At 41.5% G+C, this 138,121-nt stretch overlaps 5 protein-coding genes across 8 annotated transcripts; 3 read left to right on the forward strand and 2 right to left on the reverse strand.

The window, feature by feature from the left end:
- Positions 1-47,600: 47,600 nt before the first annotated feature.
- On the forward strand, positions 47,601-67,032 carry LOC143140959 (CMP-N-acetylneuraminate-beta-galactosamide-alpha-2,3-sialyltransferase 1-like). The gene is made up of 7 exons (XM_076302133.1): positions 47,601-47,873; positions 60,011-61,004; positions 61,905-62,098; positions 63,289-63,468; positions 64,670-64,715; positions 64,964-65,083; positions 65,231-67,032. The coding sequence occupies exons 2-7, from the start codon at positions 60,714-60,716 to the stop codon at positions 65,402-65,404; spliced, it is 1,005 nt and encodes a 334-aa protein (XP_076158248.1). The 5' UTR covers positions 47,601-47,873; positions 60,011-60,713; the 3' UTR covers positions 65,405-67,032.
- Positions 67,033-76,582: 9,550 nt separating this feature from the next.
- Positions 76,583-79,696, forward strand: LOC143140960 (XK-related protein 8-like). The gene is made up of 3 exons (XM_076302135.1): positions 76,583-77,154; positions 77,613-77,800; positions 78,238-79,696. The coding sequence occupies exons 1-3, from the start codon at positions 76,832-76,834 to the stop codon at positions 78,981-78,983; spliced, it is 1,257 nt and encodes a 418-aa protein (XP_076158250.1). The 5' UTR covers positions 76,583-76,831; the 3' UTR covers positions 78,984-79,696.
- Positions 79,697-80,117: 421 nt separating this feature from the next.
- On the forward strand, positions 80,118-84,665 carry LOC143140963 (XK-related protein 8-like). 2 transcript variants are annotated; one of them, XM_076302136.1, is made up of 3 exons: positions 80,118-80,688; positions 81,193-81,389; positions 83,353-84,665. In XM_076302136.1, the coding sequence occupies exons 1-3, from the start codon at positions 80,363-80,365 to the stop codon at positions 84,192-84,194; spliced, it is 1,365 nt and encodes a 454-aa protein (XP_076158251.1). In that variant the 5' UTR covers positions 80,118-80,362; the 3' UTR covers positions 84,195-84,665. The 2 variants fall into 2 exon arrangements, with proteins under 2 accessions (XP_076158251.1, XP_076158252.1); XM_076302137.1 differs by having other exon boundaries at positions 80,118-80,416.
- A 1,969-nt stretch (positions 84,666-86,634) lies between these two features.
- On the reverse strand, positions 86,635-106,436 carry eya3 (EYA transcriptional coactivator and phosphatase 3). Of its 2 annotated transcripts, XM_076302138.1 has the most exons (19): positions 106,356-106,436; positions 101,050-101,176; positions 100,904-100,950; positions 100,226-100,338; positions 99,688-99,771; positions 99,500-99,569; positions 98,986-99,092; positions 97,981-98,118; positions 97,580-97,671; positions 96,863-97,049; positions 96,372-96,505; positions 94,642-94,725; positions 94,093-94,182; positions 93,937-93,995; positions 92,544-92,704; positions 91,493-91,607; positions 90,509-90,630; positions 89,601-89,701; positions 86,635-88,561 (listed from the first exon to the last, which is right to left on the reverse strand). In XM_076302138.1, the coding sequence occupies exons 2-19, from the start codon at positions 101,080-101,082 to the stop codon at positions 88,481-88,483; spliced, it is 1,818 nt and encodes a 605-aa protein (XP_076158253.1). In that variant the 5' UTR covers positions 101,083-101,176; positions 106,356-106,436; the 3' UTR covers positions 86,635-88,480. The 2 variants fall into 2 exon arrangements, with proteins under 2 accessions (XP_076158253.1, XP_076158255.1); XM_076302140.1 differs by lacking the exon at positions 97,981-98,118.
- A 1,748-nt stretch (positions 106,437-108,184) lies between these two features.
- Positions 108,185-121,225, reverse strand: LOC143140965 (serine/threonine-protein kinase Sgk1). Of its 2 annotated transcripts, none has more exons than XM_076302142.1 (13): positions 120,957-121,225; positions 114,010-114,085; positions 112,839-112,914; positions 112,682-112,725; positions 112,511-112,568; positions 112,317-112,400; positions 111,903-112,034; positions 111,659-111,771; positions 111,376-111,499; positions 111,171-111,266; positions 110,858-111,013; positions 110,643-110,732; positions 108,185-110,324 (listed from the first exon to the last, which is right to left on the reverse strand). In XM_076302142.1, the coding sequence occupies exons 1-13, from the start codon at positions 120,988-120,990 to the stop codon at positions 110,160-110,162; spliced, it is 1,248 nt and encodes a 415-aa protein (XP_076158257.1). In that variant the 5' UTR covers positions 120,991-121,225; the 3' UTR covers positions 108,185-110,159. The 2 variants fall into 2 exon arrangements, with proteins under 2 accessions (XP_076158257.1, XP_076158256.1); XM_076302141.1 differs by lacking the exon at positions 120,957-121,225 and adding an exon at positions 114,667-114,883.
- Between the last annotated feature and the right edge of the window lie 16,896 nt (positions 121,226-138,121).

Raw genomic sequence — 138,121 nt, forward strand, 5'->3', positions numbered from 1 at the left:
CAATGTTTGTTTTATACCTCTCAAGCAGATTGAAGGATCCTCATTAAACCCAACACAGTTAATTAAGCCTAAATTAACTAATAAGGCATTAAAGATCATGGGGTCACAAGTAGAGGTTAAAGGTCATGAGGCTATAGCTGGCTGAGGCATAGAATCAACTATCTGAATTGACATTAAAAAACAGTTGTTTCAACCTCCACATCTTATTTTAGTATTGTAGTAGTAGCCTCTCTGAAACCAGGGGAAATCTAAATAATTTGCTGTTTTAAAAATGCTAACATCTGTGTGAATACCTGTTTTAAAAGAACTGTTTCAGTTCAGAGTTTTAGATTAAATCCAAACCATTTCTGTCAAACATCTGATAAACATTGTCATCTACAGCTATTTCCTTCAAATTAAATTATAACGCCAGACAATTGATGTAAATGTCTATGTTGATAGAATACTGTTAGAAATTAAAACTACCCTTGCATCGCATTGCAATAGTTATACTTTGTTCCCTGAAGTTGGTAGTAGGCATATAAGCAACAGCAGCAGCGGACTGATATTACCTAGGACTCTACTAGGTATTATGGTGGGTTTTCAGGATTTGAGGGGATGTAATCATGGGTTTCATAAAGTACTGGGGGTACCAGGATGAGAGGATCTCCTCCTTACATGGTTAAGGGAGAGGGGGTGTTATCAAGCTGGTGAGGACTGGACAGGACAGGGATGAGGAGGCCACTGTGCCTTACAAGTTAGGGCCTGTCTAGCTAGGAAGATAATAATATAAGGCCTTATTTCACCAAACTGGAAGGAAACAGAAAAACTTAGGGATACACTATTTTACATATGTTACCTATGCATTACATAGGTTTGCATATAGTTTTATGCATGATGGGAAGATGATTTCCACCAATGTAAGCGACCCTGCTTGGTACTGATTGGTGAAGGGTGTTGATGGAGATGGCGTGAGAGGGTGGCACTTCTCAAGGGCTGAGGAGTATAAAATATAGTGTACAGTATAGCCATCCGTAGGGGAGATCTTGTCGGGGGCCCCAGCTGATGACATCTCCTCCCTATTGCTTTGATGGTTGGTCTGGACTTTGGTTGGGCTGTACTATCATCGCAATACGGTGAATAAAGATCAACAGTCTTCGGAAAATCTTCTATCTACATTGTCTCCTTTGGACGCCTTGTTCCAGAGTGCTAAATTACTAAATAGTCAAGTGGTAATTGTTAATTGGACAATTGGATTTGGAATTTCTAGCCTGGAAAATCCAGACCCTGGTAATCTAGAAAGATTAAGGGTCCCTCCACGAACAATGTAATGGCCCAACTCGAGGGGCGGCACCAAGCATGCATTTGAAAATCTCACTGCACGCAATTGGATAACACTAGACCAATGTTTACTCCACTCACATCCATCTTATGGATGACACATGACTGCAAAGCCAACAGTAGTCTTACCTCCATCATCAAGTTTGCAGATGACACAGTGATCTTGGGCCTGATTAGTAACAACAATGAACAGCTCTACTTGGATCAGGTTGATGAGGTGGCACAGTGGTGTCAATCTAACAGCTTGACACTGAATGTCAATAAAACCAAGGAAATGGTAGTGGATTACAGAAGGCAGCAGTAGAACTACAGTTACACCCCACTAATGATCAGCGGGCAACCTGTAGAGAGAGTCACAAGTTTTAAATACCTTGGTGTCCACATTACTGAAGACTTAACATGGACTGTTAACACTTAATATGTTCTGAAGAAGTCCAGACAACGACTCTACTTCCTTCGTCAGCTAAGGAAATTCAAAGTTTCTACATCCATCATGAAGGCCTTCTACACTTCAACGGTTGAGAGTGTTCTAACTGGTAGCATCATCACCTGGTATGGGAACTCCACAGTTAGAGATTGTAGTACTCTGCAGAGAGTAGTGCGCTCAGCTGAACGTACTATAAGAACTCAACTCCCTGCTCTACAAGATATCTATTCCAGAAGAGTACTCCTAAGAGCTCAAAAGATTCTGAAGGACTCTTCTCATCCTAACAATGGATTATTCCTACCGCTGAAATCAAGAAGACGCCTATGTAGTCACAAAGCCAGAACTGAGACTCAGAAGAAGTTTTTTTATCCCCAGGCCATCCGAACTCTGAACTCACACTATACTGACTTTGCACACATTCACTCCTCAGCACTCTCAGACATTTCCCAACTCTGAACTCACACTTACTGACTTTGCACTCATTCACTCCTCAGCACTCATGACCCCCCCCCCCCCCCACACACACACACCTACATGACTTTTAGCACTTTTACATCCCTCTCCCTATGCTACAGACCTTTTATTTATTTTCTTATTTCATCACACGTCAAAACACACACACACACACACACACACACACACACACACACACACACACATATCTGACTTTCTCCAACTTTTGCACATCTCCATAGAACTTTTTATTTATTATTTTTGATTTCATCCTCCATCTATCTACCCATGTCCTTGATTGCCTAGCCTTTCTGCCCCCCCCCAACCCCAACACACACACACAAAAAACACACACACTTACATCATCACTGTCATCACCTCACATACATACAGCACACTGCTTAATACAGTAAGCCTCCTCTACATACTTGCTGCACACTGCCCCCCCCCCCCCTACATACACAGCACATTGTCTTCAGGATCTTCTCCAACACACATCTCCAACATACTTACAGCACACTGCCCCCCCCCCCCCCCCCCCCCCCCCAATACACAGTACATTGTCTCATGAGGAAGCTTCTCCAACACACATATTGCACACTGCCTTCTCCCCACATACACAGCACACTATCCCATCTCCCTTGTCATCCCCCCAACACACACACCAAGACCCCTGGCAGTTGGGTTAGCCCCTTGAGCCGTGGATCTGCCCAAGGTTTCTTCCTTGGTAAGGGAGTTTTTCCTTGTCCCTGTTGCTCTTGGGTGCACCTTGTTGGTGCCCCCCCCAATCCCAATCCTCCCCCACCTTCTTATGCAGCCCTTGCCACTTAATCTACTAAACCCCTCTTCTACTGCACTTTTTACCCCCCCCCCCCAAATGCACAAATAGGCTGACACCAGACATAATTTCACTGCATTTCTTACTTCCAGTAACTATATGCATGTGACAATAAACTTCCTTGTATCCTTGTATCTGGGATCGCTTCCGTTGAGAGTGATTTCGGCACCAGATTTTATGGTAGAGCCAATCAGGACGCAGGGCGGGAGTTTCATAGATGCGACGTAGCGTAGAAGTGACTGTGAGACTGTTCTCAGCGTCACGGGTTGGCTTCAATGTGAGTGGTTGAAGTAGCATGTTAATAGAGGACGGACAAGTGGCTTGATCCCAGATGGATCGATCCCAGATGGATTAGTGGAGCTAGGCGGAACGAAATTCATCTGACGAGAGTCTTTATATATTGAATAATATAATATTGAAAGAGATATTGGTCAGGTCATGACTATGCTAGTGGAAGTATTTCACTTATGTAACTGCTAAGCACATTTGCCTACAGTAATTGCAATCAGATACTTGATTCTTATATACAAAGGAGGGGTATTAAACTCATTGTGCTGTAGATAGGGACTCCCCATGTCAAAAACAACCAAGTCTATGTTGTGCAACATAAAAAAGTTCACTATATTTACAGTAATTGAATTGAACATGGCATGTTGATTAGCATGTCTCCACCGTCTATAACCTTGTATGTCAGGGGATGAAACTGACCTTAACCTTTGACCCCATGGCCCTGAGTCCCTAAGTTCATCTAACTTGTATAGACAATAAATGTACTAGAGTTAATGAAGATCCATCAGTCAGCTTTGGAGATATGAACCAAATACTGCATATGAGTTATTTGTGTGACCCCTTGTAACCTTGACCTTTGACCTCAAGACCTAAATTGTCTTGCCAGCTCTTTGACAACTTGTAGTGGGGAAGTAGACCAAGTTTGATGAATATCTTTCAATTGGCTTAAGAGATATCAGCTAATATCAAGATGTACTAACATACGTTTTTGGCCCAAAAATCATTGTGCCATGCTCCATTCAAAGCCCTATATATTTTTTTCGGTACAAATCTGCAAATTCTTAATCTACAGAAAATTACGATTCAAATGATACCAAATATGCTTTTGCTGTATTTACTTCCACCTTTGACCCTTTTCTAGGCTAATTCGCTCAGGCTAAATGAGCAGCAGGAACAAATTGAACCCACGTAAACGACAATATAGGCTATAGGCCCGCTATCCGTCAGTTATGCTTAAACCTCATTTTTTAATGCTGCCTAACAGAACATCCAGCTGAACTATAGTTATGAACAGTACTTTAATCATTTCCATATTTAATTTTACGCACATATTTAATTTGCGGGAGTGCAGTGAATCATCGGTTTGTCCCGCACCCGCGAACGCACCTCTCTCATCCCGCCCGCTCCCGCAAAAAGCTTTCAAAAGTTGTCCCGCACCGCACTCTTTTGCGTCGGGACCCGCGGGGCTAGCGCGGGAGTGCAAACCTCTAGTACAGGGTACCCATATCTGGGAAAGTATATGATGTGATCATGCTTAATGCTTAATAATATACAATACAAAACACTAAAAGATTTCTATAGTTATTTTTTTGTATGGGGTTACTCATAAGTGAAGTGAAACCTGACTAAGAGAACACTGACTAGACTTGCACAATAATCCTGTAAGTGGATGTGAAAGTTGCAGAATACCATGGAATTATAAAAATAGATGTACAGATTGAGAAATTACACACTGCCTTTTCTCTCCGCCCTTCTTCTCCTGTAGCATTTGATCAGTGCTCTTTTTAAGTTGAACTAGGGTAGTGCTTAACTATAGCTACTACAAACTACTGTTAACTTATGTGATCATTCAATAATCAAACAATCATCAAACAATATTCAAACTTAAAAAATTGCACTCTAGACTAAGCTATGACCCTTTTTAACCAGATAAGTCATATATTAGTTCTTTGAGGCCTAGGCTTTTTTCAGTGTAATTTTACTATTAAGCTATTTGGTCATTGTAAGGGTAATCTATTATGCTATATATATGTTTTCAAGACAGTATAGGCTACCCATATCTGTGAAAGTATACTTATGGCAGCCTATATGTCAAGGAAACTTACTGTAGTCTCATGATTGTTACATTCATGTCACCTGAAGCCATGGGCGGATTATGAACTTCCGGGCCCCTGGGCCCAGATGTCTTAAGGGCTCCACACTAATTGTTGCATATGTGGGAGGGGGGTTTGAGGGTCCTCCCCCAGAACATTCTTAATTTGTTTGATGTGATTTCCAGTATTCTGGTGCATTTTGGGTATGGCCAATACTTTAATTCAATCAGATTCATAGCCTACATCCTGATTTGTTGATATTGAGGCAATGATTCCATGCAAAGGCTTGGGCTTCAGGGCCCCCTGACCCCTTGGGCCCCTGGGCCTGGGCCCGGTAGGCCCGTGCAGTAATCCATCCCTGCCTGAAGCATGATGGTATAAATATCTCAAAGCTCAGTTGACCTGTGCATGTCATGATCAACTTTTGATTCTTTGATATGGAAACCAAGTTTCTTATTTTGGGCTATAACATTAGAATTTCAAAGTTGTAGAAATTTGCTGCAATTGGAAAACTCGGGAGCGGCTTACTGTACAGAATAATGCTTCATATTGTCGTGTCCGGTAAGGTCTGCTGTTTATTGGCATGGTTTACCCTGTATTGAGTGACGCGTTCGTGAGATATACCATCGAGAGTAATGGGTGGAGATGGTGGAAGCGCATTGTGCAGAATGGAAATATGCTGAAATTGAATGTGTCCAACGTTAATTTTGGTGTATCCCGTTTATCATAGCCTAGCCGCTGATATCATTGGAAAGCTCCAATTCCGCTCTTTCATGTGACATCTGTGTGATTTATGTGAGATAAGTATTCCGTGAGCAACTCAACAGAGAATAATGGATGTGAATTTTGACGTATATTATTACTATATATTTTTAGGGGGGCTTTTGATCATCTTAGGGTGGCTTCAGCGCCCCCAAAATAGGCCTAACAAAGTCCCTGGTAGCCTAAGAGATCGCACAGGGGTGGATAATGAGCGTTGTTTAAGATTAAATTACAATGCCAGGCACCTTCAGATATGAGAGCCCCTCAGATTTTTGACTATGCCAGTCCTCACTCTAAAGGGGGTTCGGCTCCCTCTGGCTCCTACGTAATTCAAGCACTGCAAAACACTAAAAGATTTCTGTAGTTATTTTTTTGTAAGGGGTTACTCATAAGTGAAGTGAAACCTGACTAAGAGAACACTGACTAGACTTGCACAATAATCCTCTCTTGAGCCATCGCTGACTGGATGTGAAAGTTGCAGAATACCATGGATGATAACGCCGTGTCGTCAAGACCATGCCGGATTCCAGAGGCAATGTTTGGAGCGTGCAAGTTCAGTCGAAGAGCAGTGTCCTGGAAAGACCTGTGACCAAGTTGTGTTTGTTACAGGAAGCAGTGTAATGAACATGAAGGACTCCATGCTAGATTGATATTCTAGAGCTAAGAAATGCTAATTTCAGTTAAAATTAAGATTAAGATTGTATATTGTAATCTTTAAATAAGGAAGAATGGCTCTATTTGATTTAAATAATTGATGTAGCTCCCCCTACCTACACAATTAGGGGGCGGGAATGTCAGAGCCATAATAACAATGTGTAAAATTATTTAGTTTGTAATGTCTGTATTATTATGACCGCCGCTTCGCTGCGCGGCGGTCATATAGGTTTAGTCAGATTTTTTTTTTTTTTTTTTTTTTTTTTCTTTTTCGCATGTCCAAATTTCTGTCAATGATTCCCGGGACACTGAAAGACCGGGGTAGACGAAACTTGGTGGGCATGTAACCCCATATGTATAGCATGGAACCATCGTTTTTCGTTTTGATCTGTAGCCCCCCCGCTGGACTGCACCCCCCGAAAGGAGGGTAGGGCAGACACAGTTTTCTGTGAATATCTCGAGAACCGTAAGGTTTAGGAGGACCATTTTTTTTTTGTATGTTGATCTCAAGGGGCCATGTCAACCCATTCCATAACCACTCATTTCATGTATAGCGCCACCTAGTTAAACACAAAAAAGTAAAAATGAGGTGTTGTAATCGCAGGTATCTGTGACCTAACATAGTCAAAACTGCACGAAATTGGAAGTGTAGGATCATTATGACACCCTCTGAATGCACGCCAAGTTTCGTGGAATTCCGTTCATGGGGGGCCACACAATAAATTCATTTATGTTACTATACACCAACTGGCCTGTAGGTGGCCGGAGACAGTTTTCTGTGAATATCTCGAGAACCGTAGGGCCTAGGAGGTCCACCTTTTTTTTGTATGTTGATCTCAAGGGGCCATGTCAACCCATCCCATTACCACTTATTTCATGTATAGCGCCACCTAGTTAAAAATTAAAAAGCAAAAAATTAGGTGTTTTCATCACAATATCTCTGGCTGACATGGTCAAAACTGCACGAAATTGAAAGTGTAGGATCATTATGACACCCTCCGAATGCATGCCAAGTTTTGTGTACTTTCGTTCATGGGGGGCCTTACAATAAAACAATTTATGTGTACATTTAGTGACGTACACCAACAAGGATTCCCGGGACACTGAAAGACCGGGGTACACAAAACTTGGTGGGCATGTACCCCCACATGGATAGCATGGAACTGTCATTTTTCGTTTTGATCTGTAGCCCCCCCGCTGGACTGGACCCCCCGAAAGGAGGGTAGGCCAGACACAGTTCTCTGTGAATATCTTGAGAACTGTAGGGCCTAGGATGACCATTTTTTCCCTATATTTGCCTCCAGGGGTCATGTTAGCCCAGTTCATGTGCACACATGTGCACAAACAGATACACACACACACACACATTCACAGTAATCATGACACATACTCACACAGTAGACATATGTACGCTTCCATGCACAGGCACATACGCAGGCACGCACACACACACACACACACACACACACACACACACACACACACACACACTCACACACACACACACACCCACACACATAACATAAACATAACACAAACAATCAAGAATTTCTCATAATTATGAACAGGCAAGATGGAGGTGGGGTTGTATAAAATGAATTTTACATGTGAAATCTATGAACTAATCATGTTTTGGTACTTGTTGTCTAGCAGATACCAGTGAGAATTGAGTGTGGATAATGCAATTTAGTGAGACAGTTCATCATATAGGCCTTTCAGCGTGATTTCTTTTTGTGGAAAAAATGTGCTGGACTGGGCGGCGGTCATATTTTGTACCGCTCTCCGGTACATCTAGTTATTTAAGTTTTAGTTATGAATGGCTGTTGTGTGTTTTGTAAAATTGCAATGTTTAGTTTCCATATTTGTTATTGGATATCATATTATATCATATTTAGACTTTTTGGGTTTGGTGCAAAGGGTTAAAAATAAAGCATTTTGGACATTGGTTCAGCTTGGTACCCAATTTAATCTTAAAATAGACAATTGAACGATAAAGAAACTAGATGTACCGCAGAGCGGTACAAAATATGACCGCCGCCCAGTCCAGCACATTTTTTCCACAAAAAGAAATCACGCTGAAAGGCCTATATGATTCTAACTGTCTCACTAAATTGCATTATCCACACTCAATTCTCACTGGTATCTGCTAGACAACAAGTACCAAAACATGATTAGTTCATAGATTTCACATGTAAAATTCATTTTATACAACCCCACCTCCATCTTGCCTGTTTATAATTCTGAGAAATTCTTGATTGTTTGTGTTATGTTTATGTTATGTGTGTGTGTGTGTGTGTGAGTGTGTGTGTGTGTGTGTGTGTGCGTGCGTGCTTGTGTTTGTGCCTGCGTATGTGCCTGTGCATGCAAGCGTACATATGTCTACTGTGTGAGTATGTGTCATACGTATGATTACTGTGAATGTATGTGTGTGTGTGTGTGTATCTGTGCACATGTGTGCACATGAAATGGGTTAACATGACCCCTGGAGGCAAACATACAGAAAAAAATGGTCATCCTAGGCCCTACAGTTCTCAAGATATTCACAGAGAACTGTGTCTGCCCTACCCTCCTTTCGGGGGGTCCAGTCCAGCGGGGGGGCTACAGATCGATCAAAACGAAAAATGACGGTTCCATGCTATCCATGTAGGGGTACATGCCCACCAAGTTTTGTGTACCCCGGTCTTTCAGTGTCCCGGGAATCCTTGTTGGTGTACGTCACTAAATGTACACATAAATTATTTTATTGTAAGGCCCCCCATGAACGAAAGTACACAAAACTTGGCATGCATTCGGAGGGTGTCATAATGATCCTACACTTTTAATTTCGTGCAGTTTTGACCTTGTCAGCCAGAGATATTGTGATGAAAACACCTAATTTTTTGCTTTTTCATTTTTAACTAGGTGGCGCTATACATAAAATAAGTGGTAATGGGATGGGTTGACATGCCCCCTTAAGACCAACATACATAAAAAAGGTGGACCTCCTAGGCCCTACGGTTATCGAGATATTCACAGAAAACTGTCTCCGGCCACCTACAGGCCAGTTGGTGTATAGTAACATAAATGAATTTATTGTGTGGCCCCCCATGAACGGAATTCCACGAAACTTGGCGTGCATACAGAGGGTGTCATAATGATCCTACACTTCCAATTTTGTACAGTTTTGACTTTGTTAGGTCACAGATACCTTCAATTACAACACCTCATTTTTACTTTTTTGTGTTTAACTAGGTGGCGCTATACATGAAATGAGTGGTTATGGAATGGGTTGACATGGCCCCTTGAGATCAACATACAAAAAAAAAAAGGTCCTCCTAAACCCTACGGTTTTCGAGATATTCACAGAAAACTGTGTCTGCCCTACCCTCCTTTCGGGGGGTCCAGTCCAGCGGGGGGGCTACAGATCAAAACGAAAAACGATGGTTCCATGCTATCCATGTGGGGTTACATGCCCACCAAGTTTCATGTACCCCGGTCTTTCAGTGTCCCGGGAATCATTGACAGAAATTTGGGCATGCGAAAAAGAAAAAAAAAATATATATATATGAAAAAAAAACCTATATGACCGCCGCTTCGCTGCGCGGCGGTCATAATAACAGGTTGTGGAAAAAAAATTGTGTGCTTGAAAAAACGAAAAAATAGTTGATCCTCTACACATCTTTAGCCATTTTTTGCTATTTTTGTCCAGAAATAGGGTCAATATGTTGTCAAATGTCAAAATTAACCATTCCATTACATTCAGAATTGTATGGGAAAATGTGTTCATTTGTCTCTGTATGTTGTTTACTTCAAATGTTATGCCACTTTCTATATCGTATTTTGATTTTTTGGGATCCGGTCGGGTGCAGCAAAGGGTTAAAAATGAAGCCTTTGGGACATTATTTCAGTTTTGTACCTGGCAGATTCTGAAAATAGACATTTTAAGGATTTTAAAAAAATCAGGTGGCATAAAAAAAGCCGGGGGGTGTGCGTGGACCCCTATTTCCATCTAGACTACCAAGAATGTAACAATTGTAACAATCTTACTCATAATAGTGTTCTACCTGGGATAGCATGGCACTATAGACAGAAATACTGGAAATGTTTGTGAAAATAAAAACTTGAATTAAAGGCGTATATACTGTACATGCAAGTTCTAACATGTTTTGCAAGCTTATTTATGCCTATAGGGCCCCATTGTAAAAATTCCGCTGAAAATTTCTAGTGGTGCAGGATGTCTGTTATGGGCTAGTGACACTAGAGAGTTTACTGAAATGTCAAACAATTCATTTCCATGAGATGACAAAGGTTTCTAGTACTTGTAAATTGTACTCAGTGATACCTGTTGACTTACTTTTCAAAACTACATGCATTTATAGGGATCTGGTATGTTGTTTTTTAAACATTTATTTCATTTCCGCCTATATTCTAGTCATGTTTATGGGTATGTATTTTAGAAATGGGCAATGAGATAGTGTATTGATGTAGAGAGTATTGTCATAAGTCACAAGAACTACAGTATAGCATTCTTTCACCAGAAGCATACAGAACAGAAGGCATAGAGAACTACTCTGGTGGTGTTATTCTGGTATTTGCTTTGATGACGTTTTTTTCCCCTCTAATGAGATCATATGAAAAATGCCCAGGCAACAGGCGGTGTGTAATCTTTCAGATATGAGAATCATTTATGATGGACATGCAACCAATAAATATGTATAGAAACGAGTCCTACATAGTTAATCCAAAATTAATCCTCTCTTTTAATCTTAATCTCTTTGTGCCCTCTCTCTCTCTCTCACTTTTCACACAGATACACATACTCACATCAACAAACAAAAGTGGTCTGTAGAAATACAATGATAAGCCATGTGTGGTATCTCAGTAAAAAGGTTGGTTCGAGGTTGGCGCCTGTGCCTTACGTTGAGCTCTGTGTAAGGGAAGGTGTTTCGCCAGGTGCCTTAGAGTCCAACAGATGAAGGAAATGGAAAGAAGGAAATCACAATCAGAGACTGATACCCCAATAGTGTTATATGAAAAATAAAATGAAAAAAATCTACAAGGCTTTAGAAGGACAAGAGTGGAGTATAGTCACCTGGAGTATAGTCTCGAAAATGTGTCTACATATACTCCAGTCTTGTAGGCTTTTTTGGCTTATTTTTAATACAACATCTCAGTAGAAAAGGAAAATGGACAGAAGTATGAGGCCACCTGAACATCACAATGACTGTGAGTGTTGTGAACATCTGAGCTTGATCCATGACCCTTCATATGGAGTTGATCCCCCACCATATTTACTCTGGACCACCTGGTGGTAGTGGGGTGGAGGTGGAAACGTCGAGGTCGGTGGCAGAGGCAGAGGTCTTAAAATGTGTCTGAACTTTGTATGGGATAAGGAATGGCATGGATGGATGCCATACTACAGGCAGTATGATTTCCTTGTAGGATTTTACTTTAAGCTATGATTGGTTTCATTTGGCTAGCAATGAATGAAATATGTGGCTATGAGTCGTCCTGGTAGAGCTTTGTTAAAAGTGTAATTTCTCCCACACCACTCCATGTCTTTATGGACCAGGCGTTTTAGGCACTGGAGAACTACTATGCTGAATTATGCAAATGGTCTTCATCAAACTGGATTCTCAAAGTTTAAAGGTATCCAATGCTATGGGGCTTCCCCTACAGTGTACAGAGTATAAATACCACTTATGGTTTGGGGGTAGGAATTTCACGGCGGCCACGATGGCGTTGCGTTGGCCGTGATGCCCCTTTGAAAATCAGAGGTTTACAGGCCACGGTGGCCTTTTCCTATTCAGCCTATGGCCTGTCAAAAGAATCTAAGCATTTACAGTGCAAATTAATTCTGTCTTTTACGCAGTGGAGAAAGTGACAGCGCAAGAAAGAAAGTGCTTCCAAATTCACCCATTCTTCTCACTTGAACTACTCGCGAGTCGCGACTACTCTACTCATCACACAGACATCACAAGTATCACATGAAAGAGCTTTTTCTCAGCTTTTAAACGATGTTAGCCACTGATTGCTGTGGTGAACGGTTCGCGAGAAAAGTAAATAATATAATTCAATTTAATCATAAATTCTACTGAAGGTTTTGCGTCCATCTCCCTATCCATTCATCTCGGTGGAATACTTCACGAACCCTTCGTTTAACACACGACAACTGTATCAGAATAAACAGAAGACCTTACCGAACACAAAGGTGTAAAGCAGTCCCCTGTAGGCCTACAGTTAGCCGTTCCAGAGTAATCCAGTTTTGAATTTGCAGTACATTTCGACATGAATGGATGTCTCCAAATTTGGGCTTTAAGTTTTACAATGTGTTTAAATTGTTCCACATGATTTCATAACGGGCCAAATACAAAATAAATATTAAATATAGCCTAGATATCTGTAAATATTAGATGATCAGATGATTTACAGTTTTATGTAATACATCATGTTTCATGTTTTTGTAATGTTTCATACAGTGATGCAGGTTTACTGCAGTGAATAGGCTAAATACAACTTTGATCATTTTTATAGCCTACTACTGTATAGTTAACTTTGGCCTTGGTGCCCTGACATGTGGCCTTTGTGCCCCCCACCAAATATGCCCAACTGAAGGCCAAGTGGCCTTGCCCCCAGAATGGTGAAATTTCAAGCCTGGTTTGCACCCATGCGCGGTTCTACGGGGAGGCAAAGGGTGGCAGCTGCCACCCCTGGGACACAGTCTTGCCACCCCTGTTGCCACCCCATTTATAAACAGTGTTGGGGAGTAACGGAATACATGTACCGGCGTTACGTATTCAGAATACAAATTATGAGTAACTGTATTCCGATACAGTTACAAGTTAAATAGTTGGTATTTAGAATACAGTTACATTGTTGAAATCAATGGATTACATGACGATACTTATCTGTTTCATAAGTTTGTTCACTCTCTAAATAAATTAAGGCAACTCCATTTCCCAGAAGCTCCTGAAAGCTATGATGAAATTGTTTGCATGTTTAAATCCAAGCCCTGCCGTCTTGCACTAGCCTCAAAATGCAGCCAGCGCGCATTATGGAAGTGTCATTGGAGACCCTGAAATGACTGTTTGCACAGCAAATTGAGTAAAGTAAATTGAGTAAACTCTTGTTCCTCACTGATCGTGGTTCCTGATGTCTGTTCAAAGGATATTTTCCCAAGTATTAATAGCTCAGGCTACTTCGGCCAATCGGTTACACTGCTAAGCAATAAGCAAAGCCTAGTTCACGTGTTGTTTGACCTAATAAAACCAATCTCTATAATAGGCACTGCATTCTAAGTTTTTTATTCTAACTTAAAATAGCTTTATAGATTATTATTTTTTTTAGATCTACATTTACATTTTAAAATGTATTATATGGTGCAGCCTCTGAAGAATTATTCTTGCGAGTAGGCCTAGCATATTTTAACGTGCGGTTTTTGATTGTCATTACGCGATAGTTCATTTTGAAAGCACTGATATACAGTAGCCTAGCCCATAGTGTTTACATTTACAGGTCATTTGCGTTCCACCTGTCATATGCGCCCCTCACTTGTAGCCTACTGGGTTGATGCCACCGAAAAATCTCACAGGCACACCTTAATTAGGGTAGACTGAGTACAGTTGAGACATGTGTACAGTTGAGACACCTTAAATATCTTGCTTGCCCAAGCAATTTGAACTACACAAGTATCTCCCATCCAAGGATATCGGCAAATGTTTTTTTTCCAAAGTAAGAATTTCACTTCACCATGCACCTTTGACAATGAATAGCTCATTACACTTATGTTACTGTTAAACATAACTGGTATCATTACAAACATTATTCTGTGTCCTAAAAACTGGCATATTTTATTGCATTGTGTCATGTAAGGTCGTTGCAAAATCTAGAGAAATGTGTGAGGTGGTCAGCGGGGGACAATTGAGACACACATTGGATCGATCGATAATTTCTGGCTACGCCCTTAAAGTAGCCTATTTATTTGTTTATTTTAAGTAGCCTAGTCGCCTGCTGTAGTTTTAATGGTCACCTTGCTATTTTAAAGTTGTATCAGGTAGTTTAGTTGACTTTACATTCTCCTATGTGAGCCCTTGTGAGCCCTATGTGAACACTTCAGCCATTTGGAACAGAAGAACACACCAGAATAGGCCTGTTTAGGCTAGTAGGCCTAAGCAGGATTTGATGGCCGCATTCCTACACTTATAAAATGCAATTCAATGCAGAAGTAATCTAAGTATTCAGAATACGTTACTCAGATTGAGTAACGTAACGGAATACGTTACAGATTACATTTTTGGGCTTGTATTCTGTATTCTGTAACGGAATACGTTTTGAAAGTAACCCTCCCAACACTGTTTATAAATCAGATAATATTTTTGTTAAGTACATTTTATGTTCATACATGTGGGTCTGTGAACTGTGAGAAGGAAATCGCCGATTTAATCACCCGTCCCCTCACAATGGTTTCACCCATCACCATCAGCGCAGTGACCCCCGCGAAATTTCACCATTGGCAGCAGGTTGCACAGTGCATGCAACTAGGTTTCAACTGTCTGTACAACGAAGTGGTAAGTTTGACCACCAAGTCGAAAAAGTCATAATCAGACCCATAGTCAGTTAACCCGGCAACAACCTCACTGTTACTCTACGTTATTTACATTCCCAAGTCCAGGGGCGCAGGAGATATTTTGAAAGTGAGGGGGACCAAATTGTGAACACAAACCCATAGTGAGATCAGATTTCCAGATATCGGATCGCCACCTCTGGCCCACTTTCGGCCATCATATTTTAAACTTGCCAGAATATAAAGATAATACCATTGATTGTTTTCAAAACATTTTTTGATAAAAATGGTCAAAACTATGAGATGAGCACAACGCCAGATCTGCCCTCAGACCAGCTTCTTGCTATGTGCAATTCTACTTTTATTTATTTATTTTAGATTTATTTCACACTATTTGGGCCAATGGTAGAATAGGCCTACTCTAAAATCAACATGGGATGTTGATATTTTATGAAGCCATGAATGAATCATCATGCTTATGATCCAAACATAGACTACTACATGATCAAATAGCGTAGTTAGGCCTATACTTAAATTGTCTGGTATAAACCAAATCAACTCTCCACTATGTGTTTGCAGTTAATATTTATGCAACGTTAGAACATGTTGGCTTAACAAGTTACCAGTCCAGAACACACAGAAAATTGCAACAGAAACTTTATAATCAACTATTTGTTCCAACAGCATACTGTTACTGTAGTAACTGTAGGCTACCACATTATTCCAAGCTTCAAAGAGCTCCCCACAGGCAGACGTGACACCGCTAAATTCTCAGCTTGTTTATACCCCACACTGAACGCGTAAGAACGCTATAGGCCCATCAGGGTGTGGTAGCCTGCTCTCTGGGATGTATGCACCAAGGTAACGGACGTATCCAATTTGTGTCTTGAAATTATGTTTGAAATAAATGTCTTAGAACAAAAACGTTGGGTATAGACTTGTATTTTATAGTTAGGCTACTAGTGAAAACGAGTTGATCAGTAGGCTAGTTGAGTTTGTTATCAATAAACATAACAGCTAATGTCATGTTGAGCAGGAGAGTAGGCTACCATAAATCCTGAAATTATGCCCGGGATTGATTCTATTTATAGCCGGACAAATAAAGGCACGTTCCTATATACAAGACGGGGTAACAATTGCCTATACCAACAATTGCCATCAGTCCACAGCACTAGACATTGTTTCGATTTAAGTCAATGAAATAACACCTCTTCTTAATATTTTATTACATTGTTGGTTGGATTAGTGAAAGAAAAGTCGTTTTCCTACCATGGGTCTCCAACACCAACACACGTTCTCAAGCTCACTCTCTTGCCGCCCCTTTCGAGGTAATTGCCAGGCTGAAGCCTAGGCTACTACATTTAAACACAATTGTTGCGCGGGCATTCCAGCCTACGAATTTAATAAAAAAGTACTAAATCATACAATAACTCAATTTAGGCTACTGGCTACGCAAAAAGGTTTCTAACAGCACAACCCCTATTCAATGAACGGCTGCCTTGTCTCGCAATAAACAGCGGCACTTGTTTTACTTCAATGTCACAATCCCGACACTTTTTCAACTGCATGAAACATAACAGTGAACCATCAAATATCTCCCAGATTTCAGTGCCCATCAGTCTCAACATTTAGCAATATAATCAAACAGTCCAAAAGTAAATCCCAAACCAAACCGAAAATTTTATTCTTCTGATAGCCTACCGGTATGCCGCTCCAAACGAAACGCATGTCTAAATGCAGGTTAGAAATGTAAAAAGCCTGCCTCGAATAGCCTACCAGCTTGCCTCAAATAAAGATGCTGTGCTTTGCAAAAGACCCCAGCCATAATTTGAGGATTTACACTAAGCAAGTAGCCTGGATTATTTTATGATGGTTGCAAGGGCGTAGGTTTGGTCTCAGCTTTGGTGGGGACACATCCACAACTCCTGTTGTCACGATACCAACATTATTGTTTCAATACTAATAGCAAGTGAAGAATCTCGTTCAAATTTTGGAATTCATATAAACTATATATTTATATTGATAATTATTTATAGTATTTTATGATCTGCATGATTACTAATAGCTAAACATATTTAGTAATTTGATTACATCATATTGATATTTAAATTATTAGGCTACACTTCTATATCATCACATTTGGTGTGTAAATCTAATTGAGTGCCTGTCACTTTAAGAGGAATGTGAATGCTGAAAAATAGTTTAGCAAGTGCAAGGATATGTGGATTCAATCATGTTTGCTATGTCATTAGATAAAATAAATGTTAAAAAAAACTAACTAGTCAAAGAAAGTCTTTCTGGGATGAGATCATAGAAGAGATAAGTGTCTCGCAATGTTAATTTCTATCAGTATGGAAATGCACCAGTTTGTCTTTTATTTCTTTGCATTGTGCAGGCTACAGAATATAGGAACAGGAAAATGCAAACAAATAGCCTACAGTAGCTTGTGCTTTGACACTCTCCGTGCGTGTAGGCCCTCAAACTTGTCATGAATCCACTTTCCCAGCATCTATGACTATCCAATTTTGGTCGACATGCCAAATCAAACTAGGATATCTAATCAGTGTCAAGCTGGTGATAGGGGCTGCGTTTTTCTTTTTCCTTTCTTTTTACAGTAGCCTATGGTGTGAATCAATCTAGTAAAAGTACAGTTACATGACTGATATTCTACTCAATCACAATAAGTAAAAGTACTATTTTCAAACAAACCTTACTCAGAGTAGGCTACTAGACTAGACGTTTGATGATGTCAAAGCACATCACATGAAGCTTAGTGCTTAGATTCCAGTTAAATCTTCCAGTTTCATTGGGTGGTAGATTTCAATCATTTGCTGGTAGATCAACCAACAAGCTGAGGCCAGCACAGGAGTTTGTGCCCTCAAGAAATGAACATGTTGCTTGTTCACTCGTGTTTGAGGTTGTTTCTAATAGGAGATTTATAAAAGTACTTTAATACAGTAACTATACATGTACTTCATTATCCACTTTGTGAGTGAGTGATTAGCCTAGATTGTGAATGGCAAAACATAATTTGGCACTAAAGATCAGGGACTGAAACAGAATGATTTTCATTTAGGTTCGTTCTGAGCAAAAACATTATTTGATGTCATAATATTATAATACCTAATATTAGGTCTTAAAAATGCTTAGCCTAACTTCAGGCACAGAAAGTGTCCTTGCTTTAAGCCTTGCAATAGCCTAACATAATGGTGCTACCAACTGCATGACAGGCCTAAAATAATTGCCTAGTGTCTCTGTTAGCCTGTCTTATTTCACAAATTGTTTCAGTAATTTAGACTACATACTTGGAAAAGGCAGTTAGATAGTGTTGGATATTCTTTTTTATTAACTAGTAGTTCTAGCCAATTATAGGTACAGGGGAGATACCGATTCATAACATCTGACTAAATTCATCTTATAAGGGGTCTGGGGAACACTGTGTGGGCAGGTGGCTTTCCAAGCCTATGGAGTTTTGAATTATAATTATAATTATAATAAAGGTAATCGGAATGATAAATACCGTTATTAACCTACGTTTTCACTCCGGAACAAGTGAAATTGGTTACGTCCATCTAAAAACATATTCGTTTCCGGTTTTCATTTTCATTCTTTGAACCTTTTCTAATCCCTGCTAAAGATATTTGGCCTTTAATTGTAGTGGGGGTTGAAGTAAAAACCTCCCAAAGAATTAAATAATTGAATTAGATACCCATACCCGGTACTTAGTTATTGTGTGTGTGTTTGCATGTTTATTAGTGAGGTGGTAGATTAATAATTATATTCTTGTTGTGTACATTTTAAATTGTTGTATTTAGGGTTGGGCACCGAAACACGGTTCTAATATGGCACTGGTGCCGACGCAAACGGTAGTAACTACATCGAATAACAACATGGATTTCGGTGCCTCATTTTTGCCACTTAAATCTCAAGTTTTTTTTTTTTTTTAAATACTAGGCATCACTACACGTCATGCACCATCTCTAACGTCTTGCTCTGATATCCAGATACAGTTAGCTAACATAAACACTAGATGTATAAGCTTAAAGCAGAGGGGTGCACCAGGCTAGTGGACAGTGTTTGACAGCTTGCATGACCGACCCATGCCAAGTAGGCTAGCCAATATCACGAGCTCCTGTCAAAATCTAGCAGTAGGGGCCTAGGCCTAACTACACACAAGCAAAAGGCTATGAAACAACATCAACAGCAAGGCCGTAGTCATGATGTCAACATTGGGGGGGACCAAATCTGTGGTGGGGTCTGAGGGACCCCCAAACAGAATGCGCCCACTACCCGTGAAATGAGAAGGGTGGAGAAGAAGCAACTGGTCCATCCCTGGACCCGTGACTCCATTTGTGTTCAAAATGTATACTTTAAAAGAAATTACAAACTAGAGTATCTTTTGATAACCTCTACATAACACAGAATGTGGTTCTTTGACTTATTACTTACACCTGAAGATTTTTTTTAAACTAAGGCTTAGACTCATGTTTGGAGCCTAATAAGATTTTGTCTTTTAATTTAGATTTTATTATGCTGGCGGCTAATCACACAATTTTAACATAGTTTGAAAGGGACAGGATTCAGGAAAAGGCTACTGAGACAGGCCCCTCTTCTGTCTGACTCACCTCATGTACCCCTGTATGCATTATAGACTGGCTTCTGACAGAAATGACGTTTTTGTGCCAACATGTAGAAACACTAGGCCTACTACAGCCTTTAATTGGTGAATGGAGGTGCAAATTCATTCCTTTGGTTATTTCCGCGATTCACATTAACTGCTATCACGTATTGTCGCCACATTTGATCACGTTTTGCCTGCATGGATGCGCGATTGAGTGCGCATCTAAATATAATATGCAAGATGCAACAATCATTTCTAAGAGGCCTACACACGGTAATTTCTGGCATTACTACTAGCATGTGAATGCATTATTTATGTTGAAAGACGTGAAAGAAATGACACAGGCTTGCACAAATTCATCATTTAAAATAAAACGTTTCACTTTCGCTATCATTGCGAGAATAGGCTACAATATGGAAAATGTTCCCTTTCAGTCTGATCGGCTCCAAACATGTATGGGATTTCCTTAGCCTGTGCTACACCTTTCCAAGAAGTTTTGTGAAAATTGTTCCGGTAGCTTTTGCGATATTGTTGACAGCCCTACCTCACCGCAGTAGGGTGCAGTAAATGGAAGCTTTTGATAGCGAACGCCACTAACGAAAAACGGAAAATCACCAGGACAAACCACTCAGGGGTGTAGACTACTCTGGAACCATAGGTCACTAATTTGTGCGTTATTTACGTTTGATTACATTTCAGATACGTGTTGGTTTCCTGTAGGCCTAGTATAGCGCTTTATTCTTTCTTTATTTTTCTATGTCCGAATATTGGGGGGGACATTTTGGTCATATTTGAATATTGGGGGGGACACGTCCCCCTCAATGTCTATGGTGACTACGGCCCTGATCAACAGTATACTTTACACAATAATCTTGCTAACTGGCATTTATTTGAAATGTTATCAGCAAAGTTGTAATGTGAAAACTTGAACATCCGGAACCTGTCTCCAACGCACTTCTCCTCTGTGGTCGCCTCTGGTCTACCTCCACTCAACACCTTCTCCTCTCTGGAGGTTAATGAGGCCACAGACTCGCTCTGCTCCACATTGACCTCGTGTCTAGACGAGCTGTGCCCTCTTACCACAAGGCCAACTCGATCCAAACACTCTCATCCATGGCTAAATGATACCCTCCGATCGCAGCGCACCAAACTCAGAGCCGCGGAGAGGAAATGCCACAAATCCAAACTAACTGATGACCTCAAAAACTACCAGACACTCCTGACCTCCTTCTCAGCCAGCATCACTGCTGCTAAGACGGCTTTCTACAATGACAAAATCAACAGCGCTACAGACACTCGAAGACTTTTCTCAACCTTCAAATCGCTACTCAACCCTCAGCTGCCTCCTCCTCCATCCAGCCTTACTGCAGATACCCTCGCCTCATTTTTTACAAACAAAGTGGCGGCAATCAGCAGTCAATTCTCTACATGCCCACACAACACATCTGACTCAGATACCGCACTCCTACAACCTCTAGGGACTGCTGGAACATCTTTTTCAGCATTCACGCCTCTCTCTGAGAGTGAAGTATCTAGACTCCTGACATGCAGCCGTCCTACCACATGCTCGCTGGACCCTATACCTACGAGCCTACTTCAGTCCATCAGCCCGACCATCGCTCCAGCTATCACACATGTGATCAATGCCTCGCTAACCTCCGGCACATTTCCAACAGCGTTCAAAATGGCCCGGGTAACACCGTTACTTAAGAAAGCTTCTCTCAACCCTGCTCAAGTCGAGAACTACCGCCCTGTCTCACTCCTGCCTTTCCTATCCAAAGGCATTGAACGAGCAGTCTCCAAACAGCTCTCTGACTTCCTTTCACAGAACAACCTTCTGGACCCAAATCAGTCTGGGTTCAAAAGCGGCCACTCTACCGAAACGGCTCTGCTGTCTGTAACAGAGGCCTTAAAAGAAGCCAGGGCAACCGCTCGGTCATCAGTACTCATTCTGCTTGACTTATCGGCTGCCTTTGACACGGTTAATCACCGCATCCTTCTCTCTATACTCGCTAACATGGGAATCTCCGGTTCTGCTCTCTCCTGGTTTGAATCCTACCTCACAGGACGCTCGTTTAACGTATCATGGCTTGGTCAGCTATCTGCACCTCACCATCTCACCACAGGGGTCCCCCAGGGCTCAGTGCTGGGCCCCCTTCTCTTTGCTATCTACACCACCTCCTTCGGACAGATTATCCGTTCGCATGGCTTCTCATACCACTGCTATGCAGACGACACACAGCTCTATCTGTCCTTTCCACCTGATGACCCCTTAGTTTCAGCACGGATCTCGGATTGCCTCTCAGACATAGCTACATGGATGAAGGCACACCACCTCCAGCTGAACCTCTCAAAGACTGAACTGCTGGTCCTCCCAGCTAAACCTACCATACACCACGACATCAACATCAAATTTGACTCCCTGTCTGTTTCACCTACCAGGACTGCAAGAAATCTAGGAGTTGTTCTCGACAACCAACTAAACTTCTCAGATCATGTTGCCTCAGTCGCCCGGTCATGCCGTTTCGCACTCTACAACATACAGAAAATCAGGACTTACTTGACTCGAGATGCTACCCAACTTCTGGTTCAGGCAGTAGTCATCTCACGACTCGACTACTGCAATGCCCTCCTGACAGGTCTCCCAGCCTGCGCAGTGAAACCACTTCAGATGATCCAGAACGCGGCGGCGCGCCTGGTCTACAACCAACCCAAAAGGGCACATGTTACCCCACTGCTCATCCAGCTACACTGGCTACCTATGGCGGCCCGCATCAAATTCAAGGCTCTAACGCTTGCCTACAAAGTAGTCTCCGGTTATGCTCCCACCTACTTGAATGCCCTCATACAGACATACGCTACCTCCAGACCGCTGCGCTTCTCAGACGAACGACGCCTAGCTCTACCACCGGTACGCTCAAACCAATCCAAACTTTTCTCATCTGTTGTTCCTCGTTGGTGGAACACACTGCCAGTTCCTACAAGGGCAGGGACATCCTTCTCCATTTTCAAAAAACTCCTGAAGACCCAGCTCTTTAGAGAACATCTCCTCTCATAGCAACACTTACAACAAGTCTTACTGATCCTAGCACTCACCAGCCGTCTTAAACTGACAAGTAACTGTTAAAAACAGCACTCACTGATGCACTTATTCTTACTGTACTCTAATGTTTTTTAAATTGTCCTAAAATTGTTGAGAATTACTCTAAAACTTAAACTGTTTACCATGTTGTAAGTCACTTTGGCTAAAAATGCGTCAGCCAAATGTAATGTAATGTAATGTAATGTAAAAACTTTATTTCACGGTGTGTTCCGAACAACATAATGACATGACACTAATCTTTCATGTGCATGAGGCCCATAGCATCACAATGAATATGAAGATCATGCTAAAAGTTAGCTTGCAAAAACACAAATACCGTATGTACTGTAGGTTACATACCTCTGCATTGATATCCCTGAGCTGTCAAAGAGGCTACAGAATCATCTCCGTACGTTATCGCTAATTAAGCTGCTCTGACGGGGTAGCCTGTTGCATAGTTGCTGTTAAAATGCCTAGCGCACTTCAACAACGGCATATTATGTAACATGTTTAAATGTTTAAACATTATTAAATGTCTTGAAGAATTTGGGAACACACTGAATGAACTTGAAAGAAGAGTCCCGGCCTTGACGTTAGATTAGGTTGCTTGCAAATGCCGTTACTAGAAGACATCATTTGAGGGGTCATGTTTGAAAAAAAATGTCTCCAGGGGAGCATACCCCCAAATCACCAGAATCTTGTTTCAATCCAGATACCTAAATCTATCGATGGCTTATTTTATAAATGTGTGCATATTTCCTCAAAACTAACTAGAAGAAATAATTTGAGGGGTCATTTTTTTAAAGAAATTCTCTGGGGGAACATACCTCCAAATCCCCCTAAAATTGCTTTTTGACACTGTACAATTAAAGTACAGACTACACAGACTGTATAGTGATTACACAGAGAAAGAAATGCACATATTAAGACCCACACCATCCAAAACACCAGCTACATCTCCGATTTGCCTCCCACCTCATGTAATAGGTAGTAGTGCAGAGAACAAAACATATTCAATGAAATCTGTAGAATTTTAAGTTTTGAATAATGTCCATGGCCCCCCTCCTGGAACCTCATGCCACCCCTTCGCCACCCCAGGAAAAAATCTCTAGATCCGCCCCTGCCTGTTGCCCTAAATGATTATTATTGGTTTAATGTGTAAAGAGGGAGAGAATAAGATCCAAGTCATGTATGTTACATATGTTAGATATGCTTTTCAACTGATTGTGGCCCAGGGACCACCATTCTAAGCAACCTGAAGACCACCACTAATAAAAAATAGTGATTCCTGAAACTACTTTACTGAATCCATGGTCAGGGACCAACAGCAATGCCTTCACGGAACACTGGTTGAAAATCTCTGTTATTTTATCAGAATCTAAGTGGCTGGCACTACACCTGCAATCAACTACTAGATCATATCATATTACACCAACAGGAGGCAGCACAGACAAGAACCTAAGTATAAGTGTTTATTTTGGTTTTTTTGTTGTGGGGGTTATTGCCATCTTTATTGACTTTTTGTGTATTGCTGTGAAATGTCTCTCCTAGGGCTAAAACTAATAATGAAAATTAAAAGTGTAATAGCTCTCCAAAGTTAGATCTCCAGGAAGCCTCCAGAAAAGATCATATTCTCATATTAACTTTAACATTGTTATTTTTCAGCACACCATAATAAAAAGGCATTTTCTGTTAACAAAGCAAATATTGAACTGAATTGAGAGAGGGGGATGGGAGTGGGAGAGAGTTTGCGATGAAGAGAAGGATGTTTGCACAGGCAAATTCCATTTCCAAAGCAGAGAGAGGTAGCAAAATGTCACATCAGTCGCATATTCTGAACTCCTGCAGCATGCATCTGAACTCACCAGAATGATGGGCTTTTGGTGTTCAACTACAGAAATTGCAAAATCTTGTTCTCGGGAATTTCACATCCACCTCCACGACCCTCGGCTCAGGAATAAATCAGTGCTGTAAAATAACAGACACAGATGCAGGCTGACTTGCTCTCAAAAAGCAAATGGAGTCACTCTGACTTCTTGTTCAATCATACTGATTTATGCATTTTCCCTGAAATGGGTGTCCTCTGCTAGATGTACCCTGATTGAACAAGCTCAGTGTGCAGATGGGAAATAGCTCATCCAACATGTATAAAGCTCTGTCAGATGCCAAGGTACAGTATACGTACAATCCCATACCTCATAATAGATGAAGAGTGTGTGCAATGTATACATTATGTGTATGTTATGTCACACTTATTCTGTGGGCATGTGTTCCACATGCATTATGCAGGAATTACATTATATTGAGTAGTTGTAAAAGTTCGTATGGTCTCTGAAAACATTAATCATAAATGTTTCATTACAGATGGAAAATGTATGAAATGTTCAGCATATAATATTAAAGTTAATTAACATTTATTGCATTCATACATAATTTTGTATTATATTATATGCACCTTTCCTCTTTCATATTCAGAATAAATCAGCTATGCACCATTGTAATATCTGTGTGAATCACTTCGGAGTGCATTCCACCAAATTAATTCTGAGGAATTTCCTTAGATCTACTGCAGATGAACGTTGACCGCCACTGTTGACAATGTTGAAAAATGACCATATGGTGGTAAAACATGGAAACACTGTAAATAAAATAGTACATAATGTTATGCACCAGATTGACTTACCATTTATCATTGTATTGCATTGAAATGAACATGAATACATTCTGTCTACTAAAGAGCAGGCCAACATAAACTTATCAACATGGAGGAAAGATAAGTGCAATAATGAATTATCTATTACCAACCCAAAATTGATTTCTAGTGATTTATATCAAGTCTCTGTGCAACATATTGTGCATCAAGCAGAACAAGGAGTCTGCCATCACCTCACACCAAAGGAGAAGCCTCTCAGAGCACAGATGCTTGTGAGATGGCACATATTTAGTTGAAAGAGAGAGAGAGAGAGAGAATGTTCTTTTTTGTGGAGATGTGATACGCACAGACTGCTGGTTAGCCTTGTAAAAAGGGGCTTCTCCCAAGTGTCGATGTCAAACCTACTTTGATGTTTTCTCCACAGCCGTAATGTTTTAGCTTGACTTACCCCCGGCTCCTTTCTCTCTTATTTTGTCGCACCTTTTTTTTTTGTTCTGTCTTCCTTTTGTGTGAGGAAGAGTGTCTGTCTTAATGAAAGTACATCTCAAATTTCCGGTGGGTGGGATACTGTCTTGAGAGTACCATTTTTTTTTTGAAGGTGTTGAATATTATTAACTTCCATTTGCAGAATGCCTTGTTTCTGGCATCTGCGGGTGGGAGAAGCTTTTCCCAGATGGATGATGGCTACTGATAATTACAGTTCTGAAATGAGCATCAGTAACCAATACAAATGCATTGTACAGACCAGTGAGAAAGAGATCCTTCACCCAGGGTCACTGTAACTGTTAATGATACTTTAAAAAGCTCTGCAGCCAACTAATGTTGTGGTTCAATCAAACATTCTATTGGGTCATAATCAGGGCCTGTACAAGGTAGTGTATAGCCATGTGGGAAATAACAAACTAGTTATTGTCCAGTGTGAACCAGCTTAGAGGCAAATGTGATAGTATTTCATCAAACTGACAACCAATATACAAAATAAACCAGTGTAAACTCCATGTTTCTCTGCCTTGTTTTTCAGTGGCTTTTGGCCATGAATTAAACATTTGGTTTCTCTCTTTTCACATAAGGTAAACTGAGCATAGTGTTCGAGCCACTCCTCTTGTTAATGCAAGAACATGTGTCTATGCCTGTCTGTGAATAACAGAAAAAAAGAGAAAGTGTAGCTGTTTCCCATATAGAACAGTTAGACACCACCTACGCCTAAAAAAGCTGGGATGGGATATGATTTGTGAGATCAGAACTAGAAATTAAGTCAGTTTTTGGATTTAATTTGTTGTTCTGTGGAAACGCTCCATTCTAAATTCCATTTATACAATATAATCTGCAGGCCAGGAAAATGGCCCAGTGAGCATTAAATTAATTTTCAAGTAATCGTTAATCATGTCTCTGGCTTTTATTAAACACATGTGAAGCAATATTTCCATTTGTGATGGTGAAAATTACAGCCAAGTGTTTTATTTACTGTGGGTCCTCTTAAGGTTATCACCTCAGTCCATTAATGGTTTCAGCAATGAATAAACATTTTGAGTCACTCGATAAAAAAAAAAAAAAATATATATATATATCAAGGCCAAATGCCATCTAAATCAAATATTAGAGTTCAATATTCTATCCCTTTGAAATGAAAGGCCATGTTCTGCAAATACCATAATGATCTATAAATATTTTATGAATGCCGCCAGTCTACATTGCTGTCTCCTACCCGCCCTGGTGTGCACCTGAAATGTTGTCATAGAAAAGCCATTCTGATTGCTGCTGTCATTTTCATACCAGACCATTATCATTTTTTCCGACTAAAACAAACACTGTGCTGCAATGCAGCATGAGAACAGCTGTGTGTCAGCTCACCTGTGATGCTAACTGGTTGAAACTAAGCATGTGATGCTACTAAAATAACAAGGGAGCTCATTACAATGTAATAAATTAACAGTTTTGTGTAAAAGTGACTTTTCTCGGCCAGTTTTTCATGTACTGGCCCGAGGGGCCAGTGGAGGGAAAATTTCACGTTGGACTGGACACTGCATAGACTAGAGTCTCCATGGCTCCACGGTTCGACATAGCTTGTCCTCCGTGACAACAAGCCAAAGTTTTAATCAAATGTCAGATCCTAAAATCCAAAGGCTCTGTCTCCTCATTTTTTCTCGCCTTCCCTCAAATGATCACTTCACACAGGCTGCGCATGCTGATTCAGATAAATGGCAGGCTGATGCCTAATGATCACAGGGTCCAGGAGGAGCCCACGACTGATTAGTTGCCATATTGTTCCTCCCCTGACAGCAACTCTGAGGACTCCCTGTCAAATAGACGGGGGAATGATGAGCTCGGGAACTGGGGGGCACTGTGGTCGGCGCAAACCTTTCCAACCTCTTAAAGCGATCTTTTCGGCAGGAGCGACTCGCCCCTGTACCCCATCGAGGGGAGGGGAAAGCCTGGAAAGCTGTGGCACGCTGACAGCATTATCGAGTACTTAAACCACCACCTGTCAAGGAGCTGCCAATTTCAGAAACCCCCCAGGGGGCCCTTTGCAGCTCTATCTAGACTCTAACTGACAGTCAGTGGCACAAGACCTGTTCACAGATCAGTGTGAAGGGCCTCTGCCGAGACGCATTGTGCAGTTTTATGTCCTAGTTTGTATTAGGGATCATTTTGTCCTGTTAATGACTAAACTATAATTGACTGCTACTTCAAATGGGTAGAGTGTCTGATGCAAACAAAAGTAATTTTAACAGTACAGTGAGGCATAGAGACATTTTGAAAAATCTCCCTCCAGACACTAATGAAGCGTTATTGTTGCGTTGCTTGGAAACCCTAGGATAAACAGTGCCAAACAGCTTAGTTTGTTCGAAGCTTCAGATTCAAATCCACTGAGCTATTAAACCCACAACATGATCAATTATCAGAGGAGGTGTAAATGAACAAATAAGGTAAAGATTTTTGTATGATTCACTGATCATGAAATTGTATTAATTGAATTTTATTTTCACTTTTTACTTCGTTTAATAAGAATAGACGGGCAGCAATCATTGAAAGTGACTTAAAAGCAAAAAAAAGGGATCTGAGACTGTCAATAGCAGAGAAGTCATTCACTTTAAACCTGTTATCATATGAACTCATAGACAGAGGCAGACATCGGCTCTCCAGAATTATTCAAGTTTCCAAAAGTTTATGGGGCTGAACTAGGACACCCTTTGGCGTCTGAAGAACTTCAGCTCCTGATTGTATTCATTGTATTCCGTGCATCGCTTTATCAGCATGAGGCGAGGCTCCAGTGTTGGTGGTGGGGGTAGGGGTGGGGGTGGGGGTGGGGTGGGGATTGCCAAGTTCACTCTCATTCATTAGTGGAAGAGTAACGCTTGTTTGTCTCGTCTCTGCATACTCATCAGCTTCGGAGTCAGGAGCAGAGGTCGCTCCAAGGATGTAAGCTTTCCCTCCTTGAATCACAACCACTTTCTCCTGGAAAGAAGAACAATAAACATGCTCATTTGCGCGTTGCTCATTCATTCACAGACTGCTGAGATTTGTTCTGAGATTTTTTTTTTTTCTAAAAAAGTTGCATCCGACTCTAGAAAAAAAAAAAAAAAAAAAAAATTAACTTTTTCATTGACTCAGGCGGTTTGAACAGAGAGCTTATGAGTGTGATTCAAACTGTAACAAGCATTGAAGAGTAACCACAACCACCAAATCTGGCCAATTGTATCATCCCCGTTGGATGTTACAAGCATCCAAAATACTTCGGTCCTTTCACTATACCATTCTTATTCACGGCAAAGTAACTGCTCCTTCTCTCATTAAACAATGCCACAAAAGATTCACATGGGCCGTCTCAGACACAGGTGAGGGAAGCATCCTCAAAATCCCTTTTTCATTTACTGAAATAGCAGGGGCCTAAATGTATTTTGGCTGTAGCGTGTACACGCACAATGGTAGAGCACTTGGCGGCTACTTCAAAGGCAAAATCCAGGGAGAGTCGATCTGAATCCAAGGTTTCTTTTTCTTGTCCCCCCCCCCCCCCAACAACAGCTCTGAATGTCTACCTCGTCATTGTGTACGGTGTTCCCAATTGGACGTGAAGGCTGGTTCTCACTCTTGCTGTTCAGAATGAGTCCCTAGTGAAATGGCCTGGCCCTAACTTGGCTGCCCAGACTCTCATTTCTCCTGTCTTTGGCATTCGGAGGGAAGTGCTGTGTTTAGCTACGATTCGGCACTCCGTTTTCTTCTCTCTGTCTCTCAATCTGTCACTGTCTCTCTCTTCTCTTCTCTCTTTCTGTCCCTCTCTTATTCCCCCTCTCTCTCTTTCCTCTACCTCTCATTTTCTTGCTTTCTCCCACTTGCCTCTGCACTGTCATCTCTGAAAGGAGTCTCTAATTGGACAAAGATTTGATGTAACAGACGGGTCCCGGTGGAGTGATCGTCCTCCTCCTGGCTGCGCTGATTCGATAATCCCATCTTTAAAGTACGTCTGGGGGTCCTCTCTCTCTCTCTCTCTCTCTCACTGTCTTGCATGCATGTATGCCCGAATGAGGGGCTTCTGCTAAATTGGTGGTGTCTTTTTACAGGTCTATAATCCTCACAGCACGTTGATTGTGAACACAAACACAAAGCCGTGACGTGCTCCTAATGCAAGAGGCATGTGAACAAGCGATTAAACGTCGGATTCAGTTTTCCCTTTTCCGGACAATCCGAGGCTGCGGGACCGTGAGGCCGTGATGGGGAAGAGACTGTGGAGGAGGTTTCCGTAGGGACTATCAGAAATAATGAGGGTGTTTTCGGCATGCAGCGAGCCAGAGCTTAGCCTCTGGGGACCGAATCCCAGTAGGTTATTGTGGAAGTAACAAAGCGTGGCCTTCTACCGTTGGCTCACATTCCCACTGAAGGCACCTAAACTGTAGTCATTGCCATGCTGATAGAACAGCAATTTGTCACCAGTCCTTCACAACCAAGGTTTTTTTTTCCTTTTTTTCTTATCTTGTGGGAACATGTGAATTGCGAATTGTCTCACAGCTCCCTAACAACATTGTTTCACCCGCAGATGTCTCACCAGATCTGCCCTGTGTGTCTGACTTGGACCCATAGACATTATCTCCGATTTCATTTTTATCAAATTATTACAGTAGCCCCCTGACCTGGGGCTAAGGACCCCCCCCCCAATCCCCTCTAAGATGGCAGCACAGTTCAAGAGCCAAAAAATAAGCATTTATTGATGTGCTGTTTACGGCTCAGGATTGCATGGAATTTCATCCTGAACAACAAATTTATCAGATGAATTATGTATTACACCAGGCAGTGGGACATGAAATTGTACTGTTCAAGTGTAAACACTACAAGAATGACTCCGAATAGACGGTGCCCTGAGCAGTGTTGTAATGTAACGGAGTACAAATACTTCGTTACTGTACTTAAGTAGAAATTTCACGTATCTGTACTTTACTTCGCTATTTAAATTGTCAACTTCCACTTTTACTCCACTACATTTCCTAGATAAAATGTATACTTTTACTCCGTTATATTTCCACTAAGCATCTTCGTTACTCGTTACTAAAACATAAAATTAGAAAAAATGTGTGCGACTGCAATAAGGGAGGTTTGGCGAATCACTGCTCCTAGATTGCATTACGCACGCTCCGCACGCTGCGCGCTCTATTTCAGCTCTTGTTTGTTGCTTAAGGAGGAGGACGCACAACTGAAACCGCCATGGAAGCACGAGCACCTTCTGGACGACCACCCCGACGATAGTGGTGAACTTGGTGAACAGGGTAGTGGTGAATATAACGTCATACACCCGTGGCCGTATTTGCAAGAAATGTTTCTGTACATCGGCTACCTGCCCTAGCGGCCTGTGAAAGGCTATTTTTCCATAGCATCGCAGGAGTTGTCTTCAGTCCAAGAAGAGTAAAGCGTATGGTACGCTCCCGCGTCTGCGTCACGCGGCACTGGTGAGCGCGTGACGAGAATTGCGTCATTTTTACAGCATGCGTCGCGTCTTTGAGTCGACCGAACTCTAGTTAAGACCGCGCGTCAAAGTGACGCGTAGACTGCGCATGTGTGAAACGGAACTGCTGTAAACACTCCCCTCCAGTAGGTGGACCACATAGAAGAACAACACTTAAACCTACAAACAAACCTAGACAGAAGAAGACTTGTTTGGTTACCATAACGACGATGGAACAGAGAGAGCGCCTGTCCTCAGCTTGCCTGGCTTTGAGTTACGTGTGACACCAGGACATGGAGTCAACTTCGACCGATTAAAGCCACAATTATCCACAGATACATTCTTTAACATTATATTTAACGGTCACTTTATGTTGTTGAACCCAAAGTATTTCAAGACACCACATTTTAGATGAGTTGGGGACGTAATTATCTGCTGGCCGTTCTGTACGTCACCTGATTGTCGAAACAGGGTGGCTGCATATGGCTCATTGTGGCTACTGGCTATTATATTGGCTTGCTTTGGTCATGAGCCCTGGATCATGTAGCACTGAATGAGATGGCAAACAATAAAATAAAACTAATCATAGACTGTAGAAATGCGCTACATAGCACTAAAAACCGAATCGTTTATTTATAGTTTGACTACGGATATTTCACGTCATGTTCAAATAAAAAGTGACAGCCCTACTCCCTGCATAGAGAGCTGACATCGGATTAAATGCATCTTTTAAAAATGAGCGTAGCCTAGCACCTATTACTGAACAATGCTGAAATCAAATCGCGAAACCCAGAGCCATATAAAGCTATCTTCTATCTACAACGCTCAGGCGAAACCCAGTAACACTTGCTTGAGATGCATTCTCGCCTGTTCCGTATATAATGCGTTATCAATAGTGATTATAATAATAAAGGGAATGTAGCCTACCTCTCCCAGGTGCAATCATTATCACCTAGCTCCTGAACAATGCTGAACTCAAATCTCGAAACTCGCCTGTCAACACCGGATATGCATTATCATAATAATAATTGAAGGAATAACCTAGGCTACCTCTCGCTCTAAATACACCCATTATCACAGTGAGACATTATACATTATGAACACAAATACTTCAAAACTTTTATTGACACGTCATATTTACAGGTTTTTGGTTCATACTTTTTGGTATGAGGCAGGTGTGACTCAATACAAATTTAACCGAGACACAACTCGTTCTTACCATGCTGTGTTTAGAAAAATGTCCCAATTATTGCTGCCCTCGCAGCACCGAGTCACTTAGCTATAGGCTGGTAGCCAAAGTAGCCTAATAAGCAAGTAGGCTAAGCTAGTCTCTCAGCTATACCAACAGGTGTGCTGTGTGTGTTCTGGTGGATGATAAATGGAGCGATGCGATGGGCCAGCTTATCAAACTTCCCAGCAGACAGGCGAACGTACTCGTGGTGCTTTTTCCTTCATCAGCTCTTCCTTCGTTGAGTGCTCGCACATCCCACGTTATTCTTTTCTTCATGCGTTTCAGGCTTCTTTGGTGGTTGTGTCCTACTTTCAGGCTCGACATACCGCCCCCAGTTGGTGGGGCAGAGTATCACAGTTAAGCCATAGTGCGCAGGCGCTAACCTTAACGATTTAAAGTGCATTCAGGACAGCAGAATTTGGAGTATGCTTCACGTCCACGGCAAAAATGACGCACGTCTTGGACCCGCGCAAATGTGACGCACGACCATGCCAGGGCCCACTTCCCCGATAACGACGGAGACACGCTCTTAAGAGGGTTTTCTACGATTCATCTTACGATCGTTCGTTTGATTTTTCCGACTGTTTCCCGAACATGCTCGTAGCGTGAACGCGCGTGCACTGCTCTTAAGATGCTCTTAAGGGGAGCTGTCCACGTTAATAGTTCTGAAATATCCTCTGATTTGACGGTGATGTCAGGTGACTGCACGTCACAGCTATAGGCCTACCATTTAAACTTCGGATCTACACATTAATTCACATCAATACGAAAATAAAACACTTTGACATCTGCATGTAAGCATCCCAAGTAGGTTATATACCACACAGAGACATAAATAATTGTAATTATTTTAAGATTAGATTGTTGCACCATGCAATAATTTTTCGCGGTGCCACTTATGAACACGTTTGAAGATAAGAAAGAAGTCGAGTAAGAAAGAGAGGAAATGTGTAGGCTTAGATTTTGATGCAGTAGGCTACAGACTAAACCACATGTTGCTTTCTCTGCTTTTTACCTCATAGGCCTAATAAAATATTCACTTAGCAAAGATAAGGTCAAACTATTCTGGCAACGTCTCGTTTCATAACTTGATTGCATTTTTGTCCGCTTTTCATCACATTATTATGACCATTAAATGTAGGCTATTTTGCACGCTAAAATCTGATTCATCACAGGTAAACACAATAAAGAATGGGAACGTAAATTGGATTATGTATTCTAAGTTGTAATTCCTCTGTATGTCCTGTTGGTGACCTCAGTGAGAAGTACTGTTAAGACGCTCTTAGCCGGTAACGAGTACTCTGGAGCACTCGTAGATCCACGAGTGTTTTCACGATGCTCTTAAGCTACGATGGTTTCGGGAAACAGTCGGCAAATCTTAAGACGTTCGTAAGAGGGACTTTACGACGCTCTTAGGCTTAAGATGCTTTCGGGGAAGTGGGCCCTGCACTGGAAATGTTATGCTGAAATTCAGTGAGAAGCACCTATCTAACCTGCACTGAACCTTAAGTTATATTAATTTTATATAGGATGGATATTTAATGTTGTGATGGATATTATCTAAGCATGGCCCAAACATAACTTGTTAAATTATATTATTGGTTATTTAGACTTGTTGTTTTAAAACACAACACATGAGACAGGAGAATGAGAAATCAGACAGTTGAGGAGAGACACCGTGTCACAAGGTATTCAACATTTCTGGCATTTGAAAAATCCTGGCTACGACCATGACTGGGAGAGGGCAACAGGCTGCACTTGCTGTGATTTCAATCATTCGTTCCCTTACACTAAGCATTCACATGAAGCACATGATATGTCTATTGAAATGTATTCCAGTCAGACAGGGTATGGCTACAGTACTAGGCTCATAATTCAATTTCAAACAGAAAATGTATAGATAGCATCATGTCATGACAGGCTTCCTTTTTCAAAGCAATGAAGGCTGTTTATACCAACTTAGTATTCTGGATACCATTGTTAATATTGTACTATAAATGTGGCACAAACAATGCTAGAGTTTCTTTATCAACCAGTCTATATTTGAATGGAGCTGGCAGAAAGGTCCATGTAGACTCAATGCCCTTGAAGTGACAGTGCACAATTTATACTATTTTCTTAATAAATTCATATTATAAAAAAAAAATACTTTTTTGGGAGGTGTGTGTGTGTGGGGGGGGGGGGGGGGGCACCACAAAGCAGTTAGGTATGGTATGGCTCTGGCTCTGGTATGGTCGTGCGTCACATTTGCGCGTGTCCGCATTTTTGCCGTGGACGTGAAGCATACTCCAATTTCTGCTGTCCTGAATGCGCATTAAATCGTTAAGGTTAGCGCCTGCGTACTACGGATTAACTGTGATACTCTGCCCCACCAACTGGGGGCGGTACATCGAGCCTGAAAGTAGGACACAACCACCAAAGAAGCCTGAAACGCCTGAAGAAAAGAAGAACGTGGGATGTGCGAGCACTGAACGAAGGAAGAGCTGATGAAGGAAAAAGCACCACGAGTATGTTCGCTTGTCTGCTGGGAAGTTTGATAAGCTGGCCCATCGCATCGCTCCATTTATCATCCACCAGAACACACACAGCACACTTGTTGGTATAGCTGAGAGACTAGCTTAGCCTACTTGCTTATTAGGCTACTTAGCCTATAGCTAAGTGACTCGGTGCTGCTAGGGCAGCAATACTGGTGCGATACAAAGTAAAGACATTTACACAGCATGGTAAGAAAGAGTTGTGCGTACAGATGTTCTCAATTAAATTTGTATTAAGTCTTCACACCTGCCTCATACCAAAAAGTATGAACCAAAAACCTGTAAATATGACGTGTCAATAAAAGTTTTGAAGTAGGGGAGACCGGGGACAGTTGCAACACTTTTTGCATTTGGCTCTGTTACTCAGAGACGGTTTGGATTAGACAAACCAATTTTTTATACAATACACTTACATATGTCTGTTAATAGTCTAAACCAGGGATTCCCAAACTGTGGTACGCGTACCCCCGGTGGTACGTGAGCTGCTTCTAGGGGGTACGCGAGATGAAAAGGGCTATGGCGGACAGGTGTAAAATTAAAATTTTAAATCTTTTGTGATTAATTCATGAATAAATACACAATTTCGAATCAGGTCATAATGATATGGAAACATGAAATGAAAGGATATAATTTATAAACTCTGTATGTGTTCATCAAAAAAAGGGCAGCTTATTAAACATGACGCCTGGAATAGCTAATAGAATGCGTTACTTTTGAATTCGTTGGATGGTCCGTGGGGGGAAAGTTTCGTGGATATAACAGGTTTTTGAAAACAACAAAAACAGAAAGGAGGGAAGGAGCAAAGCTAGGAGTTATTTCAGATGGGCAAGAAAGGTAACATTAAGCTAGGCTTTACATTTAACAAACTAAAGGTAGCCTAAGTCAAGCGTTGTTGTAGGACTATTATAAGATATTGTATGTGGATGTAACTTTTTAACTGACCAAATGCACACCCCTAAAACCGGGAAACGGACAAATATTGTCAACGCGGGGCGGGGGGGGTTTATGTGTTTATGTGTCGGATGGTGGGGGTACGCGAGCCGAGTCAGAATGTAGGCGGTGGTACGCGGGGGGAAAAGTTTGGGAACCGCTGGTCTAAACCATTTAAAGATAATTACAGAATCTACATTTTTCACAATTGGCATTTGAATGTGGCCCGGGGACAGTTGCAACATTGTTTGGGGATGGTTGCAACATGTTAAAAATACAATATATTACAATATATGTCAGTGCAGCAAAATGATTATTTTTGTATGTAAATACAAGTTATGTAAGTTATAATAATATTACAGTGTTATTTATTCACCAGCTTTGATTAGATGACAATTATAGATTTGTCTAGATGAGTAGGCCTTATGTGTAGATGTCAAATATTGAAATTGATATAAAATACAGTTGGACTTTAGTGACATAGGAAGAATGGAACAATTTGGGAGGCAATTCACTTTTATTTAGACTATTGTCATGTAAAACATGTTTTTAAAAATATATATTTTATATCATCATATTTATGCATTGTACGGGACTGTATACGGGGACAGTTGCAACAGTTGTTGCAACTGTCCCATTTCCTGTCAGCCATGATAAAACCTCATGTGCTAGCTAAACAAGGGGACCTTGACACATGCTAACCATAGTAGCTTAAAGTTAACATATCACTTATTTAAATCATATAAGTTTGAGTTGATCACAAAAACAGTGACAGCAGTTTAACAGAAACAAAGCTCAAGAAAATAAATACTTTCATACCTAAAACCTACAATAAATCCTGGAGCAGTTCAGGAATCTCCTTGCTTTTTCTCTGCTAGGGGGGGCATCCAACTGAGCATATGCAGTGTGAGTGTCATCACTCTACCTTGTTTCTGATTGGAGAAAATTGACATGTTGCAACCATCCCCTGTTGCAACTGTCCCCGGTCTCCCCTAACTATTTGTGTTCATGTATAATGTCTCACTGTGATAATGGGTGTATTTAAAGCGAGAGGTAGCCTAGGTTATTCCTTCAATTATTATTATGATAATGCATCCGGTGTTGACAGGCGAGTTTCGAGATTTGAGTTCAGCATTGTTCAGGAGTAGGCTAGGTGATAATGATTGCACCTGGGAGAGGTAGCCTAGGCTACATTCCCTTTATTATTATAATCACTATGATAACGCATTATACGGAACAGGCGAGAATGCATCTCGATCAGCAAGTGTTACTGGGTTTCGCCTGAGCGTTGTAGATAGATACCTTCAGAGCCATATAAAGGTAGAGTTGCGACAACTCCATTGACGCTAATGTTCCATTTTTTTTCAACAATGGCGGCTAATGGAAGCCTCAAATAGTTCCTGAAAGTTAACAATTTATAATAGCAGCAGTGCAGTTACAGACTGTTTGTAGCCAACATTTCAGACTCAGATTTACATTATTGGCTCATCCGAATAATAATAATAATAATAACAGTAACAACAGTAATAGTAGTAAAGTAATAGTATTAATAACCTAATTATAATAATAAACTATTTATGTATCGACTATATGACAGCTTTTCTGCTGCTCAGTTTTTTATCAGTTCCTAATCAAATAAATTAAAAGAGACTAAAGCCCAATAAATGTGCCACACATAATAACCTAATATAAGATAAACCTTGCCTATACCATTTCAATTAGGCAACACTAGGCAACACCACGAATGAGCTGTCATTAAGTTTTTGCGTTGTGTTTTTGCGTATAACTTTTATGACGTGACGTGTCTTGGGCATTTAGCTTTACCATCATGTCAACATAGTTGTAACGTTATGCGCAATGCTCATCTAGGCTATGGATTTAAGTGGTTTAATTTTAAAAAGGGCAGCAAAAGTGGGATAAAGTGCAACTGCTTCTCCAAAACAATTCCTCCATGACTGTGGATTTAATCGTTTGATATGTGGATAACTTTCAGTGGACTAAACACATAAAAGGTAAGATTTTGTTATCACAAAGCTAGCTGGTTTATTAAAATGTAATATGGCGAAGCATTACAGCCAACTTTGTACTTGCAACAGTGAAACTGAGTTTGTTGTTAACATTGTTGGTAATGTAAACGTTTCTTCAGTTAGGAGCAGGACTGCTTTTTTTTTTAATTTTGCATTAATTTTCATTGGCAAAAGCTGGCCTAATATGCATGAGAGAACCTAGATTTGAGGGAGCTGCAGCTGTTAGCATCAGCACGGTCATATTAACACAGCAGGCACACATAGCCCAGTGATGGCTAGCCCAGTGATGAAGGATCGTGTAAAATCCCCATCCCCAGAAAGTTTCAAACCAAGCTTGCGCTGATGATCCATGATCACTGATCAAATTGCTATTTTCTGACACGATGCACACCATTCCCAGGTGCTCACCTCACCTGTCTGAATCTCAAACTCTTTAGCCTAGCATCTTAATGCTGTTCGCACGGTGAATGACAAACGATGACAAAATGCTGTTCATGTTTAAGAGTTCATAGCCTGGTTATTTATCGAAGGACTTACATGTCACGTTTTATATTTTATTATGATCACTCGCATTACCATGGGGTTACTTAATAGGTAGGCCTAATGCTACGGTTAACTTAGAATGCCCACCATTACACTGGAGATGTTAAAAAACGTTTAAACTTGTTTTATTCTCCCGCGACGATAGGCTAGGCTTGGCTAGGTAATTCGCTCATTAGCTCAGATCAGTGACTACCAGAGGAAACGCGGGGTAGAAAACTCAAACAAGTAATGTTAGGCTAGCTGTGTTACAGTTTCTCGTTGCAACGAGCTTCACAGGAGCTCCATGCGCTTTTGTAGGCTACACGCAGTCTCAAAAACACTGTTCACTTTCGAGTCACTGTACGAGGTCATTTATTTTATATAGCGATAATTTAGATACGCTTATGGGGTGGGTGCAATTGCGTTTTCTAAAGAATCTCCCGTCTTGATTTTGTACAGAAATTAATATTAAGTGACACGTAAAAGGGCGGAAAAAAGGTCACCTTATATAGCAGGCTAAGATATAAGGTCTGGAATTTAAGTTTAGTTTACACAATAATTACACTGTGTTATAAATATTGTATATCAATGCATTTATTGACTGTCAATTACCCAAAATCGTGGCTCTGTCTATTGACCTCTCCAGAATAAGTCCCGCCTCCGTAACTTCCGTATCCATCCAACTTCCGGGCGTGGATTAGGCGTGTTCGTCTTGTCTGAGTCTGACTTTCGTCTGGCTCTCTACGTAAACGTGATCTTCAGAGGCTAGCCGGCAGGAGCTACAACAGAGGGCAGCTCATCCCGGACAGAAAGGCTACAGTCTGCCTGACGTGACTCGCGGGAGACATCGCGGAATCTTGTTTGCAATAAACACAGCAGAACTTTCATTCTTACTCATTAAAATGAGCATGATGACTGACGAAATAAATTATTATGATGTAGTTTAAATAAACCACTGTTGTCATACAGTTAACAGGCCTGCATTGTAGCACATAAATTCAATATCAAGTGTTTCCCCTATATGTGTGTCTATCTATTTAGCCAACAGCAGAAAATAACAGAATATCCAAACGTTTTCAGTAGGCTAGCCTACCATTGTTGCAGAAATCACGTATAAGAATGTATCCCTTCGATTTCTGTTTATTTTCGCATATTCCAACATAAGGAAGCAGCATGAGCCTCTAGTCATAATCATCATGAGGACATTCCTCCCAAATGGCCCTATCACGTCTTTGAACTGACGTCATGAGGGCGTGTTTCAGCTCGTGCAGCTCGTGGAAGGCAACTGCAAGATCTGTCTGCAGGCTAAGACTCCCGCGATATTTTAAGGCCATGTGACATGGTGTCACGGTGGTAAGTCTCTCCCCGGCTGACAGAAGTCGGACAGAATTTCTAACCAGTATGCATTGCGTCCATCCCAGTATGCATTGTGTTCAACCCAGCATGCATCACGTCAAGTCAGATCTGCACAGATCTGCCGCAAGTCGAACTCCCCTATTGTCTATGAGAAATAACATGGCGTTTCGAAATATCATACCGGTAAAACATCTGTAGGTAGCGAAGTTGAAAAAGCTGGTGGGCAGATTGGCCTACACACTTCTGCCATATAGTTTCCACTGGATTTTTTGATTGTCGGTGCCGTTTAAGTATATACTATAGACTATACTACTTAAACGGCACCGAAAATCAAAAAATCCAGTGGAAACTAGATGAAATCTAGTGGAAATTAAAATGAGCATGATGACTGACGAAATAAATTCTTATGATGTAGTTTAAATAAACCACTGTTGTCATACAGTTAACAGGCCTGCATTGTAGCACATAAATTCAATATCAAGTGTTTCCCCTATATGTGTCTATCTATTTAGCCAACAGCAGAAAATAACAGAATATCCAAACGTTTTCAGTAGGCTAGCCTACCATTGTTGCAGAAATCACGTATAAGAAGGTATCCCTTCGATTTCTGTTTATTTTCGCATATTCCAACATAAGGAAGCAGCATGAGCCTCCAGTCATAATCGTCATGAGGACATTCCTCCCAAATGGCCCTATCACGTCTTTGAACTGACGTCATGAGGGCGTGTTTCAGCTCGTGCAGCTCGTGGAAGGCAACTGCAAGATCTGTCTGCAGGCTAAGACTCCCGGTGTCACGGTGGTAAGTCCCTCCCCGGCTGACAGAAGTCGGACAGAATTTCTAACCAGTATGCATTGCGTCCATCCCAGTATGCATTGTGTTCAACCCAGCATGCATCACATCAAGTCAGATCTGCACAGATCTGCCGCAAGTCGAACTCCCCTAATGTCTAATAAGGGGAGAACCGCCACTCTCGGGAAACTTCCGGTTTCTGAACTGGTTGCAGTTCCTGTTCTGGTTCCACATGAGGGCGCTCACGAATAAGTGCAGAATGAATGGAGGTCTATGGAGCTGTACCCCTCAAATCTACTTTTCTCGGGATATAATTTTTTGGCCAGAAATTGGAATGTTGCATGCTAAAGAGGGGGCAGAGAAAATATACACCGCTGAGTATTATATTTTTTGAGTCACTTATTTGTTCTAAAAAGCCTTTCAAATGCGTCAATGACGTCATTCATTAGCAGCAAGCTAGTGAGTTGTGGGCAACAACGACCCAACCTGTAAGAAATCGAAAGGACGTAAGTACTCGTTCATTCCACTTTTGACCTATAATCCATATTGATCTTGCAAAAACCACAATCCAATCTTCGATTTGTCAACGACAACCAGGTGAAAGAGACACATTTAGCCGTCTAGCTCCATAGACCCCCATTGTTTTTGCACTTATTCGTGATCGCCCCTAGCGGAACTGCAGCAGATTGCAGGTACAATGGAGTTAATAGGGAGTGATCCGGCTCTCCGTAAACGGGCTCTGATAGTAGCCTATTTAATGCATTCTAATCCATTGTCAATCACTTCCGGGAACTAGTTGAGGTTTACACAAACCACGTGACCAACGGAATTTTGAACACCCATTGTCGCAACTCTACCTTTATATGGCTCTGGATACCTTTATATGGCTCTGGGTTTCGCGATTTGATTTCAGCATTGTTCAGTAATAGGTGCTAGGCTACGCTCATTTTTAAAAGATGCATTTAATCCGAAGTCATGTCCGCTCTCTATGCAGGGAGTAGGGCTGTCACTTTTTATTCGAACATGACGTGTAATATCCGTAGTCGAACTATAAATAAACTATTCGGTTTTTAGTGCTGTGTAGCGCATTTCTACAGTCTATGATTAGTTTTATTGTATTGTTTGCTATCTCATTCAGTGCTATATGATCCATGGCTCATGACCAAATCAAGCCAATATAATAGCCAGTAGCCACAATGAGCCCATGCAGCCACCCTGTTTCGACAATCAAAGGTGACGCACAGAACGGCCAGCAGACAGATAATTACGTCCCCAACTCATCTAAAATGTGGTGTCTTGAAATACTTTGGGTTCTACACCATAGATGGTAAAGTAACCGTTAAATATAATGTTAAAGAATGTATCTGTGGATTGTGGCTTTACATCGGTCGAAGTTGACTCCATGTCGTGATGTCTCATGTAACTCAAAGCCAGGCAAGCTGAGGACAGGCACTCTGCTCCATCATCGTTATGGTAACCCATAGATATATACACTAGATGTCGCCTTGACTACTGCTGTTCATTGGAACGAATGCGTCAATCGAGACGCCATCTTGCTTCAGTGATCCACTCCTCTATAATGCATTAGCGTCAATCTGGGCAAAGATCTAGCGAAAATAAAATCACCATAAATCGTCAAAATCTCAAGCAATTATCTAGTTTTTTGGGTTGTTCCAACTGACAGGCATGTATTTATGGTTGAGTCTAGAGAAAACTAAGCTTAAGACGATAATAAAGATACATTTTACCCGTCTAGCCCCATAGACTCCCATTCATTCTGCACTAGCTAGCGGCGGCCCCTAGAGGAACAATGAGTAAACTGCAACCAGGTTCGATACAATGAAAGTAAACAGGCTCTTCTAGACAGGCTCTGGTTGAGGCCACATACCCCTCGTCTCGTTTACTCATGTAAGTTGTTATCTCACCAGAAGTTGCTGTAGATCTGTAGAACATTTACCTCTGCTACTAGGCTACGCCAGTCGTTACTTTTATAATCATGGGTCAGTGCCATGGGCAAACGAGATGTAGCTGAATTCATAAATGACAAAGCCATGAGAAAGGTGATTTTCTTACGTTTCAACAACAAAGAAGCCGATCTGCCATCATTGTGAGAAGTTCCCAAATTTGTCGCTAATCGCTAAAAAGGTTTTCTATTGCTGGGGATGGCCAAACGTCGCTAAATAGGTAACGCTGACAATACAGGAGAACTAGTTTAGCGCTTCAGATCCCTGTACCAAGATGGCGGCGGTGTTGACGCATGCTGAGAAGCAGAAGGCGACATCTAGTGTATATATCTATGATGGTAACCAAACAAGTCTTCTTCTGTCTAAGTTTGTTTCTAGGTGTAAGTGTTGTTCTTCTTTGTGGTCCACCTACTGGAGGGGAGTGTTTACAGCAGTTCCGTTTTACACATGCGCAGTCTACGCGTCACTTTGACGCGCGGTCTTAAATTTCGGTCGACCCAAAGATGCGACGCATGCCTTAAAAATGACACAATTCTCGTCACGTGCTCACCAGTGCCGCGTGCGCGGGACGCAGACGCGGGACCGTACCATAGAAAGCCCTAAAAATGTTCATGCCACATGACCAAAATGTTCTCCCTACAAGCAGGTCGTTTTTTTTGTGAAAGAAATAAGTTATTTATTTTTCATTTCAGAGAATTGTGCCTAAAAAGTCCTAGAAAAGAATGTGATTTGATTTGATGAGTGAGATTAAGAAGATATGGGAAACCTGAATATGCTTACTATAAGAAAGCCAAAATAAAGTTTACAATAAAAGTTCAAAATAAAACCGATTGCTTTTTACTTTTACTTCAAATACTTAAGTACATTAAATATCAGAAAATTACTTTTGATACTTAAGTACAGTATATATCAGATACTTTAAGACTTTTACTTAAGTAATATTCTAAAAGGCAACTTTCACTTCTACCAAAGTCTTTTTCTATACGATACTTGTACTTTTACTCAAGTATTGCTTTCTAGTACTTTATACAACACTGGCCCTGAGACTTGCCAAGTGCAATTCTGTATTTCTTTATGGAACATCAATGTCATTTTGGGATTATTGTGAGATGCTAAACGCATTAAAACGTCAAATCAATTAATCAGCTAAAAAGATGAATTCATGGTGCTCATCTGTTCGATTTAGGTATGATACATCATCACTGTTTAACCCCCAAGATATCGCCATCTGATATCTCTTGAAGTCTTTATCTGGTCAGTTGAGGACCACTTGGGATCTCTGTCAGGAGGGGTCAGTATTGGAAATTGGCTGACACCCTTTTGATAGTCCTCTTCATGTTCCCCCCCTGTTGCGCATGTGAGCCATGTAGCCAGGCTGAACACAAACTGGAAGACCCATCTACCAAAACTCATGGCCATTAATCTCCCAGTATCTCTTTGAAGTTCTTGAGATGCATTTTGATAAAGAAAGGGGGTTTCTTTGGGGAATAATGCTTGCCATAGTAATTTGACAAGCGGTAATCCCTTTGCATGGTGTGGCGGGATGAGTTCGGCGACCTTGGTTCTCAGAGAAGGATATAGCCCGAGGGCTGCTGGCTACATGCTGGGAGACATTGATATTTGATGCACACACACTTTGGCTAGAACCAGGCATGCGCAGAAGAGGCATGTCTCAGGGAGAATTACAGTCGGATCTGTCTCGTTTTGTCTCTCTTTCTGTGTGTCTCTCTCGATCTCTTTGGCTTGCTTGTTTTTCTTTTTCTCCATACTGTTTCTGCCTCTCTCTCTCTCTTTCTCTTTCTCATTCACTCTCTCTCTCTTTACCTTCACTTACAGTCATTATCATTCCACATATGAGCCAGACACCAGGCTTCTGCCACATCCTCTGGGTCTGAAGAAGCTATGCAAACCTGCGGGCAATTTTTGATCATGGAAGAGACAGAGAGAGAGAGAGAGAGAGAGAGAGAGAGAGAGAGAGAGACCTTGATTGATCCACATGCAATGCCCTTGTCTCTGGGAAATCTAAATGCAAACCAATATAGTATTCTAAAATGCTATTACCCTACAGCTATATGGGGCTAGTCTACTGTATCAGCAGTAAGGAGTGGTAGAGGACAGACCTATCCATTTGTTTAATGCTGCTGGTAACAGTATGGCATTCACATATTCACTCATCTTGTAAGAAACATGTGGGGGTAAATTTGCTTGGGTTCTCAATGGACATTCAAAGTCAAGGTTAGAAAGAAAGAGAATGCAGTGAAAAATATCCCAAATGTTGACCAGCTGTGGTCAAGTATAAGTAACAGTTCCAGGGCTGGGTTGACAGGACTGAATGCCTTTCCTGGACAGCGCTCTGTTTGCGAACAAGGCAAGAAGGAGTGATCCTTGTGTATGGTCCAGTTACTGAAAGGCTGTGATAAAAATATGACTCTCAAGAGCCTGTTGAGAGGCTAAGCCGCTGCTTAGAGACAGAGAGGCCAATGTGCGACTGACAGCTATCCATAGCTTCTTGATCCAAGCTGGGACCCAAGGAGGGAAAAGATTTAATGCCGGTGGATTGTAAGATACTGTCTGAGTGTTCTGAGTCCAGTGTCAACCTTTTTTGAGAAGCTAAATCCCTGTCAGGTACGAGGAAGGAGAGCTACAAAGGTATTGAGCAAGGCCGGCCAGCTCATGGGCCTGAGTCAGCTCAACGGCCCGAGATAATTTAGGATTTTCCGATGGAAGTGTTTGACAGGGCTGGATTATGACTCTCATTTACTGGTGAGATAAATTAAATACATGGTCCATAGGATTCTCTTGTCCATGTTTCATATTTTGAGATATTGTAGACCTCAGCTCAACAATGTGTCATTTTCACCGACTGTCATAAACTGTCATGATTTTGTTATGAATTTTTTCATGTCTTGCATGGTCCTAATAGCAGCAATAGAAAATAGATTATTTGTCACTTAAAGCATTCATTCTCCCTTGCTCAAGAGACAAGACAAGGTAAGTACTTGGGTAAAATGTTTTCCCTACTGAGGTAATCACTGTTATTGTCAGCCTGACTGGTTCATACGTATTTATTTTGAGGATTCTAAACACACACACACACTTTAATACCTTTATTTGTGTTCACATTTTACAATAGATTTCATTGAACACAAACAATCTTAGATACCAGCATTGTAGCCTATGCCTCTGGTCTCAGTTCATGGGTACAAAAAAACAGCGCCTTCTCCAGATGTGGCGACTGCCAATTATCACAGAAATTGAGCAGAATTTTGCTAGAGCCTTTGCTCTTGTCTTAGAGAGACCAGCAATCTGCAACCCCCTGACTACTAGTCTGTGGACATTACCTAGGCTTCCAAATATATACACCAACAGCTTACATTTGTACCCAAGCTGTAAAACAATGTCTCTGAGTGGCACACACACACACACACACACACACACACACACACGCACACACACACACACACACACACAAGCACACAGAGAGAGAGAAAGAGACATAGAGAGAGATCTGAATGAGAGAGATGGCTTTAAATGAGAAGAGAAATATATGAGGGTGAGCATTCCCAAATTCCAGGATCTGAATTTAATATATCACACTGCTGTTGAATTCTGACAAGACCTGCAGTGTTTATGCTACCTGGTCAGAAACAGGCAGCAGACAAGAGACATTGTGCTGCTGTAAATGAAAATTAATGCAGATGATTTTTTAGGGTTTCATGCTGATATTAACCAAATGATGTTCTTTGATCTGGTCATTTGTGTACTGCAATGTTGCCCTGCATTAGATCTGACGTAGTATAGGATAGTATAGTCCTCGTGAATAAACTGACTAATCAACTAGGCCTACATAAACTAATTTATGATTCATGAAACATGTCTGCACTGCGTAAGCTAGGCCTGAAGGTGTGCCTATCAATTAATGTATGTATTCAGTGTTTTATGTATAGCAACAGTTCCCTTGGATCATTCAGTTAATTATTCATGTCCATCAGGCATTGCAGTTCAATGCTGTTGCAGATGTATATCATTGCATTATCATGTTATCATGTGTGTGACTCTAATGCATAAAAATGGTCTATTAGTCAAGTCCTCTAACTGTAGTGTATGTCACAGTCAAATCCAAACAACCATTTGAAAATGATCCCTTAGGCCTACCATGGGGTGTTTATGCTATTGGTGACTTGTCTTTGATCAAGGTTGGTCTAGACTACACTGTCATTCATATCTTCAGGATCAGGATACATCTCAGGACAATAGTAGTGAGTAGGCTACCTGTCCTCGGCGCCACCTTCAATAACATGGGTAAAGGGGAGGGGCGGCCACACAGTTCTGCTTAACAAAGAAAGGTCATTGGTGCAAGCTTGCAATTCATGGCCTCTCAAAACAAATATTACGGTGTTGCTGCATTCCAGATATGGACCGCTAGTACTCAACTCTATTCCGTATTATTACCATGTTCGCTCAGGTGTGCAGCGCCGTTCCAAATGATGTTCAGTCAAGGGCATCGCATTACATCAACATTATTTCTTGAAGTGGTGATAGAAATGATTGATTGACGATAGTGCATCAATGAACTCCATCATAGGAAATAGCCTGTCTTATGGTAACGGTATATTTATTTACAGTAGTCATCCACTTTACGAGAAGTGTTGTGTTGATGATAATGAAGATGAAGTAATCATAAAACAATAATCAACAGATTTAGGTGCTAGTAGGCCTACAACATAGCGGTATGATATGGGCTATCCCCTCACAAGAAAGAGAGGGGCGTCACTCCTCTTGTGTCTTTTCGATCCACGTGGCCACGGTGGGACACAGAGGAGCTGGAACCCGTTTGTAGGAGAGCAGTTGACTCCACTGTTTGATGCAGCGCAAAGCTGCTGAACATTGTGAATCTCCCCCGCGGAGCCATCCGTTAGCGCGTTAGGGAAAGAGAGAGAGGGTTTGTTTTGTACCAAGGGCGATTACTGAATCATTGAAATGCAACGGTCAACCTGGTAGTTTTGTCTTAGCTGTTTTTTAAGTGCAGATGACAACATAACATATAAAAGCCAGCACTACCCGCCGCTGCCAGACCGAACCCCCAAGATAACGGTTTTGCGTCCATCTACATGCGCTCGCAGGAGATTTCCCGTAAGTAGCCAGCCCCTTTATAGTAGAAAAGCACGGACATTGCCTTTCGTGTTTTGTCCTCTGCATGTTTTGGGTCAGGCTTGTCCGACCTATCATTATTGTAGAAGCCTGCATGTGTCCAACATTTCAGATTGTCTATTCCATGTTGCAGAATAACTGTTCAAGTTCTGGCTATTTTCAATTTCAACCTACTGTAGCGCGGGGCTTTAATGCGTTGTACAAGCGGGGAAAAAGTATACAACAAGAATAAATGCAGATAAGCTTGCTGTAATTTTGGGAGTTTATTTTATTGAAAGCAGGCTGCACCGAAACTGTTTTCGAAGGTAAAGAACGATGAGACTGGCTTAGGTTTGTAATAAGTTGACAGGAAAGAAAGATTTGCTGCGTAGTTGTGTAGCCTATTTATTGGTGATTTACCACTGTACGACATTGTCATGTTTGGCATGCCTGCAACATTAGCAGTCGAATGTCTTTCTACTCGTCATTAAATATTTCAGTGATTACTTCTGTTTACTGTGAGTTTGGAATTGTCACCGTGGCTTTCTTGACCTGCAGTGGTCTCGCCAGGCAGTAATTTTGCATTATCTTCTGTACAAACCACTGACTGCTGAACATATTCGAGGTGAAAGCCATGTTGCGCAATAAAATCGACTTTGGTTAGGTGGTATCAATACAATAGCCTATGGAATAAAATGGAGGGTTTTTTTGCGCGCACGTCTCTCAGGTCTGATATTGACTTTACACGCAGATAATGTCTCCGTTTATTCATTCCACCTATAGCGCCGTCATTAATACTTCATTTCCCACTTAGGCTGTCCAGACATCTGTTGAGTTCTCTTTGATGCCACAGATGTTGCGAGAGGAATGAAAGAAATCTCACTGTAGAAATATGTGGTTGGTGTTTCAAAGTATGAAAGAACTCTGTAATTAGATCTTTACATTACTGATCTCTCTGTAAGGCACTTGAGAGATTCTGGTCATATGAAAAGTAGTACAGTGCTGCCTGCATGTTTCCATCAAGAGAGGGAATAATTATTGGCTGTACATGGTGAGAAACTGGTGTGGTTTGGTATCTGATCATCCATGAATGAGCTGGAGAAAACTTAACATTGTTTCTCTTGGAACTCCGATATTACTTAGCCAGACAAGTGCATTCTCTTGCTCACTGACTCTTTCTTTATATTACATGGAGGTTGGTCGTGCATTTGCCTGAGGATCAGGAAATTCTTGATTTTCACAGTCCGTCCCCCAGAAAGATCAAAGAATTGGTGAGAAAGAGAAAGAATGTGTGTGTGTGTGTGTGTGTGTGCGTGGGGGGGGGGGGGGGGGGGGTAACATGCATCTCCTATTTCCTGTGTCCTGTGTTGGGTTGGCAAGGAGGACAGGAGCTGTGATGGGGAAATGATGGGTGCTTTTAATTAAAGACTAGCAGTATTGTAGCAGACCGGAGCCCATGTCGCCATGCCTCTGTGGCTGTGGCTGTCTCACCAAAAAAAAACAAAAAAAAACAGAAAGACATGATGGCGTCTGCCAGTGCGATTCAGCGCATGATTACTCTCCGTGCTGAGCATGGCTGTGCTGTCGGGAGACTCACACAGGCCCAGGACTAGAGCTGTGGTCGGCTCCACTGGAGTGTTGAGACGATCCCCAAGGCCAGTGTCTGTCTACACCCCCGCTGCTGAAAGAGAAATATTTGCAGATTTTTTGAAAAATCTATTTCAGGAGGGGGTCCAGGACACATTTTTTAACCCCTCACACCCGAGCCCCTTCTCCCTCTCTTCCTCCCTCACTGACACCCCCCCCCATCTTTCCTTTCAGAATGTGCTTTTAAATTCTGTCTCTTCGCTAGATTCACCCTCTGTTTCCACTTAAAGATTTGGCCGCAGACCAAAAACCTGCAGGACTTCTTTCCAGCCAGCCTGCAAAGTTTTTTTTTTTCAGTGATACCTAGAAAAAAAGGCATGTTGAGAAGGCAAGCTTGGCGTCTCAGGGGCCAAGTCTTAAATTACATGTGTGTATCCATGGCCTTACTCCCTACCTGAGCTGATTCACTACAACCTAATGCTGACTGCTGCTGTTTCAAAAGTTTATTTCAGTGCATTTGTTTTGTAAACAAATTGGGTTGACATTTATCCACAGATAGCTTGTGGTTTGTGTCCATGTTTATGCGTGGGTTTGTGTATGTCTGTGTGTGTGGGGGGGGGGGGGGGGGGGGGGGGGCGTAGCAGCAAGAAAAATGTGGCCCGTGCACAGAACAGTCCGTGGGCCCCTTTCCTGTGGAGGACCCCTCATCTGCTTCCACGTGCAGGCAAATAAAGACCTCCCACCCTCCAGCGGAGGCTTGGGTTACTTGGTTCCACTACGCCGGTTCCCGGACTGCTTACCACCTGACGGCACCTATAGAACCCACCGTATAGGGCTGCATGTGAAACGAACACCTCTTTGTATCACCATCGAGTGTGCAGTTGTTTTAATCTCCCCGGTTAAGTTTTGTCAAAACACTGCTGCACTTCGACTGCCAACAAATCCCCACGTTGATCGTGATAGTCTGCAGCTGGCCGTAGCGGTGGTGGGTGGGGGGTTGTTGTTGCTCAGTCATAAATAAAGAAATAAATTGAAATGTGCATCTCTGCAGCTGGTCTGCATGGAGAAGTGGAATGCATTATGTAAAGAGTGTAAATAGTGGCAGATGTTTCATCCCTTTTTGATGACCATTCAAGGTTCATGTACGCATTTGGTAGATTGCTGTGAATGGAGTGACAGTTTGTTTTCTGGCACTCCCTCCACCAGCACCCCCACTCCCTCCCCATCTCTTCTCTCTCCCAGTAATGGCCAGATGTGATGTCCTTGATACCCACCCACCCACACAGAGACATAGACACACACACACACACTCATACACACACACATACACAGTCTCACAGAAACACACACACACACACACTCTCACAGATGCACACACACACACACACACTTACACACACACACACACACACACACTCACTCTCACAGACACACACACACACTCACGCGCACACACACACACACACAAAGAGGTAGATACACACACAAAAAGAGGCAGACACGACACCTCCGTGTTGTCATCCCCTCCAATGTGTTGAGGCAGGCAGCAGTAGAGCGACGTGGAAGTGCTTTTCCCCTCAGCAGATGCCGTGCGGCAGCTCTCGCGCTCTCCAGCGAGAAGCATTGATTGCCACCACCGTGCGCTGAAGCCCATTGTTGCCTTCCAGGGGCTTTTAGCGTGAGGTGCGAAACATGCTCAAGGCCGCCGATACACCATGAGTGGCATGTTGGTAGTGGCAGAATCCCACTGGGGCCGATGCTGCACAATTAGCCTGCGATTGTTCTGTCATCGTCTCCTTTTTTTTCCCCTTCTTTCTCTCACTCTTCTCATCTCTGTACCATTCCTCGTCCTTATCTGGTGTTCTTTGCAGCAGTGGCTAATTGTCATGCTTTAGCGGTTCATAGAAGCTATAGCTCTGGCACACAGAGCCATCTCCCTTATAGTGAGGCCCAGAAGCTGCGCGCCACCTGCTCTGCGTTTTGAAACTGTCCAGGTGTGTGCTGGCAGGGACCCCAGGACACACGCTGTCAGCCTTATGGGCATGAGTTTACCCTCTGTTATGGTCATGGTTTCTCTCTCTCTCTCTCTCTCTCTCTCTCTCTCTCTCTCTCTCTCTCTCTCTCTTCTAATTATTTATAGGTCTGTCTGTCTGTTTTTCTGTCTATCTGAGTGACTATATCTATTTATATAGACTAGTACCTGTGGCATTTATCTCACTTTTGGTATTTCTCTCTAGTGTTTTGATAAGGCCCAGGTGAATGAAATAAAGCATAACAAACAGCAAACGTCAATAAACAGACTGGTTCCACAATACGCTCCATGACACGTTCGGCTGCAGTGATCTGACACTAGGGTCTAAGCCTTGATGTGGAAAGTTGACACTAATCCTATTATGTTTGGTGCCTTTTGTTTTTAAACAATGCCCATGATGTATGTAAGGGCTTTACCCACCAATCCTTTCAATCATCACAATATTTTTTGTGGAGACATCACACCCTTGTGTTCACACAGTTGTCTGTTTTGTGGCCAAACACAATAGACTTTTCTTATCGAAATCAATGGAATGTCTGTTCAGTTTTTTTTTAGTCCAGATTGGGATCACAGTCTTGGATATGCACGGATTCCTATCTAGTCAATTGTTTCCCTTAAAATAGCAGTAGTTATCATTGACACACAGCGGACGACTAAAATGCACACGTAGACAAATGCATATCAAACACGTATAGTGATCTATAGAAATCGGAAATTCATAGAGTGACTATGACTAGACATTTTATTCTAGCTCCAACATTGTTTGGTGTGTAGTTTATGTTCCTGTTTCTTTGCTGGATATTGCCACAGACACATTGAGAGCGTGCTTATATGCCCACAGAACGTGCTCAAACACACAAAACATACCCATACTATACATACAGTATACCCACACAATGTGCAAACACACACACAGACGATTTTTACAACGGCCAGAAGAACAAACGCCTTACAGACGGCAGTGTAATGGTAAGATCTCTAAAGTCTGGAAAAGATTGAGCCGAGCCCATGCTGTAGGCCCTCTTTAATTTCAAAGCGGTTTACGGCATCATAATCCAGCAAGTCCAATGCAAATGGCCAGGGATTATTATTTGTAAATGAGTAAATAATGCTTCTAGCTGTTCTGCAAGCGCTGTTTAAAAAATGAATCTGACTGTGCAGCACTAGAGGTATGCATGATTAAGCACAGATGTTTAAATGACATGCTCTTGTTTGCAGAAAGGACCTATCTTGTAACTTGTAATTTGTTAGCAATGGACCGCTGAAATCTAGGAATCTTTCTGGTATCAGAACACAAACAACAATTCAAGCTTCAAGCAAAAAGGCTCACTAGAGGAAGTATGTTCTGCGGCTCGTATTTCACCTCGACCTTTGGATCTTGCAGGGTCATGACTCTTGACCTCTGTCAACCTCTATGACTTTTACTATGGGGACACTTGTGAGATCAATAACAACTCACCTCACACAACAGAATAAGAATTTGCCATTTTCTTTAGAAGCAATGAGAAATGGATGCGCATAAGAGTTGAACTCTGCCCACCTGCGCTGGTGTGCAGGGTTGTACAATATTGTCAGAGTAATCAAATGCCGAAAGCGGAGTGCGTCGCACCGGTCTCCGCAACGCTAAACAATGAGTGTGAAAATAGATGACAGGGCAAAGCCTACCATATGTGACTGCCCCTGGGAAAAGCAGGCCTTGCCTCTCAGGTGTGGCTATAATTTGAGTGATGAACAGAGGTCCATTTACCAAAGAGGAAGATAATTACTGTAATTTACAGCAATGAAAAGGTTCAAAATAGCTCTCTTCTAATTGAAATGTATCTTTGCCAAAGCTAGGCTAATTTAAGCTGTTCTATTATTGTTGTTTTCAGAATGTTTTATGGCTGGTTGTAAACAGAAAGAGAGTTTACATTCAGTGCTTGTTAGACACACATTGTCCCACTGCTAGTCTTACACTGAATGTCAAAACTCTACTTTAGACTGCAACGACTTTGTTTTTCAGATTTGTTTAAAGAACATGAGAGAAAAAAATAGTTCTGCAGATTGCAGTGAAAGAACCCTAAGGGTTTCCACTTGGAATCCTTTTGGATGCTTCTGGCAATTGTCGTTTTGGTAACACTCCATAATAAGGTGCCATAATAAATAGCAAACTAGTAATTACCTAACCCTTTGTTAATATTTGTTAATTGTTACTAACATATCTATTTGGCACAAGTTAATAGTTTTTTCCATCATTAATTAAATATTAGTTGTTTGCATAAAATCTGTATGTTAATGTTTTAGCAAATCTATTAACTAATATTGTATTAATATGTGTTAATAGTTAACTAAATGTCTTTTTGGCACTAATTAACAGTTATTTCTTACATCATTTAAAATTGTTAAAGGAGAATTCCGGTGTGAAATTGACCTTAGCTGCACTGAAAGTACAAAGTACTTACATGTGTCCAATAGGCACCTTCGGTCACCCCCTAGTATTCCGAATTGCGCCGATTTTTGCCGAACTTGCATAAGGTTTTCAGCTAGCTGTGGGGGCATAGCGTAACCTATGCAGCTAAATCGCTATTTTTACACCATTAAAAATATTCCAAGTAACATTTAAAACGAGATACTGAGAACTTTGGCAGTGCACAGGAAGTTTATTAAAAAAGACTGTTTATACAAGCAGTACCTTCAGAGAATCTCTCCGCTGGCCGCCATAGTAGTATATAGCTATAAGCGTGGGGCCCCTTATAATAATGTTGGTTAAGCTTAATTAATATATTAGTAATATATAACTATCAGTATGAGGGACCTTATAATAAAGTTGGTAAAGCTTAATTAATATATTAGTAGTATATAGCTATCAGTGTGGAGCCCCTTATAATAGTTGGTTAAGCTTAATTAATATATTAGTAATATATAACTATCAGTATGGGGGACCCTTATAATAAGGTTGGTTAAGCTTTATTAATATATTAGTAATATATAACTATTAGTCAGATGGTGAAGGGACTGAGACCAAAACTGGCTAATCACATGTATTCCTTTAGGAAAAGTTAAAACAAAACATGCCTTCAGGCAATGGCATACATAAAACAGCATCTGCACAAGCAAAATAAAAAGTAGTTGAATGGGCTATATTACATGCATCATTCCTATACCATCACTGTCAGCCCTACTAGCAAGGGAGACATGCGACATGGAATGTTCAGGTGCACAGAATGACAGTTTATTAATATTCTGAGACTCACTAAACACTCACAGACGTAGACCATACGGAGGTAATGCATAAACATAATGCTAAACTAAATGTACATTCATTTCCTGCTAGACTGAATTGCTCTTTCCATGCACACTAAGCTAAACTACACTGAATGCATGGAAAGTTGCTAGTGGAGTTTACAGCTAGTCACGTTAGACCTATGCGTTACGGTACCGATCCACTTGCACGACCCGACATACGCATGGTGTCGCGCTGCCTCCCCTCGTTCAGTCGTGTGTGGGCGTTTCGTTTAAAATGTCAGTTACCAGCTCATATTCAGTTCGTTTTAACGTATCTTAAGTGTTTTTCCACAAATGGACCACAATTTTAGGCATGTACTTAACAGTATACAACACATTAATAGCCTAAACAAACTATGCAAGCCATTTCGAAATCTTGTTTTATTTAAACTACTCAATGCAATCTCAAATCCTCACCAGAAACACCAACAGTCAATATATTCATCCAAATCCTAGTTTCGTTTGTTTTATGGACTATAGGTGGTCGTGGAAGAGATCGTTAAAACACTATTTGTCTGTTAAGCGGAACCAAAGTTTCACAGGCACCGTTGTGGTAGAACAAAGGACCTACAAACTCGTCCTTTCATTGGAGAGTCGCCTCGCGCTCAACGGATTCATTTGCATAAAGCTGGGCATCGGCCAGCTTTTTGACGCGCGACATTATTTCAAATGCAGCGCTGCCTTCCCGGAATGCTTTGCGGGCGCGTTAAAGTCGCTTGACGTCACCCATAGGACTAGAGTGGAATGCAACACGACAAAAAGAAGTGTCGTGCAAGTGGATCTGTACCGTTAGACTCAGTGTGTACAGTATGAACTCGTAGTCATAATGAAAACATTAATAAACGTTCTCTAAGTTGCTAGAATTGCACCCAAATCCTAACAATACATATAAAGTAATACAGGTGGTATATCGAAGTTTTCAACTTAAACAACATTTTACAGTTACAAAATTAAAACAAAGTGGGGAGTGCTTTATACAGTCAACCTACCCAATGCAAAGAATACCGCTTCTGATCGGCTATGGCAACAATACAAGGACAAAACGCAGCAGAGCTGCAGTATACCGTTTCTCCAAAGGGGGCTCCAAAACACCAATCTCAATAAAGCTGCTTAATTACGGCGAAAATCACATACAAACACTAAACTACATTTCTAACTCTGTTACACCCCTCTCCCCTGAATTTCACCAAATTCAAGCAGCAACCAAATAGTACTTCCAAAGGCAAAGAGTACACTACTTTCAAACACTAGACAGAGGGTCACCAATTACAGGACAGCCAACCACAAAGGTATCCAATAAGGATGAAGTGGAAGAAGAGGTGCGCAAACTCTCACACAACCAACCACTTGCAGTAGGGTGCCTTATACACCCCACAAGACCATAAAGCCATACACCATAAATTCCATAAATTTTCCACAAAGCTAATCAGAAAAGCTAGATAAATAATAATATGTCATTACCTTTTATATTAGCATATAGTTTGTAAATAAACATTTAACATTTAAATGATGTAAGAAATAACTGTTAATTAGTGCCAAAAAGACATTTAGTTAACTATTAACAAATATTAATACAATATTAGTTAATAGATTTGTTAAAACATTAACATACAGATTTTATGCAAACAACTAATATTTAATTAATGATGAAAAAACTATTAACTTGTGCCAAATAGATATTTTAGTAACAATTAACAAATATTAACAAAGGGTTAGGTAATTACTAGTTTGCTATTTATTATGGCACCTTATTATGGAGTGTTACCGTAGTGGGTACTATTCTGGGGAAGCATTTTTGCCAACAAGTGGCTCTTTGTTTGGACAAAGTTCCACATTTAACCTTTAGTTTCAGAAAGAATGCCTCAAGGAGTTCTATTGCATCCTCTCTTCAAAGGCCATTTGCTAGCTTTTGTAACAGTAGCCTAAGGATGGATGCCAGGACCCGTGAACAGTAACAGTACCTTGATGGGAGGCTGCTACACACAGCGTCAGCGCTCCCCACCGGCCTGATTTACCTCACCTCCCTCGTCGCGCCCCTGGAATATCTTATTCAGCCTTAAATATTAATGCGACTAAAAAGGCGCCCACGGAATTGAGTTAGGAGGAGGTGTAGAACATGTCAAAACAAAAAAGGCGTTTCAAAGCAGACCGAGCGAAAGACTTTAAACGGCCCAGCTCTCTCTGATGTGTGTGTGTGTGTGTGTGTGTGTGTGTGTGTGTGTGTGTGTGTGATGTGTGATGTGTGATGTGTGTGTGTGTTACTCGGGGTGGGGAAAATGTTGATTGATGGATGAGGAGATGAGAGAAGGGAAAGGAAGCCCTTGCTGTTTTATATTCCACAAGTTGCACCCAGATGAGAGTGCAGAAGAGAAAGAGCGAGACAGCTCAAGAGAGAGAGAGAGAGAGAGAGAGTAAGCAAAAGAAAGAAACCCCAGATCTATATGCACATAATTTTAAGAGCGGCAGGGGGACTACGAAATATTCCAGGGCATCAGAGACGTGTTTATCTTCCTGTTAGCCTACGCCTGCTCTCCTTCTCCATGCCTGTCACAGTGTTTTAAGTGTTCCTTTTCATTAATGAATAATGAAATGGATATTATGCTGTTTTCCCCCTCTACATGCCCAGCTGAGAAGATGGAATCAGAGGCCGGAGGGTTGGTGGGTGGGAGGGATAGTGCACTTGCCCTTGAGCACTTCATTAGATCTTAATTGTGGGAATGTTTCATTTCCACGGCCAGTGGAAGTTTGCATGCTCCTACCCACCAACAGTGCAGTGCCGCTAAGCTGTCCATTATGCTGTGTGTGTGTGTGTGTGTGTGTGTGTGTGTGTGTGTGTGTGTGTGTGTGTGTGTGTGTGTGTGTGTTTTCTCTCTTCCCTCATGCTTGCCCCATTATTTATTGTAGATTACAGTGCTTTAATACGCTTAAAGGGAGGTCCCTGGCTGCTGGGTAAGCTCCACTCTCCATCTGCCTGACCGTCATAACTTTTTTTAAATAGAATCTCATGCCCAGGTTTTGAGCTGATCTTCTGAAGTGAGCAGTACAGAGTGATCTTCTCCTCAATAGCTTCCAGCAGCCCGAGACATTCCGATGTTAACAGTCAGAATCTTAATTGACTGTGCCAGTGTATCTCTCCCTGCTGCAAACATTCCCCTTGACCATCCAAATGGGTAAAGGTCTCGCTTGCTTGACCCCCGCTGTATGTCAAGCGGGCCCCTATCGATTTCCTGTGCTGGTAAACAAACCAGTAGGAGATCAAGAGAATACAACCTTCTTTTTGGCAGTATGAAAGGCTTAATCCTAATGATATAGCACAGTACAGCAGACCACAAGAACAAGCTTGGAACAATGCCCCTGGGATTAGAAGCATTTGAATGCTTGTGTACAAAGGGGGAAATGGACAGGAAATAAGCCTAAAATCTTAATTCAGTGTGTGCAGAAGGCACTCCAGGCTCAGTGCAGGGCTAAAAGGGGTGTATTTTTTTCCTGTTAGCATATCATGCCTTGTGACCTGCATGGTTGTTAGCAACAATGGTGCCAAGAGTTTGATAGCATTCTTCTGTGTAGGGGTCACTCTGAGTTGGTAGGGCTACTGCATGATAATTTGGCAACTAGGAGATGGTTTACACATGGTTGCGGGCGATTTAGTGAAGAGAGTTTGTATCTGAATAAACTGAATCAAATTGTATTGTTGGGTAGGCTGATATATCTTCGTAAAAATTGCAACAGATGGCAAGAATGAAAAGTATTTTTTTTAATTAGGATGGCTAATGCACCTTAAAACTATGAATATGCGATGAGGGTGATTTTCAATTTATTTCCTTAGGTTTTACATTTCTAAAGCCAGCAGAACAGTCAATAGAAATGCCAATATATTGTAATGTCTACCAGAATTGCGAGAACCATGACCATAACTAAATGTGACTGGTAATGAAATCGAATTATGGCATCCCTAAGTGATTCGTACCTCAAGTTTGCAATGCTGAATGTTCAGCAATTTTCAGACCCCTCTGAGTTGGCAGAGTACGAGTCCATTCTTATACTCAATGTGGTGCTTTCATGCAGATCACAGATGTCCCGGTGATTTATTTGGACAGCATGACAGAATGTTCTGGAAACCTTTCACTTGGCCTTGTATGGACTTTTTTTTCAGAGACATTTCCAGTTTTCTGCTGTTGAGGCCCAAAGGCGGGCTTAAAAATTGTTTCCAGTAATCATTACCGCAACAGCTTGGGGCCTCAAACTGCTCACGCGAAGCAGACAGAAGAGACAGACAGCTCTCGCCGAGCAAAAAAAAAAACACAACCAATTCTTCGTGGCCCTCTAAAAAAACCAAACGGCCGATGATTTCGAAATAGGAGCAAAACGCAAAAGGGGAGAGAATGTCACTACTGCTGCCACCTCTTTCTGCCCGTTCTTGACCCTTCTTCCCACCTCTTTCTGCCTGTTCTTGACCCCTCTTCCCTCTGGTTCTCACATCTGACCCTGTTTCCTGTCTTTGTCTTTCCTCCTGTTGCTGTCTGGTTCGGTGCGCACAGGTTTGCACAGACGCTGCGGCACAGATCAGTGGGACTAAACTTTGATCAATGCGTGGCAGGCCGACCCCAGGACAAGGACACCAGCCTGCGCCTTGTCACGCGCACACAGGGACCATCTGTTTTGGGGAAGAATCAGTCTCACTGTCACCTTCCCGCAGTGCAGCATGTCAGTGTGTGTGTGTGTGTGTGCGTGTGTGTGTGTGTGTGGGTGTGTTTTTCAAAATGCCCCCTCTAGCTGGTGCCAGTCTGAACCATGTCTCCTGCATTAGCTTCGCCCTCGGCTACCACAACACCCCCCGCCCACCCACCACACACACACACACACACTCACACACACACACACTCACACACTCCCCTGAGTGCCAAGCAGCCACATGCTCACCATTACTGTAATAAATGCAGATGCCGTGTCACCCCATATAATAAATGGCCCCCGCCTCTTGTCCACTGCTGCGAAAGTGACCTCATCTGTCATTACGCTCCATAGAGAACATGGCCATTTACCTGACAAGCAGACCCAGAGATCTACTGTGGTGACAGCACAAGCTGCCTACCTTCTGTCCAACAGCCTCGGTCAAAGAGCCCTTACTGCGACTCGACTCCTGTCTTTTATAAAATACATGTAGTCTGGTTTTCATTTCTATCAGGTTAGGTAGCAGAGGCTAACTAAAAAAGCATAATGCAGAAATTGGGACTAATGCCACTTGTTTGTTTTCCAGGTGGATGATTGTGAAAGACGGACTTGACCGGTCAGTGACTTCATTAAGTCAACAGACGGAATGCTCGGTGGCACGGTCACTCCTCCACCACTCCTCTGATAAAAGCCTGGTTGGAAGGCTGGCCCTTTGGGAGGGCCCAATAAGACTAGGACTGGAAATGTGGGAGCTGGAATTTTGGCTCATGCACACACTTCCATCAGCTATTTCGGATTGATGATTAATGATGGATTAACAGTCGGCGAATCTCCAAGGCACTGGAAAAGACTCAGCAGGCTTTGCTGAGAGAGAAAGAATTAACACCAGAGGCAGTTTAACTTTTTTTTTTTGCTTGTTTTTAATTCTTTCTGAGGATCCTTACTGCCAACTACAGGTATAAACACAGACTTTATGTGGCAAGGATTTGGTGGATTTATCCTGGAGAGTGCGATGCAGGCTCCAACAGCAGGTTGGCTCTGCAGTGGGATTTTGTCGCAAGCCTGCAGAATGGGGAATATGGACAACCTGGCGTGAAGGCACAATTTGATCTCTCCCTGGTGCTGTCTGTTCCCCATCACTTCCCTCTGTCCTCTGCTACGCTTTCCCTCCCTCCCTCCCTTCCCCAATCCCTCCCTTCATCACCCTCTCCCTCCCTCCATCCGTCTCTCCCTCCATCTCTCCCTCTGGGTCCTGTTGTCTAGAGCGCAGGGCCTTGCTGTGCCTCGCCATGTCTCTGCTCAAGCTGCGAAAATTCCGGGCCCTGACCCTCCTCTTCTGCGTCATTACATTCACCACGGTGCTGTTCAACTACACACTCCGCGATCCGTCCGGCTACTTCCTCAAGTACGCCTTCCGCCTGTCCGACAGCCTCTTTCCCAAGGGCCCATGTGGCTGCAGGCGGTGCCTGGCAGACCTCGAGGATGACCCCTGGTTCGCCGAGAGGTTCAACCAGTCCTTCCACCCGCTGATGTCCAGGAAGGGCAGTTTGCTCACCGACGACACCTATAGATGGTGGCAGGTAAAGGGGCTTTGTTCATCCTCTGTTGTCTTAGACACTGACACCCAGAGTCCATTCTCTCCCTTTTAACGGTTGGTAAAGAAACACATTACTCCTAATTAGAATTGACTCACAAGGCTATTACCCTGCCTCTTCCAAATGTGATCGAGCTTGGCACCTGTCACTTTGGATTTAATTGGAAATATGTCATGGGGGAATGGGTCTTTTAAGAACCGTGTGTGTGTTTTTGTGTGTGTGTGTGTGTGTGTGTGTGTGTGTGTGTGTGTGTATGTTTGTGTGTGTGTGAGAGAGAGAGAGAGAGAAAACTGTAATAGGAGTAACCCAGCTCTGTGTTCTAAACCCCCTAGCTAAAATGCATCAGCTGAGATAATAGCTGTAATTGTTGTCCAGTGTTTATCTGAAGACAGATATTCTGCAATCAGTGTGACAGTATTGTTTTCTGCTTTTGGGGTGACAATCTTTGTCAGTCATAACATCTATTACAATTTGAGTCCCCTTAGGCAAATAGTATTAGCTCTCAGGTGATAGTTTTAAGTTTGAGAAAAGGTTGAATTGTGGTTGGGCCTCTTTCTTGCATGTTTAAACTCATTCCATGTGGTATGATGACCAAACCCTGAGGGCCTATGTCTTGACCTGTTCAAGAGTGGCCCTGGTCTAGAGCAAAATTTATTTCCCCCCTGGGAGTGCATAGCACAGTCCACAACATCTCCTCAAAATTCCAGGCATTCCTGTGGAAAAAGAACATTGCTTTACTTTGGAAGAATTGCCTACTTCACAGATTGTGCCAACTGATATTACTTTTACCTAGCCTTGGCATAACGCACGCCTACATTGCTGTAGTATAATGCATCTTCACATGTATTTCTCTGACAGGGTTGCTTTCTTTGTGTCTCCTAACAGTGGCTGCAGGCTGAGAAGCAGCCAGCCAACTTTAGTGAGGTGGTGGACAAGCTCTTCCAGATCATTCCGGATAAGGAGTTCTACATGGACTCCGGGCCGGACCGCTGCCGGACCTGTTCTGTGGTGGGAAACTCTGGGAACCTCAAGGACTCTCACTACGGTCCTCTCATTGATGCTAGCGATTTTGTCATCAGGTCTCACTCGCTGTTTCTACCTGCTTTCTATGGATCGCTAATTAGGCTAATCGCTGCTCTGGGCAAGGCTATCTGTTGTCCTAGCATAAACCCGCTTTCATCTGTCACGTTAGCCAGCTTTCACACTTTTAAGGGGCTATCACATTGTACACAGTATGCGCTGCGCTCACCGCTAGGTTGCTCTTGGTTGAGGTAACGTCCCAACATTTTTTGTTGTGCTTGCCGCTGGGCTCAGCGCAAAATACCAACGACGCACGCGCAAGGGCGGCAAAGCGGCAAAATGCTGAGCGCAGCGGCAGGCCAGTTCTTGCGCACGCAAGCCATTGACTATAATACTTTTCATAGCGCATGCCGCGTGTAATGTGACAGGCCCTTTAGGAATCATCCCATTCTATTCATTTCCAAGGGCAACAGCACACTGTCTTGCACTTTAAAAAGCACAGTGATGGGTCTTTGCAGCAGGATTGAACTGAAAATGTAAATGTTCATGTTTTTTGGTCATTAAAAGAATACTTGGACCAGCATTTAGAAACGTCTAGAATAATATGTATTCCAAACCTGCATTTTCAAGTTTTTTTTATTTTTTACCTTTCTACATTTGGTTGATGGCCTCTTACAGAAGTTGCCAAGGGTCATTAGGATCGCAGTATGTGTGTGTTCCTTTGGGTAAATTTAAATGCAAGGTCTGTCTTCCACTGTTGTGAGAGGCTGCAGAGCAACGGCTCATGATATTGCCTGTATTCAGTGCTTTGCTTGTGGGAATGGAATTAATCAATTTAAACAACTAATATCCATGCTAATAATCATTTGTGCCAGAAAACTATTTGCACATGTAAAACATTAATTTTCTTTATTTTACATCAGCTATTTAAAATTTTAGCAATTCAAAGGAATGTCACTGACATCCATTTTCATTGCAAATGTACATGTGGTAATTTTGCAGTAGTACTATCTAAAGGTATATTTTTTGTGTGATAACTTACAGTTGTAGCGTTTGCTTTTGTGGATGTAATTACATTCATATGCTGTCATTCTTTCCCACAGTAAATACACCAAAATCCAATATGTTTTCATATTCACACAACCCCAGAGACTTGGGCTATATTAATGTATGTATGTATGCATGTATGTATGTATGTAATGGATGTTTAAGTGATTTGTCTAAAGATTTTCTCACTCTTTCTTCCTAGGATGAACCAGGCTCCTACCGAGGGTTTTGAGGAGGACGTGGGACGCAGGACCACCCATCACCTCATGTACCCTGAGAGTGCCGTGGACCTGGACAACAGGACCTGCCTCATCCTCATCCCATTCAAGACCTTGGACCTAGAGTGGCTCATCAGCGCTCTGACCACTGGCACCATCACGTAGTGAGTGGGAACGGGCATAAGGGTTCTTTGTTGTTATTGTTTTTTAAACTTTAGAACCAGCACCTTTCCTTTTGTCTGTGCTACCACCACATAGTGAGTAAAAAAAGGTAATTCCACCGCGCTTCTGATCGTCAATCTGGTGCTTCACAGGAGTAGTAGTAGTAGTAGTTGTAGTAGAAGTGATAACTATTATTTTCCCTGTGGGGCAGTTGGGTTTGCAGCACAGTCGCAAGGCACTTCATGACAGGACATCATACATATGACACAAACAAATAGTCCATACTGCACATCAAGACACCGACATACTGTATGTACCAATCATGTGAAGAGAGAGAGAGAAATCACCAGAGCGATATTACATCTGCATTCTGATCTTCATCAGAATGCAGATGTAATATTGTCATTTTTATTTGTCACATGCATAGAGATACTGTTGTAAAACATGTAGTGAAATGGCATTTAGCTGTTCAACTTGTTTGTGCAGATGTGTCCTGAGGGATCACCAACTGAGGGATCACCAACAATTAATCTTTTCATCACTAACCACTACTACAAAACACTGGAACACTTTTATCTGTCAAACAAATAAATAACATCCTTTCACTAGTTTTAAGCAGAACCTTTAAAAGTAGTTTTAGGACAAGCTGTATAACTGTTTTTATGGGTGTACTAAGCACTCTGCATACTATTTAGGTCAACAATGTGTTTGCAACGCTGAGAGGATTCATATGCAACAGCACTTCACCGTCTCATCCATGGCAGCTGCTAAATTTACCAAACATGATCCTCTGGCCCCGACACCTACTGTAATTTTTCCAAGCTGTCCAAGAGCTCTTAGCAGCCATTGTGTCTGATTAGATGTCGGAGAAGTGCACCACTGACGGCTGAGTTGGCTCCGGTGGGGGCTGTTCTGAAATCCAGATAAGATCTATTAGCAACACAAAGGCAAACCACACTGAGCTCCAGACAAATGTGGCATTCTGACAAAGCATTTGTGCTTTGTCTTTGCTCAAAGACTGTCAAACAAAGTACCCAATGCAAGGGCAGTGTCACAGAGAATGATCAGTTCTGATAATTAATGACAGGCATCTTTGTGTGTGTGTGTGTGTGTGTGTGTGTGTGTGTGTGTGTGTGTGTGTGTGTGTGTGTGTGTGTGTGTGTGTGTGTGTGTGTGTGTGTGTGTGTGTGTGTTTTCTTTCAGTACATATTTACCTGTCATCGCAAACATAAAGGCCAGCAAGGAAAAGGTAAGACCTCCCCAGATTGTTGGTGGGCAGTTTCATTTTGACATGTTTTTTAATCCTTCTATCCACTGAGTAACATTTGGCATAGATATATGTTTAATGTTTGTGTTCTTTTAGATGATTTGTTTGTAATTCTAAAGGTGACTAGACAAATGGAATACATGAATGTGATATCAAAAACCTGTTTTTTGAAGTTAGAATGAATTCCAGTGATAGTGACATGGGATTTGCTCTGCTGTGAACTCCTGCAGGTGATGGTGTACAGTCCCAGCTTTTTCAAGTATGTCTATGACACATGGCTGGATGGCCATGGCAGATATCCCTCCACGGGGTTTCTCACTCTCATGTTCGCCATTCATGTGTGTGATGAGGTGAGCTCTCTGTGTTTTTTCACTCGTTCTCCTTTCTGTTGTCTGTTTTGTTGTCCCGCTACAGTTGTCACGGTCACATTCAGATGTTTCGGTGTAATAAAGATGTCACAATCAATAAGTTGAGTTGAATTGTTTGCCTATGTGTAGGTGAGCGTGTATGGGTTTGGAGCAGACCAGAATGGAAACTGGCACCATTACTGGGAAGACAACCTCTTGGGAGGCGCTTTCCGCCACACTGGTGTCCATGACGGAGATTATGAGTACAACGTTACTATGCTGTTGGCAGACAAACACAAGATCAAGCTGTTCAAAGGGAGCTGAAATCACACCCAATGGGGGGGGCAAGGAAAACACGCCTGGTTTGATGACTAAGTCACTCGATCGCACAGTTCCTCGCACTGTGACTAGTTACAGGAAGCGCACAAAGAAATGCATTACACATAGAACTGGTGATCCTTCTTGAATTTCCCCTGGGGATCAATAAAGTATCTATCTATCTATCTATCTATCTATCTATCTATCTATCTATCTATCTATCTATCTATCCTGCCAAGAGATCTAATCTTGCCATGATCTTGTTTGCCATTATTTCAAGAAGAAGAACCCCATTCTAATATGTTCTCATGCAAGGTAATATCAGATGAATTGTTTGAGGGCTTGTGAAACCACATGAAACTTGAACTTAGTGAAAACTGGTTGCGTCCTCTTTCTCAAGAGGGGTAAGTCTCTACCCTCCATTTGTTTTTCACTATGATCGTTGATATCAATCAATGGCTGTGTCTCAAACCGTCTACTATGTAGTGCAGATATTGGGACAATACTAACCATCGAAAAGTGGGCATAATGCCAGTTAGCGCACTGACTGAAGTAAGCGATATGAGACACAGCCAATCTGTTTACATGTACCTAGAACTTGTGTTAGTTACAACTGAAACCACAACTGTGAAACAGTGGCATGATAGTATTGGCTTTGGCATCAATAATATGGGACAGCAGTATAAGTATTCCTTCATGACAGTTACAGTGAACCTGGCTTGGCAAATCAGTCAGGTTCCTCCATTTGACAAGACTGGCAGAGGGCCATGTTTCTCATTGGACCTGCTTACAATGACCAGATGGCCGTGAAAATTATGGGTTGGTTGCTGTGTGGGAGTGTGTTGTGTTTGGCATGTCTCTGTATCTTAGTGTTTGTGTTTGTGTGTGTGTGTGTGTGTGTGTGTGTGTGTGTGTGTGTGTGGATCTGAAAGCTTGCATGCCAGCTATCACGCATGACTGTGATCACCATAGTTGGTCCAAGGTGTGAGACGAGAGCCACACTGTGATGGACAGGATGTCAGTTGCTGTGCCCACACAACCTCCAGTCTCACCTGGCCTTCATCCGCTTCCAGTCCAGTCCACAGCTTTTGTGTGCAGTGATAAAATGCAGCCATTGCTCAGCTTTTGACCATTTACCTTACTTGCCTACTATCTACAGTTCCAAGCCTGTGCCAACACATCCAAGGCCGATGTTGACATGTTCTACATTACAGTTATGTAATGTTTTGTCATGTTTTCAGGGCTCTGTCAGAAATTCTCTCTTTTTGTAATGATGTGTGAATGATGGGGACAAATGTACAAGAAACCCATCCAGTAGGCTACACCACTAATGCCTGCCCTTGACTGAAACCTTGAGTGAACAAGGCAATTTTTTGAAGAACCAAAATGTTGTCTTGGAAATAATGGACTGATGAATGCTTCACTAAATGAAGTGCCTTATTTCATTTAGTACTTCTATTTGTTTTGTAGGCAAAGTTGTACGGTGCCTTTAAATGTTATCACCAGTTTTCTATATTTGATAGATGTGTTTTGTCCTCTGAAAATGTTAATGAAGCATCATCAATGACATAATTATATCATGCCTATTTACATAAAATGTTATTTAAAATTGTTTGAAATTATCACTTAAAAATATTAAATAAAATATATTTTCTAACCCCACAATTCATTTTGCTTTATTATGGTTTCCCCTATTTACAGGTTAGAAATGAAGCAATTTATTCTGCATAAAGCGGGGCTTACCCTGCGATTTTGGGTCCGATTTTGGTCCGATTTCCAGTGGTAATTGTAGGGCTCTTTTGATTCTGATCGAATTTCAGCTTTGTGATGCATCGTTGGGTAACGAGACAATTAACCTGGCAGATGAATCTCTGGCATGTGATGGACGAGTAAACAAACTGTCCATGAGCCTAAACCAGTCTACCTATTACTTATGCAACACCGCCCTCTAACGGCCATGTGTGGCAATCAATGTGAATCAATGTAAACGTATTCTAATGTATTTTATTTAAAAGAGATGATAGTTTATCAAAAAATACATGACAATACAAGGCTGCAATCAGCACCTATAAACCTAAGCTAAAATAACTACAGCAAAAGATGTATGGAAATGTTTATAGTTTGTTTTAGGTCATTACAGTTTTTTCTGAATGCTTAAACACAACTGTGATTCTTATAGCACAATTCCTAAAACTATTAATACTTATAGCAAAACCACTCACTGAGTTTGCAAAACTAAAAGCACAAACACTGCTTTGCACACAGTTTGCAATTTTGTAACACACACTTTGCACAACTGTAGGCACAATTCACTGCACAGCACTCTTTTTGTGGAACTGTAAACACAACTCATGCTTTACACTCAATTTCCAAATGATCAACACACTCCTAGCAAATCTATACACATGTATGGCTATTATTTTCACTATTTTGCCAACTCTCTGGCACACTTTCTCATGTGAAAACTGTTTTAGATAATTAGTTCACTTTGCAATCAGCCTAAGCACTATAAATAAGCCACAGGTAATGTACAATGGGTACAATAGAGGGAGCAGGAAGAGTGAGAAAAGTAAGAATTAGAGGAGGCTGAAGAATAGGACGTGGAGGTGAAGAAGTAGGAGGAAGAAGAAGAGGAAGAGGATGCAGAGGTGAAGAAGTGAGAGGGAGGGGATGACAAGGACAAGGAGGTGAAGTTAGAGGAAGAGGACAAGAAGGAGCAAGAGGAGGATGGGGAGGGGGAAGAGGAAATTACGGTAAGAAGAGAAAGAAATAGCCCTTTTACAGGCAAAAAAATCAGTCTACATGTGGGGTTATTGTCATGTCAGGCCTGGATACGGCATTCCAGAATATATTTCCCCTGGTGCCTTGGACTAGGACATTGCATTTGATGTAGACGAAATTTTGAGAGACGACACGATGTAGACTGATTTTTTTTGTCTCAGTGAAATTACTATTTTGTGTTTTGACTTGGAAAAACACACTTGTGTTTATTTTGATGTGTGTAAATAAACACCAATACTTGAAGTTTGGATCCCTGTATGTTTACAGAACTATGACAAAAGTATGACCTCAAAATGACATAGTCTACCTTGTGCACAGAGAAAGCAAAAGCCAGATGTGTTTTTTATTCATACCATCAGCCGACCAGTAGGCACGGCTGAAGTGCCCTTGAGCAAGGCACCTAACCCCTCACTGCTCCCTGAGCACCGCTGTTGTAGCAGGCAGCGCACTGCGCCGGGATTAGTGTGTGCTTCACCTCACTGTGTTCACTGTGTGCTGAGTGTGTTTCTCTAATTCAGTGTTTTTCAACCTTTTTTGTGCCACGGCACACTTTTGACACTTAAAATGTCCCACGGCACACTAACATCCTAGAAAAAATAAACATACCATAGCCTAAAATTTCAAATAATACACAGATATGGCCTTATTATGGATTCTATGCAAGACCTGCTCAATAAAACAAGTGCCCTCTGTTTCATTTGTAGGTGACTATATCTAATTTAATTGTTGTTATGAACTGGATATGTGATGATTCTGTGAATACTGGATATGGGCCCCCCGTTGTACAATGCCTGCATACCACAAATAGTGCAATCATACAATCAATGAGAGCATGTGGTTATAAATTCTTTGATGCAACAGTTGCTTTTCTGGACCAGTGAGTGACATTTGGGTAATTTTCTGCGGCACACCTGATGATCTCTCACGGCACACTAGTGTGCCCCGGCACAGTGGTTGAAAAACACTGCTCTAATTCATGGATTGGGATAAATGCAGAGACCAAATTTCCCTCACGGGATCAAAAGAATATATATACTTACTTATACTTATACTTATACTTGTGATGGCTTGTGTTTGATACGAAAACACAATTTTTACAAAGGTGTAAAAAGTTAAGCAAGGTGTGTTGGCTTTTGCAAGAGAACTAGAATGTTTTGCTGATTGGGTGAAAGGTTTTCCTATTTGTGTGTAGAGTTTTGCAAAAAAAGCCATAATTACAAAAAATGTGCTTAAGCAATCAGAAAAAACTGTAATTGTCTAAATCATTTTTGTTTAGACAGCTTCAACAGAAGTGTAATTTATTCATATAAATTAACAATAATGGTCTTTCAGTATAATGGGTACTACTAGCTATCTCAGTTTGTACACATGCTGTACAGTGGACAAATAGCGAAAAAGATGTCTTAACCAGTGAAACACTGTTGATAGGATTGGTGATTTCAGATCAATCACCATGCCCAGTCAGGACAAAAGTGCTGTCCTTATGTCCAAACATCATGGGTGTGCTGTGCTTGAGATGGGCTTAGGTCTATCTGCAGCTGACAGACTAAACCAGCTGATTGCCAATTTGAACAACACTTAAGCCAATAAATCAGCTAATTAATGATCACATGTCGTGAAGGAATGACTTCCACCTCTGCTAGCTCCCAAGGGGAGGGGTTATGCTAGAGGGTACACATTGCATTATCAATACCCCTTTTCTTAACTGCCCTAAATGCTGAGCACAAATATAATATTAAGTCCCGTTTAGTTGTCAAAGCACATTGTGTCTATGTATGCCATATGAAATGTGCTATATAAATAAATAAACTGACTTGACTTGTCTAACTCCACAATTCAGTACTACACAGTCGACAGTCTTTTCAGATGATTCAGGAATAGCCTAGTTCTGTAAACATACAGGGATCCAAACTTCAAGTATTGGTGTTTATTTACACACATCAAAACAAACACAAGTGTGTTTTTCCAAGTCAAAACACAAAATAGCAATTTCACTGTGACAAAACAAATCAGTCTACATCGGGTCGTCTCTCTCAAAATCCGTCTACATCACATGCAATGTCCTAGTCCAAATAGGAAAAATATATTCTGGAATGACGTATCCAGGCCTGACATGACAATATCCCCACATGTAGACTGTTTTTTTGTCTGTAAAAGGGCTATTCCTTTCTCTTCTCACTCTTCCTGCTCCCTCCATTGTACCCATTGTACTTTACCTGTGGCTTATTTATTGTGCTTAGGCTGATTGCAAAGTGAACTAATTATCTAAAACAGTTTTCACATGAGAAGTGTGCCAGAGAGTTGGCAAAATAGTGTAAATAATAGCCATACATGTGTATGATTTGCCAGGAGTGTGTTGATCATTTGGAAATTGAGTGTAAAGCAGTGAGTTGTGTTTACAGTTCAGCAAAAAGAGTGCTGTGCAGTGAATTGTGCCTACAGTTGTGCAAAGTGTGTGTTAAAAAATTGCAAACTGAGTGCAAAGCAGTGTTTGTGCTTTTAGTTTTGCGAACTCAGTGAGTGGTTTTGCTGTAAGTATTAATAGTTTTAAAAATTGTGCTATAAGAATCACAGTTGTGTTTAAGCATTCAGAAAAAACTGTAAGATGGTAGCGACATCTTCTGGTCAGCAAGCAGTGTTGCACTATCCCGTTTCCTTCTATTGAGTTAGACACTTACTGACAAACTTAGACAAACTAAGTAGAAGTGCAGGTGAAGCAGATCCCAGTTTGCATCTTACAGTTTTTTCTGAATGCTTAAACACATTTTTTGTAACTATGGCTTTTTTTGCAAAACTCTACACACAAATGGCAAAACCACTCACTGAGTTCGCAAAACTAAAAGCACAAACACGGCTTTGCACTCAGTTTGCAATTTTGTAACACACACTTTGCACAACTGTAGGCACAATGGCTATTATTTACACTATTTTGCCAACTCTCTGGCACACTTTCTCATGTGAAAACAGTTTTAGATAATTAGTTCACTTTGCAATCAGCCTAAGCACTATAAATAAGCCACAGGTAATGTACAATGGAGTGAGCAGGAAGAGTGAGAAGAGAAAGAAATAGCCCTTTTACAGACAAAAAAACAGTCTACATGTGGGGATATTGTCATGTCAGGCCTGGATACGTCATTCCAGAATATATTTTTCCCGGTGCCTTGGACTAGGACATTGCATGTGATGTAGAGAGAATTTTGAAAGAGACGACCCGATGTAGACTGATTTGTTTTGTCTCAGTGAAATGCTATTTTGTGTTTTGACTTGGAAAAACACACTTGTGTTTGTTTTGATGTGTGCAAATAAACTCTACAGTAATACTTGAAGTTTGGATCCCTGTATGTTTACAGAACTATGACAAAAGTATGACCTCAAACTGACATAGTCTACCTTGTGCACAGAGAAAGCAAAAGCCAGATGTGTTTTATATTCATACCATCAGTGTGTTGTTGGCACATTGTGTGCTTACTATTGTGATGGCTTGTGTTTACTGTTAGATACGAAAACACCATTTTTACGAAGGTGTGAAGAGTTACAGTTTTTTACAATTGTTTACACACGTTTTCAAAACTCTGTGTCTATTTTTCAAAACTCCACACACAAAACCCACAACTGCTCACACAAAATGCAAAATGCCTCAAATCTCCAGCAAAATGACACACTACATTCAAAATGTCAAAAACACATGTTTAAATCAAACATTCGCCTCACATTACAAACACTTTTGTCAAAATATGACATTTTGGATACATCATATACACACTGTTGCTCAAAACCTAACGCTCTTCTGTCTTTCATAGGCTTTATGTATTTCATTACAAGAGTGAAAGTTACGGTACAGAGAGAAGTTGAAATACACGGAATTATTGAAACCAAAAATAGTGATTTTTCGCAAATAATTTGCTGTTGCAAATACAGTATTTTACAGCAACAAGAACAAAGCAAAGCAAAATACAATGACCACCAGATGTACATGGAGCTCTGAAAAAGCTGATCTTGCCTAAGACGGAAATGACTGACTACTATCAAATCACTTTGCTTTTTCCAAAGAAAAGTGTGTGTGTGTGTGTTTATGTGTGTTGGGGGTGGGGGGGTTGTGTATGTATTCATAGGTCTATAGAAAAAATTATTGAGCTAATGGTAACTTGGGGAGACACAAAAATATAGTAAAAAAGACAAGTTTTACTGTACATAAAGTCGACTTTTTGTAGAACATTCCTTTCAAAATATCTGCATTGGTTCTGAACATTTCAACCGTATTGGATTTCAATCCATACCTACATAGAGAGTACAGTATGTCTACTCATAGGCCTATACTAAGGCAATGATTGGATGGTGTTCAGTAAAGTAATGAGTGTTTACACATGTGAAGAGAAAAAGTGAAGCACTGGTGATTTAGTGTGGCATTTTGATGGGTTGTGTTTAAAGAACGAAATCAAGTTACGTCCTGTTAGATTTTTGTGTGTTAGGTAGAAAATTGTGTGTGGTGTTTTGCAAAATGTGTTTTAGTCAATTGAAAACTGAGTCAAACACTGAGAATTAGTGTATGGTTTTGCAGATTTGGTGTCAGGTTATGCTGTTTGGAGAACATGTTTAGAAAATTGTGTGACAAGCAAAGATTTAGTGTGTAAGCAGTTGAAAAAAACTGTAAGCAAGGTGTGTTAGCTTTTGCAAGAGAACTACAATGTTTTGCTGATTGGGTGAGAGGTTTTGCCATTTGTGTGTAGAGTTTTGCAAAAAAAGCCATAGTTACAAAAAATGTGCCTAAGCAATCAGAAAAAACTGTAAGCCATCCTTACACTAAAAAACTTTGACAAGATTTGGGAAAGATTCTTGACAGATTGTAGTCTTTTGAGTAAAGCTTGAATGGAGGGCTGTAGTTACAGTTTTTTCTGAATGCTTAAACTCTAAAAAAATTCTTATAGCACAATTTCTAAAACTATCAATTCTTATAGCAAAACCACTCACTGAGTTCGCAAAACTAAAAGCACAAACACTGCTTTGCATTCAGTTTGCAATTTTGTAACACACACTTTGCACAACTGGAAGCACAATCCACTGCACAGCACTCTTTTTGCGGAACTGTAAACACAACTCACTGCTTTACACTCAATTTCCAAATGATCAACACACTCCTAGCAAATCTATACACATTATTTTCACTATTTACCCTATTTTGCCAACTCTCTGGCACACTTTCTCATGTGAAAACTGTTTTAGATAATTAGTTCACTTTGCAATCAGCCTAAGCACAATAAATAAGCCACAGGTTATATACAATGGGTACAATGGAGGGAGCAGGAAGAGTGGGAAGAGTTAGAATTAGAGGAGGCTGAAGAATAGGACGTGGAGGTGAAGAAGTAGGAGGAAGAAGAAGAGGAAGAGGATGCAGAGGTGAAGAAGTGAGAGGGAGAGGATGACAAGGACAAGGAGGTGAAGTTAGAGGAAGAGGACAAGAAGGAGCAAGAGGAGGATGGGGAGGGGGAAGAGGAGGGGTAAGAAGAGAAAGAAATAACCTTTTTACAGGCAAAAAAATCAGTCATGTGGGGTTATTGTCATGTCAGGCCTTAATACGGCATTCCAGAATATATTTTCCTTGGTGCCTTGGACTAGGACATTGCATGTGATGTAGACGAAATTTTGAGAGAGACGACACGATGTAGACTGATTTTTTTTTGTCTCAGTGAAATTACTATTTTGTGTTTTGACTTGGAAAAACACACTTGTGTTTATTTTGATGTGTGTAAATAAACACCAATACTTGAAGTTTGGATCCCTGTATGTTTATAGAACTATGACAAAAGTATGACCTCAAAATGACATAGTCTACCTTGTGCACAGAGAAAGCAAAAGCCAGATGTGTTTTTTATTCATACCATCAGTGTGTAGTTGGCACCTTGTGTGCTTATTATTGTGATGGCTTGTGTTTACTGTTTGATAAGAAAACACATTTTTTACGAAGGTGTGAAGAGTTAAGAAAGGTGTGTTGGCTTTTGCAAGAGAACTGCAATGTTTTGCTGATTGGGTGAACGGTTTTCCTATTTGTGTGTAGAGTTTTGCAAAAAAAGCCATAGTTACAAACAATGTGCTTAAGCAATCAGAAAACACTGTAAAATAATTTTTAAAGAATCTTTCCCAAATGTTTTCTGATGTATTAATTGAAATATAAGTAAAAGTTGTTGAAAGTTGTTTTGAGTAAAATCATTGTCTTCTTTAGATGCAATAACTTGCAGATCGACACATAATTATTTCTTCATCTGTTGCAATTCTGTTGCAGAAAAAAAAACATGGGAACTTTAATACCATTGTATATATTGTAAATAAAAGTAATTGTAACTTATAATAAAAAGAAAAACTCATTACATAAGCATGAGTGAATTAAACAGACAACATTTTCAGCCATCATGAAAACCATTAAAGCACCCGTAAAGAATCACTTTTAAGTTGAGAAATAGATTTTTGATTCAGACTTGTGTGGCACACACAAATCTCCTCAGGTCCTTGAAGCTCCCCAGATTCTCCAAAGTTAAGCAGAGGCATGATGGTGCTGCCAAGCACAGATTTATAGGACAACATTTACAGTTGGTCCTGGGTGTTAGCATTTCTGAGAAAAAACAACACAAAATATGATAGACTGATTTATTCATGGATAACCTGTGATGATGTCCATGTCTTGTGTCAGTAAATGTTTTCATGCAGGCAGAAATCCACTTAGGGGTGAGCTGGGAGGAGGGATTTTGGTTTAGCATAATTTACATACAAGACTGAAAGCAAACATTGTATCAGGGTTGCATTAATCATGCATATTGTTTTGCCATTGTTTTCAACTTGCATCTCTATAAAATATCATAAACCTGATCAAATTCACAACTTACTGCAACTCTATGGAGTTTAAGCCATTTCCACATGCGGCTGCTATTGGCTTATCTGCATTCGATGGGCGGTGCTTCCAATGGGGGGGGCGGCGTCCCGAGGCACCTGATGCTAGAATCACTCCACACCCGCCCTCCCCTGCCACTGATACCAGTTGTTATCCGGGCCAGCTCATCCACACACCCCACTACTGTGTTATGTGTGCCTTGCTTCTAATAAGTGCAGTAAAGAGCAGGGGGGAGAACTTCAGGTCTCCCCTCAAGCACCGCCCTCGCCCTACCGAACAACGCCTTGGAGACGGAAAAGAGCCCAGCTGTCACAAACACATCTCGCAAATTTCTACTGCTGCGCATCCTCACATCCTACATGAAATTGTGGTATGGCAACTGCACCGTCGCTGACCAGCCAGCGAAGCGCATTGGTACAAAGACATCCACCTGAAACGCTGTATGGGTGTAGCATCCCCCGTGACCCCCACCCCTGTAACCCACTGTTTCAGCTCCTGCCAAATGCGAAAAGGTACCGGTGTCTCCCTGCTCGAACCTCAAGACTCAAGAACAGCTTTTTCCTTAGCACTATAACTCTACTGAACTCTAGGCCTACCTCTTCCAGATCCAAACATTTTTCGCCTCACTAAAATTGCACTATACCAAAGAACTACTATTCTGTTTTATCTGTTTTTATATCCTGTCCTATAGTGTTTATGTATTTACAGCATATTTTTATTGCGCAGTCTTGTGCTGCTACATTTGTATTGTAGGCCTAGCTACTGCCATGATCAACACTGCAATTTCGTTGTACTGACTCTGCTCTATAATGACAATAAACTGAACTGAACTGAATTCTGTTCATGAATATGTATTAATGTGACAATGTTGATTCTAGCTACAGCCTTGAATGGAATCAAAAGTAGGCAATGCAAATCCATGCTGTTGATTAGAAGTTAGATCTTTCAGCACCTGAGACACATGGCACAGGAAGTGCGTCATACCGGAAGTAGTATACTGAATATGCCCAGCCAATCTGCCCATCAGCAACGGGACATAACGAAAGTTATCAACACTACACTATACACTATACTCGACACACGTATGCTACTTAATAATAAGATAAATAAATAAATAATAAGTTACATTTATATTGCGCCTTCCTGAAACTCAAGGTTGCTTCACAGACCCATGCACACACCGACCACGAGTTGCTCCGAACATTTTGCCTCAATTATAGTATTTCAAATGTTTAAGCTGTTATTGTAGGCCTATGTCAAATGAGAGACACTTGCTCCAAAGCACTAATTTCGCTTTTGTGATTGTAGCTTTCGTTTCGTTATTGCCTATGCAGGTTTTGGTGACATTGTTAAAGGAATCACTTAATTGTTTACATGTTATTACATTGTTTAATTATTTTTAGGGAAGTCTAGTCAAATAGCCAAAACTGTTCATCAGAAAGTACAGCCAATCACGTGTATAGGTGGGTGTGGCTAGCACTCTTTGGAAAGTTGTTTCGGAAACAGTTTTGTGACAACTTTGAGAGGCGAGGCATGTGGAAGAAACAGGGGTGCCACTTATCCCCGCTAAAAATGTATTTCTTGGATATACTGGTAAAACGTTGTTAGGATAAGAGAGAATAAGGAGAATTATTTAGCGACTGGAGACAAGTTTGAGAAAAGCGCGTGAAAACTATGCCAGTGAAGCAAGGTAGTAGCTAGCTAGCTGGAAAGCACCGCTATGAAGTGATGAATGACTACAAGTTTACGTAGCAGGGAACCGTTATTCCACCATGGACTGTTCTCAATATTCATGGCTGGATTTTCTTTTCAGTGTGATTGGTGTCTGCGCCTATGTGTTCGATGTCGGTTCCGATATGTGGGTTGCCAAAGAGTTCTACTGCCATGGAGAGTTCATTTGGTTCGGAGTGTTAGTTGGCCTCATGGTTCTGTCGTCTGTGGTCATCCAGATGTTTAGCTGGTTTTGGTTCAAATACGACAGAGATTTAGAAAACTTCGAGGTGAAAACAGCACCAGAGAAATTTTTGTTTTGCGGCCAGAGGCGTGTGAAGGTCTCGTGTTTTCTGCACGTTTTGCAACTTGGATTCTTCTTCAGGTAAAAACTTTTCTTTTAAACAGAACGTAGCAGCTAAGCCTATCTTTAGCTCTCTAAACCGCAGTTTGGCGGTAACTACTATGTTATTGAGCTCTGAAGTGTAAAGTTAACACAATGACAACACAACGCACCAAACTGTATTGCTGTTAGCACATCGTGTAGGCTACAGCACAGCAGATACAGTAGATGGCTATTCGTATCCCGATTCAATCACAACGCTGTCTCTTGTATTTGAGCAAGTACTTCAATCTTTACACCTGATTGTCATGACTCGTATAGTGTTGTGCCACAGATTTGGGAGTTTAGATGAACAGATCAGGACAACGAAAAAAGTGTCAACTGACCTGGAAACAGTCTGTGTTGATGATTATAATTGACATATATGGGTGGAGCATGATAATAAAGAGTCCCCTATAGGTAATTTTCAAATATTTCTGTCGTCAATGATCTATTCTTAGGCATCTTACTGCCATTTGGCAGGGCTTCCGCGTGTGGTGGAGAGGCCAGCAGGGCTCGGAGTATGCCGTGTACCTGGTCCACGACCTCAGCATGCTGCGGCTCATCGAGACCTTTTGTGAGAGTGCACCCCAACTGACCCTAATGGCCTACATCATGCTCTTCACTAACCAGGCCAGGACCATCCAGTGTAAGTGTGCCTCTAGCCCATTCCTGTTCATAAGTCTAGGACCAGACTTAATCCCTTTATGGGAAATTGGCCACATACGTTTAAGGGTGTAACACTAAGACTCTTCAGTTGAGTCATTTGTGAAATGTCCGGGTATGCTGGCCATTTCTATGTGATGTGTTAAAGTGGGCTGTTGAGAGGGACCAATTGGAACTGTAAATTATCTTGCAGGTCTGCATCAGTCAAATACATATATGGCCTTTTATCTTGAACAGGAACAAAACTGAGAGGAAGGAAGCATTGCATAGACCACAAAATAAAAAAAAGTTGCGCTATTAGATGCCATTGTTATGCTACAGTGAGTGTAGGCCTACTGTGTAGGCAATCGATAGAAGATTCAGGGTCTATCAGAGATGGGCCTCCTTAATTATAAGTAATGAATTGTTTTCGCCCCTCAGGTGTGAGTGTGGTTGCCTCTACAACATCTATTGCCTGGATGGTGGTGGACTACCACCGTTCCCTGCGTTCCTTCCTCCCCGACAAGGCCAAGCAAGCCTGGGCGTCATCGGTGATCTACTTCCTGTGGAATCTGCTGCTGATCGCGCCCCGCGTAGCTTGCGTGGCCCTTTTCACCTCCGTCCTGTCCCACTACATTGCCCTCCACTTCCTGCTGGTCTGGCCCACACTGGTCCTCTGGGCCTGGCGCCAGGGGACCGACTTCATGGACAGCCCGGCCGGAGAGCGGCTCTACCGGGCCACCGTAGGACTCATCTGGTACTTCAGCTGGTTCAACGTGGCGGAGGGGTCCACCAGGGTCAGGAGTATCATCTACCACTCCTTCATGATAGCGGACGGCGCCATCCTGCTGGTCACGTGGTGGTACTACAGGGACACAGAACTGACCCAGTCGTACGCCATCATCATGGTCCTGGCCATTCCCGTCTGCTACACTCTGGGGCTGCTGTTGAAGACTCTATACTACTGCTACTTCCATCCTAAGCTGTGGAGACCCCAGGACAAGAGGGGCGGGAAGCTGGAGCCAGATGGATCTATGTCTGTGTCCTGTATGGCCATGTCCACACAGACAGATACTCCTCCTGAGCCGCATAACAAGAGAATGGCCAGACACGCCAGAATTTTTTACACTGCCGGTGTCGACACATCCGAGATGGGTCAGATCAACAGACGTGAAGGCAAAACATAGTTTAGATGGATGTTATGATGTATTTTTTTAATGTTTGTCTTGTTGTTACATGCCATTGATGCTGTTCTGCATGCTGTGTTTTCCTACCACTTTGAAGTGCACGATCAAATACAGTTTTGTATTGATCACTCACTCTTATGATTGCACTTGGTGCCAGTGAAAAGAATCAAATTAATTAGTAAATATCATGAAGTATGTTGTCTTGTTTATGCTCAAAGGTGAAAAAAAGGTAATATTCCTCTAAGCTATCCTTTAACATATTTTATACAAAACTGTTTTTTTATATTTAATAGTGTGGTGAAATATTTAAAAAGCTGGCTGCGTATTTTGTGCTCATCAGAAATGTGAATGTTATTAAACTATATTTCATGCTTTTAGTTGAGAATAAACATACCTCACTCATAGTTCTCTGCCACATAAAGAGAATTGTACTTTTAATAGTTGTTTTTAGATGTACAGTAGCTATTATAAATGTTGGCACCTTATGTGTGGAAACACAGGTTATGACCATGCTTTCATTCTTAAACATCTCCGTTGAAATGTTTTGTTTTATTTTTTTTAATCAACCACCGACCACACAAGATTGTCCACATTTGCAAAGTGTTTTAGGTGAATTTATGCTGCATGAGAAAGTGTTGTGGTGCACTCCAACAGTGTGATGATTACTGTCGTTCAGTGTGTGCATGACTTCCTGGAGCTTGGAAAAAAATAAACTCTCAAGCCATAAACAGGTGGGCAGAGTTTTTTTTTACAATGTGTAAAAATATAGTGTTAATAGGAGAGTATGATGTATCACATATCACACTGGTTGTGTGATTTGGGTCAAGCTGTGGATCAGCTGTCCACACATGACTATTCTCTTGCTGCCCATGAGTTCATAATCATATGTGGTGTTCTGGTTGCGATTCACATGCAGGAGCAGGACTGTACGTGAGAGCATGTGACCACATTCATGAACTTTGCACAAGGTGTCGTCAGAGTGGATTGAAGGATCTTTGCTGTCATGTTAGTCTGTGTGGTGTACCATGATGGCCTGTGATTGGCTGAGCTAAAGAATGTCTTAGGAAACGGCTGCATTATGTCATAAAGGGAGGCGGAGACACCTTGTCGGGATTCTTTGAGTTGTACTTTCTTTTTCGGGTTTGTCCTTCAGTTGTTCACACCCTAGGAATACCACCATGGAAATGTTAGCAGTTTTTTCCCTTTGGCTGTTTTATTTTGGGGCAAGAGGAAGTCAGTCTCTGCTCTGTTTAAACATATATTAGCCCTGGCTCGAGTGTTTTTTTATTTTTCTCTCTTTTTTAACCCTTCAGGAAGAATGCTTACAACCCTGGGTTGTGTGTTTGAATAAGAAGAGAAATTGCAACACTCAAGGAAAAATGGATGACGGCATCCCATTCCTCTATCCTTTTTCAGACTTTGGGTTGAACATCGTAGGTCTTATATTCTTCCTCTTAGACTTGATACTTGACATTTGGGCAGTTGTGACTTTTTATCAGGAGGAGGCATACGTCAGTATGGGAGTGCTAATCTTTCTGTTAGTGGGATCGTCCGTGTTGCTGCAGGCATTCAGCTGGCTTTGGTATAACTATAGCTCTGAAGAAGAGAAGAAAGAGCTTGCCAAATATATTTACCTGGAAAAGTACTTTCATAATAGAACACTACTTGGTGTACTCCATGTGTGTCAACTGGGAGTCTTCCTCAGGTTGGTGACTGTTAAAGTTCTGTGAATGTCTTGCATTCAGATAACCACTGACTTTGAAACTGTCATTTGATAGGATTTAGTGGTTGGCTTTGCAAAGAGGGCGTTTTGTTACCACATGTGTTGGCAGCGCATTGAGGGTTTTGTTCCTGCATTTACAGGAAAGCAGTTAGTTTCTATTTACAGTACACCAGCTGAAGTCTGACTGCAACGACACAAACATTTTGGTGTCCAATTCATGTTGTATTGCTGTATTTATTACTTCCCTCTGTATTGTTTGATGTGAAAAATGACATCTATATTGTTGCTGATTATGTGAATAAGACAACGTCATTACTGATAAATATAAGTTCAAACAGGGCCTACTCATATAGATATTTTCACTTCACTTATTTTCACTATCACTTCATTCATTAGTAGGTGGACTGGATATTCTTTTAACTTAGCAAAATTCAGCATTATATTCCTGCTTACCTTTGTGGCCTTGTCTCATGGTGTCTGCCGTAGGTTTGCAAGCATGATGGAGATCTCTCTGCGTAGCCTGACCAGTGCACAAAGAGATGGACAGAAGCAAGGCATCGCTGTCTTCCTGACCCATGACCTCAGCTTGCTGCGCCTCATCGAGACATTCTCCGAGAGCGCTCCACAACTGACACTAATGATGGCCATCATCGCACATAGAGAAGATGTGGAATGGGTCACAGGTAAAATTACAGGGCACATATTAACTATCCAGGGACCTCAGAAGACATTAACTCACAGAGTTTGAGAGTGTGCTTTTATTAAACATCTGGAATCGTCAAGCCACTGATGTCAAGGTCAGAAGTTGTGCAACTTTGTCTGTTGTTGAAAAGGTGCAGAAAATGTTGTCAAACAAATAATGCTTAATTAAAAACAAGGTGTTCATCATCAGCTTTCATTTCAATATTTCTCTGTAAATTATGTAAATGTATTAATATAAACAGAAAGTATTGAGAAATGAACACAGTTAATTGATTCTATGATGGTACCAGAAAGCTGGTGCAATCTGGAGTTGTGAGAAACACCGGATGAGACACTGCATGCCTTAGGCATGTACTGGTATTTCACATAGCTCATTTTCTATGAACCGTATGCAAAATGGATAATATAATAATGACTTATGCGAGGTGACAAGCAGAGAATGACAATGCTGATTCCCATGACTTATTATATACCTGACATACCTGAAACACTTTGCCTTCTACCTTTTTCTTTAGTCCTGTGACCAGATCTGTGTTGGGAAGGTTACTTGTAACATGTATTCCACTACAGAATATAACATAACATATTCCAATAGATTACTCAAAGTGATTAACATATTTTGAATACTTTGGATTACATTGTATAATATTTTGTTAACAGTGGATGAAACAGTGAGGTTATATAAAGTTGACCCATAGTGTCAACAACAACCCACAACCTGCTTTACATTGAGGATGGTTTTATGGTTATGGTTATGCTGATGGGATTTGGCAGACACCTTTGTCCAAGGCGAAATACAAATACAAAAACAATATAATATTTAAAATTTAACAGGGAACAGATTAGAATGTTGGTCAAACTATAATAAGGAGAATAGCAATAATAAACAACAATGTCAATTCAATCAATAGCCTAATAAAATAAGCAATGAAAATGAGGGGAAGAAAGCAATAATAAACAATAATGTCCATTCAATCAATAATATAAAAACAATAACATATAACAACAACAATAAGACTACAGGAGAATATCAATAATAAACAATTATGTCAAATTAATCAACAGCCTAATGGAAATAAAACAATATTATACAAATCATAATAAGAAGCGCTTAAAGAACTAAGTGCATGTTGAACAGGAATACATTGTGTGGTCATGACAGGTTTTATACAGTATATGCGCTATGAAACACTGTTAACGCCCTTGTGTCAAAGAACTTACAACAGAGATGCTTGTCTGCACATAGGCTAAACAAATTAATTTTAAATGAATTAATTTCAACAACATAAGGGGAGTTACATGCCTTTTTGCAGAACACTGTTAAGAAACAAGAACCAATAATCAGTTATTTATATGTTGTATTTTAAATACATAATCCAGAGTATCGGTACATGTATTCTGCTACCTCCCAACACTGTTTATGGTCTACAGGGCAGTACCAAGACCTACACAAACCCCCAAATCCAGTCTTTTAGACCAGTCTAACTGGTCCCTCTAAAATATCATCATACAAAAGTCTCCTTTGTGTCAAAGAGAACTTTTTCTCATAGAAAACAGGAAATTATTTTCTCCACTTACTATTTCTACGCCAAGGCCTTCCCCTCTGCTTCATACCCTCTGTATTCCTCTAGTCAGAGACATCAGGTCTGGTCCATCTGACACCTGACACTGGCTTTTGCACTTACATACACGCACTGTTTAGTTGTCTTGAAGCCTGACATTCTCAGTTCATAAGCTAACTCCTCCATGTGCATTTTTAAACAAATACATAGAAATATCATCTTACATGGAAACATCCAAGACCAGGGAGCAGACATAGGCCTCCTTGCTGTATACAAGTAAAATGTAGGCTACAGTTCATCTGTACTGTGGGTCGCATTTGCTAAATGAAGTGTTTCAGTGTTGTGCACCACAACTCACATGTTCCTGCTTCCTTCCCTGCAGGTCTAAAGACTTTGGGTTCCTTCGCCGCAATTGCCTTCAGTGTGGTCATGTACCACCGCGTCATGCGCTCCTTCAGCAAGGACAAGGCCAAGATGACCTGGATCCCATCTCTAGTGTACTTCCTGTGGAACTTCTTACTGATCGCCCCGCGTCTGGCAGCAGTGGCCCTCGCTGCCTCCACGCTGCCCGTTGGGATGATCGCAGTCCACTTCTTCCTCCTTTGGCTGACCTTTTTCCTATGGGCCTGGCGTCAGAAAACAGACTTCATGGACACCCCAGCAGGGGAATGGCTCTATCGGGGCACCGTAGCTCTCATTTGGTACTTTAGCTCGTTCAATGTGTCCAAGGACGACTCCAGGGGAAGGAGTATCATCTGTCATTTCATCATAACAAGGAGTATCATCTATCATTTCATCATAGCAGTGGACAGTTCTGTCCTGCTGGGGCTGTGGTGGTGGGACTGTGTTCAGCCTTCCGTGTTTGGCATGCCAGCATGGGCTGTGTTCATTTGTGCAGGTTCATCCTATATAGTTGGAACCATAGTAAAAATTATATACTACAAACTATGCCATCCAAATAAGAAGTCAGCCAATGAAGAGAAGTCAACCATGGAAGAGTCCGAAGATATGCTGCCGCCGGCGCCAGCGTGCCTTGGGGAAGAGAAGCCAGGTATGGACATGGTGGATTTTGCCCGATTTAAGGCACCATCACCGCCGTGCCCTGGGGAAGAGAAGCCGGGTATGGACGTGGTGGATTTTGCCCCATTTAATGCGCCATCACCTCCACCGAAGCCTTTGACTGGGGCTCAGAAGAGGATGCAGAAGCTGGCTGCTAATTTTTAATCATAGCACTGAATGATGTGTTGTTCTTTAAAAGCTTTAAGACATATCAGACACATTCCATTATGTGGGTTTCAAATACAGGTTTCTTCTTTTGCACTGTAAATTAATTTATACAGCTTTTGAGAAATTCTAATTTGACAATGTTTACAAAATCATAATGGTTTATTTTTTCAAGCTGTTTACTTTACTACAGGGATCACCAAAAGAAACAGGTGCTAGTAAGTCACCAACACTTGCATTACTTTGTACATATTGTTAGATTTTTAAATTAAAACTTCTAATATATTTTAATAAATGCTTTAATTTTTATATACTGTGAACGTGAGGTGTGTTTGGTTTGGGATAGAAGGCTATATACAGGGTTCCCAAAGGCCGTCACCGTCGGCTTTTAGATCTTCAGGATCTTACAATACAATTAGCAAAAGTTTTCAGAGCTCACATTCCTGTGTTGAAATAAAGCTGTTTGCTGAAGCTGATAAGTGATTCACTCATGACTATTAAATTCAGTACATAGAGTATAATACTAACAAACCACTGTAATCATACATGAGTTACCTACTTACCTACAAATTCAATCCCACACTAAACCATTGAAAATAGAAAGGCTCTCAGAGGGCAAACCTCCATCAAGGCCACATAGCTCTATGTATCCATTTCCTTTCTGTGATCCAACATGTTTGCGAAACTCCTCCCCTCAAACCCAGGCACTCTGTATGTTATAGGTGTTCTGTGTTGAGCTAAGCTTTAAATAAGTACCACACCTCTTCAAGTCTACACTGCAAAAACTGCTTATCTAACAAAATCTCACCAAGTTTTATTAATCTTATATCAAGATAAAAAAAAAAAACTAGTTGGTATTGTTTTCAGTATAAAGACACTTACCTAGCGCTTTCTTGTGAAAACATTTGACTTAATTTAAAAAAAGTTTGACTTATTTTAAGACATCTCATCCTGAAAACAAGCAAATTTGTCTGCCAGTGCGTTAAGCAAATTTGTCCTTATAAACACGCAAATTTGTCTGCCAGTGCGTTGAGCAAATTTGTCTTGATAAGACTCCTTAAAATAAGTCAAAGTCTTCTTAAATTAAGTCAAAATGTTCTTTTGAGAGGGTGCTAGGTAAGTCTTTTCATACTAAAAACAATACCAAATAGATTTTTTAATCTTAATATAAGATTAATAACACTTGGTTAGATTTCATTTTTTGCAGTGTAGACAACACAGTGACAGAGGCCGGCATGCTATCGAGCTCCATTTATGAATGTAACAAGTTTTCCCGGTGCCCGACAACTCAGCTGACCACTTCATGTGTTGTGTCTAAGTAGTAAGCATAGAGTAAGCACAGCGTAATAATTCCAGTGTAGGTGATCACTACAGTAAAATAATAATAATACAAATCACAAGCCATGCTGACCATTATTTAGGTTTAATTTACACTGACAGGCACGCCATCATCCAAGTACACAGGAAAACCTTGTTGGCCCTTGAACAGTATTCCGGTCCAATCAGAGAGAATGAAAATCAAACAACGAAAACAAGTTGAAAGAGGTTATTTAAAAAACAAAATGTCTCACTGTACATACGATATGGGAATCATCACTTCCCACACAGTCAATATGTCCCAATAAGCAATGTGCCTTCATAACGTTCTGCTGTTAACATACAAAGTAACAATGCATAACATGATGCACATTTAAGCAAAATTCCAATGGTCAGTCAACACTGGTATTCCAAATCACTTTTCCATAATGCAAAATGATTCCAAGCTGCTTTTTTAATCTCTTCAAAGAGAGGTGTTTCAACAAGGTGTTTTTCCCCCAAGAGGTTGCAGGTTGTGTATCGTAGACAGGCCTACAGAAGCTGTAAATGTTCTGATCACCCATCAAGACAATGGCATTCATTGCATTTACCAGGTTTTGTAATGTTACATCATAACTTATACCTAAAACTGTTCATATACGTATGTACTATATAATGCCAAAGTCAACGCAAAGATTATTATTATTATTATTAACAGAAGATAAGAGTCATGTTTGTGATGCTGTAGATCCGCATTTGCAAAGGGGCTCATTTGGACAGAAGAAAGCCTACAGCGTCAACTATAACAGCATACCTCAAACACCCCTTCGACCAGAACAATGGGAACGGTCAGCTGCGTCCTTGAGTACCGTTAGTGATTGTCTGTGCATTAAAAGCGCGCTGCAGTACGTCTTCAACAGAATGCGGACCCAAAAAGAGTGGACAGTTTTGAGAGTGAAAAGGTTTTACAATCAGCAGGATGGTGTGTGTAGGCTTCAAACAACCTCTTTAAACATGATGGTTCCTGTGCAGTGTTGTTCCTGTATGAATAGAAAGTTATTATAGCTTAAGAAGAAATGTCTCAACACATACATATAATAGAAATGGTATAAAAGGCATACAAGTCCAACAAAAAAGAAAGGGGGAAGGGGGGGGGGGGGGGGGGTCAGAACACTTCCAACTCAAAATTCATACACAAAAGTAAAATAGGTTTAACACAGTTTTCAATAAATCCCTTTAAGATGATGCATGTCATAGATATGGGTTCAAAAAGGCACAATATAAATATATACAGACACACACCCAGTAAACAAACAAAATCAACAAACAAACAGAGAGTACACATTCTTAATTGTCAAGCTGCATGTAAGTAAAAAAACAAAACAAAAACAATGCTCCATTGACTTCAGGCTCAGAATTGTTCAGTCATAATCTCTCGCTGACGAAGTCTTTCACATCCACTGAATCTCCCCCATCGCCAGCCTCAGCTCACAAACACTCCAAAAGAAAACAACAACAACGTCACTTGAAACAGAAAAACAAACACTACCACTGACCAGAAACATATTGCACTATCTGATTAGTTTCTCTCCCATTTTCTTCTCCCAAACATGTAACATGAGACACAAAAACAACACATCATGATGAGCTTTTTTTGTTTTTCCTGACTCCCTCCACTTGCTTAACATTTCTATGTGGTGTGTATGACCGTGTTGTAACAGGTTGAGGCATTCAGGGAACTTCTATTGATGTCAGTCAATGACCCTTGTGCATTCTCACAACAACTCCTACATTTGGGTTTAGCGGCTAGGGAGGTGGGGGGTTGTCACTGCTACTATAAAGCGATTTAGAAAGGAGAAAGGAGAAAAAGGTCACAGTTTCCTTTTCACCATTTTGGACCGGTTACACAAACAGCAGGTGAAACCTGTTCATTGTTCAGTTGACTCCTCTCAGTCAAGCCCTTTTCAAATAAATCAGCTGGGCTTGGGCTTGCCATGTCCCAATAAAAACAGACCAGCTCCCCTGCTGCTTGTCTTATTAAAAAGCATTCTTACTGAACAGGGAGGGAATGCAAGGCCAACACCACACCAAAAATGGCTTCAGCGCAGTGGAGGAAGGAGGATTTGCTGACTGGGGTTTAAGGAGACTTTTGGTACAAAAGGGAACCCTGTTTGTCCCAAGGAAACAAAACCTGTACAGGCAGTGTCCATTTCAAAACCACTCCTTGCACAGCTTCAATAAGTTACATGTTGAATGAGATTTTTTTTTTTTTTTCAAGCTCTGGAATGAATGGTAAAATAAAAAAGACTGCCAGAAAATGTAGTCATGACATGAGTGACTGCAACTACCGGTACTACAGAAAAATATACTTGAAAACAAAAAAAAACAAAAAAAAAAAAACACCCCAGTCCATGCCAGTGCAGACCTTTGGTCATTCCTTTGGTGAGAATGCGACAGCTAGACCAACAATCCCCGGCGGCACTCGAGTGAGTGTGTGTGTGTGTGTGTGTGTGTGTGTGTGTGCGTGTGTGGAGACTCCACTGGGTATGATCAGAGGTGGAAAAGAGAAGATTAAAAGTGAAACAGAAGATGTCCTGTTCCTTTCACCATGTGTGCTGCCTTCCCTTGACTGGGGGAATCCCAGGAGGCAGCTCCTTCCAGAGGAGGAGAAGGAGGAGGAAGAAGATAGCTGCCATAGAGGGAGAATGAGGAGCAAGAGGCGTCCAATGGCAGTTGATCCAGTCGTCCAGTGCTCCAGTTTGGTTCCCAATGACATCACCAAGCACACCAAGGTCCTTTCAAATCCATAGTGGCAGCAGTCATTTTGTACATACTAACTGTGTGTGTGCGTGTCGGTATGTGTGTGTGTGTGTGTGTGTGTGAGAGACTGGGAATATAGTTGTATAGGCGAACACCTCCCCACCATCTCACAATACTATGCTTCTGTGTCCGTCTCTCTGGCCCATGTCTGTTTCCTCCTCCGCCGTCCTCTACAGGAAGTCCAGCTCCAGGGCCTGGTGCAGGGACACCAGGTCTCCATGCGCTGACACACGCCAGAAGGGCATGTTGTGCTGTACACACACACATGCAAACAAACAAACAAACAAACAATTATTGAACAGCTGATCAAATTAACCAATTGGAACATCATGATTTCTAATGTGATACAAGTGTTACACATAGCCTAAGCCAACTATACCACATTCTGCTGTGGCTTGATCTTTTGCTCAAGAGGCAACATGTCCATGAGGCAAACCACTAGCTGGGCAACATGCCACAAAACGTTATCCATCATGGACATGAATGGGCAGTGAAGGTCTATTCATTTAGCTTTTGTCAAAGCAGTTGTATGGATAATACAGAAGGTCATTCAATAACTTCTGCATTAATGATGCATGAAAAGTGGGATCTCTCTCAACAGTGAGACGCGAGACACCATGAAACAGGAACCTATTCCTACTAGAACTCCATAAAAATAACCAAATCAGTTTTTTTTTAAAAAGAGGAACAATTCAATGGTTAACAGGTTGAGGTCAAAAACGAGTGAGCACACATTTAGTGTAGAGTGCCATCATGAGACATGTCTCCAAGTGCTTTACATGAATCACAGGACTCCAAAGCACTTGAGTGACCGCCCGCACATGGCTGCCAGTAGTCAGTGTATTAAAATTTGAGTAATGGGTGAAATATCTTATCCAACAAGTGTTCCTTTTGGCAGGCTTTTTTTTTTTTTTTAATGTCTAAGTCTTAGTCTTAATACAAAAATGCTAATTAGTTTTAGTCACAGAAAATATTCATCTATTCTAATGTGAGTAGACCATTGTTAAGACAGTGAAGTCCAACAGGAGTGCACATAACGTGTACAGTGGCATTATGAGATATGCCTGCAAGTGCTTTATGTTCACATGACTGCCAAGCTGTGAAAGCTGAGGTCTGTATAAAGGAACTACTTATGCACATGTTGCTGGACATGGTTAACCGTGGCTAACACAGAGTGAGTGAGATCAAAGAAAAGAGGACATGAAGTGTAGTGTGCCATGTCGAGCCATGCTGTACACACATGGACAGTGGTGGTCTGGGCATTTCAAAATCTGTGTCATAGTGGAGTACCTGTTTCGCCGCAAATTCCTCATCACGGCCATCCCCGATCACCACATACGTCACCTTCTTCCCGAACCGGGAGACTATGCGCTCAAAGCAGCTCTCTTTCCCTGTGAGGAAGAGTGCAGCCATTACTTAGATGTATTTTTTTTTTTTTTTTTCAAAAGAGAACAATACAGAAGACGACAGTTTGCACACTTAATAACATTTAATTTTAGCCTGTAGTGTGTTACAATTAATTTTGTATATGAATAGTTTCTTTTCATAAACATTCCTGTAATTTATCCAAAACTTGTTCCACCTTGACATTCTTACATTTAATTAAACTGAATCCAATTACTCTTTTTGTAAAACTTAATGAAATCTTTGTTTCTCATGACATTGTACACAGGTGATCCTTCACAGGTCCTTCTGTGTCAAAAAGAGAATAACCAGCTACTTTTTATTGTTAACAGTAAATTCTAAAACTGATAGTTCCGGTCGTTGATTGTGATTGGCTGAATCGCGTTCGATGCCGCTGCAAAATCCAGCACAAACATACACCGCGACCGCATTTCGTTCTATATTACTGCGCTACCATAACTTAAAGTAGCTGCGTCTCGATGTTGCTTGGCAAACATTCAGATAGAGGAAATATATTACTTGGCGGAAGAATGATTATCTATGAATAAATCGTTACATTTCTCGTTGCTGTCCCTTACTTTATGAAACTTTGCCAGGTATTTATAGTAACAGTTTTAGAAAAGCAATAAGCCACGAGTCCGTAGGTTACACTGATTCTACAACAGCTAAGGGGGGTTTTAGGCACTCCGCTAGCGCGTCGTGACTAACAACGCCCCTTAGCTATTGTAAAATCAGTATACCCTACGGTCTCTCGGGGCTTATTGCTTAAATAAGTGCCTGTGTGTCAGCCTTACCTATTTTTGTAGCACTGTAGATGTTCTCGATGGGGAACACCTCTCCGAGCCCGTAGAGTAGCACTTTAGCCAGCGCAGGAACAAGCTGGGTGGTGGTGACCAGCACGTTCATACATCTCCCCCTGAGATCACAAAGTGTTATAGATGAAAGTACAGCATTACACTCTTAAAACGAATGTGTTGTCCCTATCTGGACAGAGAGATTTGTTAAAAAACAATGCAAGTTGTGTTGTTCTCAACGTAAGTTGTGTTATTTTCAATATATATTGTGTAACAAATAAAAAAAGGAAACACAAACTGTGTTGTCCCTATCTGGACACAGAGATGAGATAAAAACAATGCAAGTTGTGTTGTTTTCAACACATTCGTTTTAAGACAGTACTGGCAGTTATACAAAAAAGGACATACTGCAGTACATACATCCACACAAATTAATTAGAGACGTGAGCTCTTGATACCAACATTACGGTCTTTAGTCTGTAACATTTCAGACCTGGAGAATGTGGGGAATGTTTAAATATGATGAGCACTGTCAAATCAGAGCATCCTTTGTGCTATTATTTGTTTTAATATTATTTTTGATTATTAATAATACCACACATGTGAGAGAGAAAAAACTTGCACTTTTCACTGCTCTTTTAGAGATGCATTTCACAATCTCGAAGAAGTTAACAGGATCCACCCCTTATATAAAGGGACAACATGCAGGAACATGACAGAACATCACTTCCAAATGCACAACCATTACTTCCAAATGGTGACCCCAAAAACTCCAGTCACAGGCCTCTAAATCGTGTGCTAATACCAAGACGGCAGCACCACTGCATGTGTGCTTAGGGAAGACGAAATACGGTGAACGGAAGGGGAGTATTTGTTTGACTGTTGAGTTTCAAAATGGGTAAATCCTGCCAGTGTTCAAAGCCACACTTGCAAAGCCTCACATCCGGGGTGTATGGGTGGGTGCAAGAATTTGGGGTTTCCCACCTGGACTGGATGAGCAGTAGGGACTTGAGCGCGATGCTGAGCCAGGAGTCCGTCACCGTCTCGATCTCCGTCCGCAGCCTCAGGAGCAGATCCCTCTTCATGGGGCTCAACAGACCTGGGGCAGGAAGGAGAGGACGAGCGGTTTACACACGCAGTTCCCCAAATACACGTTAGATGGCGCTGAGAATACACCTGACACCCATTCAGGTTCACTGAGGCACATGACTGAGGTCTTTTACAAGTTGTTGTAAAAGTTGTTAAGCAATTTGATGGTGAGGTAAAATTATTTTTTGAACCTAAAAAGGTAACGCAATGAAATTTAACTAGACTCCCAACTGGTGTTACAGGGGAAAACCAGAGGGAAAAATCCACTGGGAAAATCCAAGAATGCATCCACAGTACTTTCTGGAAATAGTCATTTTCTACAGAGACAAGATTCTACATGATAATTTTGTTGAGGAGCTGAGGTCACAACTTAAAAGACATTCTGTTTACAGAGCAACTAACCAGTATACCTCCAGAGGTTTTCCCGAAAGTCCCAAATAAGTAGGCAAAGAATTATGGAGCTTGAAATAGTTTGTCTGCATTTGTTTTCCTCTCATTAGACTCACCAGAATCAGGTTCAAGTCTTTGTGCATGTGACAGGGTGTATACTAAAATCACTCCGTCATTTAAATGAGAGCTGCAGTGCTACACTCTGGGGATATGATTTTAAAAATGCCTTTAATGCCTTTACTCTTGTTCATAACACTCTTGGCTTTTACAGACTTTACACAGTCTCTGTTATGAACATTGTGTGAAGCTTTAAAGTTTGCATTAAATTGGGGGGGGCGCTGTGGCGCAACAGGCTACAGCGCCCATACCATGTACGGGTCCAAGTGCCCATGGGGACCCAGGTTCGAGTCCGGCCTGCGGTCATGTCCCAATCCCACCCCATCTCTCTCTCCCACTCCTTCCTGTCTATCTTCACTGTCCTATCCGAATAAAGGCAAAAAGCCCAAAATATATACTTAAAAAAAAAAGGGTTTTACACTCTCTTGGAGCTGCTCACCTCCTGCGTTGCCTTTGTAGGCGTTGTAGATCTCCTTGAGACGGCGGTAGCGGAAGGCCAGCTTGCGCATCCACTCCACACCTCCCTGAACTGCGGCCGTGGGGCCTGACCCGCCTCCCCCACTGGGACCCGTGAAGCCGTCAGTGGAAAAGTTGTAGTTGCTGAGGGAGCCACGACAACGAGACAATAAACAGTTCATTTGATCACTCACTCACACCTTGACATTTCATCAGAGCAGAGGTGGGGAAGCCCGGTTTCAAGAAGTACAAAGGCATGTATTTGTGCACTTAAAACAGGAGATATTTAGGATATCTCCTGAAAATAGGAGATAATTAACTCATCTACCAGGAGTTATGCTAATCAGTTGCTTTAGTGAATGGATGATACACATGGTAGGACTTTTACTTTCTGAAGCTGGAATAAACAGGTTTTCAAACAGGCCTGATCTTATACATGACCTATGACATATGTGATAAACTAAACCAGTGGTTCTCAAACTGTGGTGCGGGTACCACTGGTGGTACACGGACTTCTAGTGGTACTCCAGGAGTCTAAAGATTTTTTTTATAAAAGATGACAATCACTTCAAATTATATCAAAATATATTTAATTCAAAATCCTTAATCACGCGATTACTGAAGATTACTAATTTCCATGAAAACTAAGCCTATATTCAGCCAGTAGGAGTCAATAGGCCTACTAGGCTAGTATAACTGTATGGAGCATTAGCAAGTGGTTGACAAGACAAGCTGTGATCAAAGGAAGTAAAGAAAAAGGAAGCAAACATGATGGATCAAAAGCATTCATGCAATCATGGCTCCGAACAGGAAGTATTAGAAAGAGAAGTGAGGTGAATATGTCGAGCAGAAACTGAAGTTGGTGACAATGAGCCCAGCAGAAGTGACTAGTGAAGCTTCTATGGCACCTGCCAGCAGCAAACGACGCAAAACAGTATACAATATGTTAAATTGGCCTACACTATTGTATTTTATTGCCAGTCATAATGGTGGTACTAGAGCCAATTGTTTTCTGAGGTGGTACTCATTGTGAAAAGTTTCAAAAAAACTATATTAAATTATATATAAAATCTATATTAAACATTCTAACTTTAAGAGGGGGGAAGCAACTAAATACTGCAATCTACAAGTAGCACTGGATATATTAGCACTGAAGTACATTTCAGGTCAAATGCATTGAAGTCAATACCAGCTGTTGGATGGATCAGTGTGTTAGGAATGTTTGGGTGGTGACAATGTCCACTATTTCACAAAAAAATCTGTTCTGCACCCCGCAGCCCAACCTTAAACCGCTTACAACACTATAGCAGGCGTTTGTTGGAACGTTGTGAATGGGGATCGCGTAGCCATTTGAACTTGTGCTGTGTGAAACCTACCTCAGGTCTTGGCCATTGTCGTCAGAGGCGACGTCCTCGACGTGAACCTGATCGCACTCCTGGAGGAGGGAGAGAACATGAGATTAGGGATTTAAGACACAGAGCCAGGGGCCACCAAAGCCCAACGCTGCCGTGGTGTACAACTGAGAGGATTACCTCCAGGTCGTTGAAGAACAGGTGGGTGTCTGCCAGCTCGAAGATCAGCTCCTCCATCTGCAGACCCAGATTGAGCACAGTGGCCGGGTCCTGGTCAGGACACAAAGGAGGAAGCAAAACAAGTAGAAAGTTCAATATGGCAGTCCAAATGAAAAGAGACAGATCATAGCACATGTAACTCAATCATTTGAGGCCTTATTACTGTGGCCACGTAGTCCACTGGGAGAGTCTCCCTTTATTTTTCTGTATGTGAATTGTTGTGCAACTTTACATAAAAATGCCTGCAACTTTCATATTTATTTCTACCGATTCAAGCACAATCTGAATCAGATTCTGATTCATTGGGCTGTTTGGTACTGCGGTTAATACACAGGTGTGGTCAATAATACACAGTATTTTTCTTTTCTTATTTGCCTAAAACATTGTATAGCGGTTTATAAACGATGCGGCTAACACACCATAATTACTGTATTTGCAATGTTACACAAAGTTTGAGCAAAGCTGCTCTCCTTTACTGAATGCAAAACAATTTAATGCAGTGAGTGTCACCTTGCCAAACTTCTGCGCAAATGTGCCGGTGAGCAGAGAGTGGAAAATGATGATGGTCTCGTCCAGATCCCAGAGGAAGATACGCTGAGAAGGGGAGAAAAGGTGGACAATTAAGAACTGTGCATCTCCACAAACTACAGTGTCAGCATCACTGTGAAAGACATTCACAATTACTCAGAAAACATTTTAGAACCCATATTGACAAACAGTAAACATGGAGCACATTTGATCTCATTTTGTACACTAAATGAGACCATGAGCCTGATAGAACTCACGTTATCAGTAGGGCTGAACGATTTATTGCATTTGCGATAATATCGCGATATGATGAAACACGATTTTCAAACCGCAAAGGCTGCGATTTGTAATATGTGACGTCACCAAAACGCATTTATACTTGCACTTGCCGACGCGCCACCGACTCTTCTCACCGACCACTGAAGAAGCAAAAAACGTAAACAAGAGGACCAGCTAACAGTGTCAAGAAAGGTCTGATCAGTAGAGCTACTTTGGTTAAAAATAAACCTCTTCATTACCTTTTGCTCGAACCTACCGTGTCCCTGGTTCTAGTTCATAATTTCCCTGTGCTGCTACTCTGGCTGGTAACTTCGTTCACTTGTCCAGCTGACGATTAAAACTCCACGACTGTTTAGGCTGCACAGCAGCCATTCACCTGTGCACTGGGGACTTTGTTTACTGGAGTACAGTGACAGTGGGGGCATTTGCGATATCTAAGGGGGTTGGCGGCACAAACATTTCATCTCACAGGTAAATGAATTGATGCATAATGTTATCCCAGCTGTTCTAACATTAGCTTACCAGCTAAGGCTCTAGGCTACATACATGCTGCTAACTGCTGATAACTTTGCCTGTTTAAAGAGTTTTGTCTCCGCGATTGGCTTTGTTGTGATATGAACAAACTAGTTAATTTGCATGCATGCGTATTGCGCTGCGGTCTTGATGATGCTAACCTTTAGTTAACACCGAGCCGAACGGTCATTCGGCCGCATTTATTTGCGCTACAACAATCTACAGTAGTTTGTTCCGATTCACGTGCAAGTAGCCTACAGAGGAGAGGAGAGGGTCTGTGTGTGTGTGTGTGTGTGTGTGTGTGTGTGTGTGTGTGTGTGCGCGCGCGCGCCCATGTATGGAGAGCACAGGACAAGGACAAGCCGTGTCAGTGCCACTACATGTAGACCTATTTGTTAACTAACGAAAGAAGGTCATATCTACATGAAATAGAAACGAATCAGAATCATTAAATGTTTACAAGGCTGGAAGTTCAACAAATATAGGTCTACTAATGTGATTAAAGTAGTTAAATAAAAAATATTTCATTCATCAATCTTATTCAATGACCTAATGCCATCATAACATAGGCCTGGGCTCCAGGAAAAAACAGTTTATGTTTAACTTATCTAATTTTGTGTTAGTCATACTATAGAATAATATATTGCTTGTCTTTGTTGAATAAGACAGAAGATAAAGAGCTTAAAAATAATCGCATATCGCATCGCAATCGCAATATTGGTGAGAAAAATCGCAATTAGATTTTTTTCCAAAATCGTTCACCCCTAGTTATCAGCAAAGCTACAAAAGTACTTATTGTCCACAGTTATCTTTGCTAGCATACAGTAGTGTATTACAGCAAAGCAGAAGTGGTCTTTCAGAAAAAAATGGCATAGGGCAAAGGGCAAAATCTGAACAAAGATGGGGGACAAAATAGCTACCTCTAGGTCGTTGTCTATGGACTGAGAGTTTTCGGCCTTCTTGGCCTTTCCTTTGGATTTGCCAGGCGGATTCCTTCGTGAGGCGTCATCCTGCTCCCGAGCACCGGTGGGAAGGGCCACACCTGGGGATGGATCTGTGTGTTTGTGTGTGTGTGTTTAATATGAAATGATAGAATTATTACATACTTGGCGATAGTAATATCTAAAGCAGTCATAAACACAGTCAGCATTATTTCTGGATAAAGGTTCAGATACATTGTTGAAACGGACAGAAATTATAGAACTATTACTGGTACAATATTTAAGTGACTTCTATTTGGCCACTTGAACTTCCAGTCCAAAACGAAAAGAGAAAATCAATGAAAGTTTCCACTGAAAAAAGTTTTTTTCTATGATTTGGCTTAATCTATGTACAGGACACTAGCCGAGGAAAATTCTACCAGTGATCTCCAACGGAGAGAAATACAGACAGCGGGCTGGGGTTAAGCTACCTGTGGTATTGGGAAGGCCAGCAGGCACAGCATTCTCGTCCTTCGCACCTGGATATGCGGCGGCGGCCACCACCACACCTGAGACATCTCCATCGGTGCTGGGCAGCCCAGAGGGCAGGTAGCTGGTTGGAGGGACATAGTACTGGGGAAACTGAATCTGGTTCAGGGAGTTGTAGGACGTGAATTCCTGGAGTGGAGGATAAACAGGTGAAAGGGGACAGGTCAATAGTGGGTCACCTGTGGGGATGTTCCTGTAGTTCTCAACTGGCAGACCAAAGCTTGCAACCATAGACCATAGCAACACTTAGGCCATGGATTTGATATCCAGAGAACTTTTGGACTGACATAACAAAATAAATAACAAAATAACAAACATAGCCACAAGTGCCACAACAGCCTATTCCTCATTATGCAAAATGTTACACTAAATTATTTTAGATCTGTGGTAATAATCTACTATTTATTTACTGTTAAATGTTTGACAAAAATCATACAATTTCTGGCAACAATTCTGCTTCTTCATCTTTTTGTAGTCCTCGTCTGACCATTCTAAGTCTACCAGTTTGAAAAATCACTCAATCTCTTCCCATACAACCCATCAACCACGCCAAATGCCCCCACCCAATTGGCCAAACCAACACCAACGCCAGAACTCGACCCGTACCAGACTCGGCCCGTGCCACCTGCCCAGGTTAATACCTATCCACTGGTGCTCACCTGGGTGTTGCCAGGTGCTGCAGCTGTGGTTGTCGCGGTGACATTAGCCGTGGGGATGTTGGTGTACACACTGGATGTAGTGAAACAGGACCCTGAATGGGGAAACCTAGTGATTAACCACAACTCATAAACCCGGAAAGCAGACAGGCGGCATGGAAGAGCTGATTACTAAGCACGTTTTGCTAAAAGAATGAAACGCTTTCTTAGTGAAAATACAAGAAGGCTCGCCGCCAGACATGGCAAAGTAAATATGCTTTACAAATCCACCATTCAGACATTGCTTAGGCTGGTCTCAGTCTCGTTTCACAGCTATTAAGTACAGCAGAGTGAAGCACAGCCTGTGTGAGTAAGGAGAGAGGAGGACCATGGGGGGAGGGGGGGTGCAGCAGCAGGTGGCTTGCCTTGGCTGGGATAGGAGTAGTGTGCTTGGCCGGGCTGGGTAGAGGTATATGCGGTGCTGAAGCTGAGAAACCCAGGTTGGCCAACAGAGGGCGCCTCGGGCAACCCTGTCTCTGTTTTAATGCCAGGCCACATGGCACCTAGAAGTGGCAGAGATAGAGAGAGAGAGAGAGAGAGAGAGAAAGAGGGAGAGAGGGAGAGAGGGAGGAAAGGAAAATGGATCAGGAGGCACAGAGAGAAAGGAAGCAGTGGGGAGAAGCGTTTAACAGGTATAACATGTGAAACATGTGAGTCAGCAGAAAAGGAGGGAAAAGAGGACTCCCACCCACAGAACTGTCAAGCCAAGATCGAGCTCTCGGGGACTTTTCCCAAAAGCATAGTCGAGCAATCAATGATGTAACTGACTGTTCAAAATTATCATTCAATAATCCTAGCTAAGTACTCAATGACACTCGGAAAAAGGCACACTTGAATCTGATGCAAAGTAAATTGCTGTCTGACTGAGAAATCACTAGATCTTCCCAGTTCCCTTTTGTACAACAGCCAATCAAATTACAACCCTCCTTTCTTTGCTCCTGAAGCTGCGTGTTGATTATTTATAACAGTGCAGGGAACCATAATCAAGGACTACACCTTTAAATAGCAACCCTCCTTGAGCTGAGAACAGAGGTTCCTAGTCCTGCTGCTAGGGTCAGAATATATGTACTGCAATGACAAAACAAATTGCTAAGTATGGTGTGCTTGTGTAATCGAAAGTGCCACTGTTTAGACACTAGTCTAGCAGTCTATGAGGATATGCAGAGCTGGGAATGACAGAACCAAAGCAGTGCAAGCGGTGGCCCTCCGAGAGCAGGATGGAGAACCTGCGGGTTAAAAAGATCAAACAGAGAACGGAGCGTGGGCTGTCGTTTGCACAGGCTGAATGCCAGCGTGTTTCATTAGTGATCGAGCCCTGATTCGCGTGCAAAAGACGAGTCGGTTGAGGACGAGTGAAAAGGGTGACAAACCAAAAGGTGGAAGGCCATAGGTCTGTCCGGTCTGGGGAAAGGCGCTGTACACAGGGGACTGCGTGAGGGAGAAGGCCCCTTGGCTAGCATAGGCGGTGACTGCAGGGCTGCAGGGAGGACAAAGGGAGGGAGGAAGGGAGGGAGGGAGGGACAAGGAGGTAGTGATATATCAAGCATGTTCAATTTAATGCTCCAAACATAACTGTGGTGCAGGACACCTACTACCATCACGCCACACGGCTGTTTTCGTGTAGGTCATAAACCATGGCATACAAACAGAGAGCCACATTAAAACATTCTCTATTCCTGGTCTGTTTTTGGCGTTATAGCAAAACTTCTCCCAACACAAACTTTTCCATCTCCTCTAACACCTCAATATGAATAGATAAAAAAAACAATAAAAAAACTCAGTTAAAAGGATAAATTACATTTATTTCATTAAATACTGGATGCCAATTGTTAATGAAAAAATGTTGACTACAGTTGATAACTGCATCAACCTAGGGATTCTTACTTGCTTCCTTGGTAGATCTGTGAGGTATATTCAGTGCCTGTAGTTGTAGTAAGGTCTTTGCAGGTCACAGCTGGGAAAAGAAGACATTAAACAGATAAATACAGAGATTCTTGTCTAAAGATACAACAGGTGGGTAAAGGCAACATGTGCATAGAAGACAGAGTCAGGACAGGATAAAAACAATATACCATTGTTGGTATAGGAGTTGTCATTATCACATGTTTGGTTTCCAGTTCCTGTGTCTTGACTTGACTGTTCACTACTCCCAGAAACTAAAGATAAGAATAGAAAGGAGAAAGGGATGCATGTTGAATAAAAAAAGAAATAGGGCAGAGAACCCCCTAAAAGAATATTAAAGTATATTTAGACTGGCATGTACTAGCTAAAATCGCTTTTATAACGACTTGAAGCCAAGTAGAGTGGCACACAGCAGTGCTCCATAGAGCCACCCATGGACATTAAGACTTGCGTACATTGTATTTGTTACGTTTTGGTACAACTAAAGCTCAGGTGCTTGTTGACAGCCACGTCAACGAACAGGAGACTGGTTTGCTGACTTCAAGTAAGCTAGTGTGCACAGAGCTCTAGACTAAGAGACTAAAGACTAACAGGGTAAATAGAAAACAGATCATGCAGTACCTAGTCACCAGTTCAAGCTCAACAGTTCCTCACTTAGTTAGCACCACCCTCCCCTCCGCGTTCCTCGTGGTGCCCCGCCGGACTTACCTGCATCGAGATGAGGCACAGAGGAAGGGGGGTAAGGAGTGTTGACCTCTGACCCCAGAGCAGCTGAGTCATTTCTCTCTGCGGAGTCTATGTCCTCGTTAGTTACTACAGCCCTAGATTAGACAGACACATAATTACTATTCTGTACTCAATCATTAATTACATTAATGCCCCCCCCTCCCTCACACACACACCATTACACCCCCTTACACACACACACACCAATTGTGAACTCCCTTTAAAGAATGAAGTGATAAAACATCCTGAACGATATGGACATTCATGTATGGATGAATTCTTTGGATATCAGAGGGCCATACTGACTTGCATGTAGAGCTGATAGCATATATTTACACAGCAGTAATGATAACTATAATGATAATGGGGGGGGGGGGGGGCTCTTAAGCTAATATGAATGACAACGTCCACACTGCATACTATAACGATAACAATGTGAAAAACAATATCGTTGGTAATCACTTTGAGTGATTTGAGAACAATAGAAAGCTGACAGTCAATCAGAATCCATTCAAATTAGACATCACATTCATCAACTTTTTTTATCGTTGGTCAGTGTCAACACTATTGTCATAGGTTCAGTTTTTTATCCATTACTGATGTGGATGGGCCTTAACACAACTAAACAAAATAACATCTTGCGTAATGTTTTGTACTTACTGTTGGCCCTCCTGACCAATGCCTGGTTCATGACGAGCTTTCTTTTTCTGTGAAATGAAAACACACTGCTGTAATGGGCGATCACTGTATTGAATCAGCATTTTACAGAATGCTAGTTTAGACGTCCTTAAGGCTCCACCACTCACCGGTAGCTCAGCCAGGTCCTGTGACTCGTCCATGTCTGTAGGCGAAGAGGGGAAAAAGGACCAGGTCCTTCTGCCTGTCGGGATCAACTCTCGGCGCACTCGCTCACTCTCTGTATCTCAGAGGGCCCTGTGACAAACACAACAACGGAAAAACAGCCACATAAATCGGATGAGCAGAAACCAGGTTTATATAGTCTCTCTGTGCCCTGCCATCAGCATCCTCCCCACCCTTGTCTCTCTCTCCCACCCCAGTCCATCCTCCGTGCGTTATCACTCAGATGATCGGACGGAGGGGTGTGATAGACAGGGTGGTCAGTTTAATCCTTGGGCACTTCCACAGCACGAGTGGCAGGTGCTGCACGTGCGGTCGACCTGTAAATGGACACCACCACGTGCCCCACTCTCACCAGAGATTACGACTGTCCGCGTCTACTTACATGTGACCTAACCTACATTCTGTGAAAACTATCCACAGTGTATTCTTCTTGGATTATATCAGAGACATGAGGTGTTTCGTTAGCCGTCAGATCACAGAAAGGCCTAGGGGGATAAGATCTAACCTGATTTCATTCAGGCTTTTAGAGAGTGAGTGTGTGTATGTGTGTGTGTGTTTGTGTGTGTGTGTATGCGCGTTAACGAGAACGTGCCAAAGATCATTTATATAACTGCCATATAAATTAAAAAAAGGGTAAAAAATGGGTCAGACCACCTGACAAGAAAAAGATCAAATACTGGACACTCGTTAAGGGATAGGTACGCCAACCATACACGTGAGGGACTTAATAGTACTTTCTGATGTTTTTTAGCCTAAATGGTTCTGCTGGAACTTGATGGGGAATCCTCATAGAAGCAATCATAGTCTTATTTTTGTAGTTAAAAAATGAATGTAAGATATACTCTAGATTAAGACAGTTAACAAATTAAGCTCTCAACTACATTTAGGAACAGCAAGTGTTTCAATTGTCATAGGAATTTCAGTTCCTATTTCTACATGGTTTATGACCCTCTAAAACTGTAATTAAATTATTTTCAGCCATGATGAAATCTACTGATACATCTGATACTGAATTTAATATAATTTCTCTGTCCCCCACTAGATAAGTCATGTAATAATAACTTAAGTTTCACCTGATGCCGTAATTCCCTATCTATTAGGTTAGGCTGATTCTGTTTCATTGGGCAAGGTTTTTTCTTTGAATTATCAAAGAACAATTATAACAATATTCACTCTAGCCTGAGCAAATATTGTGGTCTCCTCCATTTACTTAATACTACACTCACTTCAGAATAGTGCATTAGCTCATATTAACATTGCAGATTGTACTCAATCAGCTAGAACTGATAGACTAATGGCCTTCTTTTATCACTGATTGATTTTTAATGTTGCAGAAGCACGACATTTATTGTTCTCATTAAGTCGGTCAGAGCTTAATATCAGTTTTGGCACCACATCTCCTCCTTGGAATTTGGTCATAAGAACAATTTGACTATATGCCACACTTTCGACATAATCCTGTGCAGTGATCTTGTATTCAGATTTGAAAATTAAGTTAAGTATTGTAATTCTTATGATATCATCTCCTGCTGTAACATGTAATGTAAGGCTTACAAATGAATCAGTCAAGCAGTGTCACATAGTAAAAAATGCAACTTAAGCATTACCAAATTCTGAAAGGCCTAAATTGTTCTGCACAAATAATTAAAGAACGTCAAGAACAAATGAAAAATGTATTGTGTTACGCAACCATTACAGTGAGTTTGAGCCAGTGTAAACTCAAAAAGAATGAGGCTAAATGGAAAACAGTTTTGCACCGATCTGGTTAAGTACAAGAGCAAAATATTTGGAAAACAGTTTTGCACTGATCTGGTACAAGAGCAAACTCATGTCACTTGTGTCACTTATCACTCATTTGTTATCAATAATCAATGATTATTTTCCAACTCACATAGTAGGCTCTAGAAAGCAGGCAAAATTAAAATAATATTCCAACACAATTTATAAAATCTTCATTGACTTTTTGTCTGAAATTCCTTAATTGACGACCTATGATATCAACCATACACTGAGATGTGATTATAAATTGACAAAGGGCAACTTGGGAGCTATGTCTTGGTCAGAGTTTTATGAGAAGAAAAAGGGATGACGGCAAGAAAAAACAAAAGCTGTTCCGCCACTCAGGATACAACGTGAGAGAGAAGTGACCCAGAAACCAGATGGAACTCATTTACCTTTTAGATCAGATCGAGAGAACTTCAGAAAGCTTTCCTGGGTTTCATCAATTAAGCGTGAGTAGCTTACAACTGCATATGGATATTTTTGTAAGTTATAAGTGTAGGCTAGTCTAAGAATATAGTTCTATAAAGTTCTGTCATCAGATGCATATGCAACTTTTAAAAAGAGGTTTCTTTTATTCCTTTCATCTTATTCATTTTAAATAAAAAATTACAGTAAAGACTATGAGAAGACTGACTACAGCCAATTTGGCAGATAGGATGTCTAATGATGTGTATTACTCAGGAAACTGGATAGACTCGTAACCGCCTTAACAATCTTTGGTCTAATTTGCCGTTTGCACAAAGGTTTCATCGTTTTTAAGCATATCAAGGAAAAGAAGTGGTGGACTGGATGAAGCTGGATGGACTCTTCTAATCAGGATTTCTGGAGCAAGGTAAGGTCCTAAACTATATGAATATCTACAATTAAAATTTGATACATTTTTCTTTTTTCCAGTCAAAGAATCAGGAATTCGAAGACGTGAAATGATGCATTTTTGACAGCAGCCAATAAATGTAGACATGTATATTAGAACATTTTAAACTATTAAATGATATACAAAACATTTGATCACTGTATTATTATTTCAAATGACCTGGTTTTGACTTAACTCTTGTTTTGTCTCTGTCATGGTGATGATTGTAGGTGCTGCAGGACTTCCAGCTACGGTTTGGAGAAGATATTTCTTCTCAACTTATGGAAGTGGAGAATTTTTCTGAAGCCAGCCATTTTGGGCACTTATCGGGCATCTATTTCAGGCAGAACTGCGCGTGCGCAAGGCTTCACAACACCAACCTCGCTCGAGCGGGCGAGATCACAACACATGATTGGTACAGTGTATTCACAACACATCACATGATTGGCATGATGTATTCACATGTCGTCTTTTGGCCGCAGAAGGGGCTGAGACACCCCAGAGGCATTCGAAATTGTCGGAAGTAGACAATCAGATAATTACGCCAGTCCAGTATGTATACATGTTTTTATATTTTGCCAGAACTCCTGATGTTTAGACATGATTGTTACAAATCATGAATGGAAATTATTTTAAATAATGAGGAACAAATGTAATGCCTTTAGTATATTGCTTTTTATGAATGTCAGCTGTGTTGTTTCAAACTGGATTGTGGATTGTATCCAAACATTGTAATGCTTTTTGACACCGTCTTGACAGGTTTAAAATAAAATATGTTGAACCGTGAGTTGAATTGTCTAAATCTATTGGTGTAAAATAATTTTTCATGAGTTAATATTGTTTTGTAGTCATAGGTGTTAAATGTTATTTTGGTGAGCGTACAAACCTAACAGGGTTGCATAATTTCTGCATAAGAGTAAGTTGTACTCTCAAAATCTGTATTTCTTTATATTTTGGTGATAAATATTATCTTTGGTGGTACATCTTACCTTATCAGGTGCTGAAAAGACACTGAATCAGAGTTTTAATTTTTATTATTTCAGTGTTGCAGAAGTTACGATTACAGGTGTTGAAGTTACTCAAAGTAGTGTCAAAGTAGTGTTAATATTTTAACTCTGGTGTCGCGTGTTGGGAGAACACTGGACACTTGGACCTATTGAACCCCCCAAAAAAGGGTAAAATGTACTCCTATAGAGTATCATTTACACTGTCCAATTTGCTGTGCACATACCATTTTACTACTTTGACAATGACTTGTCACCTTCCCTTGTTTTTTCCTTAATATTTTTCATGTTCGTTGTAAGGGGAGAACTCTAGTATTGGCACAATACTGATAACATAGTGTTTAAAGAAAATATAATGATTAACACCAAATGGGTACAATTGGTTTTATAAAACCCTCAAAGTCACTCTTTTTGGACCTTTTTTTCCAAATCTAGGAGGTTAAAGAACATCAATGAGTGTGCTATACACATTTGCAATGTTTCATTCATTCTGAGAACATGTGTCTTCAGCCCTACAAAGTTTGGGCTGGCTATGAAAAATACTTTATTCCCTGAACATTGCTTCCTAGATGGTGTGATTTTCTGATTGTATAACTAAATAAATATCAAGGGCTGAAAAAATATGAAGACAGGATTTTAACAGTAATATTTTACAGCTCCTAGTTTTGAGACACATTCATGGTTTGAAGGAAGTCTGAGACGGCAACAACATTAGATTTGAGACGGAATGACCATAACGATGTGTGAGAGGTAGGGGGTAAGTTGACGTCTCTGAGCGTCTGGTCATCTTCACAAGATGCCTAACTGTTTAAAAGAATACGATTAGATATGTCAAATGACAATATTTAAACGTTAAATAAGAGGAGGAAGCCGATATCCCATTACAATAGCAAAAGTAGTGAGTAGCTACTACGCTAAAAGTACGCTCCAGTGTTGGCCACACAAGCGAGTCGAGTCAAGGACGGGGACTGAAGGTGAAGCCCGCTTGGGAATGGACACTTGCTAGTCGATTAGCCAGCCAGAAAGTAAAACACAGCGGGCCCGCATGATGACTTCTAACGTTAAAAAGCATCAACAAGGGCCACATGCCTTACACTCATGTCCAACTAGTAAGCATATAACTAACCAGTGATGCTGGTCATGAATTCATGTGAAAGAATGCAGAGGCCAGGTTTCCCGGCTAGCTGACTTGCCAGAAATGTGTCGATAGCTAACGTTTGGATACTAACGTTAGCTAGCTAGCCATAACTTTGCTACAAACAATGTTGAATGGAAGCATACCGTCAGTTTCCCATGTACAGCTAAACTGATGCAAACAGGGTTTTTACTTAATATTGCAAAGCTATTCCCGAAATACATAATTACAGAACGTTGCATTAACTTCTTATACAATGAACAACAGTTGAATAGAGGCTGATGAAGTAGCTGCTAAAGAACTAACGTTACCGATATCCATGGCTAGTTAGCGTTAGCTAAGTTATAATTAACACACACATTGGCTACGTTCGCTAACGTTAGCTAACTGAGTTGGTGCCACAATTGCTCCAGCATTTTAATATTTATTGTATATAAAATGCAACTTTAAAAATATAAAAATAAAAGACAATCTTACCATGTTGGTAAATTATATGAGTTCTATGTCAACGCTCCTTATTAATTCGCACAGCTCCTGTGTTGTTAGGAGCACTATCTGGCAGGAAGTTTGGTCTGTTAATACTGCGCATGCGCACACTCTCTCCTGGAACACAACGATCTGAACCAGAAATCCCATCTATCCAAACATGGGATTTGGCAGACTCCTTTGTCCAAAGCGACATACAAATACAAAAACAATGTAATATTTAAAATTTAACAGGGAACAGATTAGAATGTTGGTCAAACTATAATAAGGAGAATTATAAACAACAATGTCAATTCAATCAATAGCCTAATAAAATAAGCAATGAAAATGAGGGAAAAAGCAATAATAAACAATGTCCATTCAATCAATAATATAAAAACAATAACATGGTAAGATTACATTAAGGAGAATATCACTAATAAACAATAATGTCAAATTAATCAACAGCCTAATGGAAATAAAACAATATTATACAAACCATAACGCATAAACATGAGCATCAGTTATATATGTTCAATGCAAGGAATCCTTACTATGCAACAGAATAATATACAAGCAGTACTTCTGGACTGACAAGGGAAATTCAACAGGCCATGAGGCTAACAGCAAATTACACAGGCTACTCCTCTCAGCTCATTCTCAGTTGTGGACCCTGAAACAAAACAACACACATGCATTCAAACTCTTCTTTCAGTAATTTAATATGGGACATTTGTTACATTACAATAATAGGCCTACAGTCTTTCCTTTATATCATTTCCAAAATAATACATTATAATATTTCTCTGTTGTCACATTAGGGCAGATTAACATCCAGCTTGGCTCATCTTTACTGACCCTATCGGCATGTGTCGATTGATGAACAACTCAATTTCTCTGAGCATGCAGCCTCAGTCACAAAGTCATGTCAGTTTATTCTATACAGCATTAGGAAGATCAGACGGACAAACTGAACTAGGCTATTGCAATGCATTGTTGGCCTACCTGCTTCTGTAAGGAGACCTTTACAGATGTGTTTAGAATTAGATCAGATTAGATTCGATTTGATTCAACTTAATATAGCATGTCCAGTCTTAAAGGTTGTGACACATGTAACTTCTCTGTTAGTTACTCTTCATTGGCTTTCTAAAGCCACACTTAAATGTGAATCTCTCACTGTGGCCTATTGGATCTGGATCTGCACCTTGCATGATCCAGCTCTACATCCCCTCTCGCCCACTGTGGTCCTCTAATAGTCTGCTGTGTCGACTGGTTCCTCGTTGGAGAAATGAGTTGCCAAATGTTCTACATTCTTGTGATAGTTTTGGGACGTTCAAGAAATGTTCAAATGCTCAAATGTTCACCTTGCACTTAATTAATTAATCCCCTTAGAGTTATGGTATGTATGTTTATGTTTTTTGTTAATATACAAACTCATTATTTTCATTGTTGATATTTGATATTATTATTATTATTATTATTACTGATATTGTTGCTAATATTACTATTATTATTATGGCTATTGTAGGCTTTTCAACTACTTACAACTATTCTGTAATATTACTGTTCATGTAAGTCGCTTTGGGCAAAAGTATCTGCCAAATACCATAAACATTAATGAAAATATCAATGTGAACATTTCTATCATCTTGATAGAAATGTTGGCTAGAAACATTCAGATCTGTGATTTATACTGTATCTAAGGTCATGATTGTGTGTCTTTCTTTGAGTGTCTACAAAATTACCAGGTTAATATCTACTGCATGCAACTTAATGACTTCACGAACATATTCAAATATTTATGTAATTCCTAAAAGTTTATTTGACTTTAATAGGTCTCATTTCAAATGTATCACTTTCATTTCAACAACGAATTTTATACAATAATCTTTCAATGTACAATAATTTTCATAATAATTCATGACATAATAAATATACACAAAAATATGTAAAACAAAGTCAGGATAACTTCCAAATATGGAAAAAAATAAACTAGAACAGTATTGCCATTTTATATGTAATTTCCAATGAACAGAACCAAGAGAACGTTGGTCAAAATGCAACAGGTGTCTAAGTCTAAGATGTACATCAATAATTCAGAATCATTTTAGGGCAATCAATGTTAAAGTTAGAAAGTCCTGATTACTCTCTCTCTTAATGTGAAATGTCACTCCAATGCTTGATAAGTCTGTTGATCTTATGCTTCATATATGTTCTAGTTGTTTTTGCTGCATAGCATTAGGGTTTCTTGCCAACATCATGCAGGTGAACTAGAGGGGTATATCTACAGTCCACACATGTCAGAACCAGGCCTAAAGGGCCTATGTGCACAGACACATACAGCAGCAAACACAGACATCTAACAGTTCTCTTAAAAACGACCACTTACAGGTTTTCTACAATGATGTATCTGGTTTCAGTACAATCAATGGTTTTCATTGCAGTAAGCTACTCTGAGAAGTTTGATAAAAATACAGAATATTTGGTTACTCGAGAACTACTATTGCTGGTAGAAAATATAATCTACATCCCCATTTCTAGTTGATGATAAAATATTGTTTTTGTTCCTATTTCACAAGCAAGTCACATGCCAAGGTAATACCTGGTCGGTAGTCGGGTACAAATGCATAAGTAGGGCAAAACAAGACATGGTTTTCCATGGATTTTATATTTCAAAATAATCATGTTAATGATATATTAATACAATTACAATTGCAATGTATTCAATTGTTATGTAACTCAGTCCTAAAAAGAGAAAATTCTACATGTATGTGTTGACTTATAAGACTTAGAGACAGACTTGGTGGAGTGTTTTTTTAAGGAAAACATGGTGCAAAAACCACTACATGGGTATCATTAGTGCCTACTCTTTGAATGAATTAAAACTGAAACAGTTTAGGAAGAGCAGGATTTTGATGTACTATCTGGTTCATGCAGAACATTAAATAAGTTAATTTAAATATTTCAGACCAGATGATAATAGGTTAAAATGTTTCACTCATAATGGTATAATGATATGAACTATTTGAGATGGTGCAGTCTGATTCATATAAGACCCTTTGCTCGCCATACATCCACAAACACATACAGTACTTTTTTGACCCTTGTTTCCTGGAGTGCAATAAAGCATCAACATAACCAAAAAAAAGCATACCGTAACAACATAAAGGATGTGCCATCGTGAAAAAATATATATATGATGAACATGTAAAAATCTTGATCATATGCCAAAACTAAACAACAAATAGCACACAGCTGACACCAGTGTCAACCATCGGATAAAACACTTGGGCAGTCAGTGTTAAACACAGTTGTTTTCCTCCAAAGCTTTTCAGCCTAAAAACATTCAGGCACTTCAACACACACTAACCCACACTCTGAGAGCAGCTGTGTTTCCATGGTTACAACAGAGGTGCCGGCCCACGTGTCCATGATATCAAACTTGGCACACTTCCTGTTAGTCCTAAGGATTCGATTGGATGTGTTGACAACGCCGAAAGATCATATTTCTTTTCTTTTTAAATGACGCAGTCCTCACGCTCGTCTCCTATCTCGTGCAAAGATTTCTTGTGTCCAGTCCAGGACGGAATGGTCCCACTTAGTACTGCCTTTTAGGAAGTCGGGCATCGTTGACAGGCTATGGGAAGAGGTGATGGTTACACATCTGACCCATCGTCATGCTTATGGCCTCCATTACTTTTGTGTGCTGACCCCTGCAGTCGAGCCTTCTCCTGCCAGTCGAGAATGGAGGAACAGGAACGGGAGGCAGCACAGACTCAGGCCTGACACCGGGGGATCCGTGTTCTTCGCTGCAACCTACATTAGGTGGTCGTGGGTAGGCCCGTAGGAGAAGCCGGGGAAGGCACCGGCGGCCTCACGCATGCTGCCGGTCACATGCTGCTGGTCACCGTTGCACAGGGACGAGGACACAGGCAGATGGGTGAACTCTGGGTCAAAGTGCCTCAGGTCTGTAGGCCCAGACTGTGGAAGCAAAAAAAAAAAAACATTAACATTTAGTCACTGGACAGACGTGAAGACACCTATGCCATTTACAGAATACAGTATACATTTTATAGTTTTATAGTTTTTTTATATAGTATTTTAACTATTAGTGACTAACTAGTAACTATTTTATAGTTTTGACAAACTTAATTCTCTTATTCTCTGTTTCCTTCTTTCCTTTTCATATTTTATATATTAATTGGTCAACAGATGCTGTTACCATAATCGATTGGTTGATACATTTTCACAATGCTATAAACAGTATAAGTGCATTAATGAATGATTAATTTGACTGACCACTGAGGGAACGAATGGAGGGATGATCTTCCTGGCCATGAGGTCGTCCCAGTTTATTGGTGAGAAGAAGGCATGAGTCTTGAGTTCCAGCTATGGACATAAGAAAAATACCAACTTGAATTTACATCCCTTGACTGTATGTGTGTGTGTGCGTGTGTGTGCGAGTGTGTGTGCGTTTGTGGGCAGACTGTGTGTGACAGAGTAAGTGCACTTACAAAGTCATCCTTGACTCCCAGCCTCATGGTGCGGTCCTTATGCAACAGGCCCTCCAGTAGTTCACGGCCGGCATTGGACACGTTGGGCTTGAGCACCAGGGGCTTGTGCAGGATGTTGTTGTACATCTCAGCAGTGTTGCGGCTGTAAAAGGGAGGCTGAAAGAGACAGAGTGACAAATAAATCATCTCTGTCAACAATCTAATACTTAGTCATAATGACATTATCACCATCAATATTATAAATAACAGTATGTTTGGATGTATTTTCCATAAATGACTGATAATCTTAAGATGACAAGCCATCTTCACTCACCAGTCCATACAGCATCTCATAGAGGACAGATCCCAGACACCACCAGTCCACAGTGCGGTCATATGCTTGCTTCTGAAGAACCTCTGGTGCAAGGTACTGTGTTCAAAACAAAGTGAAAGTTAGCACAGAAAGACCACAACTAACCTTCATTCTAATTCAATCTGGATGGACTGCTATGAGATCGGGGATTCATGTGGAATTTTACCTCAGGAGTTCCACAGAATGTGGTTGTTGTTGCATCTGCTTCCAGCCCTTCCTTGCAGAGGCCAAAGTCAGTCAAGACAATATGACCCTGGGAGTCTAGAAGGATGTTCTCTGGCTTAAGATCTCTGTGATAAGACACACACACACACAGTCAGTCATCATTCAATGACTCTCATTTTCCCAGCAGGCTAGAGCCCCTCGGCTAGAGGGCTATCAAGTCATCCCTTTTAATCCCTGAGAAATATGTCTGGTATCTGGCCACTTGGGGGTGCTATCGCACCAACCTGTAAACGATGTGCAGGGAGTGGAGGTAGCCAAGGGCACTGGCAATCTCAGCAGCATAGAACCGGGCACGCGGCTCCAGGAACACTCTTTCGCGTTGGAGGTGGTAGAACAGCTAGAAAACAGAGAAAGAAAGCCAAAAAAAAACTTTAACACCAATCCCACTTTGACACAAACAACATGTTCTCTCAGGCTCTCTATCTCACTCTATCCTACGGCCTTAAGACTGGTACACACGACACTCACCTCCCCGCCATTGACATAGTCCAGCACAAAGTAGAGCTTGTCTGTGGTCTGGAAAGAGAAGTGCAGGCCCACTAGGAATGGATGCTTGATGTTCTTCATTAGCACGCTCCTCTCCGCCATGATATGCTTTTGCTGGGGACGAGAGGAGGAGATCAGGTCAGCTTGATATCAAACCACTGAGGTATCAAACCACTCCGCATCAGCACTGACAGCAACTAGTTGTACTAATACAATTGAGATATTTAAATCAGCATCAACATCAGTTGCTGCACTGCAGTAGTTTACATGGCAATGCAATTTCAACATGAGACATGACCTATATAATAAAGGTGAACTCTGAGCCAGGTTTGACTCTGGTGAGAGCATTTTCCGTCTTAAGACCACCTGCTGTCTGAAGACAGAACTGGGTATTACCTCTTTCTTCTTCAGGATGATCTTCTTCTGCAGGACTTTTACGGCATAGTACTGAGCAGTCTCCTTGTGCCTCGCCAAAAGGACCTAAGACAGGAACACAGAGAGGTCAACATCTTCCAACCAGAGGCAGGTCTGTGTAGCAGATTGTTTAGTGATGGCAGTAAATGCCTCATTGTTCATTGTCTTGAGCTTACCTTCCCAAAGCTTCCTTTGCCAATGATTTTCAGGTAGTCAAAGTCACACGGCTTAATCCTGGGGAAGGAGGGGGAAGCAGAGAGTGGGTTATGAGTGGGTGTTCTGAGAAAGGGATATAAACTGCATATGGAGGGAGAGAGAATTGGGTCAATAGTGGAAAATCTACTTACTGAGTCTCTTCTGCCAGAGAGCTTCTTGGTCCAGTCAGACATAGCTGGAATGGAAATATACAGAGGACAGTGTTTAGTTGGCACGTCTATGCTGTTAATTCTATGACTAAGATATGACAGTTCTACTAATTGAATTCTTGTCTGGTCGTAAACTCACCGAGTTTAACTTGAGCCCACCTCCCATTGCCTCATTCTGGTTCTCATCGATTTTTAGGAATGATTCAACTGCAGCACTGTAGTTGGGAGAGAGAGAGAGAGAGATACACACAAGAAAGGAGAGTATTATAATTCAGTGTGTTTGATATCTATGACTGTTTATTTGCAATTGTTTGTTTTCAAAAACCTGGCTCTATTCTCAACCATACAGCTGTACACGTGACTGAGCCATACTCACAACACATAATTCCAGCCATTGTAGCAGTGCAGTCACACTCTCTACCATAAGATGGCAGTATAGCTTTAGTTTGTTTCTTGACACTGTGTACCACGAGTTTCTGTTTTGCATGTAATGTTTGACAGTTCTTTCTACCTGTCATAACATGAAGGCGTAACGGTTTATCTTGAGCTACACTTATTAGATATATAGATGTTTTTTCTCTTTTTTTCAGAATGCTATACAAATTCGGCATAATGAGGGAGATGGTGGATACAAATCGAAATATCTGGTAGTCTTGTACCCACATCTGCTTGTCACTGTCAGTAAGACCAGTGACTCAGACACACAAGTCTGGAACAGTATAACGCCGAGACCATCTGTGTGAGTAGCCATTTACAAATCTGTGGCATTTGGACGCAGCAGATGAGGTGGTGGAAATTTCCCGTGGTAGCCTGGCGCATCCTACAGCGACCTGAATGTTTAGGAGCGCAGTCCGCCAGAACATCCAAACGTTGCAATGTGTGGTGTGCGCTTTAATTGCATTACCACGTTATCCCTGTCTAGGGTACATAGCAGATTTGCTAAAGGTGCTTATGCAGCCAGCGGGAGCGACGGTCAAGACCTGACTGACATGAACAGAATTGTTGGCTCTGCTACACTGTACCCAGATTACGCTATTAATGGAATGGACATGGCCAAATTAAGAGACAGGTTGCGTGGTTCCGATTGGATTAGCTAACTGTACACTGCGCTCCACTGACCTTAGTTCAGTTGGAAAGATATTGAAAAAAATCCAATGTATGAGGCCAATTGTTCTTTAACGCATGTTTTGACAGATATATATTGACAGTAGACTTGGAAAGTGAGCGTTAATGATCGCGATGATTTTCAGCCGCGGTTCACGTAAGTGGCCAAACTGAGATTTTGACAATAAGAAAACACGAATACTTACTGCTGACAAATATGCGGATTGGACACAAGCTTCTGAATGAAGTCGTTCAGCCCCATTTTTCTCTCCTTGATAAAAGCTGCAATTGGAAAAGAAGGCATATACGTCAGTAGGAAACCTAGTACGTCACCGACCATCAAACTCTAGGCTACCAATCTTGAATACTGTAATAATTCAGGGGGATTTGAAGCGTAGCCTATATGGCTTACATTGGGAAAAATAATGCAATGAATCCGGATTGGTGCATTCGTTGAATATTTGTGAAAACAATGGAAAAAAAGTTATTCAGAGGCATGAAACCAACTGGACCACAACATACGACATCATTAACAGCCTAAGAAAAAAAATCAAACTAATTTTAGGCTAAAAGCCTTCCCAGAACATGAAGATATAGTCCAGTTGCCGTTTAGTGCAACTGTTCGAATGAGTCCTGTGGTGAGTTTAACTATAAGCGTATGGAAACATCAGACATAACGTGGGCTTGATTAAGTTAAACCCCAAACGAAGTTAACGAAAACAAATTCATCGGTAAAGAAGCTGCTTAGGTTAGTGAGCGATCTGTTCAGAATGAACCTAGCCGAACGTTAGTTCTTCACACAAAAATCTGACAGTCCTTTTTTGCCATTCTCCATTAATGTTAAGGTAAATTAGGTAACCTACCAGTCAGAACTGACATGATCCCACGCATTTTGCAGTAAGTCAAATCGCACCCAGCCTCTGTCATAGCCATGGTTAAGAAGTGAATATATCCGAGTTGGAATGTATTTCTTGAGTATCGCACTGCTGAATACTCCAAATGCAAGGTGTTTGTTGTTTCGCTGCAGACAGGTTTGGTCTGCGTGCCGATGTACCGTTCAGCGCCACTGTCCCGCACTGCTCGAGCGCACCAGTTATTTTATACGGAGCACGTGGTTTCGGAGGCGAGGCACTGACATCACTCCTGTAACCGGGGCAACTGCCTTGGCGTGACGTCACGGGAATTCCGCAACTCCTAGTCCTGCCGGTAGGAGGCGGGAATGACACCAGATTTGCAGCTGAGCCAACCAGTCAACGAAGGCGATTGTTTAAACCCCCCTCCCTACCCCCAACACTTTTCTATCAATGGAAAGATACCGTGGAAGAGGCAGCTGGTCATAATCTGCTCTCCTCTGTAGCCTATGAACAGATTAACTCCATTCTGAGATCGCCGTTAATCATTGGATAGTCCTACAACTGACCTGGCACACCACATCAATCTGCATACAGAGTGATGTAGCCTAGCCTACAGCTCTGGAGACCACTGCACATTTTTCTGATAGCATCCGATTGCTGAGTGACATTCAAATGAGTTGATGTCATATTCCAATTTGCAGTGGTCTCTTTAAATATGACCGTCAACTCATTGAAATGCCACTCAGCAACCTTAGGATGAAATAAGAAAAATGTGAAGTGGTCTCTTAATTTTTCCAGAGCTGTATAGCCAACCCATAGGCCCTACCATCATTCTAGGGCCATTATGCTGATAAGGGGCATATACAATTAGGCCTATATTTGCAACCCTGGAAATCCAGAGTTCTCTCAAAAGCACAATTTGAATTGTCTCTGCGAGACACTCTGGCAATTAGTAATCAGGGGCGGATTATGAACTTCCTGGGCCCAGATGTAGGCCTATTAAGGGGCCCACACTTATTGTCATATATGTGGGAGGGGGGGTTAGGGGTCCTCCCCCAGAAAATGTTTAATTTGTTTGATGTGATTTCCTGTATTCTGGTGCATTTTGGGGATGGCCAATACTAAATTCAATCAGATTCATAGCCTACATCCTGATTTGTTGATATTGAGGCAATGATTCCATGCAAAGGCTTGGGCTTCGAGGCCCCCTGACCCCTTGGGCCCCTGGGCCTGGGCCCGTTAGGGCCGTGCCGTAATCCATCCCTGTGAGTAATGATGCATATTACTTTTACCCCTTGCATCGCGAGGAACCAATCACATCGGTGTATCTGATATAGGCAGGCCATGAGGCGAGCTAAACAGATGACGACAGAGCTGCAACGAATCAGTCAGTGAACACTGGTCGTAGTGCTATCCAATTGCGTGCAGTGAGATTTTCAAATGCATGCTTGGTGCCGCCCCTCGAGTCGGGCCATTTTCATTATTCGTGGCCAGACCCTTAATCTTTCTAGATTACCAGGGCCTGGATTTTCCAGGCTATATATTTGCTATATTAGTTTAAAATAAGAACACAAATGCACTAAACATAGGTATATTGTAGCCTACAGCACCAGGCTTAGCAGCTGTCACCTAAGGTTATTAGCAAGAAGCTCTCTTGACTGACAGAATTAAATTTTAACTTCAATGTTACTTCTTACAGAACCTAGTTCTTGTTTACAGGTATTTCTGCCCTTTCCTAAAGCACTACTTCATGCAATATGTGTTTAAATTTACTTGAAGCCTGACTCATTCTCCAACAAACGCTGCATGCCCTCCCCATACATTGAGGTCAGAGACGCCCACCCACCCACCACCCATTTCTATGAAGCCGGTCTACTTATCATTGATTGAATCTGAGCAGGTCAAGGTTGTGTGGTAGGCGGCCTCCATACAGTTATGTAAACTGCAATTATGGGCGCAGTGCTGCTGTGGCATCACATCATGCCTCCCTTGGCTCCCATTCAGCCATACAGCACAGCACAGCACAGATGTGGTCCACTAACCCTTTAAGTTATATAAGTGTGTCATAACACTAAGCTAAGCCAGCCATCGCTCCTATCTATTGGCTCTTCACCCTAAGTCCCTACGCTTAGTGGCTTCATCATAGCCAGGGGGATAGGGTGACAGTCTTTAAAGGGCTCTCTATATCCCCATGCAGTTACTGAGAAAAAGGGGCAGAATTATTCTGCATCTCTTAGTTCTAGTAATGATGCATGGTGTGTTACGACATCAGTCATGCACATTACTGATGCAGTGCATTCCTGGAATAAGAACTCAATGGACTTTTGAAAATGTACTCATTTCATTGTCTAATTTATAGCCTGTATAAATGTACTCCTTAGTCATATCTGTACAGTTATGGATGCACATTAAAATGATAGCACTTTTTTTCATTAAAGTCATGGATGCACTATAAAATTGTTATTGGGCTATTATTTGTTTTTATTTATGGCCATTGATTTTGTTAGCATAGCAACTGCTATTAATTGAGAGTAAGAAAAGGAGTAACAGACAGCTGAGATCCTGCCAGGCCTTTGTGTGAATGAATTGCTTCTGCCAAGATCTGTCAGTCAAGGTCAGGACAAATGGCAAGCCAAGCAGTCAGTCACTGAGTCTTATCCTCACTCCAGGAACCAACGCCATCCTGGAAACGGTCAGAATCGGATCTGGCTCTAGGGTTTGGGTTAGACCCACTGATGTGGTCTAAATCTAGGGACTGACGTTTGCTGTACAACTAATATAGATTCATTTAACCTTTTTTCAAATTTTAAATGTAACTTTTTAAGAGCAACAAAATGAAGGCCACCGTACAAAAAAAAGAAAAGAAAAATACTTTTCTCAACTATTTCATCAGTAGGAATTGCAGATACTCAGTATTTAGAAACAGTATTTAAAAACACAGCCTCTTGATAAGAGACACTTAAGACAAGGAAGCTTTTCAAAAAAGACCACGGGACTTTCCATAGTGCAGCTTTTTTTGTTTCACTTTGAATTTGCATACCACTCGTGATTTAGGGGTGAACGGAAACTCCACTACAGTGGTGTGTGTGTGTGTTTGTGTTTGTATTTGTGTGTGTGTGTGTGTGTGTGTGCTTAGAGGGTGGTTTTCACTTGTCTTCAGCGTATAACAAATGATTCAAAGACAACACGGCCTCAGCTCACCCACTGCTTTTGCAATGGCAATGTCACCCACATGACAATGACAATAACTACCCACCAACATCAGTGAAAACATACTCACACAGAAACAGCCCCATAGTTGTCACGTCCAACTTAAATGAAACAGCACTTTTTTCATTTTCTACAAGTACAAAATGCAAAGCCCTTGCTTCCCTTCCTACAGACATAGGCCTCGTAATAGGCAAGGCTGTGCTACTACCAACAGTTACAGCACCCCCGTGCGCCACACATTATGACAGATCCTCGCTCAGCTCTCCTTCTGCCTGCTGCTGATGCCAGTGGAGACACATAACAGTGTTAATGGGTATTTATAGCATGTGTAGTGTAGAGAGAGCACTTGCCATAAAAACGATTGCCCATTAGATGCCAACGGAACAGGTGGTGCGGACTACACACTTCTTCCGTTTCGTAACAGAATCCCTCTGAGTCACAAAAAGCCACGATTTTTGTTAAATATATTTTATATTTTATATGATATATGTGTGCCTTTTTCTTGTTACTATGGAGTGTTAGCCTGACGAACCAGACCCACATTAAAATGTAATTTGCTGCCGCTAGGGGCGCGTCTACATTTCTAGGCTAATGGAGTGTAGCTGTGGAGACAGCAAGCTATCACAGTAGAGTAGAGAGAGAGAGAAGCCTGTTCGACCATGGGTGACTGTGTGTGGGTTTTGCATATGGGCAATGTGTCGCCAGGTCAGGTTCCAGTTTGCTTTTGGTGGACAGATTGGGTTTGGGTGTGTGCGTGTGTGTGTGTGTGAGTAGAGGGGTGGGCGGTAGCAGTGAGTCACTGGCTCTCCCCACACACCTCTCTGCCTCAGCTTGTCTCCTTCCCTGCTAGGGGGTTTTGGCACCAGTGTGGGGGAACTCGCTCCTCGCTGCTGCAGGCAGATCTGGCGAGATGGATTGGGGCTCCACTGGGCTTGAGTCACAGACGTTCCCCTGCTCCCTCAGCTCTCGCCCACACATTCACACAAACCGCATTGATTTTTCACGGCCGTGCTTTTCACTATGAGGACTACAGAGGCACTTGGATAGTAGTATGTGTCAATTATACAGTGATCATTTTCTCTGTTTTTCGTTGATGCTTCTGAATGATCATTATCTTGTTCTCTCTATCCTTTGCAATCTGACTTTTATTGTTCTCTTACTGAAGGTGATGATGTATGGGGAATGGGTCGATGACACTTTTTGAGCAATAAAAAGGAAAGGATCACAGAAGCACATAGATATTTAGGTTGGTTATTTTTTACGGAAAAAAATCAACCTAAACTTCTGTGTGCTTCTGTTATCTGTGGTCTGTGATTTTTATGTAAAAATAAGCAATCTAAACCTCTGAGTGCTCTGGTGATCCTTTGTCTTTACTGTATGACTGGTCCTCTCCCGTGAAGCACTGGATTGTTACCAGAAGCGCGGTGGACCTAGACATTTGTTACTTTTTGAGCAATGTTGCCAACCACACAACTGGTTCATGTGATTAGAAGATTGTGAAAATGTGCCTGCTGATGACTAAAGCTGTACAGAAAATAATCTGTATGGTTTGTACTGTTTTTATTGTATGGTGCAAACCTGTATCGTATCATAAAACGAGATGGTCAAATAAAATCAATCAATCAATTATTGGCCAATATCAGTAGGCTCGTGCCATGACACCAATACTCAGGAACATTGCTCAGCAATATCAAAAAGCTGCCTGGAGTAGATTCAGCTTTACCCCACCCCCCCCTTTCACTGTTACAGCTTCTCTCTGTCTCTTCTACCATCCTTTTTCTGTCATCTTCTTAACATCATCCTTCCCTTACTAGTCTCTCCCTCTTTCTCATTCCATTTGCTCTTCCTGTCTTCATCTCTCCTTCACTCCCTCCCCCTAAACCTACACCTGCAGTTGTTTCTATCGCCTGTCTGCCGGCCTTTGATGGCTGCACCTGGGAAACTCTTGGGAGGCCTGGATGTGCTGACTCACAACACTCGAATGTTTAAGATACAACATTTTTTTAACATAGCCACCTCACGGTTGAACGCTAAATGCAGTTGACAACACCACAGTGTTTACACCCCTTGGACCCATTCCACATGTGTTCTAGTTTCTCTACAAAATGTGACCACAGCCACAGCGATTTGGTCATTCAGTTTGTTACAATACAAATGTCAATGCAGAGAGAGGACTTTGTAAGCAATGTAAGTGTCTATCATAATCGTACAATTAATAATTAATAATTATCTGTGATATTTTAGTACACAATAGTAATGCTATGCCCCGAGCATTTCAGCAGAAAATGAAACCCTTTATTAGTAGCGGGTGCCTGTTTGAATGGATGTTCATACTCCTTGTTTCTGCACCAGACTCTAAGACTCAGACTCTAAGAGAGCTCAGTGTGCATCAGTGCATCTGGAGAATCAAGCAAAAAGCCCATCAATTCGTCAAGCAGAAAATGTTTCTCTGTAACAGGCCTGTCGTTTGTTCTCCTCAATCAGTGTAGTCAGTGTGAGTACACAACAAGTGATGGCCAGCTCAGAGGTTATTCATCTGTTCCAGTATGGTCAAAACAAATTCATCAGTATTCAGAGGTGCAGAGAAAGATACAAAGCATTGCGTGTTGGATAACCCTGTCTCTGCTAGATAATGTATATGGTGATGGATAGGTGGGACACTGGATGTCTTCCTCCCTAATCTTATCTGCTGCTGCTGCAGATGATACCGGCTAAGTTTTGAATCACTGGGATGAATCAAGCCATGACAAGGCAGAGACAGAGAGAGAGTCAGGGAGAGGTCAAGAAAGGGGAAACATCTGAGCTGAAAGAAAATGAAGAAAGATAGAGAGAAAGAGAAGACAGAAAGAAAGAGAGAGAAGTTTAAGAAAGTGGTAGAGGAAGAGGAAAGTGTTACCTAGAGAGAAGTGCAGAAGCACAATGAGATAGCAAAAATCCAGCCTGCTGCCTGACCAATAAATAAGTAAATAAATAAATAAATAAAGCAGACATAAATACTCTCAAAATATCCAGGTGAATATATGATACTTATTTTCACCGATCCCAGTTGAATATCATACTTTTCCACCAAATGAATTTGAAGCTCTCACCTATGAAAGACTTCTTGCTGGTCTTCATGGCCATTTATCTGTTGGATTAAACGATTCCCTTATGTCTGCAGGGGTGTCAGTCTGACACAGAGAAGGCTGCTTGTGTTGGAGTTTCTCAGCAGTGGGCCATGTTTTCGCCTGCGTCTTCGGATCTAATTCCCCGGCAGGAGCATCCCCGGCAGCTTAAAAGACTGGCAAATCATTTCCTCTATTACACTTCCCTCTCTCTCTCTCTCTCTTTCTCTCTCCACAGTCTGGAACGATAGCCTAGGTGATAGTGGATACCCAGGAATTGTGACGCACCTGAAACCCCTGCCTCCGCCCATTACCACCCCCTCCACCACCACCACCACCATCACACACACCCAACCCCCTCTCCTCCTCCACCTCACCTGTTTTCCAATCACCCTGCATCGACACAACTGAGGCAGGTGTTGAGTTACGGGAGCTCTCCTGAGTATGGCTTCACCCCCGGGACCTGGTCACCGGGATACCGAAATCACAGAGGGGAGGGTGTGACTTAGCACGCTCACGTTTTAATGATTTCTTCAATTTCCATTTTGTTTTTTTGAAAGGTATAACCCCCACGAGACCATGCATGATGAAAAACAGTGACAGGGTACATACTGTTCCGACTGTTCCTTCACTGGAAGGAGAGGGGAGGCTCATGAAACAGACACTACACCTGAGACCAAAGTATCCTGCCACACTGGTTTGCATTATAGGACTAGTTTCAGTTTTGTGTGACCTGTATGCAGGTCAGTGCACTTTCAATGCACTTTCAGTTGTGTTTCCTTTTAATTTCCCAGGTAGATTTTCATTCAGGCATATTTCTTCATACCTCTATTTAATGTATAAGTATATACTTTTTTGATCCCGTGAGGGAAATTTGGTCTCTGCATTTAACCCAATCGGTGAATTAGTGAAACACAAACAGCACACAGTGAACACACAGTGAGGTGAAGCACACACTAATCCCGGCGCAGTGAGCTGCCTGCTTCAACGGCGGCGCTCGGGGAGCAGTGAGGGGTTAGGTGCCTTGCTCAAGGGCACTTCAGCCGCGGCCCACTGGGCAGGGCTCGAACCGGCAACCCTCCGGTTACAAGTCCAGAGTGCTAACCAGTGGGCCACAGCTGCCCACTTGCTGTCTAAATGTAGTTAATTATGTCTAAAGGTGATGATACATGGGGCAACTTTTTGAGCATTGTTGTTGGGCAACCACATAACTGGTTCTATGTATTCTTATTGGATGATCATGACAGTTTGCACGTTGATGATTAAAGTTCTCATGGAACAAAACTGTTTACCATACCAATGAATGTGCCAGAGCAGCAAAACTCAGGAACAATGGCACGCAATTGTGGCTCAAAACATCTCCTTGAGTACCGTCAGCTTTAGTTTCGACAGACAGATCTGATCTCTGATCTACATGGTTGTAGAAACAGATCTGGTTCTGAGAAGCATTTGAATGCTATAGTGCATGCGGTAGAGCAGCACACACGTCTTATTCAATTTTAAACATTTTAAAAAGGTTGTAGGTCACTTTGGGAGGTACAGTATCCAAGGTAAGTGTCCAAGAGATAGTGTAACTTCGTGAGAGATAGTTTATGTAGAACACGTGAGACACATTGTAGCTATATTTTCTGAGGGTGTAACATTACCACTCTTGCACGGGGGCGGGGTTCTCCATCGTTGCACAGAAAGCCATGACGATGGCTCTATCGAATTCCCAGTGAAAAAAAACACTCCCATGTTCTTTGCTGCAAGATCAGGGAAATGTTTTTGAACCAAAACTTGGTTTCCATGTGACCCCTCTCAAGTTTCAGTTCTTTCACCATAACTGGTTGAACAAGGTGCTAACTAACTAAATGACTAAAGTCAAGATATTCTCATTCATTGCACACACTTATATAAAATAAATGTCTTCTCTGTACCCCAGGTCACATACAATGAAAATGGCTAGGTGTTAAATGTAAATGTGAAGATAGTCATTTCTCTAGGAAAGCCTCTATGTCACAGCAATACCCATACAGACCTTTGGTAAATTTGGAATTTGCACTGCATGTCCATCTGACCATGAGGCCAATACAGTAAAGCCCATTTCCAATATCCCTAAAACCTGCATTTAAAATAGAAAATTGGCTGCTTGTGGTTTGTACTGTTTTTATTGTATGGTGCAAACCTGTATCGTATCATAAAACGAGATGGTCAAATAAAATCAATCAATCAATTATTGGCCAATATCAGTAGGCTCGTGCCATGACACCAATACTCAGGAACATTGCTCAGCAATATCAAAAAGCTGCCTGGAGTAGATTCAGCTTTACCCCACCCCCCCCTTTCACTGTTACAGCTTCTCTCTGTCTCTTCTACCATCCTTTTTCTGTCATCTTCTTAACATCATCCTTCCCTTACTAGTCTCTCCCTCTTTCTCATTCCATTTGCTCTTCCTGTCTTCATCTCTCCTTCACTCCCTCCCCCTAAACCTACACCTGCAGTTGTTTCTATCGCCTGTCTGCCGGCCTTTGATGGCTGCACCTGGGAAACTCTTGGGAGGCCTGGATGTGCTGACTCACAACACTCGAATGTTTAAGATACAACATTTTTTTAACATAGCCACCTCACGGTTGAACGCTAAATGCAGTTGACAACACCACAGTGTTTACACCCCTTGGACCCATTCCACATGTGTTCTAGTTTCTCTACAAAATGTGACCACAGCCACAGCGATTTGGTCATTCAGTTTGTTACAATACAAATGTCAATGCAGAGAGAGGACTTTGTAAGCAATGTAAGTGTCTATCATAATCGTACAATTAATAATTAATAATTATCTGTGATATTTTAGTACACAATAGTAATGCTATGCCCCGAGCATTTCAGCAGAAAATGAAACCCTTTATTAGTAGCGGGTGCCTGTTTGAATGGATGTTCATACTCCTTGTTTCTGCACCAGACTCTAAGACTCAGACTCTAAGAGAGCTCAGTGTGCATCAGTGCATCTGGAGAATCAAGCAAAAAGCCCATCAATTCGTCAAGCAGAAAATGTTTCTCTGTAACAGGCCTGTCGTTTGTTCTCCTCAATCAGTGTAGTCAGTGTGAGTACACAACAAGTGATGGCCAGCTCAGAGGTTATTCATCTGTTCCAGTATGGTCAAAACAAATTCATCAGTATTCAGAGGTGCAGAGAAAGATACAAAGCATTGCGTGTTGGATAACCCTGTCTCTGCTAGATAATGTATATGGTGATGGATAGGTGGGACACTGGATGTCTTCCTCCCTAATCTTATCTGCTGCTGCTGCAGATGATACCGGCTAAGTTTTGAATCACTGGGATGAATCAAGCCATGACAAGGCAGAGACAGAGAGAGAGTCAGGGAGAGGTCAAGAAAGGGGAAACATCTGAGCTGAAAGAAAATGAAGAAAGATAGAGAGAAAGAGAAGACAGAAAGAAAGAGAGAGAAGTTTAAGAAAGTGGTAGAGGAAGAGGAAAGTGTTACCTAGAGAGAAGTGCAGAAGCACAATGAGATAGCAAAAATCCAGCCTGCTGCCTGACCAATAAATAAGTAAATAAATAAATAAATAAAGCAGACATAAATACTCTCAAAATATCCAGGTGAATATATGATACTTATTTTCACCGATCCCAGTTGAATATCATACTTTTCCACCAAATGAATTTGAAGCTCTCACCTATGAAAGACTTCTTGCTGGTCTTCATGGCCATTTATCTGTTGGATTAAACGATTCCCTTATGTCTGCAGGGGTGTCAGTCTGACACAGAGAAGGCTGCTTGTGTTGGAGTTTCTCAGCAGTGGGCCATGTTTTCGCCTGCGTCTTCGGATCTAATTCCCCGGCAGGAGCATCCCCGGCAGCTTAAAAGACTGGCAAATCATTTCCTCTATTACACTTCCCTCTCTCTCTCTCTCTCTTTCTCTCTCCACAGTCTGGAACGATAGCCTAGGTGATAGTGGATACCCAGGAATTGTGACGCACCTGAAACCCCTGCCTCCGCCCATTACCACCCCCTCCACCACCACCACCACCATCACACACACCCAACCCCCTCTCCTCCTCCACCTCACCTGTTTTCCAATCACCCTGCATCGACACAACTGAGGCAGGTGTTGAGTTACGGGAGCTCTCCTGAGTATGGCTTCACCCCCGGGACCTGGTCACCGGGATACCGAAATCACAGAGGGGAGGGTGTGACTTAGCACGCTCACGTTTTAATGATTTCTTCAATTTCCATTTTGTTTTTTTGAAAGGTATAACCCCCACGAGACCATGCATGATGAAAAACAGTGACAGGGTACATACTGTTCCGACTGTTCCTTCACTGGAAGGAGAGGGGAGGCTCATGAAACAGACACTACACCTGAGACCAAAGTATCCTGCCACACTGGTTTGCATTATAGGACTAGTTTCAGTTTTGTGTGACCTGTATGCAGGTCAGTGCACTTTCAATGCACTTTCAGTTGTGTTTCCTTTTAATTTCCCAGGTAGATTTTCATTCAGGCATATTTCTTCATACCTCTATTTAATGTATAAGTATATACTTTTTTGATCCCGTGAGGGAAATTTGGTCTCTGCATTTAACCCAATCGGTGAATTAGTGAAACACAAACAGCACACAGTGAACACACAGTGAGGTGAAGCACACACTAATCCCGGCGCAGTGAGCTGCCTGCTTCAACGGCGGCGCTCGGGGAGCAGTGAGGGGTTAGGTGCCTTGCTCAAGGGCACTTCAGCCGCGGCCCACTGGGCAGGGCTCGAACCGGCAACCCTCCGGTTACAAGTCCAGAGTGCTAACCAGTGGGCCACAGCTGCCCACTTGCTGTCTAAATGTAGTTAATTATGTCTAAAGGTGATGATACATGGGGCAACTTTTTGAGCATTGTTGTTGGGCAACCACATAACTGGTTCTATGTATTCTTATTGGATGATCATGACAGTTTGCACGTTGATGATTAAAGTTCTCATGGAACAAAACTGTTTACCATACCAATGAATGTGCCAGAGCAGCAAAACTCAGGAACAATGGCACGCAATTGTGGCTCAAAACATCTCCTTGAGTACCGTCAGCTTTAGTTTCGACAGACAGATCTGATCTCTGATCTACATGGTTGTAGAAACAGATCTGGTTCTGAGAAGCATTTGAATGCTATAGTGCATGCGGTAGAGCAGCACACACGTCTTATTCAATTTTAAACATTTTAAAAAGGTTGTAGGTCACTTTGGGAGGTACAGTATCCAAGGTAAGTGTCCAAGAGATAGTGTAACTTCGTGAGAGATAGTTTATGTAGAACACGTGAGACACATTGTAGCTATATTTTCTGAGGGTGTAACATTACCACTCTTGCACGGGGGCGGGGTTCTCCATCGTTGCACAGAAAGCCATGACGATGGCTCTATCGAATTCCCAGTGAAAAAAAACACTCCCATGTTCTTTGCTGCAAGATCAGGGAAATGTTTTTTTAGATGTACACAAAGACTGTACTCTTCTTCTATCTCTTGATTTACATTTCTGACTGAAGACTCTGATATGATGTCTGGAAGGCATTTGAATGGAGTTTGTTGACCTACTGTCACAGTAGAGCAGTAAAGTAGCACACATCACATATTCAAATAAATTTGAATGAGTTCGTTCTCTTGTGAAAGCAGGTCTAATAGAGGTCAGTTAAAGTCACATAAAGTAACACAGGGCAGAGCTGAGTTCTGTTAGCTATACTGAGTAAAAACTTGAGTTTGAGAGAAACGGGTTCTTGAGTTTGTCAGAGATATGACAGTCCTGTGTTGGACTCTCTATCCTATGGCACAGAAACCCACGACGATGATGGCTGTATCGATTCCCCTTTCACGGTGTGAAGGCCAACCCTGTGGTCATTGCTCTCCTGTAGCTGTGTGAACAGACACATGGCCATGAAGCTGTTTTATTTTAATGGCCTTGGCAGTAATAGAGTCCGTGCTCATTCGCTATCTGCCTCTCCCCATGCAGGCAGGAAGTGATGACAATTCCAAATAAATAAAGAAATAAAATGAATAAGGATGGGTTAATGACTCGTTGTGAAAAAAACGTAATTACCTCGGCAGTCTATTAAATCCACGTTATTAAACACCTCTAGGGAAGGCCATTAGACCGGTCCAGGCTTTATACTCTCTGTGGCTATTTCATTGGAACTGCACTGGCATTACATAAACGACACTCACTGTGATGCCAGCTAGGACTGTAACGGGCTTATACTCTCGCTGTGTTGGAGCTATCATTTTTAAACCAGTCCCATAAAAACAGTAGCAGTGATCAGTGCCTTGCAGAAGTATTCTACCATGAACTCTGAATGACCATTGGCTGGGACTGATGTAATTGTGCACAGTTCTGCTTTGAATCAGTGCTGACTGTTCAGATCTCAATCCACAACACACACACACACACACACACACACACACACACACACACACACACACACACACACACACACACACATATGCACACAAACGCGCGCACACACACACACACACACACACACGCAAGCACACACACACACACACACACACACACACACACACACACACACACACACCAACAGACACAACTTGGATTTCCTTGTACTTCTCTTGGTATTCCCCATCTCTGTATCTATTCTAATAAGGATGTTCAGACATCTTGTTGAGCAGGAAAAAAAGGCTTCTGATAATCCTTTCTGTCTCCTCTGATCAGCCTTCTCATCTCACTCAATCAGGAACTAGTGCAACTCAGCCATTCAACTGAAGGCCTGGCGGTCCAACGAACTTGGAACGTGTTATTGTAAATATTTGCAGCCAATAATCTAAACCGTGAACCTGGTTGGATCTCATGAATGTGTACAATAATATAAGCGCCTTTCTATAATCATGGACACCTCAACCTGGTTTTCAAAGTACAAAAAAGATTAACATACTCGACATAACTCAGTCAGGTCATCGGGTTGCTTTGACTGAGTTAAGATATTTCAATGTGTCATGTCAAGTTTATTACACATGAACTTGACACTTCACATTCACATAATTGAACTCAGTCAAAGCAACCAGATGACTTGACTGGGCTCTCTATGGACAGTGGCCAGGAAAGGGGAACCGTCAGTGAATTTGCCAGTAAAGGTCACTCCATGCATTTTGGAGCACTTCCTCGAGCACATCACAGTAGGGGCCTCCTCATTCTCTCTCTCTCTCTCTCTCTCTCTCTCTCTCTCTCGCTCTCTCACTCTAACTCTCTCTCTCTATTTCTCTCTCTCTCTCTCTGACATTCCTCCTGGTGTAAACCTGTCACAGAGTCACGTTTAGTCTCTCTTTCTCTCTTGCGGTGAGACGGCAGCCATGTGATGGATGAAAGGTCTTTAGACTCGTGGGAATTAAGCATGGCAACAGTTTCCCAGCCATTGTGGCCTTCTGTTTAACAGAGATAGGCCCATTGCCCTTTAGTTCCTATAAAGGGAACCTTCCTTTATCGTGATGCTTTTTTTCCATTTCAGGTATATTTATCCAAAGCTATCACGGTAAACTTAGAGGTTGGTTTATGTATTCACTGCCAGGTTTGAGAGCAGTTTGTGTTGGAAATGAACCTTGGCTACTACAGTTTTTTTCAACTGCTTACACACTAAATCTTTGCTTGTCACACAATTTTCTAAACATGTCTTCCAAACATCATAACCCCACACCAAATCTGCAAAACCATACACTAATTCTCAATGTTTGACTCAGTTTTCAATTTACTAGAACACATTTTGCAAAACACCACACACAATTTTCTACTTAACACACAAAAATCTACAGGAAGTAACTTGATTTTTTTTTTTCAAACACAACCCATCAAAATGCCACACTAAATCACCAGTGCTTCACTCTCTCTCTTCACATGTGTAAACACTCATTACTTTACGGAACACCATTCAATCATTGCCTTAGTATAGGCCTATGAGTAGACATACTGTACACTCTATGTATGGACCCTCTCAATCTGCTCCTAGAGGATTTACGGTTGAAATTTGAGCAACAGTGTGTACATGATGTATCCAAAATGTCATATTATGACAAAAGTGTTTCTAATGTGAGGTGAATGTTTGCTTTAAAGATGTGTTTTTGACATTTTGAATGTTGTGTGTCATTTTGCTGGAGATTTGAGGCATTTTGTGTGAGCAATTGTGGGTTTTGTGTGTATATATATATATATATATATATATAGGTATAAACCCTTTCAATCTGCTCCTAGAGGATTTCCGGTTGAAATATTCAGAACCAATGCAGATACTTTGAAAATAGAGAAAATACAGTAATCGGACTTTAGCTTACAGTAATGTTCTACAAAAAGTTGACTTTATGTAAAATTTATCTTTTTAGCTCAATACATTTTTCTGTGCCTCCAGAAATGCCTTAGGAACGCTTACTGTAGAATTGTTTGTTTCTGCAGTTGAAAGCGTATATAGGGCTATGAATACATACTGTACACAACCCCCCCCCCCACACACACACACACACACACACTTGTCTTTAGAAAAAAACTAAATCGGTGTTTTCAAAACTCCATGTACATCTGGTGGTCACTGTATTCTTCTTTGCTTTTTTTCTTGTTTGCTGTAAAATACTGCATTCACAACAGCAAATTATTTGGGAAAAATCTCTTTGGTTTCAACATTGCTTGTATTTTTACTGTGTATTTCAACTTCTCTCTGTAGATACCGTAACTTTCACTCTTGTATGGAAATACATAAAGCCTATGAGACAGAAGAAGCGGTTTTGAGCAACAGTGTGTACATAATGTATCCAAAATGTCATATGACAAAAGTGTTTGTAATGTGGGGTGAATGTTTGATTTTAAAGATGTGTTTATGACATTTTGAATGTTGTATGCCATTTTGCTGGAGATTTGAGGCATTTTGCATTTTGTGTGAGCAATTGTTGGTTTTGTGTGTGGAGTTTTGAATAATAGACACAGAGGTTTGAGTAAACTGAGTTTTTGTGTAAACTGTAAAAACATGTTACATGGCGACAAAAGAACCTATACAGAAATAGCAGGGTCAAGAGTCACTGGCACAATATTTTAAGCTTTGAGCTTAGTATGGACAAGAAGTAGATAAAACATTTATGTTGGCTTTGGCAAAATGTCAACACCGATACTAAATCAACTCTATCAGCTCTACAACGACTGTGCCAGTTAGGGGGAAATAGCAGAGAGCACATTGTTGTGTTGAGTTTGCCAAACACTGACTCAGCATAGCAAAGTATTCAGACTATGCATGCTGCTACTTTTTTAAATTGTTGTGCAAACCATTGTGAAAATGATAACATTTCCAGAGACAGTCCTTAGTGTATGCAAAGGTGTGCTTTATCTTAACGTCAACACTGAGGAATGATGACACAGTGACCGAAACAAACACCCTTTGTGTTATTTTACAACCTGGAGAAGTCAAGTCAAGCAAGTCACACATCTTACAGGAATAGGAAGTCGACTACTTTAAACAACAGAGTCCTTTTCAACAATTCAAAAGAATTGTGGAATTTGTTTTCTTTTAGGTGGGCATTTTTACAAGTCATGGTTCCTGGAAGAAAAAAAAAGCCTGCCCACACAGCCATTGTTTTTCTTAAAACAGATATGGTCAAAGTTAATTTTACTAGTTTCATAGCCAAGAACCTTTCAAATCAGCCGAGAAAAACTTGCTCTAATATATTGTTCTGCCAGCCACTTTGTATGGGGAGTGGTTAAATCAGAAGCCTTTTGTTGCCTTTTTAAACAGTGGTCATTCACTGTGCCTGTGTCCAGAACACACTGAATGAAACTTGGTTTCCATGTGACCCCTCTCAAGTTTCAGTTCTTTCACCATAACTGGTTGAACAAGGTGCTAACTAACTAAATGACTAAAGTCAAGATATTCTCATTCATTGCACACACTTATATAAAATAAATGTCTTCTCTGTACCCCAGGTCACATACAATGAAAATGGCTAGGTGTTAAATGTAAATGTGAAGATAGTCATTTCTCTAGGAAAGCCTCTATGTCACAGCAATACCCATACAGACCTTTGGTAAATTTGGAATTTGCACTGCATGTCCATCTGACCATGAGGCCAATACAGTAAAGCCCATTTCCAATATCCCTAAAACCTGCATTTAAAATAGAAAATTGGCTGCTTGTGACGCGTAGCGTCACAAGCAGCCATCTTCAGGGTACACCCTGGCACACCCTGAAGAAGGCTGCTTGTGCCGCTACGCGTGGGTTGCTTCTCCCTATGTTTTTAAACGTTCTATGATGAATTAGCCAGTTAAATAAAGGCTTTTTATATTTTTGAAGAAGAGTGCCTTGGACCCTCTTTTTTCTATTTACTACTGGATTCCCGAACCCAAAGAGCACCTTCAAATTTCTGATTGGAACTTCCTGAGCACCCTGGACCTCTTTGTCTTTTCAAGATACCTGCATTTAAAACCTTTGTTTACAAGATTGCTGCACTTCTTAAACAATTTGGTAAGAGTTTAAATGCACCAATTTAAGTTTAATTTCAATGCTAGTTACGATCATGCTGGAAGTCATAAGTAAATGAACCTTTTCCAGACCTTTTCTAGATGGATAGATAGATAGATAGAAACATACACACACATCGAAATAAATATAATTTAGGATGTCTCTGTGCAAGTGAATGTAAACTGTGATAGGTTTCTATATGTATAGTTGGTAATGGCCTAATGTGAAGACTTTTATTATATTTCCACAGGATGTACAGACCACAGAAGTACACAGACATACATGAATACAACAGGTGTGTTGACAATTGATTTGACAATAAGACCAAAATTGGTTGCCCATAAAAAAAATAACAAAGTGCTGCTTTCTAAAGAGTTGTTTTAAGTTTCTGCTCTGTAATGAAGTCCATTGTAGAAGAAAAGAGCAGGTAGTCAGCCTAATCTTCTGTCTCAGCAGCGTGGGAATAAAGTTGTCTAAGAGACAGAGTAGCAGAAGTCTCAGGTGGGTCATGGCCAGAGATTGGGTTGACTGTTCCCTGTCTAGGACATGCTATAGATAGCTCTGGAAGGGCCATCTTTAGACAGAGATTAGTGAGCACTGTTAAATCAAGGCCTGCTAACCACACGGCTTATGGCACCGACCTCTCACAGAGATCAGTCCCGGCCGATTGGCTGACTCCTTTCCAACCTGTGCACCTATTGGCTGATGTCTTCCTGGTGACTGGGCACTTTGGTGACCTCCTTTGTCCCTGTCCACTGCTCAGGTGAGATGAGACAGCTGACAATACATGTGTGGGGGTAATGTGGTGTGTGTGTGTGTGTGTGTGTGTATGTGTGCACATACAGTCACTAAATGTACACATAAATTAATTTATTATGTGGCCCCCCATGAACGGAATTCCACAAAACTTGCATGCATTCAGAGGGTGTCATAATGATCCTACACCTCCCATTTTGTGCAGTTTTGACCGTGTCAGGCTGAGAGACCTGCGATTACAACACCTCGTTTTTGCTTTTTCATTTGTAACTAGGTGGCGCTATACATCAAATGAGTGGTCATGGAATGAGTTGATATGGCCCTTTAAGAACGTGTCAAGACTTGAACTGTAAGACTTTTTGAGATATCTTGTACACAAAGAACATTACAAGAACAAAGTGTATAGGCCAAAGGAAGTAATGATAATATAAAAATGGTGAATGTAATTAATGTCTTATCTGTTATCTTATAATACATTATGAATTACATTATATTACATATTCAATTGGTGTTAAATATTATTACATAATATTGTCTAAAAGATTATGTGATATTCTTGGGTCAGAAAAATCCATCTTTTAGAGTTTTTTGCAGAGTAGTGGTCAATCTATCTTGTCATTTTCATGTCATTAACTGAGTAAGAACGAAAAGCTGGCCATGTATCTAGGCCACTAAAGGTCACCTCCACTGATATAATGTTTTATTAATATAGTACACGTGTGTATAATTATAGTGCAGACTCATAATCTCCATGCAGCAGAGATTTTAAGGTCTTTGCAACAAATGCAATAGATGCCACTAGCAAAGATGGTTAACATTGGTTAAGTACAGGATCATGTTCAAGCCATCCAAAAGTGTAGTGCCTATTTAAACACTAGCATAAGAGAGACAAAAAGTAGACAACAGGATGTCATATCTTAATTATGATAAGAGTGTCATATTGTAGTTGTATTGTTGTATAACTAGAATCAAGTAGAGTCAAAAATCTTGTGTTATCTCTATTCTATGTAAGTACTCTATATGATGTTTTGTATTATTTTGAATTTTGAGAGTCTTGATGGACATGTCCTGCTATTACTTATAAGTGTCTAAAACTTTAGGTGAGCGAGGTCTGGTGAATTGAAGGATCCTTCCTAGAAAAAAAAAATGGGTCAAGCATCTGTGCTATAGTTGTCTCACCTCCACTTAACCCACCTCCACATAACGCGTCCATGTCATTGCTCTTATCCATTGTGTGTGTCTATTTATAAAGTCCAAGGTCATAATGTTAAAGGACAATTCCGGCGCAAAGTGAACCTAGGGGTTAATAACACATGTGTACCGAGTTCGACCGTTCGCTGGGATGTATTTTCATGCTAGTCGAATGTGACCAGTTTTATTGCAAACCGCGAATTAGCGTTTAACGCTAGCCTTCGGGGCACACGTACAGTAAAAAGACATTTCTATACCACTAACAAGGCTCAAAATAGCACCACACTTACACAGTAGCATGAGGGTCTCTACATGTAAACCGAAGCATTGAGAACTTTGTAAGTGTACAGGCAGTTTATTAAAAAGAAACACATTACCGTTCACGTCTGGTTCACATACAGAGACCCTCATTATGCTACTGTGTAAGTGTGGTGCTATTTTGAGCCTTGTTAGTGGTATAGAAATAGCGATTTCTTTCTACTGTACGTGTGCCCCGAAGGCTAGCGTTAAACGCTAATAAACGGTTTGCAATAAAACTGGTATGAAAACAAATCCCAGCGAACGGTCGAACTTGGTACACATGTGTTATTAACCCCTAGGTTCATTTTGCGCCGGAATTGTCCTTTAACGCAGTGGGGATTTGAAGACGTGTTTTAGTCCCAGCTGGAGGCCATTTTTGCATGTTAAGAGACTGAGTGATGCTCTGCTCGGGTAGGTAGATGGTTATGCAATGCTGGTGCGATGAGCAAACACCCCATGGCACATGTACTTATTAGTCAATTACACACTCTTCACTGCCTGCAAAATAGAGTGCTTTATTGCCTCTCCAAACTTCCAAAGTGTGTGAGTAGTTTTTTTACTGATTTGTGAGATGAGAGCTCTCCTTTGGAGATGCTGTGTTCATAGACGGAATGTTATCTGTGCATATCACGCATGCATTCCATTGCATGTAAGATAATAGGATTATGGGTCTACTGTATAGCCTACACGAGAAAAGCATGTGAAGCCCATGCTGAATATCACATGCAGTGATTCCACGGCAGCTTCCACATGACACCTGACTTGCATCATGTGCCTGCTTGGCCAGCTCTGGGAAAGGCTGCTTTGAATACACACACACACACACACGCTCAAGCCCCTTTTACATGGACAGTTTTTTTGTATTTCCGATTAAACTATTCCGAATTCAAATTTTGTGTTATCTGTTTACATGGGGTATATTCTATTCCAATCATGGGTTTACAAGCACTCTAGAATCTTTGATCGGAATAGCTGTTACAGCTCCAGCAGGCAACCCGATTGACCGTACATGGCTGTTTTGGAATAAGAGCAGAATAAACCACCCCTCACCCTTGTATTCATTCTGAATATAAAAAAATATAATTGGCAGTTTTATTCCGATCAAGGTGTTTATATGTGTTATTATGACCACCGCGCAGCGAAGCGGCGGTCATATAGGTTTAGTCAGATTTGTTTTTGTTTTTTTGTTTTTTTGTTTTTCGCATGTCCAAATTTCCGTCAATGAGTCCCGGGACACTGAAAGACCGGGGTAGACGAAACTTGGTGGGCATGTAACCCCATATGGATAGCATGGAACCATCGTTTTTCGTTTTGATCTGTAGCCCCCCCGCTGGACTGCACCCCCCGAAAGGAGGGTAGGGCAGACACAGTTTTCTGTGAATATCTCGAGAACCGTAAGGTTTAGGAGGACCATTTTTTTTTGTAAGTTGATCTCAAGGGGCCATGTCAACCCATTCCATAACCACTCGTTTCATGTATAGCGCCACCTAGTTAAACACAAAAAAGTAAAAATGAGGTGTTGTAATCGCAGGTATCTGTGACCTAACATAGTCTAAACTGCACGAAATTGGAAGTGTAGGATCATTATGACACCCTCTGAATGCACGCCAAGTTTCGTGGAATTCCGTTCATGGGGGGCCACACAATAAATTCATTTATGTGTACATTTAGTGACGTACACAAAACTTGGTGGGCATGTACCCCCACATGGATAGCATGGAACCGTCATTTTTCGTTTTGATCTGTAGCCCCCCCGCTGGACTGGACCCCCCGAAAGGAGGGTAGGCCAGACACAGTTCTCTGTGAATATCTTGAGAACTGTAGGGCCTAGGATGACCATTTTTTTCCGTATATTTGCCTCCAGGGGTCATGTTAACCCATTTCATGTGCACACATGTGCACAAACAGATACACACGCACACACACACATTCACAGTAATCATACGTATGACATATACTCACACAGTAGACATATGTACGCTTCCATGCACAGGCACATACGCAGGCACACACACAAGCACGCACACACACACACACACACACTCACACACACACACACCCACACACATAACATAAACATAACACAAACAATCAAGAATTTCTCAGAATTATGAACAGGCAAGATGGAGGTGGGGTTGTATAAAATGAATTTTACATGTGAAATCTATGAACTAATCATGTTTTGGGACTTGTTGTCTAGCAGATACCAGTGAGAATTGAGTGTGGATAATGCAATTTAGTGAGACAGTTAGAATCATATAGGCCTTTCAGTGTGATTTCTTTTTGTGGAAAAAATGTGCTGGACTGGGCGGCGGTCATATTTTGTACCGCTCTGCGGTACATCTAGTTTTTATTCCGATTCAGCTGATTTAGGGGTTACAGACAAACAGGGAGAGTGAGAAAGTCAGACAGGTATACAAACACACACATACACACAAACACACACACACACACACACATACACACCTTGAAAGTCCAGACCCAGAAACCTATAAGCCACCCCTTAGCTCCCATTAATTCCCTCAGTGCTCTGTGTTGTTAGCCTTAGCATCTATGACAGCTCCTGATAGCCCCACAGTTTATACACACACCACAGAGACTGCCCCGACCCCTGGTCACTTGGTCAGCTGATTCAGATTTAACGTTCACCTTAAAGAGCCTTTATTATCTACTTAGGGAGCAGGCTTTATGCAGAAGCTTTCACAGTAGAGCTCTTGTTTCATAACTATGGTTCATCTGAAGCAGTGGATAAGGTGAACTAACTATTCCTCAGGTGACTCAAGGCGTGTGTGTGTGAGTGTGTGTGTGTGTGTGTGTGTGTGTGTGTGTGTGTGTGTGTGTGTGTGTGTGTGTGTGTGTGTGTGTGTGTGTGTGTGTGTGTTTGTGTGGGTGGGTGGGTGGATGTGTGTGGTGGGTGAGGCAAGGCAAGATTCCACATCTGGTAATTCCAAGTGCTTAACAAATGAGCAAGCCCTTTTTACCCTTGAGTCATGTTTGCCTGTGGCCTGTAGGGTTTTTGAGTCGTGTTTGCCTGTGGCCTGTAGCTTTGTCCTATTCCTCCCAGTCAGCACATCTGGCTTTGAAATGTTAACTGGGGACCCTAGGAGCGTAGGGCCTTGGGAACATAAGACCCTGGAAACATAGGGATGTCCCTACTGTAAACGAGGTCGCTGAGCTACAGGGTGACTGCTCTGAAGGCCTGCAGGCTGGTGTGGGGAGTCTGGTCAACCTGAAGGACAGTCAGCGCCCCCATGGAAAAATATTGCATTATAAATAGCCCCTCCTTGCCCCCTCCAGCAAGCGCAGAGTACTGTGTGTCACAGGCCTCTCTGAAGTTAGATAAATCCGGACACAGATGCAGACTCAATTAATGTAGGCCTATCTAATACCCTGGCATTAAAAATTACATCACTACAACTGCTCATAGGCCCCATGTCTTTTTGGAGCATGTCATTATAGCTTGGTGAAATAAAGCAGATTGCCCGATGGTTTCGGGTAATCAACAGAAAGCGAAGGGCGCGTTTGGATGTGGGGGGGGTTAGGGGGGCTGAAGTATAATTCAGGCTATGTCATTCTTCGATGTCACCACCACTTCCACCATACTAGATCATCCCACTGCCATGACGTCATAATGACCAGAGGGCATAATGGCTGATGGCTATGGGGGAGGTTACAGGTTGGTTACACAACGCCACACACACCACCCAGCCTAGCCACTGCCCACTCCCCACTGTACTGTACTTCTCTCTCTCTTTCTCTCTCTCTCTCTCTCTCTCTCTCTCTCTCTCCCTCTTAGGCTTCAGTATGGAATTACTTGGGGGCTGTGAGTAGACATGAGGGTCAGAGCCACCAGCTCATGATAGGGTGCCGAGGTGGTTCTGTGGGGTTCTGTTGCAGTAACCGTTGCTTGTGCGACCAAGGCTATGCAAGGTGTAAACTTCATTTTCCAGATGCCTTTAAGGAGCATGCCACAATTCTGGAACTCAATCCTCATGACCAGCACAGCTGTCTTCCATGCTTTTTTGCATGATCATGGTCATAATGCAGGATGGTGTTTCCCACCCTAAAGGTGAGAAAAGTCATAAGGTTATGAGGCAAAAGGTTGTGGGTTATGAAGGTTGCCAACTAACAGTCTTGGCCAACTAGACTTCGAGGAAGGGGTTTCAAGTGACCCCTCATCTTGCTAATGGCATCTAATTAGGTTGAAGAGTATAAGAAGTATGTTCTGTAATAGGATCAGTATGTGGTGCCACAGAGAAGAAATTCCTTTCACAAAAGAAATCAGTTTTGAATTCAGTAGAGTTCACCATTCTTTTTTCCATCCAGCTATTGGACACATGATGATATTACAGTATAAAGGGGAATGCTTACAGCTCTATCTAGGCTGTAATAACCATGCCGTGCTGAGGCCCCGTAAAAAAGAATGAG

The sequence above is a fragment of the Alosa pseudoharengus genome, unplaced genomic scaffold (genome assembly GCF_046254945.1).
Source record: "Alosa pseudoharengus isolate Yale_2024_CS ecotype anadromous, Long Island Sound unplaced genomic scaffold, YU_APseudo_1.1 YU_APseudo_1.1_scf_23, whole genome shotgun sequence".
Lineage (NCBI taxonomy): Eukaryota > Metazoa > Chordata > Actinopteri > Clupeiformes > Clupeidae > Alosa > Alosa pseudoharengus.

What these genes read in the sequence shown, in the direction of transcription:
- LOC143140963 (XM_076302136.1), top strand. Translation starts at nt 80,363, where the DNA reads ATGGATGACGGCATCCCATTCCTCTATCCTTTTTCAGACTTTGGGTTG. An exon ending in CAACTGGGAGTCTTCCTCAG is followed by an intron (nt 80,689 to 81,192) that starts GTTGGTGACTGT and finishes TGTCTGCCGTAG; the next exon opens with GTTTGCAAGCATGATGGAGA. An exon ending in AGATGTGGAATGGGTCACAG is followed by an intron (nt 81,390 to 83,352) that starts GTAAAATTACAG and finishes CCTTCCCTGCAG; the next exon opens with GTCTAAAGACTTTGGGTTCC.
- eya3 (XM_076302138.1), bottom strand. Translation starts at nt 101,082, where the DNA reads ATGGACGAGTCACAGGACCTGGCTGAGCTACCG. An exon ending in CAACTCCTATACCAACAATG is followed by an intron (nt 99,570 to 99,687) that starts GTATATTGTTTT and finishes TTCTTTTCCCAG; the next exon opens with CTGTGACCTGCAAAGACCTT. An exon ending in AGGAATTTGCGGCGAAACAG is followed by an intron (nt 88,562 to 89,600) that starts GTACTCCACTAT and finishes GTGTGTGTACAG; the next exon opens with CACAACATGCCCTTCTGGCG.
- LOC143140960 (XM_076302135.1), top strand. Translation starts at nt 76,832, where the DNA reads ATGGACTGTTCTCAATATTCATGGCTGGATTTTCTTTTCAGTGTGATT. An exon ending in CAACTTGGATTCTTCTTCAG is followed by an intron (nt 77,155 to 77,612) that starts GTAAAAACTTTT and finishes ATCTATTCTTAG; the next exon opens with GCATCTTACTGCCATTTGGC. An exon ending in CCAGGCCAGGACCATCCAGT is followed by an intron (nt 77,801 to 78,237) that starts GTAAGTGTGCCT and finishes TTCGCCCCTCAG; the next exon opens with GTGTGAGTGTGGTTGCCTCT.
- LOC143140965 (XM_076302141.1), bottom strand. Translation starts at nt 114,736, where the DNA reads ATGGCTATGACAGAGGCTGGGTGCGATTTGACTTACTGCAAAATGCGT. An exon ending in ACTATGTCAATGGCGGGGAG is followed by an intron (nt 111,772 to 111,902) that starts GTGAGTGTCGTG and finishes TCTGTTTTCTAG; the next exon opens with CTGTTCTACCACCTCCAACG. An exon ending in TCCCTGCACATCGTTTACAG is followed by an intron (nt 111,500 to 111,658) that starts GTTGGTGCGATA and finishes GTCTTATCACAG; the next exon opens with AGATCTTAAGCCAGAGAACA.
- LOC143140959 (XM_076302133.1), top strand. Translation starts at nt 60,714, where the DNA reads ATGTCTCTGCTCAAGCTGCGAAAATTCCGGGCCCTGACCCTCCTCTTC. An exon ending in GCTAGCGATTTTGTCATCAG is followed by an intron (nt 62,099 to 63,288) that starts GTCTCACTCGCT and finishes CTTTCTTCCTAG; the next exon opens with GATGAACCAGGCTCCTACCG. An exon ending in TAAAGGCCAGCAAGGAAAAG is followed by an intron (nt 64,716 to 64,963) that starts GTAAGACCTCCC and finishes GAACTCCTGCAG; the next exon opens with GTGATGGTGTACAGTCCCAG.